The following is a 141,555-nucleotide window of genomic DNA, read 5'->3' as shown; positions in this document are numbered from 1 at the left end:
GAAACTGCAAATCAAAACCACAATGAGATATTGATTCAGCCCACTAGGACGGCTGGAAGGAAAAAATAGATAGCAACAAGCATTGGCCAGGTTGTGGAGAAATTGGAATTCTTCTACATTGCTGGTGGGAATGTAAAGTGGTGCAGTTGGCTTGGCAGACAGTCTGATGGTCCCTCAAAAAGTCCAGCATTGGGTTGCCATACAACCCAGCAAATCCACTCCAAGGCACATAGGCAAGAACATGGAAAACCTCCATCTGTACAAAAACTGGTATATGAGTACTCCCAGCAGTGGTATGCCTCATTGCCAAAAGATGGAAACCCAAATGTTCACCATTTGGCGAATGGATAAACAAAATGACATAGATCCATACAGTGGAATATTATTCTGTAATAAAAGGGAATGAAGTACGGACACGTGCTACATGGATGAACCCTAAAACATGGTGCTCAGTGAAAGAAGCCAGGCACAAAGGGCCACCTATCATAGGATTCCATTTCTGTGAATTTATGTCCAGAATAGACAAATCTGTAGTGACAGAAAGTAGGTTTGAGGTTTTCAGGGGCTGGGGGAGGGGAAAATGGGAACTGACTGCTGGTGGCTGTGGGGGTTTCTTTCAGGGGTGACAAAATGTTCTAGAATTTGCTAGTGATGAGAGTTTTACCCTCTGTGCCTGAAACCCCTGAATTGTACAGCTGAAAAGGGTGACATTTATGACATGTGAATTATCATCTCTCGATAAAGTTACTTAAAAAGAGTCAACAGATTGTTGCTACAGAACACTGTAAGACTTTTTTCCTGCCACATAATTTGGGAGGCCTATCGAATATTCTTTGTTTAGCCAAAAATTACTTGACAAGTCTTCTACTGGTGCAAGTTTTAAAAAATCCATAGTTGCAATGGCAAACTTCCTTATAGACAATTCTTCATGTACATCTCAAAAAGAGAAAAGCTTCAGAACAAACTCCTAGACTTAGCATGTTTGACCCCATGCAATGCACACGAGAAGCCTTTTAATTCCTACTGGCAAGCTGTCTCCCCAAAGAGGTGGCCTGTGCATTCTTGCACAGGAGGGGTGAGTGTGACCGTTTCTCTGCCTCGTCATTATCCTCAACAGCTTTGTCAGCCCGAGAGTCAAATGGTGGGCTCTCGGAGCTTCGCTGGTGTTAGCAGTTAGTGTTAACGGTTAGTTCATGGTTAGTGTGAGTGGTTAGTTAGCAGTTAGCCTTCGCAGTTATTTCGTGGGGGTAGCAGTGGTGGAAGTGGAAGCTCGTTCCCTGAATTGCCCATCCCTTTGCTAGAAGCTTCACTCGTAGCTTGAAGTCTACGCCTTGCTCCCTTCCGGTTTCAACTGGAACCTCAAATTCCTGCTACTTTTCTAGTCTCTTCCACCATGGGACCTGGACTGGGACTACGGTGATGGTTCCGATGGTGACTGGGCCCATTCCTTGACTGGCCAACCCTTCCCTTCTCCCGGCTCAGCATGCACATCTGCAGCAGGAGGGAGGGGGTTATCAGGCGACTTCCGAGGGCTCAGAAGGGACCTTGAACGAGGGGAGTTGAGAAGAGCAATGCTCAACTTGGCCACCAGGTGGCGGAATAACCGCGGCCGAGAACCCTGGCTGGGCTGAGGCAGTGCGGTAGGAGGACCGACCACGGGAACAGGGCGCTTGCCTCCCAGGGCCTAGCCTGGGGCACAGTGGGCCCAGGGGGCTGCTGGAAGAAGGCGCTTCTGCTCTGGCCAGCATAGGACGGTTCCAGTTTTGAGGTGGACGAAACTGGGAATTGGAGGGAGCGCCGGAGAGAGAGAACTGGTGTTCATTGGAGTCTGTGCAGAGTTCCGATGCGAAGGGGGTTGCCTTGGGCCCCTGGTTTTGTACGGGATGGCAGGGCAGGATTTGCCATCACCCACATTGATCTCCCTTCCCAGCAAGCTGCTCCCTCAGGCCCTGAAAGGAGTTTCCGAAATGGAAGGAAGAAATTTAACTTCTCTCGTGTTGTGGTCAGCCCGTGTTCCTTTACACTGTGCGGCAGAAGCAGGGATAAAAATGAGTGGCCCCCCTCACCCCAGGAGTGTTGGGGTGATCCCCAGAGGTGAGCCCTAACCTGGATGTAAGAACAGGCATGTGAGACTGACTCTCTGGACCGTGGGAGCTCAGAGGACAGAGTGTGGGTGAGGGTAGGAACAGTCGGGGAAGGCCTCCTGGGGGAGGGGACTTGTGTCGGTTGTATAGACCTTAGAACCTCACCAGGCCAAGTGCCACCATCTGCTGGGCAGGAAGCAAGAATGTGGCTGGTTTCAGCTCGGAGAACAATGCTTGGAGGAAAGGTCCGGCAGGATGGGAATGTGAGCATTAGATCCAGGCTTGGCTTCCCCCAGGGACGTTCATGGGCATTCCTGTTAGGGCTCTGGGCCCTGCTGGGCTGCCCATTCTTTCACCTGGTAAGGATTTCCAAAGTACTTGCTTAGGCAGCAGGCACTCTGCTAGAGCCTAGAAATAGGGGCAAACCACTCCAGAACGTTCCTACACAGGAGGCTTCTGGTCTGGTTAGAGCAGATAAGACTGAGGACTCTACTGGAAACAACAGGACCCCTCAGGCTGGGTTAAACAGAAACATGGTGTATTCGGGGACATGAGGGACCTCGCTTGTCTCCAGGAGTGCGGCCAATAGCAGTGCGCAGCGCCACCAGGGGATCACTGTGACGAATTCCCCACTGCACCACTTTTGCTAGCAGACACAGCTGCTCACACCAGTAATACCGTGGACAGAATGCCAGACACACTCATGGCTGTCCTGAGAAGCCGAACTCCTCCACTGCCATGCTTGCTAAAAACTTGATTCCACCTGGCACTGGCTTCCTCTTGTTTTTCTCTTCCAAACCTAAGTCTACAGACTAGGTCCTGACCCTGCCCACCAGGGGCGCGGTGGGGAGGCTGGGACAGCCAGTTCTGACTTCTGCCTTTGGAGAGAGGGTCTGCAGACCGTGGCAAGCTCCTCAGACGTAGGAAGGGCATTCAGAATATGCTGGCTGGCCACAAACATGACAGATGTCCAGTGCTGGGAGGCGATCGTGCCACTCAAACAATTGCATAATAATGGCGGCAGGTAATGCCAGGAGAAATAGAGGACCATAAGAACAAATATCTGAAGGACCAAATCTAGTCTGAGAATGTTAAAAAAAAATGCTTTCTGGGGAACGGACATCTAAGCTGAGAGTGAGAATTTGGGGTGATACCACTTTCCCTGGGGGGCACCATCTGGCAGAGAGTCTTCTGGGGTTTTGCCCAGAAGACTTCACTGTATTTGCAAACAAGGGTCTGTGCTGGGGACCTGTGGGTCAGGGCGCGGAAGCGGCAGCAGTTTAGGTGAGGTGTTGAGAGAGAGATCCGGCAGGACGGGCGGGTACGTCGGAGGGGAAGTGTGGGGCTGCTCGTGGGGTCTTTAGCCATGGACAGGCCCCCACTGGAGCAGAAGGCAACGCTGTTGGGAGTCTGGGAGAAGGGCCCTGGAGGGAACGACAGGAGGGGCTGCATCCCCCAGGCACGGGGGTTCCCCAGCATGAAGGCTGGTGATGTCAGAGGGGGCCCAGCCAGGGGTGGGTGACGTGGAATGGGGAGCACAGGGCAAACTGGATAGACATCCAAGACAAGGCCGCAGATGCAGAGGCCCGCCCAGCAGGTGGCAGGGGTCACAAAAGACCCAGGCACTTGCCCCCACCCTCTGGAAGCCTAATATGTCCAGCCCGACAGTCCCACGATGGCCTCATCCTCCCAACTTCGGGGCTGTCAGGTGCCCAGGCCCTGGAACCATTAGGAACAAGCCTGCCTACAGAGGTAGAGCCAGACTCTGGAGAACAAGAAATCACAAACCACAGGTGATGTCTGGGACTTTTGTTTTTGAGAGTCCATTCTGTCTCTGTGTGCTGTGTGCATCTCTTGTGTGGCTACTTCTCTTCCAGAGAGCTCCCACTCTGGGTCTCTGTGCCTCCGCCCCCTACCCCCCTTCCTTTCTCTCTGTCTGTCTCTATCTCTCTGGCTCTCCCTCTCTCTGGCTCTCTCTCTGTCCCTGTTGGTCTGTTTCTCTCTGTTTCCATCTCCCTCTGTCTTTCTTTCTCTTACGGGGCCCCAGCTTCCCGCCGTGGGAAGCGGTGGGACAGCACATGGGGTAGCTGGCCTGTCTCTATGATCCTGGCTGTCTGGGCGCCGGGGCTGGCCGGAGGCGGCTGGAGCTTTCTCTTGCATCCAGATGGCCAGCTGCCTGCATCTGTCAGAATTCTTCTCGGCTTCCCTCCACCCAGCCCCCACAACTGCTTTTCTCTTTCCTCCCTGTCTTCCCTCCAGACTGTTCTAACCCCTGCATGCCTTCCAGAGCCGGAGTGCTGTGTGTGTGTGTGTGTGTGTGTGTGTGTGTGTGTGTGTACTGGGTACCGGGGAGGACAGGTGGGATGACACAAGCCAAGTTCACGGACCCTCCCTGTGGGCGTCTCCGGGAGCAGGTCAGGCTGCTGGGGCTACCGGGCAGCCGGTCTCCTGCCTCAGAAGCACCGTGTAAGCGGTGCAGCCCGGGGCACATTCCCATGGTTACGGGGCTGGGAAAGGCCAGCAGCTGGGTGGCCCCCAGCTCCACTGGGCGCGGTGCTGGCACGGAGCAGCTCTGGGCTCCCGCTGGGCGGGTCTCTCCCCCCCCCCCCCCCACCCCGCCCCACAACAGCCCATGGCCTGTGGAGTCAGGTGGAAGGCAAACAGCCCCCGGAGCAGCCTCTGGGAAGGCCAAAGGCTCTGTGGGGGGTGGATGGCCGTGGGAACGAAAGCCTTGCGCACCAGCTGGCTCAGCACAGACCTGACACCGAGTCCTGGCCTTGCCCCCAGGCCAACCCCTGACTGTCTGCAACCCAGATTCCTTCTGCAGCCCCTTCCTCAGTCCGAACCAGGCCGACCTGGAGCCCTCACCAAACACAGCCTCAGCCCTCCACCTGGGCCCTGCCAAAATCTTGATCTTGACCCTGACCCCAGCTTTAGTCTTCTGGTCTTCTGCATACTCCCACTGGAGCTGTGCCCTGGGGATCAAACAGAAAGGAGGGAAGGATCTGGAGACCTAAGTCCTGCTTTTGGGGGCAGGTATGCATGCTGAGAACAGATGTGGGAGGGACTCGGGCCGGCCGCACTGGGGGTTCAAAGGTCAGAGGTCAGTTGGGGGGTCAGAGCAATCCGAGGAGTCCTCCTGGGAGAGGCAGTGGCATGTTGGGCCCAAAAGGATGAATAGGATTAGAAGAGGGGAAAGATCCTGGCAGGGGGAGCAGCTGACACGAAGGTGGGGAGACCCAGAGCACACGACCCGTTTGATCAAATTAGGTCTTTCAGAAAGGGATAGTGCTGTGTGTGTAGAGGTTTCTCTGGGTTTAGTTGTGCATGGCTGGAGCACAGGAAGTGTCCTGGAGGCCGCGGAGTGGAGAGTGGAGGGCAGCCTCTTGCACTTGTCCTGCACCTACGAAGTGCACAGCCTCGGTGGGAAGATCTTCATGCCGGGTGCCCGTGAGCCTCGACAGCTGGGGTATCTCCCACTTGGCAGGGGCAGGACGGCTCCTCCTGCTGGTGTCCCAATTCTGGAAGCGTCAACCTCCTCTGCCTGGAATTCCCCCCCCCCCCCCAGATCCCAGGAGTAATTCCTGACTCTCCATTGGGAGGTTCTGAAGCCTCTTCCCGACGTGACAAGGAAGTTCCTTTCCACAGCCTAGGCTGGACCAGCACAGCTCCCCAGCCTCATCCTCTTTCACCCCCTCCTCCGCTGCTCTGCCCTGGCCATGCCCACCTTCTCTAGGTCCCCAGAACCCCTGGGGCTGTGCTCCTATCAGCTCAACTGTCACTTTCCCTGGCACCGCCCACAGCTGCTGCCTTCCACTTAATCCCTATTCAGCGTCAATGTTACCTCCTCAGAGAGGCCTGGCCTGACCGCCTGGTGACATCACTCACTGTCACATTGCATGTGCTTGTTTTTATTTTCTTCATGGCACTCAGTGCTAATCGCAGTTGATTCTCCATATTCGCGGTAGTTATGTTCCATAACGTGGCTGGGAACACTGAATTAGCAAATACAGAACTGTCGTTCCCAGGAGAGATGCAGGGCGAGGCAAAGCCTCTGTTCACCACGTTTTCGTCCTCCGGTCTATGTGTAACCTTGTTTTCTGTGTGCTTCTGTTTGCAGACACCTTATTTAATATGCATTATTGACTCATTAACATTGAGCTCAAGGCCAACAGCGCTGTAACTCCTGAGTGAAAGAAGCTTGCCTAGCACACGTTATTTTCTCCGTAAGGCGCATCACCGCCCCCTGGCACCGAGGAACCCTGGCCAGCACATCTGCACTGGGCTTGAGGGCCATTTTAAAGAGCAGGATCACCAACAAACAGCACAAAAATGTGACAAACGTGCCAGTAAACAGACCATGAAAAAGATGGCTTGTTTACAGTGTGTGAGCTGAGAAAAGAAGATAGGGAGTCTCCTTGCTGGACCTCGGCCAGGAACAGGTGCTTTGGGCCCCTCAAGTTCTCCACTGCTCTGTTCGGGTCTGAGGTGACTGACAACAGGTGAGTATTGACTTGGGCTACAAACAACCTTAGCTGGCAGGCAAACGCGCGCACACGGAATCTGCAAATAACCTGGGTCGACTGTATGTTATTTATGTTTTCATGTTTATGGCCAGGCCTCCCTATGTCGTCTTCATTGCCCCATTCCCAGCACCAGAGTCAAGGTCAAGATTCAGAGTAGGCACCTGATAAAGATACACTCACACCCACACCCTCACACATTCATTTACACACACGCATACGCCCAGAGTCATTAGGAGTTCTCAAAGTAGAAAAGATGGGACATCTCTCTTCCTGCTGCCCCTCCCTTGGGCACCCCAGGCAAGGGAGAAAAGGAAGATTCTGGAAAAGGGCGGTAGGTGAGAGTCCTTGCCCTAAAACTTCCCCTCTCGCTGGCCTCCCGTCCTCACGGCCATGCCTGCCATCCACCGGAGGGAAAGCGGTGTGTGGGCACGTGTGCTGTTTAAACTCCCTCCCGTAGGAATCCGTGCGGGTCCACGCAGCGTGTATGCAGCCTGGCTGAGGTGCTCTGCGTCCCGGCCGAGCAAGAGCAGGTCGTGCGTGCGCGTGCGTGCGTGCGCGCTCGTGTGGAGGCGTGTGCGCGGGCACGTGCGCCAGCCCTGCCCTGCCGAGGCCTGCTGGCTTCCCAGCCCCTGGCAGGGCCTGTAATCATGGGAAATTTCCCAGCCCGGAACTAAAATGAAGGCTGCCCCTGCCGCCATAAGAGCTGTTGGGGCAGCCAAGCAGCCGGGAGGAGGCTCTGCTAGGAGCTGGGACTTCTGGGGAGGCTGGGGTGGGGACCGGGCAGAGAGGCCGCGGAGCGGAGAGTGGAGGGCAGCCTCTTGCACTTGTCCTGCACCTACGAAGTGTCAAGCCCCGGGGCCAGTGAGTTCTGCGCTTCGGCCGGCTTCAACCTCACAGCAGCCGTGCGACGTAGGGACTGTCCCAGTCGTACCGATGCTAGACCTGGCCTCCCAGAGGTTGTTCAGGCCATGACGCTCCTAACTAGCAGAGCTGGGGTTTGAACGCAGCGCTGGGCAGGGAAAGGGGTGCCCTATGGGCCAAGGAGGAACGGGTGCCCTTGGGGGAGGTTTGATTCTCTGGTTTTTAGTATTTGGTGTTTGGCGTAAGGAACGCCCAAAAGAGGCCCTTGCGCGCCCCACGGTCCCCCGCAGGCGGCTCTGCTGGGCGGGAGGGCCCTCCTTGAGAGGGTCTGAAGCAGCCTCTCAGGAGCCTCTGGCTCTTGGCTGTGTCTGCCGGGCCTCTTGATGGCCCCGCGGGGACCTAGTGAGGATGCTCACGTGGCCGTGGACACGTGCACCACCAGTCCACACAACCCCGAACCAGGCTGGTGGCGAGCCCGACTGCTTCACACCAGCCCCTCAATCCTTTCCATGTTTGGGTTCCGACCAGCATTTCATGTTCTTAATGAAATGGAAGAAAATAGAGCACATCACACCTAGTGGGGGTAAGTACAGTGTCTCGAAATGTATTTTACATATAGATGCATGTTAATGCTGAATCACAATGAAAACTGTATTTTGCACTGAGGGTGAGGTAAAAACAAGTCTGGGAAACAGTCCTCTAGGTTTTGGGTCCTATTTAGGTTCCTGCAGCCGCCTCGGATCTCCGACGGGGCTGAGCCCGGAGGCCGCCAGCTCCCCCGACTGCTGAACCCAGCCTGGCTGGGGTAGGGGCACGCAGGGAGAGAAGCCGCCTGATTTATTGATGGCTCCTAGCTAAAAGGGACCACTGTGCAATCATGCTCACTTTAGTTGTAACATCTCTTCAGCCTTGTGGAAGTCAGTAGCATATCCTCTCCGTTCCACAGATAAGGAAACTGAGGCTCAGACAGCTTCATCCGCTGCCCAAAGTCATGCAGCTCATGCACATCCTAAGTGGGTTCAAATCCAGGTCTGAATGACCCTCTTCACGTGTGATTGCAGCACTTCCTCTGGGCCCCTCTGGGACTCAGGTAGGCAGTGACCAGAATGTACCCTGAGCCTCGCACCCCACCTCCGTGGTGGTCACCCCCTCCTCCCTCCTGTACCCCCAGTGGTGGCTCCAGCCAAGTTCCTCTGAGGCTGCCTCCCCTGAGGGCCTGAGGGATTCGGGGGGTCTAATGAGAAGCAGCTTATTAATCCTGTGACCCTGAGGCAGGGCGGCTCCCGGGAGGCATGCTGGGGGCGTGGGGAGGGTCCAGCCTCCTGCTGAGCCTATTGAGCAATCCTGGGGCCTGCAGCCCAGCCCAGCCCAGCCCTGGGTTCATTTCTCCCTTCTCCTTTCCCCAGGCAATTGGGCAATTCACAGCAGGCCGCCTAAGGGCCAAGGCCACATTGCTGGTGCCCTGGAGGGCGAATTCTCCCGTGGGCGCCCCACCTTCACAGAGCTTCCTGGAGCCCCACGAGGCTGCCCCTTGGGCCTCTGGCTTCCCTCCCTCTGCCCTGCCCAAGGCCCAAGCCCAGGTCTCCACCCTCAAAGCTGATATGTTCCTCTGGGGTACCAGAGTGAGCATGAATCTGGAGTTAGTTGGACCTGGGTTCATGCCGGGGCTGGATTCAAAGAACAGGGTGGCTATTGCCACCCCCAAACACTGTGATTCAAAATAAGCCCCATTATCTGCCAGCCCCTCCAGTAGCTCTCCCGTGTCCTCAAAGTCAAATGCCAAAAGTCTTCGGATGGCCCACACAGGGCTACCAAGGCTTCCAGGTTCTGCCTCTTTGGACTCATCTCCTTTTTTCTTTCCTTCCTTTGCCTGGCTCCAGCCGTGCTGGCCTCCTTGCTGTTCCTGCCCCAGGGCCTTTGCACTTGTTATTCCTTCTGCATGGAGCAGTTTCCCCTCAGATGCCCACACGGCTACTCCTTTAGCTCAGACCAAATGGCACTCTGCAGTCCCAGCGGCAGCTCACGGCGTGCCTTCTGCCACTTCCTTGCTTTACAGTCTTCTCTATGGCACCTAGGACTAAAATACGGTATGACTTACATACCTTGTTTATCATCTATCTCTCTCCATTAGAATGTAAGCTCCCTGAGGGTGGGGTTTTTTTGTTTCATTTGTTCAACAGTGCCTAACACAGAGCAGGCATTAGAAAGATGTTTGTAGAAATGAATTGAAATAGAATTAACATGTGTCAAGAGGTCCAGAATTCTGATTTCTCCCATGACTTCCCTCAAGCTTCCAAATCAAATTCTTTGAAACCAAAGTCATTAAAGAACTCTTTCTTTGATGTCCCTGCTTTGCTCTAGACCTTTCCTTGGGCAGGATCCGGCTCTGATTTGGGGCCTGGCTCCACCACGGCCTTCCTGGGGGCCAGGCCCCGTGCTAGGCACTGTAAATACAGATGCCCTCCTGCAGCTCACAGACTAAGGGAGGAACAGGCAACAATGACAGCAGTGTGACGGGGAGGCTGCGAGCACCCACAGGAGGGGACAGTGGTGCAGACAGAACAGCCTGCAGAGAACTGCCTGGGTCCCAGAGTGGTGGGTGTCGGGGGGTCACTTAACATCTTAGAGCCTATTTTCTCATGGTGGGTCAACTTGCAGATCAAATGGCATGGGATCAGTACTGAGAAGTGACATGCCTCCAGAAGGGCAGGGCAGAGATTAGTAAACCCATTATACGGATTTTGCCATGTTGATCTTTTCCCATGTGTCGCTTCCTCCTTCTTCCCTACATTTCAGTCACATTGAGGGCTCCTGCAGCCTGGGACCCTGTCTGCTTCTCTTGCCTCCTTCTTGCCCCCATCTCGGCAAAGCCCAGACTTATCCTTGGCCTATTAGGACATTGGGACTCAGAGAGGGAGAGTGACTTGCCCATGGTCACACAGCAAATCAGAGTTTGGGCAGGGGCGAGGACCCAGCCCAAGGCCTTCCCCCCACCAGATCTGTGTTCTTGGGATCCCCTGGCTCTAGTCTGGGTTTCCCCGGAGGATGCCATGGCCCCTGACCCTGCTGAGCCTTCACTGATTTCTCCAGCACCCTTGGGGCCACCAAACTCGGGCCTGTCGGGGCAGGCTGGAGGCGTGGGAGTCAGGGCAAAGCCAGTTCTCACTGAGGCCTTTGCGTGCCTCCTCCAGGGCTCCCCACTGCCCTCTTTCCCTACCCCCTCCTCTCTCTGGAGAGCATTCTTTTGGGGCAGACTCTCCCAAGGCTCAAGAATACTGATCTTCAAGGCTCGAGAAGCTGTCATGAAATTCAAGATTGCACCTCTTCCTGCCATACTACAGAGAAGGAAACTGAGGCCCAGGGAAGGGGAGAGGACCGCCCAGGTCCCAGTCTGAGAATATCTGCTCTCTCGGGGCCTCAGGTGTATTACCTCTGGGCAGCATCCTGCACTTCTGATGTCTAGCTAACCTTGCATGCCTCGAATGACAGGGGGCTCACTACTACTGTGCGCTTTGTCTTGGTCTTTCTCCCTTTTTGTTCTTCTGACTTCTGGACCCAGACTTTAGAGGTCAAGTTTCCTGCTTCTGACCCTCCCTGTCTTCCCAGTGGGTGCTCCTAAGGACCCTCACGTGCTTCTTAACCATGTTTATAGAGGGAACTTCCTGCTGCTATGACTTGTCTACTCTACACTGCATACCAGCCGCCTGAGACCAGGTTTGCTCATCCTTGTCACTCCTTTATGGAAAAATCTTCCTTGAACATATGTCCTAATATGTACCAGGTGCTGTTCCAGGCACTGAGGATACACTAATGAAAACAAGCAAAAATATCAGTCCAAAAAGAGAGAGAGAGAGAGAGAGACCTGAACAGTCCCTGACTTAGACCCCTCTCCCCACTACAGAGCCTCATGCAGCCGTGAGACTGATGGACAGAAGGGCAGACTATTAGGGCAATAAAGAGACAGAGGTACAGAAAAAGTGCTCAACACGGAGGTGCAACGAGGCACATGGAAACGACACGATCACGGCCCCCGTGGCTGGCTGTGGTTCCTCTGCCAGGAAATTGCAAGGCTGCCCTTTGACTCTCTTCTGGACTTGGAGGCTAAAGATCCCTTGGGGACATCTGGAACATCTGGAACATCTGCTAGCTGTCCTCTCCCACTGAGGGAGCCTGGGCCAGGGTTGGGGGGGCGGGGAAGGACAAGCAGGTCCAGCGAGAGGCCTCGCAGGCCTCCTTCTGCGTCCAAATCCCCAACAGCTCTTCCAGAGCCGGGGCGGCCTGGCGCCTCCCCAACCTCATCACAAGACCCTTCTCATCCTGCCTGCCGCCTCTGGCCTCTCGGAGTGGGCCAAGTCCTCTCCTTGCACGGCCTGTGCAGGGCCCCGGGGCGATGTCCGCTCTCCTGCGGGGGCCCCAGGCTGAGGGGCAGGGGCAGGGCTGCAGGTTGGGCCCGTGGGAGCTCAGGCTCTCGGCACAGTCGGGGAGCAGGGCTGTGGGAGATTAGAGGCTGCATCCGGGAGGGGGCCTCTGACAAGAGCGGTCAGAGAGTCGGGGCGGTTGAGGTGCTGTTGACAGAATGGGTAACCGGTGCCGCAGCCTGTGCTGGGTCCCAGCGTCCCCCACGCCTGCTATGGGGGGTAAACTGGAGGAGGTGTTACGGGAATTAGGGAATTGTGTGCCCCCCCAAATTCACATGTCGAAGTCCTAACACCCAGTACCTCAGAACGTGACTGTATTTGGAGACAGGGCTTTTAAAGAGGTGATTACATTAAAATGAGGTCCTTAGGGTGGCCCCTAATCCAACTGACTAGTGTCCCTGTAAGAAGAGGGACTTAGGGCACAGACAGGTTCTGAGGGAAGACCACGTGAAGACACAGGGAGGCGACGGCCATCGGCAAGCCAAGGAGAGAGGCCTCAGGAGAAACCAGTCCTGCCCACATCTTGGTCTTGGATTTCCAGCCTCCAGGACTGTGAGGAAATAACTTCTGCTGTTGAAGCCTTCCCCCGGTCTGTGGTATTTGTGATGCAGCCCCAGCAACCTAATGCAGGTGGGAAGCTCTTAGAATATGGCACTGCGTTTGTCTTAAGCCAGGGCATTTTCAGTTCCCATGGAGGTCCCGTTGTCCAGATGCTCTGCCAGGGAAGAGACACGTACGCATTTGGGTCGTACTCCTGGTTTGTTTTCCTGTGGATTAGGGTCACACCTGGGGCAGCTGGAGAAGCTGGTGTTCTTCATAGAGAATAGACATAGAGGCTAGTGGGGAGTTGTAATTACCTTTAAGAATGTAGGAGAAGACCAGGCACTGCTCTTGACTCCCTCCAGCCCCAGGTCAGCACGGGACTGGCCCTGGAGTGGGCCGACGGGCAGGGAGCACGCATGCTTTTCACTCCCTGGTCTTGGGGTCAGGGACTCTTGAGACAGCCTTATTCCATATCTCATTCTCCGGTGGCCTTTTTCCTTCCTGAGGCCTCAGTTTTACCCCCTGCGATGGGGAGAACAGGCTGAGACCCCCAATTCACGCTCAGGGCTGTTCGATTGAGGAGTCTGGGGGAGAAGGATGGGCGTTCTCTCATACTCACCGGCTGATTTCTGTCTTCCCTTGAAAGAATGCCAGCACACTTGGCCTCTTCCCAGAGAGACTTGAGGAAAGAGGAAGGAAGAACTTGCTGTTAGCGAGAACGGAGCAAGGCGGCCGGAAGAGACCCAGCTGGCTGTGGAGTCTTTCTTGCTGGAGGCTGGCACAAACAGGACAGGGCTGGGGGGCGCGTCTCTGGGGGTCCTGTTTGGAATGGGAGACACGACGCCCACCTCCAGGGAGCTGTCGGGAAGAACCTGCCCTAATTTTCAGCCAAGGATTTGGGCTTTCTCTGTCAGGGCGGCAGCGGTGGCCCCGCAAAGGTAGGCGGAGGCCAGAAATGTGATTATCCCTAGGCTGTGCCAGGATTTGCCACCAAATCAACACCTAGCAAAACTAGGGTGCATTCATGCATTTCACATTTAATAAATAGAAAGAAAGCAACTCAGTGTGAAATTGGAAAATCAAAAGGGAAAGGGACAATGATTTGACTAGCATCTTTGCTGTGCGCTCAACAGCCTTCACCTGGGGACGTGTATGGGCCTGGCTCCCTTGGCTGCACTTCGGGGAAGGAAGCTGGCTCAGGGCGGACTGATCGGTGTGTGTTTACAGGTCGGACTGGAGGGGAAGGAAGAGGCAGTGGGGTGGCTGCAGCGGCTCCAGGGAAGCGAGGCGTGGGCTTGAACTAGGCAAGGAGCGGGTGATGGCAGGAAAGGGAGGGGATGAGTAGGGGACACCGGTGAGGCTAATTCTCGGGAGGGGGTGTGGTGGCTGGCTGGCTGTGCAGACCCCTGTTTCCCCTCATCTACCACACCTGGCCAAGGGCTTCGTCTTCATGGAGCCTTCTGGGAAAGGCTGTCCCTCCTGGTCTTCGGTCCTGTGGGTCGGCGGGGGTGGGCAGGTCAGGCGGGTCTGAGGAACCCATGCTTCCTGCTGCCCCCACCAAGGAAGGCCCTGTCACCAGGAGAGGGATGACCCTCCCGTGTCCGAGTCCTCATTTCACTTGCAGCTGGGCGCTAATCCAATTGCTGGCTCTAACCTAATTCTCCATTGATGCTTGAGTCCTTTGCCTGCCGATATTAAAACTCTTTTCATTTAATTGTGCAGAAGATAGATCCTCCTCAGCCGTCAGGTGGTAAATATAGAATAGCTGATGTGTAGCTCTCGTTTCTTCTCTGGCAGGCTTCCCGCAGCTCTGAGTAATTGGGGACCAAGATGTTCTGGAAGGAGGGGGCCAGGAAGGAGGGAAAAGGGAGGCAGGCTGAGGGGCTGGGACTTTGCCATGCTCAGGAGGTTACAGATCCAAGGGAGCCGGCTCTGTGTTCCTGACCTGGTCCATTTCTACAGGGCCAGTCACTTCTTTGAGTCTATCATGTTGCCTAGTAACTGGCGTCCTGAGATGTTGTGTGGGGAGCTAGTGTTTCTGAACCAAGGGCAACCAAGGGGGAAGGGTGCTGTCCCATTGTAAAGAGTGAGGGAGGTCATGGGATCCCCCAGAGTTGGGGGTGTGGAGGAGTGGTCCGGATAATTCCCCTTGACCTTGCTCATGACAGAGGGATGCTTCAGGCTTGAGAATCACCAACAAGCCCCACAGAGTCATGGCTTATGATGTACCACTTTGAGATGATTGTCTGTAGCCCCCCTGTTTGCTGACTGTACCTGGTGTCCCAGCAAGGCAATGAAGGGTTGGTGACAGAGTGCAGGCCTCTTGATTTCCAGTCCAGCGTGGAACATGGTGTGTTCCCATGGTGGGGAAGGGTGGTGGCATCCCAGTGAGACCCCAGGAGCCATTAGAGTCACTTGGGCTCAAGGTCCTCTTCCATCCACAAAGAAGAGGCCACTTGAAGTCAGTCCTGCCCATCTGTGCCACGCCCCCACGCTCAACACACGCAGGGAAAAGCAGGATAGACGTAGAGACCACATGGCCTAGACAGTGGGTCAAGGGCAGGACCCCGGCCTGTTACTGACCTTGCACTTGGCCACAAGGAGGCAGGGAGAGCGTTCTAGGAAGAACCACTAGTCACCAGACACTGCCTCTTGCAGCCCAGCCCCAATTGTGTTTTCCCACAGCTTCTGAGGTTCCCTTGGGCTCTGGAGGACACGATACCCAGTCCATTTCCTGGGGGGAGGGCTACTTCTTCCTCTTGGCCACCTGCTTGCCTCCTCGCGCCTCTGAGCTCCTGTGCCCGACCACTGGTTCATCTAAGCTCTGTAGACTGGCCCTGCTTCCCTGTAAGAAGCTCTGCTGTGCCTTAGCTCCCTGAACCACGCCTCTCCACCCTTGCCACTGGCTGGTGGGGACCTCAGAGGGCTCTTCTCTCCTCTCTTTTCCTTCCTGCCTTAGAGTAAGGCACACCTCCAGCATTTTCCGAGGGCTCCTCACTCCTGAACCCATAGGAGATGCTTGGAGCGCCATCCCTTCCTGGCTCAGCCACCCCAGACACTCTGTCTGAGTCCATCCCAGCCACTCCCCAAGACCTGCTCCTCTTCTCCCCAGCCTCTAACCCTGCTGAGCCAGGAGATCCTTGGGGAAGGGGAGGGCAATCTTGGGGCTTGGGACAGCTGCTGAATCCCCTGACCAGGAGGTCCTGAGGAAGGTGACAGGGTAGCTTCCAAGACCCCAGCCCAGAACCCCATCACTATCCTTTCCTTCAGAATTTGGAGCCACCCCTGCTGACCTGCTGAACTGCAAGTTACTCTCCTCCATGGCACTGTCAGAGCAAACACCCACAGGATGTGTGACTGCTGGGAACATGGGCCCAGAGGGTCCAGCCACAGGATCCCTGAGTATCAGGGCCCAAACAGCCAGCACAGCTGCCTTACTCCTCTGCTCAGAGGAGGAAATCGAGGCCCAGAGACAGCAGGTGTGTGCTCAGCCTCATGCTCTGACTCCATCCTGAGACCCTGGCTTCCGGGCTCCAGACTGGGCTCTATAGACATTTCTGCTAGGACAGTCCGAGTGACAGGGTGCTTCCACACATGGAGGTCAGGATGACAGGGTGTCAATTCCGGCTCCACCCTCTCCCAGCTGTGTGACCTCCAGGCAGTCACCGGACCTCCCTGGGCATCAGTTTCCTTATCTGTAAAACGGGGATGACAAGGGTATCGGCTCATGCGAGGGCAGGAGCGTGCACTGAGATAAGCCACCCAAAGCCCCAGCATGGCATCTGACACAGGGTGAGTGATAATCAGCTCTCACGCAACATTCAGTTCCACCGAACCACGAATGTCCCTAAAGCCAGAGTGAACCATAATGAGCATTAGCTATTCAAGCAGTGAACAGGCATTTGACTTACTCCCTCAGAAAATTGAAGGGTCCTGTGTCAGGGGACTGTTTGGATGGCTTTTCCAGAAAGAGAAGGTTTCATGGATGTCATTTTTCCCTTCACAGAAGTTTCCCAGCACACAGTAGGGGTACCAGAGTCATTCCACTCATCCTGAGGCTGCCCCCAGGAAGCGGAGGGAGCCAGCAAAGTCAGGTTGCTGCTGGGTCTTTTCTGGAAGCTCTCCGGATGCCCAGGACTGCCCTGGGCTACAGCCCACCCTCACCTGAGCAGTGTGTCTCGCGCTGTGCCTATGTGCAGTGATGATGCTCCACAGTTCAGGCCCTGGTGGGGCAGAAGGAGCAATGCTGACCCTCACCAGGGCCAGAACTAGGGCGAGGAGAATGAGGCACTCACCTGGAGTGCATAATTTAAGAGGCACCCCAAACTCAGTAAACGAGATCAATCAGGTTTTAATTTCTTACCTCCTATACCCCCATTCTCAGGAAGCTACTTGGAGGTTGCACACCACCAATACAGGGGAACAAGTCCAGGAAGAGAAAGAAAGAAAGAAGGAAAGAAGATTCCAGAAATGAGGACTTGAACATAGGAAGTAGAGTGAAGGCATGTCTCAGCGTGAAGAGGAGGAGTGCCCTAAGAGGACAGTTGAGTCTCAGGCCCAGCAAGCAACATGCCCAGATTCAAGCAAGAGGATGGAGGGAAAATGAACCTGAGGTGTTTGATTGAACAGAAACTACTATTGATAGGTGAGTGGTGGAGATGTTGAACACTTAGCACAAATTAACAATAGATACTAGACATCAGGCAAATAAAAAAGGTGGTTGTTAACTCCAGGAAAAAAGGGTCGTACAAAAAGAATGCAGTTATAATGTGCAACTGGGCTCAGCGGTGCTTTTGTTCAATGAAAAATTGGAAATAACCCTGTTGGGAGAATGGAAGGAAAGGAAGCAGGGGACGGATGGGAGATTTAAGTCCTTATTTACCATGGCAGGAAGTCAGGAGCTAATGCCCCAAATTGAAATATCAAGAAATGCTGTGTATGCATATATTTTTAAAAAATGGAGCTAAATACTGGACGATATACTCAAAAGGATTTTAAAGGTGATTAGAACCTAGAGGTGATGCTGAACTTGGAGAAGGCAGAGCAGAGATTGTGCCGTTCCTTCTAATCTTCAAGCACAATTTCACTTTAATTATGTGCTAGTATTATTTTCGAGTTCCCCAAGCATAATAATAAAAAAAAATTCAGTCCTTGTTATCTCTACAACCCAGCCTATCACATAGGTTCTCAAGCATGTGCTTGTGGAATAAATAGAGGGAGAGAGCCCAGAACTGAAGGGGTTTCAAGGGCTGCCTGGAAGGGGAAGGAGGGCCAAACTGGGGCTGGAGTCAGCAGAGGATTTAGAGAAGCAGAGAGCCAGGGACCCCAATCACCTGGAGAGGAGCACAGGGTCCTGAAAGACTGAGCAAGCTAATTTCTTGCATTGCTTAATCATTCTGAGTTTTTGAATTCTAAAGGAAACCCCACAGAGAAAGCCCCAAAGGGATGAGGTGGGGGGAAGCAGAATCTCAGTGCCCCTGGCAGATGGGGGCACGGTCTGTGTGCATATAACTCTTCCACAGCAGCAGGCATCCCTTCCCTCCCCCTCTGCAGCCCTCAGACTTACCCTTGTTACTTCTTTCAGAGCAGGAGTGCTCTACTCCTGCACGGCACCTGCAGCACCCCAAAGAGCACCTCTGTCTGGACCCGCTTCCTGGAGAGTCTGACCCTAGGGGACTAGGCAGGGAGCCTCGCTTCCACACTGGGACTAGGGTGAGGTCAGTGAGGCACTCACTCTCAGGGGCCTGCAAGGCCAGGAGCGGATCCTGCAGGATTTAAAAGTGTGATGTTTTGTTCATCATGGATTTTTTTTTTTAATGAAGAGAATGTATTAAGGTATAACTGACATATAACATTGTATTAGTTTTAGGTGTACAACACAATGATTTGATGTAAGTAGACATTGTGAAATGGTTATAACAAGCTTAGTTAAAATTATTTTTAATATTTCCAAATATTTTGGAATCTAGGAGTAGAGGGGAAACAGCTGAGAGATATTTCAGAAATGGGATCCATAGGAGGAATAGTTTTCCTGAGGTTATTATTTTTTGTTTGTTTGTTGCTTACTGAGTTTTCATGTATCTGCCGTGATTCTTCCCAAACTCTCCAAGAAAACCTAAAACTGCTCTCAATTTGACCAACCTCCTCAGATAACCTGTACATTCAAATCACGTCTCTTCCCCAGCTGTCATTCTAGAACTGACCTTCCCCAACTGCCTGAGGAGTTCCCTCTCTTTCTCCTTAGTTGACCCCACTGTGTCCTGGACCCAGAGCCTTCCTATTTCTTGGCTAACTTCCTTGTTTTGGTGTAGCACATTCTCCAGGAATTTCCTGAGAATTGTACAAAGGAGGTAAATTTTGTGAATCCTTGCATGTCTGAATATGTATTTATTTTACATATCCTGAATATGTATTTTTTTAAAGAACCTATATTTTACTTACACAATGGATAGTTTGGCAAGGTATGGAATTCTAGCCTGGAAATAAATTTCTCTCAAAGATTTTGAAATCTCAAAAGATTTTTGATTGCTCAGTTGTTTTCTATTTTCCAGTTTTGTTTTGAGAAGTCTGAAGCCATTTTATGTTTTTATATTTTATATGTGACCTATCCTCCCAACTTCTCCTTTTCAGGTTTTTTCTTTGTCTCTGATGATCTGGATTTCATGATAATGTGCTTTGGTATGGATCATCTATGATCCATTGCTGCTGGGTGCTTATGAGGGCTTTCCAAATAGAGACTCACATCCTTCAGTTCTAGAAAATCTTTCTTCATCTCTTTGAAAAATTTCTCTCCTCTATTCTCTCTGTTTGCACTTGCCAGAACTCCTATTAGCAGGACATTAGACCCTACAATTTGAACCTCCAATTTCTTATCTTTTCTCTCCTATTTTCTGACTTGCCATTTTGTTCTATTTTCCAAAAGATGTTTTCAACTTAATCTTTCAGCCCTTCAATTGATTTTTAAATTTCAGCTATAATATTTTTCTTTTTACTTTCCAAGTTCTTTTGCTTATTCTTTGAATATTTTTTTCACTTACATACAATACCCAGTGCTCATCATAACAAGTGCCCTCCTTAATACCCATCACCTAGTTAACCCATCTCCACCCCTCTGCCCACCTCCCCTCCAGTAATCCTCAGTTTGTTCTCTACAGTTAAGAGTCTGTTTTCTGGTTTGCCTCTCTCCCCCCACCCCATGTTCATCTGTTCTGTTTCTTAAATTCCACATATGAGTGAAATCATTTGGTATTTGTCTTTCTCTGACTTTTTCACTTAGCATAATACTCTGTAGCTCCATCCATGTTGCAAATGGCAAGATTTCATTCCTTTTTATGGCTGAGTAATATTCCATTATATATATATATATACCACATCTTCTTTATCCATTCATTAGTTGATGGACATTTGGGCTCTTTCCAAATCATTTTGCTATTGTTGATAATGCTGCAATAAATATCAAATATACCCCCTTCGAATCAGTATTTTTGTATTCTTTGGGTAAATACCTAGTAGTGCAATTGCTGGAGTGTAGGGTAGCTCTATTTTTAACTTTTTGAGGAACCTCCATACTGTTTTCCGGAGTGGCTGCACCAGTTGGCATTCCCACCAACAGCATAAGACGGTTCCCTTTTCTCTGTATTCTCACCAACACCTGTTGTTTCCTGTGTTGTTAATTTTAGCCATTCTGACAAGTGTGAGGTGGTATCTCATCATGGTTTTGATTTCTATTTCTCTGATGATGAGTGATGTTGAGCATCTTTTCATGTGTCTGTTGGTCATCTGGATGTCTTCTTTGGAAAAATGTCTATTCACGTTTTCTGCCCTTTTCCTAACTAGATTATTTGCTTTTTGGGTGTTGAGTTTGATAAGTTCTTTATAGGTTTTGGATACTAACCCTGTATCAGATATGTCATAATATCCTCTCCCATTCTGAAGATTGCCTTTTATTTTTTTTTAAGGCTTTATTTATTTATTCATGAGAGACAGAGAGAGAGAGAGAGAGAGAGAGGCAGAAGGAGAAGCAGGCTCCCCAAGGAGCAGGGAGCCCGATGCAAGACTCGATCCCAGGATCCTGGGATCATGACCTGAACCGAAGGCAGACGCTTAACCATCTGAGCCACCCAGACACCCCTGAAGATTGCCTTTTAGTTTTGTTGATTGTTTCCTTCTGTGCAGAAGCTTTTTATCTTGATGAAGTCCCAATAGTTCATTTTTGCTTTTGTTTCCCTTGCCTCTGGAGACACATCTAGTAAGAAGTTGCTGTGGCCGAGGTCAAAGAGGTTTCTGCTTGTGCCCTTTTCTAGGATTTTCTGTCTCACATTTAGGTCTTTCATCCATTTTGAGTTTATTTTTGTGTATGGTGAAAGAAAATGGTTCAGTTTCATTCTTTTGCCTGTTGCTGTCCAGTTTTTCCAACACCACTTGTTGAAAAGACTGTTTTTTTTCCATTGGATATTATTTCCTGCTTTGTTGAAGATTAGTTGTCCATATAGTTGTGGTTCTATTTCTGGGTTTTCTATTCTGTTCCATTGATCTATGTGTCTGTTTTTGTGCCAGTACCATGTTATTTTGATTACTATAGCTTTCTAATATAACTGAGCCACCCATACACCCCTCTACCAAATATTTAAAGAAGAGTTACTACCTATTCTTCTCAAACTATTCCAAAAACTAGAAATGGAAGGAAAACTTCCAAACCCTTTCTATGAAGCCAGCATAACCCTGATACCAAAACCAGACAAAGACTCCACTAAAAAAGAGAACTACAGGCCAATATCCCTGACGAACATGGATACAAACATTCTCAACAAAATACTAGCTAATCAAAACCAAGAGTACATTAAGAGAATCATTCACCACGATCCTGTGGGATTTATTCCTGAGTTGCAAGGGTGGTTCAATATTCACAAATCAATCAACGTGAAACACCACATTAATAAAAGAAAAGATAAGAACCATGTGATCCTCTCAATAGATGCAGAAAAAGCACTTGACAAAGTACAAAGTATAACATCCATTCATGATATTCTTTGAATATTTCTTTAAAAACTAGCATTCTGTTCATTTTCCCCTTCCTCAGGTATGCAGTACCTTTTATTAATTTTCTGAGGATATTTTTTAGCAATATTTTTAGTTTTTCCCTCCCTACTTGTCTCTGTTTCATCTAAGTTTCTTTCTCTGTCTGCCAAACCCCTCTCTTGCTTCCCCCTCCCTGTCTCATGGCTTTCATGTCGGAGGCCTTTCTAAAATGTCCAGGGACCCTTGGCAGCAGTTCTTACTTAAGACAGAAGCACCAATAGTCTGACAGCAAGCTCTGTGCGCATAGACACGGCTTGTCCTTGGAGAGGCTTCCCTGGAGGTGACCGGGTGGCAAGCCCAAATGCCACCATCTCCAGGTCTTTCCTCTTGAGCTGGGTAGATCCCCCCCCCCCCCCACCAAGAGGAGATCTCTAATTTCTCCTGGGGGTCTTCAGCCCACTCTGCAGGTGGAACAGCAGGCGGAGGTCCATGATTCTGTATTCCGTCCCCACTTACGTATGGTGCCTTGTCCCCACCCTCCACTGCATAGTCCCAGTGTCACCAAAGTTTAGTTTCTCTGGAGAGGAAGCTTTCCCTTCTCAGCGACGTGGGAAGGGAACTTGGAGGGGGATGGGGACGGTGGCTCTAACCGCTTTCACGCTGCTGCTCCTTCCGTTTCCAGCCTCACTCCTGCTCTCAGAGGGATCTGGCAGCTCTCCTTCCAGAGTCTTTCCAGGCATCGAGGCCAATCAGGCTAGCTCCTTGCTGCCTCCCCCTCCAGGGGCACTTAGGTTTCTGCTTTCTCAACTCTGCCAAAGCACTTACCGCTCCTCTGTTCACTTTCCCTTTTGCAGAATTTCGTTGTGTCCTCTTGTCTCTTCTCTGGCTGGCTCTCTTTTTCTGTCATTTCAGTTGGGCTTTGCGGGAGTGGGGGCAACCCACGGGGCTTACTTGTGCGGGCGCCGTGACAGGGCTGCGTCACATCCTGGCACATCTGCATGCTGGCAGTCCCTGCTTCTGCTCTTCAGCCCAGCTCTCTCCCCGGAGCCCAGACCCCTGCACTCAGCCATGTCCTGACACTGTCCTTCTGGGGGTTCCCAGGCCGCTCAAACGCAGCACACCTCCAGCTGAACTCATCATGGCTCCCTCCACACCTCTTCTTCCTCCTGTGTCCTGCAGGAGTGAATGCCCCCACCGTTCACCTGCGCTCCCAGGACTGGGTCCTTCCACTTGCCACCAAGAGAGTCAGCCATTACGCACGGTCAGTTCCACTTCCTGATCACCTCGTGAGCCCATCCCCATCTCTCCGTCCCCACCGTGACCAGTCTAGGCCATGCATCATTTCTCACCTGGATGGCAACAGCTGCTGGCTGCTCTCCTTTTCACTACTGGGGCTCAGAGACACCTCTCTCAATCTGATCACGCCCAGGGGGTTCTCCTTGCCCTTCAGATAACCTAACCCTGTCACTTGGCCTGTGAGTTTTGCTGTCTGTCCCCAGCCAACTTCTGCAGCCCCATCCCCTGCTTCTAACCCTGAGGATTCTATACTTCACATATGGCATGACGTGTTTTCTCCCTCCCGGGCCTTGGAGTTCGGCCTATCTGTTCCCCTTGCTCCTTCCCCTGTCTTCTGGCTTCTGTCTTCTCCCTGCCTCTTTCCTGTTCTCCGATCTCTTATTTATCAAGCGTCAGCTTAAATGTTACTGCCTCTAGGAAGCCTTCCATGACTGCACCCCACCCCACCTCACCAAGATTGATGAGGCGCCCCCTACTCTTGTACTTGTTACATTATTAATGAATCAATCCATGAACCAGTGAAGTCTGCCATGGTCGGAGCAGGGGTCAGTCTTTGGTGTGAGGAGGAGACCCGTGTCAGGTATTTTCAGGAGCTTAGTGAGACACCCCTGGAGGGGTGCATGTAAATCACTCTGTGCTTGCCTCAGTGGCACCCAGGTTGGGGGGGGGTTCGCTTGAGAGAAGGTGGGTCAGGAAGCCCTCACCTCTCCTTGGTGAGTGGGGGCTTTCCCTCCTCTGCAGTTTCCCTGGACTGCAGTGCTGCCTTCACGGCAGCTGGGATAGAGACCCGAGGCCGGGCTGGAAGCAGATCCAAGCCTGGGTGCTCTGGGGGGCTGAGTCACTGTGTGCTAGCTCCTCCTCGGGGAGCAGCTCCAGAGGCAGGATGACAGCTGGGGAGAGGCGGGGCCTCTACAGGGGGATCAGAGTCCCTGGCCAGTGTCCCAACCCCATCCGCATCCCACCCCAGTCACCACTTCCTGCCTCCTTCCTCCTCCCTCTCACCGCCTTTAAACTAAACACCACCCTCCTCCCCCGGTGTCTCCCAGCCTGCTTTCCTTTCTCTATCCCCATCACCCTGCCTGCCCTAGATCAGGCTTCCTCTTGTCTGGGCTGGTGTCTTGTGGGGACCAGATTTTATTTGTCCCCAACACCTGGCACACCAGAGCAGGCGGGCATGATGCAGGAGCCTGGGGTGGTCAAGGGCAGAGACTCTGGAGCTGGGCTGCCCCGGGGATGGAAACCCTCAGAGACCTTCATGGCTCCGGGTCTCACTTCTCTCATCTGTAGATTGTGTGTGAAAACAAGCCTAGCTCATCGGACTGTTGTAAGATGAAAGCGGGGGACGTGTGTAAAGTACTTGGAACGGTGCCTGGTGCGCATAAGCCTTGCGAAAGTGGTGCTCATTATCGCTAAGTAGGTGTTCGGGGAAGTCTGCGGTGTAGAACTCCGTCAGGGATGCTGGAGAGTGGGCTGTCCTCTGCTCTCTGGACAGCCGTCGCCTCCTTAGTGCTCTCCCTGCCTCCGGCTGACCCCTTCCCCTCTGCCCTTGCACTGTGGGACGGCCCCAGCTGGCTTCTGCCTACTTCTCGGCCTCTGCCAGCTACACGCATGCGCATGTGCGTGCGCGTGCGCACACCTTCCTTGGGGGTTCCACACTATGCACCCCCAGGCTCTTGCTCACAGGCTCTCTGCCTCCAAGCTGCTGCTCCTCCTGCCCCAGGAAGTCCTCACATGGCCTTAGGCTGTTATCACCTTCTCTGGGAAACCTTTTCTGCTCAGCTACCTCAAACTCAGGTATAAGTGTGCCCACCCTTCCCTACCTTGTTCCTCCCACTGGCAGCTTCCTAAGGAGCCTCCATCCTCACAGAGGGTGCGTGGAATTGTAATTGCTTGCCTGGTGCCAGGGATGGGCGTCAACCCCCAGGGTATAGGGGCTGTCAGATCCCACAGGTAGAAGCTCCTTTGCCTGCCCCGGGGGGGCAGGGGTGTTGGCTGTCTTCGGGGAGCAGAGGGCAGGACTGTGTCTGCCTCTGCTCACCCCTCCACAGCCACCATCCTTCTAGCCCTTTCTTCCTTCCACACCCCAATATTGAGTGCCTGGCGGTCAGAAGTGAAGGGGAGCTGTCTGGCCCTGTCAAGCTCCCAGGCTTATGGAACATCACAAAACTGTGCTGTCCATGGCAGTCCCGTCCAAGCCCCCTCGGCACCAGGAGGCCAAGGCCCAGGGAGGGGAAGAGTTTGCTAAAGGACACATTGTGAGCTGAGGGTAGGGCTCCTACCAGACGGTGCATCTCTTGCGCTCATATGTACAAATATCAAGTCTGTAAGGCTGGCCTCTGTCTACCTCCCATTCCTCGTCGTTCCCTGCCCTTCCTCCCTCTGCAGATCTTCAGGGCCCCTTCTGTGGCCAACCACTGCTTCCTAGCCTGGTGTCTTAGAGGGATGGCACGGAGGGCAAGATATCCTTAAGCTCCAGTGGTGACCATTCCCATGGCCCCACGTGCGGGGGTGGGAGAGTGCTGTTGGGTTAACGTGGCTGCTAGAAGACGCTCCCCAATGCCCAGCCTGGACTTACAGCCATTATCATCAGTCACATATACCTCAGGATGAATGAGATCCTGACTCCTTTCCCAAGTTGGCTTTTAAATAATGGGAGTTAAGGATGGATTCAGGGCACCAGAGAGGGAAATGCCTTTGTCTGAAGTCACACAGCGTGGACCAGGCAGAGATAGGGAGCCTGGGCTCGTTCGGAATGTACATCCCAGAGCTACAGCTGGTCCTCTGGGTGCCCGCACTGCCCCCTCTGTCCTCTGCCCCAGAATGGAGGCAGACCACATGGGTACTGTGGAGAAGCTGCTGGGACAGATGGAGGCGGTGAGCGGGTGTGTGGAAGATGAAGGAAGATGAAACATCCCTTCAGACCATTACCCCCCCCACCTCTGGCCAGCTGTGGGTTCCCCAATTCCCACCTATGCACTTATTTCGGGGGGCTGTGGGAGAAGAGTGGGGCATCAACCACGCGCCTTCCCGTTTCGCCGACGCCCGGCCATTACCTCCTTTCCTTCTAGTGGAGGGTGGAGCTTTTGTTGTTGTTTTTGTGGTGTTTTTGGCATAGAGGGTGAACTCTGGTTGTCATGGCAACTCCAGCAGAGGGAAGCAGGGAGAGGGCCTGAGTGGGGTGCATTTATCCCACTGTCAGCTGCTTCTCTAAGTGGGGATGTGCAGAGGACAAAGACTAAGGGTCCAGAGAAAGGCCCTGGCCTAGAAGGCCCTGTGAGCTGCCCCCCGCGCCCCAGCCTTCTCCCTGCCTGACCTGGCTGCAAGCTGGCTTCCGCACCACGCAAGCCTTTTTCCTACTGAGGGAGACATGGGCCTCCCCCTGCTGCCACGTGAAGTTCTGGGTCTAGAGAAGGATGTCTTAGTGTGGGTGAAGAAAGGTGAGGGAGAGCGCCCCAGAGAAATGTCCGGTGGCTGGGGGGCACTTATGCTGACTCCTTGGTCCTACTGGGGCAGCGGGCAGGGAGTGATGCAGGGCCAGGGTGTCCGCTGGGTGGCCTGAGATACAAATGCAACCACTCTAAGCCTCGGGCTGGGTGGCCACATAAGAGCATGGGGCCAGGCCTCTGATGGTTTCAACATTTTTCCAAGGCAGTGGTCTCCTTTTGCTCTTGGTTCTTACAACACGTCCCTCCAGTTCCATTTTCCACTTCGACAGTGACAAAGAAATAGTTTTCTACTAAAACAACAGCACATGGCCAGTGCTCAATGGCAGCTGGGATTGGGCATGGGGGCGATGGGGAGTGGTAGGGACTGTGGCCAAATGGAGAGCTTTGTTTCTGCATGACGGGCACTGTGCCTACTCACTCCAGTTGACTGTTGCCATGTGGACATGCTGGCTCAGTTGCTCAGGAGAAGCCAGAAATCCTAATTCGGGGAAATTGACTTAACAGCCCCTTTCCCTTGCCTGGCTTGGGTCTGCAGTGGGAAGGGGACACGTGACAGGCTTCCTTGTGCTTCTTCCCTCCTCTAGTCCATGTCCAGCTTGCTAGCCAGTTTCCGACCCCTCCTGGGTGCAGGAGGGGCAGAGGGAGGTGGCACCATCATGAGCTGGCTTCGTGTTTTGAGCCTGGCATGTGGGTAAAGCTGGCTCTTCCTCTGCAATACCTGGGTGGAAGGAAATGGCACTCATCATGGGTGGCAGTGCCCACCCCATGGCCCACCACCCAGCCACAGGGGCCTCTCATCAACGGGACCATCCCAAGGCGCTGGATCTGTGTTGGATGCCTCATACCAGCCACTTGCCTGCTATGTGACCTTGTTAAAGACCTTGTTCAAGACTCTCTTGGTCTTAGTTGTCCTCCTCTGTAGAATAGAGGTTACATACTTTTGCATAAGGCTGTCTTCCTGCTGACCAGGAGTAGGCAGGCCCTCTTTTCGCCTGACTCCCATCTGGGCCCCAAGCAGAAGAGCAAAGCCACTCCCCAGCTGCTCGAGGATTCTGAGTTCATGTCCCCATCAGAGCCTTTAGGGCCATTGCTGCCTGCTGGGGATGCCTTCCAGTCTCTGAAGTCCCCCCTGCCCCTCTGTGTACCGGGAGAGAGGTCAGAATGTCCCCCTCCTGCCCTTATGATCCTCCTCCTTCTCCAGCACCATGTGAGGGTGGGGACGGCCTGGGGGGATGTGACCAACGGGGAGGATTTGACACCTGGTGGGTCCCCAGACTTTCTCCTCCTCCCTGTCCTCCATCTCCTGACCCCACTCTCACTCAGCACAAGGCCCTGTGGATGGGGAACTAGCCGTGGAGGAAGGTGAGGACCCCAGAGGGCCAAGTCAGTGTGCTGCTGCTCTTGGGTAGAAGGAGAATTTGCTATGAGACAAGGGGAGTGGGTGCAGGCCTCCCACCTGGGAAGGGGCTCAAGTTCTGGGGACCCTGTGCTTCCTTTCCTCCCTAATCAAAGTGCTAGGGAGGCAGACCCCTGACCTCCGGCTGGCTGGGGGACAGGGCTGTGGGGAGGGCCGAGACTGCCTAAGGGGAGGGGCTCATTACCGGGAGTCCCTGCTCCTCCTTCAGGCCTCGGCGCCTATGTCCTTCACGTTGGGAAGTCACTCTGATTTTCAGATGAGATGGGGCAGGTCAGGTTAACCAAGAAATGTCTAGGCATTGGCCCCTAACATCTTTGTCCTGACTCCCAGAAAACAGCCCCAATGCCTAGGCTCCCACAGGCCTCCTTGCTAATGCCCCGGGCACAGCCCTTCACATACTGTGGGGAAATGATCACTGTGCCCATCCCCTTCTTGGAGGCCAGGGCTTGGGCTCTGTTCTGCTCACCTCTGGACCTCTGTCCTGGGCCTCATACCCCATACAGAAGAGGCTTCTGACCAGTGTTTGCTGAGTGAATGACTGAGTGTATCCAGGAAGGAGGGGGATGGGAAGAGGGGAGGAGAGAGAGAAGGGGTGGGAGTATCAGAGGAAAGTCTGGGTGTGGGTGCTGGTTCCGGCTGCTGGGTTCATTTTTGCCTCTTTGCAGGAAATGCGGGGGCGCGGTGGAGGGCACTTAAGATAATGACCTTCTGCCCGCTTGCTCGTGGGGTGGGAGGTGGCCTGCTGCTGGCCTGCCAGCTCTCAGCCAGGGCGGGCAGTGAGCAGCTTAGCCCCACACCCCTCCCATCCTGCCCTCCCTGGGCCCCGGAGCTGCTTTGGGGGTGGTAGGGGTGGGCAGGCACAGAGATTTGGAGAGAGCCAGAGGCAGGAGCAGGTAGAAGAGGATGAGAGGGGAAAAAAGTGGGGGTGGAGACACGCAGAAGGAAAGAGGTCAAAGGACAGAAGCAGGGTTGGAGAATCTGAGAGCGTTCTTGGCCTGACAAAGGGAATCCACCTGTTTGTATCCTGGTTCCTGACTCTGGCCCAGCTCCTCTGAAAATGGGTGGAGCTCCCCTGGGGGACTCCAGCCCAACTCCCGGGGCATGGCTGACCAGAGCCAACCAGGCTCTCTCCTGCAGTCCTTCGAGTCAGGGGACTTGGTAGTGAAGGAGAGCGATAGTGTGCCAGCTGCTCACTAAATATCTGTATGGGCCAGTTGCTTAAATGCTGTCTGCCTCAGTTTGCCCATCTGTAAACTGGGGATAATAATGGGACCATTTCATGGAGGTATTATGAGCTTTGAATGAGATAATCCAAGAGGAGGCCTGAGCCTGGGATGTCACACTGTCTCCAGAAATATGTGGTTATTATTACTTGGGGTTCTGTGAATGGATGCTGCAATAGGCCAACATTGAACTTCTGCACACCTGTGGTTTTTTACCCACTGAAAGGGCGAGAAGTGATCCTGGCTCGGACAACCTGCAAGGATGGAAAGAGAATCCAAGCTGATATTAGACAAGGACAGCAACAGTTTACAATGATGGGCCTCTGCCTTGGCTTTTGACAACATTTCTAATCTCTGTCTAATCCTTTGAAGAAGACATTAATGCCCATTGTGAAGGGATGGAAGCAGAAGGAGGATCGGTGTTTTGTCCAGGGTCACTTGGCCAGCTGGGGAAGCTGGGAGCCCCTGTGCCAGGGAAGGCTTCTCCTGATTTGGGCTCTGGGGACGGGGTTAGAGGTGTCGAGGGGTGGGGACAGGAGGGGGAAGTGCTCCTCCTTCGTCCCTGTCATTATTTGTCCCACGTACTGCTACTTGCTGATTCTGAACAACAGACACCAAATCTTAATGCCTCAATACCTGTCTACTTGAGGAGAAAATTGGACTAAAATGGCCTAGAGCTTTCAGCCTACAGTTCAGGAGAAGGGAGGGCAATGAGCTGCACAATGGGCAGACAGGAAGAGGGTGGCTTCTGCCTCTGAGGGTGTTCTCACTGCCAGGACCTCAGGAAGTGGCCACCCCAGGCCCGATGGATGCCTGGGGAGGGGGTAAATGTCAGGTGTCAGGGTCCTAGAGTCCCACCTCCCTGCTGCGAGACGGAGGCTCCTACACCCATCTCCCACAAAAAGACAGGGCACAAAACTCACCCAGGACCACTAGGCCCCAAGGACTTTCCCTGAGAAAAATAAAAATAAAAGTAAGATTGGTCCTTCCAGATACTGAAGGAGGCCTTGCTTTGCACTCCCTCCCCTGCATCCTGGTCTTCATGTGCTTGGCCTACTGGAAAGACTGGGATAGAAGACCTACCTCCTGCCCTCAGGAAGCCCCTGACTGGTGGGGGTACAAAACTCAGCCCAGGTCAGCCACAGAAGAGCCCAGGTTGAGGTGAGAACTCTGGCTGGAGGGTAGGGCTCAGTTGGCTGGGGCAGGGAAGTTCAGAAAAGGGAGGTCGGTGGGGGTTGAGGCAGCTGGGGAGGGTCCTGTCAGGGGGTGGATTGGGCTGGTTCTTCAGGATTTGGACCTGGGGATTGAGGAAGAAGAGCCCTCAGGTGAAGGTATTGTCTTACTCTAGCTGGGGCAGAGTTAGCAGTGAAAGATGATAAGATGGGTGAGGTGAAGGAAAACTCCACCTAGTTGGATCAGGGAAGTGTGGTGTGGCCAGTGAGTCAGGAAAAAGCAAACATAGATCTGGAAGCCAGCTGCAGAGAAAGTTGGGCTGGGGGTGTTAGACATGGTGCAGTGGGAAATAGGGAGCCATTGAGGATTCTAGAGCAGGGGAATGGCTTGGTCAGATTAGCAGGTGGCAAAACTCACTCTTCCCCTACCCGGAGAGTGGGTGAGAGTAGAAGCTTGGTGACCAGTTGGGAGAATATTGTAACTGGTGAAAGGCAGTGGCACCCCACTTTGGGCAATTCCCTGTGGTTGGAAAGGAGGAACTAAATACCTTTGCAGTGTAGATGTGGGATAGACTGGGGTGGAGTAGTTGGAGATGGGATTCATCTATGCAGAAAAGGCTAATTTCTACTTAGGTTTCTGGTTTTGGCAGTTAGGGGGGTGGAGCCATTTGCAAAGACTGAAAACACAATGATGAACTTGACTTTGAACTGGCTGACTACCAAGCATCTCTGAGACATCAGTGCAGAGACAGTCCATACTGTGGTTGGTTGGATAGGAAGAGGCAGGGCACAAATGAGAGATGGGGGCCCAAATGGGGGATGGCAGATAGATGGGGGTTAGAGTTTGGTGCTCAGGTGGGTAGCTGTGAATAACAGAGCCCGTGGGGAACTTTTTGCCCCCCTCCCACAGACACTGTGCTGTGACCCTGTTCTAAGTGTTGTCTGAGAGTTTCTGCTAAAAATGAGAAGTGGGTCGGAACCCAAGCCTGGGGACCACCATCATTTAAGGGGAGGTAGAGGAGGTATGGCAATGGGTGGAGTCGAGGAAGCCGAGGGGCATGGCCACAGGTGTCTGGTGTCGCAGAGGGGAGTGTGGTGAGACAAGAGGCTAGCAGCTCTGGAGTCGCAACATGGGGTCAGCTGATGGAAAAGCTCAGAGCCCAGAAGTCAAGTCAGGTCTGCTGTTGCTGGTACCCATCGGGGAAGCTGGGGTCTGTAAGCTGTCTTGGAAGCAATGTGAGGGTGTACTACTCTGGGCCCCCAAGGCCCCAGGGAGGCCCCCCATCTTATGCTCACGGGGTGGAGGAGCTGACCATCTGGCATCTCTACCCTTTCCCAGCCCGTTTATCCTATGTCTTGACCATCTGTACTCTTGGCCTTCCTACCCCCTTTCCTGTCTTCCTCCCTATGCTGGAGCCAGAGGCCTAGACCATTACAGGCCTGAGTGTGTTACCAATTCCTGCACCCTGCTCCCAGGACCCAGGACTCCCTTTCCAGAGGTGCAGGAGTGCCGTGCGGACGGAACCCGAATTGTACGCTGCTGTTCAGATCTATTACACGAATAACCCACGGTGGGGTTTGGAGGTTTAGACGTGGGGGGAGGCTTAGGCTAAGACCTGACTTTGAGGTGACAAAGTACACCAGGAAGTTGGCCATAGGAACGCTGCAGGGAGCCCACAGCCATGCCCATGCCTGAGGGAGGCCGTCAGCACCTTGATGTCGGGGAGCTGATAACGCAGGCTCTGAGGTCTACACAGGAGCCACCGGGCGGTCTAGCGGTGGCTGAGTCATTCCCGAAGCTGCTGTGGCTGGAACATCCAGTCCCTGCTGGTGGACAGGAGCTTATCTGGGCCACCTGCCTGCCTGTCTGATGTGATCTCTGCGAGGAGACAGTGTCCTTGGCACTTGCCTGCAGCGTGGAGGTCCTGCAGAGCTGGGCTGAAGAGGGGTCAAGAAGGGTCCTGAAGTCCATGGCCCCTGCACCAACACTGGGTCTTGCCCTGAGGAAGCCCCTGGCTGTGGGGGTGGGGAGTCAAGTCTTGGGTCTTAGAGGCACCAGATAAGCTCCTGTCTAGAGAGATTAGGATCCCTAGCTTGTTTTTAGCACCCCCTGCCAGGCGTGAGCCCCCTACACTATAGCCCCCTGACAACAGGCACCTGTAACTCACCCAGTGGGCTCAAATGTCCCTTGAGATCACGAATGCCCAGCTATGCACAGAACAAGGGCTTGGTTTGAGTAGGGGGCCAGCAACATAGGGGGAGGGGGAGGACTTTAAATACCGAAGGACTTTTAGAGAATGTCTTGTCTGGTGTGGGGTTTCAAACATTTTTATCAGAAGCTCAATGACTAAAATACAGGACAGTAGTCACTCTGATTGCAGTGGGGGTGGTGGGCTGGGGCCCACCTATTGACTCCTTTCCTTGAAGCCCACCCCCAGCAGCCACTGGAGTGTCCTTGATTAAACCCTAGTCGCGCCAGGTAGCACAATTTGAAAAACTGCCGACCAACTTCACTCTCTGCGTGATATACTCGGTCTATCAGTTTTACAGATGGGTACGCTGAGGCTTAAGAAGGAACAGCAACTTAGGGGAGCCTGGGTGGCTCAGTTGGTTAAGCAACTGCCTTTGGCTCAGGTCATGATCCTGGAGTCCCGGGATCAAGTCCCGCATCGGGCTCCCTGCTCGGCAGGGAGTCTGCTTCTCCCTCTGACCCTCCCCCCTCTCATACTCTCTCTCTCTCATTCTCTCTCTCTCTCAAATCAATAAAAAATAAAAAATCTTTAAAAAAAAAAAAAAAAAGAAGGAACAGCAACTTACATAAGGTTGTTCGTGGCAGAGCTGGGGACAGGAATCCAGATTCCTGCATCCCAGCCTAGGGCCTCCCAGCTGCCTGATAGAACTCCAGCTTCTCTGACTGCTGATTGGATTCCAACAGCTCTGTTTTAAAGAATAATTGTATTGTCCTAATTGTGCATCTCAATACTCTAAGCCACCTTACATCTGCTTTGGAAGCAGGCAGAGTAAGCCTCGTAAATGCATATGTAAAATCATTATGCTTCCTTATGTTCACCTCTCTTCTCTGCTTCCGGATGGGAAGAAAAAAAAAGAGGGTCAGTCTGGCCCCTGCCCTTGAGGTGCTCACGGTCAGGGTGGGGGATGGGGGAGAGAGGACTCTGGCCCACTGTCAGGAGCTGCAGGCAAGCTGGGGATGAGAGCTGGCACCCCGTCGTGTGCCACATGGTGGTGGTGGGGGGCACACAGCCTCGTAGATTCCCCCAGGGCATCTTCCTGGCTAGCTGCAGGGCAGAGGCACGTGATCCGTATTTCCAATGGCCCCAGCCTGAAGGCTGTTAAGAATATGGACTCTTGTCACTTGATAGCTGTGACCTGAGGCAACTTTGCTAACCTGTCTGTGCCTCAGTTTCCTCATCTGCAATGTGGAGATTATAAATTACAAACCTCAAAGAGCCATTGTGAAATTTGGCATGCGTCCATTTGTGAAACACTTAGCCCTGCCCCTGACGTAGGGTAAATGCCCCTGAGCAGTTAGCCAGTGATAACGATGATATACATGACTGGTTGAAATGGGCTCTGGTGGAGCGTCTACCCTGGGAGGGGGAGCTGTGGTATGAGCTCTCCCACGGGCAGCGCCTCTTGCCTGAGGCTTGGTCACCGGAACCCTGCTCGAATGTTGCAGCCTGTTGCAGAGGACATAGCCCCTGGCCTGGGAGCTTGAGGCTTGGAGCTCAGATCCTTGCTCTGCTGCTGAGGACCTGGGGGCAGGTCTGTGTCTTCTCTGAGCCTCTGTTTTTGCATCTGTAAAGTGAGGAACATTACACTGAACACACCATGATGCTGAGAGTTAGATCAGATGAATGTGTACAATTGCTGTCACTTGACCTGGCAAGTTGGAGGCATTCAGAGAAAGTTAGTTCCCTGTCCCCGCCCCCGCCAACAAGAGGGTAGCAGGAGGACCCTGGGTATGTATCACACAAGGATCCTTCTAGAATTTGGGGAGATGGTGGGAGCAGCAGCTAACACAGATGGAAGCAGGTAGAGAAGCCAGGTTGGGACAGAGGAAATGTGCATTTTCATTCACTCAGCACATTTCCCAGATGTTTGCTGTGTCTGGCCCTTGGGCTGGGTCCTGGGCAGACAAACACGGTGACATAAGCCCTGCTCGCAGGTGTGCGGGGAGCGGGGTGAAGACATATGTTCAGATGAACCCTACGCCAGGCAGAAGTACAAAGCCTGGCCTGTGGGCTGAGGGCCTTGTAAGTGAGGGAGGGTTAGGGTTGGGCTTGGTTTTGTTGGGCTGGGCTTGAAGGACAGCTACGATAGAAGAAATTCAGGTATGCCAGTTAGGTTGAAGAATATCCCAGGTGGAGGGCACCCACAGGCCAGTGCCGTGGCAGGAAATCATAGGCACGCGGATCTGAAACCCCACTACATCCCTACCTCCTACCTCGGTCACCCCATTCAGGCAGGAACAGAATCCCGCCCCACCCCCCAGAGGAGTCAGCAAGTCTTTATGCCCGGGATTATTTCCCAAACTCCTACATAACCAAAAGTTGTACAACCAATAGTCCTTTTTTGCAATATTGACCAAAGCCTTAGGACTACACAGGGGAATACTGACTGAAAAGTCACCGCAGGCCCAGAGAGGGTCCAGTGAAGCCTGAAGGGAGCCTGGGCAGGGTCAGCCTAGGCCTGGCAGGCTTCTCTGAGGAGGTGATGTTGGCGGAAGGCTGCTTGGGTGTCAGGAGAAAGCCAGGTGAAGAAAAGCTAAATGCGCTCATTCACTTCCTATTGCAGATCAGAGCGGGGAGTTTTCCTCAGATTACTTCTCACTAATAAGACAGGCCTCTTCTCAGGCACGACTGCTGACATGTTTTGTTTTCCCCAGATGGGGATAATCAGCCTGTTTGGTAGTCAGGCTGACAGCTCAGGCAGCAGGCGGGGTGGGGGGGGAGGCGCTGGGGGTGGGAGGCCTGGGGCTGCAGGCAGCTCTCCGGGAGCAGACTCTGCCTGGTTGCCTGGCTGCCTGGGTGACAACCCCCAGCAGGTGGGGATTTCCATTTGTGCCATGAAGGAGAGGGCTGTGGGGCAATTTAGCTCAGTTATGGGAACCCCAAGAGCCCACCTGGCTGTCTCCCCACTTAATTCATTCCTGATGTCAGTGCTGAAAAGCATCCAGCCATCCCCTTGCTTCATAAGAGGAGACCAGTCAGGATCTGTGCTCGGAGCTCCCTCCCCTTCCCTGGGAAGACGTCCATGGCTTCCCCATCCCACAGCTGTGAGAGGCCCAGCCTCAGACTCAGCCAGGCATGCACGCTTCACCCACTCATGAACTGGGGGCTGTGGGGAGGTACCCGCCCACCTTGGAGTCTCTGTGGGCAGGCCATGGGTAAGCTCTTCGGCTCCAGGGTCAGCACCCAGGGCCTTGTCCAGCTCAGCAGCTCTAAGCACTTGGCCAGAAGGCTTGGGAACGCAACACAGCAGAGCTAAGGAATGGGTAAAACAGCCAAATCCACCTTGAGGATGATGGATCCCCCACCCCATGGGTCTCTGGAGGTCTGAGGGAGGCCCCAGACCTGCTTCACCCAGCTTCAAGGTTCCCTTCCTTCCAGGTGCCCCTTCCCCTCCTGGACAGCCTTTCTGGATGACTTGCACTCTTTCCCCACCCAACACACACTGTGATTTCCTCCTGCATGGAAGGAAGGGGGTGGACCGCTCCAGCTCCAAGGCCCCACTGCCCCTACCTCAGCACCCCTTTTCTGGCTCCCCAGCCAGAGCCCAGCAGTGAGCCCAGCTCTGGTCCCAGTGTTTGCTTCTTCACTTCCGGTGCAACAGGGCCGGGAGGTTTCCTCTGACTCTGTGGCTGCATGTTCCAGCCCCTTCAGAGAGCAAGGTGTAGTAGTGGCCTTTATAGCAGCTGAGGCCTTCCCAGAGGGGCCTGGGGGACACCTGGCCCTGGAGACCATATGCCCCCTGGTTCTGTGTGCCTGGGTCGCCGCTCCCGGGCCCTGCCTCTGTCCTTGGTTCCTTGCCACTGACCCTCAGTGTGTCAACGAGTCAGGCCCTCCTCCCGCTCGGCACCTCAGTTTTCCCAGTCTGCCTTGTGGGTGTCTAGAAGACCCCAGCAAGATGCATATAAGGCGGTGGCCCCCAGGAGAGGCACCTCTGGGACCACTAGCCATCTGGCCCCCGGTAGCCGTGTGGAGCAGCTTTCCTCCTTCATGGTCTCCCAGGCAACGCCTAGTGCCTGCCAAGCTCACCGCCGAGGCCTGGTTCCTGCGCACATCTTTAGTGCCACACAGAGACGGCTGATGGCAGGAGCAGGGGCAAGGCCCAGCCTCCCCAGCTGTCACAGGGAGCAAATCAGATAAGAGCTGAGTGGGGCCGGCAGGAGGGAGCACTGGAGCCAGGGGTCCTGGGAAAGCAGCTCAGAGGCCCTGGCTGTGCCCCGCTCTCCACCCCACCTCACCCTCTTAGTGCTGCCCTCTCAGTGACCCCCTCTTTTGGAACACTCCATGTGGAATCTCACCGCCCTGGACCTCAGTTTCTCCATACATCAAAGGAATGGGCAGTGATCTCTAGCCCTCCAGACTCTAATGGCCTGAGACAAGGACCCAGCCAAGATGGCAGAGGCCTGTGGAACGGGCCCCGAACAGTCTTTGGGAGGGTGCTTCTCTCAAGGGCATTTATTAGGCAAAGTCTCCAGGATCATTTGCTCCAAGGTCCTAAACCACCCTCTGCTTTTCACTCCATGCCCCAGCTGAGGATCCTCCTCGATTGGAGTTGCTCTGTTAGCCTCTCCCTCTGCCACTCCCAGGATTTGCAGGCTCTGGCGGCTGAGCAGTTCTTTCTTAAATTACAGTCACTCACGCACTAAGGCCCTTAGCGCATTTGGCCTCTATCCTGAGAGATGTGGAAGCTGGAGCTGGCCCTGGGAGGGGTCTGAGGAGGTGTGCTGAGAGGATAGATCCTGGGCATTGCTGCTTCTGTATGTAAAGAGCTGAGATGCATGGAAAGCTCCCAAGGGTGCTGGGGAAAGGGGTGCTGTCCCGCCTCCAGGGTATTCCCAGGTCTGGAGGAAAGATCCAGGCATTCCCTATCCAGGCTGGGCCCCCAGATGCCCACCAGGCCTGGGGCACCAGAAGGGATCATTGCTATGGTGGGGAGTTCTGCTGAGACTGAGCTGCTGGCCACATCAGGTAACCACATCGGCAAGGATGCTGTCAGCCCCCATGGCCGCTCTGTGTGAACTGGAAAAAGACACCCTCTCTGGGCAGATATGGCCCTACAGTGCATGGATTTCAGTCCCTTACCACCTCTGCAGACTGCCATTGCACGGGGCAGTCTTGCTTGCCATCCTGACCTGACTTGCCGTCCATCGAGGTCTGCCAAGCAGAAACTGGAGAGGCAGCAACTCTGACTGACACACTGGAGAATCAAGGGAGATTGCTGGCACAGTGGGTGAGGGAGGCTTTGGTGCCTCTGAGCTGAGGCGGGAATGCCAGGGCAGAAAGGGCATGGATGCCTTCAACAAGTACTAATTGAGAACACCTACTCGTTGCCTTCTACTGTTCTGGATGTTGGGACCACAGTGATCCTCAAGATAGACAAGGTCTCTATGGTCCTGGAGCTTACATTTTGCAGGGGAGAGACAGTCATGAGTAACCTAAAAAAAAATCAGGGGGCATGCAGAGAGCTTACGTGATGAAGAGGGATAGTGAACGAAGGGCCATGATAGATCGGGGATGGGTGGATGAGTCTGATAGGCCCCACTGAGCCTTCAGCTGAGACCTGAGCGAGAAGGAATCAGCAGAGTGAAGGTCAAGGGGAAAAGCATGGCAAGTAGGGGGAACAGCTGGGCCAACACCCCACGGAGGGAAGGAATTTGGCCTGTTCAGAAAGTGCAAGGAGGCTGGGAAGACGGGAGCGTGGTAAGCGCCGAGGAGGAGAAGCATTTAGCGGACAGAGGCCAGATCTGGGGACTCTGCCAACCACGGTGAGGAGTTTGGACTTTGTCCTCAGTACAGTGAGAAGCCAGGGGAGGAGTCTAAACAGAGGACACTCAAGAAGAGTGATTCTCAATGGCAGTGACCACCCCACCCCAGGATATTTGACAATTCTGACCGGGGGTAGAGGTGGGTGCTACTGGAACCCAGTGGGGAGAGGCCAGGGATGCTGCTGAACGTCTTACTGTCGGCAGGACAGCCCCACAACAAAGAATTATCTGGTCCAAAATGTCTGTGGTGGGTGGGGTTGTGAAACCCTAGTTTTAGTGTTGGTGCTCCCCAGGACTGCTGTTTTTTTCGAATAACCCAGGGTCACACTGTACTCACATCTAGCTCTTTCTATATATACTCCGGGTTCAAATTCTGTTTCCAGCACTTGCCCAAAATGTCAGTGGTGCAGAGGTTAAGAAATTCCACTGCAGAGGAAGAATGGAAGCATCGAGACTGCTTAGACCTGCGCTGGCCAATGCGGTGGTCCCTGGCCTCAGGGGGCTTCTGGACTTTCAAATGTGACTAGTTCCCGTTGAGATGTGCTGTGAGCCTAAACCGCACACTGCATTCCAGACTCGGGATAATACAAATGACATAAAATATGCATATTTTATATTGACTGCATGTTAAGATTGTTAATAGTTGTGATATGTTGGGTGAGATACAATGTTTCATTAAAATGAACTCCACTTGCTTCTTTTCATTTTTTTAAAAAATGTGGCTACTAGGAAAATTTAAGTCACACAGAAGGTCTTCATTTGTAGCTCACATTATGTTTCTATTGGATGGGGCTGAGGTGGGCAGCGATAATGTTGATCACATGCCTTCCTATGTGCCGAGTACTGTTCTTCTTCTACACACATCCCTTGACTTAATTTCCACAACAACTTTATGAGGGAGATATTGTTATCTCCCCTTTAATGTGAGGAAGTTGTGGCCCAGAGAGGTTAAGTAACTTGCCCAAGGCCACACAGGGAGTAAGGGTAGAGCTGGCTCCAGAACCTGGGGGCTTGACTAGGCCCCATGAAGATGATGGCTGGGTTATGGTGGGAAGAATGGAGTTGGACAGAAGTGGGATGATTCCAGACCCCCACAGGCTCCATGGGACTCACTGGTGGGTGGGCTCAGGGAAGTGGTAAGGGAAGGAATCAGGAATGCTCCCCAGGCTTTGCTTTGGACAGCAGGTGGGGGGTGATGCCATTCATGGAGATGAGGAAGCCAGATGAGGAAGCCCTGTTCCGTGCTGGTCCTGCCAAGTTCAAGATGACTGTGGACATCCAACCAGAGGCGTCAAGAAGGTAGTGGGGTTTGCAGGGAGGCCTTTGGGGTGGAGATAGACACTTGGGGGTCAGTAGCAGGTCAAATTTAAGGACACGGGGGTGATTTTACCACCCAGAGAGAATACAGATGTGGAAGAGAAGGTTGCTCAGGATGGAGTCCTGGAGCACACTGACATTTAGAGGGTGAGCCACGGAGAAGGAAGCTGAATGGGTGGCTGAGAGAGAGGCCGGTGGCGCAATGGAGCAAAAGGAAAACAAGGCAGGAGAAAATGTCTTGTGAGCCTCTGGCTGGTTGGAGCAAGATAGCAGAACTCATGGGCCCAAGGAAGGACGTCTGGGCTGGAGCCCTGCAGGCTGCCCAGATGCATGCTGAGTTCCTAGAATTAAGCATCTCTGGTTCTCAAAAGATGGGGGAAGGGCCTTGTCAAGAGGCCCCAGCTAAGGTGAAAGGAAGGCCCAGGGATGTGGGTGGCTTATTTCATTTGATAGTCAGGAAGTCCTTCCTCATGTCTGACTGTAATCCTGAGTGCCTCAAAGTGAGCCTACAGTTCTTTGTAGCTAAGCGGAGCAGACCCCCTCATATACATCCTTCTTATGGCTGAAGACAGAAAATGCTACTCCCTGCCCACCCCTCCCCCCATCTTCCCCAGGCTATTCCTTCTTCCTTCGCCTAGAGGAGAAGTTTCTCCTTGCAACAGCCTACAAATTCAGCTCAGGGCTTGGGCAGTTTGGAGTTCAGGACACACTGCGGAACTCTGATCTGAGCTTCTTGGGTCCTGCCTCGCCCTAGCAGCTTCCAGCTGGCCCCCATCCCTAACTTCCACTGTTTCTCTCAGCTGATTAGAAAGATCTCTGTCTCCAGGAATCTGATCTCAAGAGCATTTGTTTCTGGTTTGGCAACTTGCTCTCTGCCACCTGGCTCCTGACTACAGCCCAACCTGGCTTCTGTTCTCAGCCTGTTCACTCTTGGCCGTCCGGGGCACCCCCGCCCCTCGCCCAGGCCTGGTCTTGGCTCTCCTACCACTTCCTCAGAGCTGTCGTCCCAGAGCACCAGCCCCTGCGTGTCCCCCATCGCTAATCTCTCCATCGGCAGCTTCTCTTCAACCGCACTGCCCACAGAACCAAGTGCTTTGTCGATGAAAAAGCCCTTTGGGGGCAAACACAGGAAATTAAAGCCTCAGAGCGCAGTAAGAAAATCCATTCTTTTTCATGGATTTCTGCAATCCGATTGTGTTAGTTTCTCCCAAGCGGCTGGGATATTGTGGGGTTGCTCACACTCACAGGGGCTGGTCAGGGGAGCCGGGGGCGGGGGGTGTTTGATGTTAACCAGGAGGGTCTCTGTCTGAGATTCTGCTGACCACAGTTCATACCACTGGGGCTGTGAGGCCGGCCACTCGGTCACCGGGGTGTCCTTGGCAGGAGGGAGGCTTCAGGGCCCTGTCAGAAGCTGACACTTAGAGTGGATTTGTTAACGGCCAACTGAGAAGCTCGCGTCCTGCCAGAGGAGAAGTTGGCAAGACCAGCTGAGCTTTGTGACCCTGCATGTAATGTGGGAAGAGAACAGACTAATTCAGGGATGGGGGGGACCATGGTCTACTCTCCATGGCTGCATGGCTCAGTCTCAAAATGAGGGGGGTTGGACTGATGGTGTTTAAACTCCCTTCTGGGTATAATTTATGCCACAAATGTTAGTAGAGCTCTATCCATGTGCCAGAACTTTCCAAAGCCTCAACTCTTAGTGCCCAGAGCCCCAAATCCACCAGGCAGCTATGCCCCCTTACCTCCCTTGGCCACCACTGAGACCAGGCTCAGCCTGCAGCCCGTGAGCAAGCTCACTGGTTGGGATCTTTGGAAGCCATCTTGCCACCGAGGGCCTCTGGAATGCTGCACTCTGGTGGGCTGCTTCTCCTCTGAGAACCCCAGGATTCCACCAAGGGCACTTCAACACCATGGCTGGGTTCTGCACCCCTGGGCCACTGAGAAGGCAGGCTAGGTGCTGGGGGAAGAAAGGCAGGGAGTGTCCTGGAGGGAGGTGGCAGGGTGCAGGAAGACATGGCCTCAGTCTGGGACCCTACTTTATCATTTGAGGGAGCAGAAAGAGGAGGAATGCAAGGAGAAGTTGGGAAGAGCAGGGCTTTGGGGTAGGATACATGGAGGATTCCTTCAAGTACTCGGGCCCTGCCAACATGTCCCAGTGGGGGGACTGTGGACTGAGGTTGCAGCCAGCCCTGGGAAAACCCTCCAACTCAGGGCTCTGGGAGGTGGCCACATGCCTGGCACTGGAAGGGCAACTCCCACACGGCAGACTGGACCATCCTGGCTCCGGGCAGCAACAGCAGTCCCAGATGGGGGCAGGAGGATCTATTAGCCTCAGGGTAGGGGCTCAGCATCAGATTATCCAAGTCTGTCATGTCTTCTAGTCCCAGCCAGGGGCTCTAGGATTCCATCCATTATCTATCCACCCATCCAAGAAACATTTTCTGGTAGGCCTTCCTTTGCCCCCCTACCCCACCCCACCCCATTGCCACTGACCTCTTGCCCCTGGGGCTCTTCCCCCACCCGCAAGCTGTGGATATTATTCCCTGGCCCTGTGTCCGACCTTTCACATCTACTCAGGCAGAGAAACTGACTTCCTACTTTGTAGATGGTCACGATAGGTGCTGGTTCTCGAAGCCCTTTCCCCTGCTAGCCCGTAACACAGACAGAGACCTCACCCTTACAAAGCATTGGCAGTCCGCACCCTCTACACTTGTAACACACTGAAGCTTTACTGGATTAAACTTGAAGGAAGAAAGGAAGCAGGACACACTGACATCCTCCAGGTCAGGCATTTTCCGCATTAGCTCACAACCACCTGAATTTGGTAAAATCCTGTTAACAGCAAATGTAGCTAATATTTATTATTAACTACTGCTATGTTCTAGGTTTTATGCTAAGTAATGAAGACACGGGCTTAGAAAGGATAAGTGCTTCATCACTCACCCAGGGTCACATAATCGGAGTGTGGCAGTGTGGACATTCAAGCCGGATCTGGCTGACCCTTGCACCTTCCACTTTGACCTCCCAGAACAGACATTAGTCCTGTGCTGTGTGGACCCAGCGGAGGGAAGAAAATGATTGTTCTTGAGGAAATGTTGGGACTAGGGCCCGCCTCTGGAGAGCCTTCCTGTACCCTCCCATTCCCACTGACCTCTGCCCTCATAAACTGTGGGCTCCTCCTGACCCAAATGCTATGGGCTTTTCTCCTTCTGGGCTTTCACTTATGTCAGGCATGTTCTTCTGTAAGGGAGTTATGGGTCCCTTTTCTCTCTGCCTCCCTCCCTGGCTCTTCCTTGCACCTGACCCGAACGAGAGAAATTGGGCAGATAAAAGGTGCTTCGTAAATTCTTACAGTTTCATTAAAGACCGCCTACATACTCACCAAAATCTTAGTGCGTTGGTAGCGTTGAGTAAAGGATAGCTATCCTGTTTTACACATGAGCAATTTGAGGCCCAGAGAAACAAAATGGCTAGAAAGAGAGGAAGTGGCCGCTGTCCCGAGCGTTCCCTCCTGTGTGCACACACGATCCCAGTGCAGGCTGGCTGGCAGTTGCCGAGAGGGCCCCTGGCTGCAGTGACGGTGGCTGAAGTTGTCCTGGGCAGGGGGGCTCCTTCCTCAGTAGTAGGCTCTGGCCAGCGCAGCTTCCTAAGTGACTGAGTGACCTGCAGGGAGCCCCAGGAAGAAGGGAGGGAGGGAGGGAGAGAAGGGGGGAAAGAACCAGTTTTGTTGCTCCAAAGCCCTGGCACTCCTGAGAGGACCATCATGGTGTTTCCTATTTGACTCTCCTTACTGCGTTCCATGTGAGGGCTGTGGTGCGGGGAGCTGGGCGGCTGCGCTGGGTCATCGGCTCTCTCCTCTCTCCACCGGCCCAGGAGGCACGGGAGGGCCTGCAGGTTGATTCTCCCTTCCCATCTGCACCCCTTCCTGAGGGGTCCCATCTGTTCCTGTGGTTTCAGTTAGGGTCACGCCAATGCTTCGTCCACCCCACCCCCAGCACCGCGAGGATTACTGGGGGAGCTTTTAACCAATGTGGGTGCCGGCCCTGTCCCAGACCTACTAAATCAGAATGTCGGGGATGGGCCAGGCTATCCGAATTGGTTGCCCCCTCTTGTGCAGTTAGGATTGGGAACCACCGAGTCCCCCCTGGTCACACTTTCTTCCAGCTAGCACCTGTCCTCGAAGCTCCCCACCTGCTCCCTTCACGCCTCTTCTTGTCTCCTCTTAGGATGCCTCCCGCTCAGCTTGCCCGAGTTGAGTTGAGTTTGTCAACTGTACACCCCGTCTCTCTCCACTGTGAAGCCTGTTTCTCCCTTGGGGCTCCCTGTCTTGGGGAGCTTGACCAGCTCCATCCAGCAGCACAAGTCAGAGACTTGAGGGCAGCCCTGCCTCCCTTGTCCATCTGTGTGCTTAGTGTCTAATTGCCGCTCCGTGGAGATCTGCTTCAGCACCTAGGACAGAGAGACCCAAAATAGCGGTATCCACACAGAATGGAAGTTTCCCTCTTTCTCGCATAAAAGCTTGAGTGCCCAGTTCAGGCTGGTGTGGCAGCTCCATAACCACTGGGGGCCCGGGCTCCTCCACTGTCGGGTGTATTTGCTCTCCTTTGTAAGCAGCCTTCTTCTCCTCGTCCAACATGGTGCTCTCGTTCTGACCATCTAGTCCCCGTTCCAGCCAGTGGGAAGGGGCAAAGGGGAGGGGAGGTCATGCCTCTCCCATGGGGGCACAAACTGGATGTTGTTCACATCCCTTCTACTCACATCCCATTGAGCAGGATTTAGTCACAGGCTCACACTCGGCTGCAAGAGAATCGGGGAAATGTCCTACTGAGTTCATCTCCTCAGATGGCCTCCAGTCCCCCCACTTCTCTCTACCTCTCCCACCATTCCCTTAGTCCAAACCATAATCTCCTTCCTCATCTACTGTGACAGCCTCCTCACTGGTCTCCCCACACCCTCCAGCCTGGTTTTTCCTTTGCATCCTAGGTGATATCATTTCAATGCAAAGAAGACCTGATCATCTGTTCAGCAACTTCCCACTGCTCTTAGGATAAAGCCCTACAGACTTTATTGGCCCTTGATCAACCCCCAAGACCCTCATGATGTGATGTGCCTTCTGGCCTCAAATCAAGCCTCTCTCCTGTGCTGTCTGTCCTCTAGCCACACTGGCCCGAGCCCCGTGGGTTGAGCATAGGCAGCTCCATCTCTAATCACAGCCTTTGCACTTACTGCTTTCACTGCTGCAGCATTCTCCCCTTCGCACCTTCCAACCCCCTTCTGCTCCCCTGTACTTGTCCCTCAGATCTAAGATAAACTGACAGTTGCTCTGGAAAACTCCCCTCACCCTTTGAACGAGATTTGGGGCACCTGGTCCCCAGGCTTATGGTACCCTATTCTTTTGGTTCAGCATCACAGGTTGTATTATAATATTTGTGTGATCATTGCTTAGGTTGTGTGTACCCATCTGACTGTAGGCTCCAGGAGGGCAGGACTATTGCACCCCCGGGACCTGGCATGGTGCCTGGCCCACAGGACATCCCTTACTAACTGGTGGTTGCCCCGGTGAACCCTGAGGATTTTAGAAGTATGAAGGGTGATTCCCAGGTTTTTGGCTGATCAAGGAGATGAATGTGGTGCCATCTGTGGAGATAGGGCACCAGGAGGGGTGCAGACTGGGGCAGGGTCTTGCATTTAGTGTTGGAAATACTGCGCTGAGATGTCAAGTAGGCTGTTGGACATATGGATATGGCCTCTGGGGAGATGAATTACTTGAGTCAATTGACGTGGGATTCTCCACCTGATCCAAGGTTATCATAAGTCAAGCCCACCAGAAAGGCAGCCATTTGGGGCGAGGGGTGGGAGGGCATCCTGACAATGTGTTCAACGTTAGAGGGGAAGGACCAGGAGAACTCCCTACTGAGTCTTGTTGTCGGAACGGCTTGCTCAGAGCCCTCTAGCCTGGCAGGGAGGCTGAGGTTCTGAGTAGCACGCACCGTGAGCCCGGGAAGGCTGCAGCCTGCACCCGCCTGCCTGGCGGCAGCACACACCTCCCAGCGCGCTCTGCACCCACAAGCAGTCTAGCTCAGCAAACACAGATGGAGCGTCTATGAGAATGCCAGGCCCCTGGGGATCAGTCATGACAGCAGTGGGAGGGGCAGGGAAGTAGAAGTAGTACTAGCTACTGCTTGCAGAGGACTCACTCACATCAGACACCATCCTAGGCGCCAGCTCTTTAAGCACATTTAATCTCCATGACATCCTTATGGCATAATAACATGCTGTTCATTATTCTTCACATTTGGCATCTGGGAAAACTGAGGCAACCCAAAATTAGAAATAAGACCGCAGCGACTGAGTGGCAAAAAGAAGAAAGACCCCTTTGCTTAAGCAAGCTTAGAGGTGTAGGACGATCTCCTTGTAATAGTGGCGATCGCTATTGTCACTCCCATTGAATAGATAGGGTCCACAGAGGGGTTTCTGGTGACTATGATGCTTATCAGCATGCATTCACCCCCCACATATATCCTCAGTGGTTTTCGTTCAAACTTCCTGCCTGGAGGTGGGTGGTGGGCTGATGTTGGCAAAACAGTTTTGAGTCCGTTCCCCTTGTGAGCCCTGCATAGACAATCTCCCCAAATGGTTCTCAAGGGGGTAGAGAGTGGGCAGCTGGAAATGCATAGGAATTTTTTTTTTAAGATCTTATTTATTTGCGAGAGAGAGAGAGAGAGAGAGAGAGTGAGCATGAGCAGAAAGGAAAGGCAGAGGGAGAGGGAGAAGCAGACTCCCCGCTGAGCAGGGAGCCCAATGCGGGGCTCGATCCCAGGACCCTGGGATCATGACCTGAGCTGAAGGCAGACACTTAACCGACTGAGCCACCCCGGTGCTCCCTGCATAGGAATGTTTTTAATGTCACAATGACTGGGCAATGCCACTAGCATTTAGAACTGGACTGAGGATGCCAAAGGATTTGCACTGCCAAAAACAGCCTGGCAATGAAGAAGTATCCTAACCAAAAGGCCCCTGAGACTACCCTCCTTGAGAAATGAATGCGGGGTTAGGTGGCAGAAGCATCTGTGAGAAGCAGTGCTGTGACCCAGATTAGCAGGCAGGCCTCTCCCTGCCAGACAACAGTGCCCTGCACCGCACATTCCCACTGGTCACCAAAAGAGAATGAGTCCCAGTGGGGAGCTTTGAGCGAGGCGCTGAACAAGGCAAGTTGTCGAGGGGGGTCGAGGGTCTTTCCCTGCGGCCCTCATACCCCGATCTCACGGCTCCCTTGCCATGTAGCTGGCAGAGCACCCGCCCTGTGGCCTATGCTCTCTCCCTCCTCTGTCCACATGACTGCAGCTGAGGGGTCTGGGGGCCCATCCATCTCTTCCAGGCAGGACTCCCTTGATCTTCCTGGGAGTGAGTGGGTGTGTGTATGTGTGTGTGTGTGACGTGTTCAGTGCTTACGGGGGAAGCTTCCAGTTCTGCTGTGCAGCCTACTGATGGAAGAAGACAATTGTCCCCCCACCTTGGAAGAAGAGCAGGGAGCACACAAAGACTCAAATTTATTCCTTAGTTGAATTGGTATAGAGTTCCTCCTTGAAAAGCGCCAGGCTTGTTAAGGAAAAACAATGACCTCTTGCAAGACGCTAAAACCAGCCACGCTGAGGCCAAGACAGGAGGTGGCAGAAAGGAGGAGAGAGTGTAGCTGAGGAAGGGAAGCTGGGAGACCCGTATGGGTAGGTGGCCACTGCCGGGCTTACAGACATTCGCCTAGATTGCCATCGTCAAAGTCAGCATCCCCATGGCCACTTCACCTCCACCACCAGCAGGATCACCCCCTCAGTTACTCCACCCAACCCTCTCGCCACGGTCAGCGTCTCCGCCTCCACCCTCTTGGTCAGGTTAAACCCTGGTCTGTCAACCTTCCAGATTCTCTTTCTTATGTTGGAAAGAGCCCGGGGTGGAGCAGAGCTACGTCCGGACGGAAGACCCTTCCACACAGCGAGGGTGAAAGTCAGCTTGCTCTGAACTCAGCAGGAGTTCAGCTCAGGTCTTTGTAGTTGTGTTTCTAAAAGCCAACGTATCTTAGGGGGCTCGATTTTACTGTTTTAAAGAATCCTACTCGTCTTCTGGGTTCTTTGAGGTGAAGCCTATTTTCAGAGATCTGTGTGCTCATGAAGAAGGAATCCATAGCTGGAATCAGGGATTGGTCTTAGATTAGGGCAAGGGGTTACAAGTCAGGCTGTGGCCAGGGCAGGGGCTTCCTCTGAGACTGGGATTAGAGAATAATTTGAGAGAATGTCAGGGTTCAGTGTCCAGATGGGTCAAAGCACTGGCTGGGGCTGAACCAGTTCTCAGGGTAGAAGTAGTATCAGGTGTCAAAGCACCACCGTTTTATTCTGGGTCAATCCGTTTCCTTGAGGGATTCCTTCACCCTCTAGTCCCCTTGCCAACATCCCCCTTTTAGCTCTTAGTCCCCTGGGGCTCAAGATGCAGCCACACTCCTGCTCTGGGGTATGAGCTTCAGGATAAGATGGAGACCATTCTGAATCCAAAGCCCTCTGCAGCCTGAGCCTGTAATTGGTGGAGAGGGCAGAGCCAGGCCTGGTGCCTAGCCAGCCCTGGCAGCTGGATGGCCAGTTGTAATGGGATTAGGGCTGGCCGTGCCCGCCCCCCTGTACTGTGCCCCAAACCTCTCCCTCCCACCCTCCCCCTGCATCCTGATTAGGATGCAGCCCTCGGCTCTACCTACCCTGTCAGCCTCATTGTCTCAGCCAGGGCCAGTGCCTAGCAACCCTCGCAGGGGAGCCCTTTCCCACCACCGTCCTGGCCCCCAGCCCTGCCCCTCCGCTCTGAGCACCGGCACCACTTGTGTTTCCATTGCTGCAAGGAAGCCAGCGAAGCAGAGCCAGCGGGTCTCACCAGATGCTCCCAATGACCCGATTCCAAGAGTCTCTTCTGAAAGTCTGGGCCTCCTTTCCAAGATTCCTAGGTCCTATCTGCAATTCTCAGATGACATTCTCAGATTCCAGAGCTCCGTTCTGGAATTCTCCAAATCCTAGAGTCCATTCTAGGAATCCACGAATTCTAGAATTCCAAAATTTTATGACATGGGTCTCAGACCATTCAATTGTATTCTAGAATTTGGCTTTTGTATTACAGAGGGGTCTGCGGCTCTAGACTGGACTCATAAGCCAGGGTGACAGAGGTTAGAAGATGATGAGGGCCTGGGAACTGCATTTTTTATTCTTTTTAAGTAGGAACTTGCAAGAGCACAGAGAACAATGAAACTGCCCCCTGGGAAGGGGTGGGGGGACTCACTCGGGGATTCGACACTGTCCAAGCCCTCTAGGTGCTGAAACAGAGCAATGAGCAAAGGGAGACCCTGCCCTCGAGCAGCTTTCACTCTCTTAGGGGAGACATTTATTGAACAAATGGACAAATGATATGCAAATGTCAGCGCTAAGTGCTACAAAAGAAGAGAGCAAACAAGGGAATAATTAATACTTTATTGTACCTACCCTGTGCTAGACACTGTTCTAATGCTTTACATAGCTTATTTAAATTTTATAATACTGTGAAAAAGTAGATGCTATTGTTTAGTCCCACTTTAGAGATGAGAGAATCGAGGCACAGAAGGTTACATAGTTTGTCCAAGTGGCAGAGCTGGGATTTGAACCCAGCAGTCTGGCTCCAAAATCTGTTTATCCACTGTGTGGTAATGCAGGGTGAGAGGGTGGAGGGTGATGGAAAGAGGGTGCTGTGACACAGGGAGGGCGGGGACATTTGACCAGAAACTTACCAGAAGGTGAGGGGGCGATGCAGGTGCCTGTCTGGGGAGTAAGCCAGGTCTCTTCTTGCAACATGGAGGACCTGTGTTCTCTGTGCTCCGGGGCTCGAAAAAGGCTTCTCATGGGGATCTGGTGGGAGGGGCCAGGCTCAGAGAGGTGCTTGTCTTTGTGGCCAGAAAAGGCCCCTTTGCTCACCCTGGTCAGATGCGCTTGTGTCCTTTCTTCCCTTGTCATGCAGCTGAGTCCCTTACTTTCCAGAGAAGTGTCCTCAGAACACAAAAGAAAGAACTAAAAGAGACAATCCCTTCATGACAGGGCTAATCAGCTTGGCGAATTATGCGTAATTAGAAACCCTTCCCCACCACCTTGTCAGGCCCTGGGTGGCCCAGAGTGAAACCGAGTGACACCGTGAGGACTAACCGCCCCCCACCCCCTGCCCCGAGAAGGAAGGGGAGAGGGGGAGTGATGGTGAGAAGCAGGGAGTGGGGGAAGGTGGCCAAGTATCCTTGACCATTCCCGCACACCTGGCCTCCAGATGCTGTTCTCAGTCTGTCTACCTTCAGACACAGGCAAGGCAGCATAGAAAGGAGGGGGGCATCAGGGACAGTGGGATCAAGCGAAGTGAGCTTGAGTTCTGGCTTTATGATCGTGCTAAGAGCATCTTTGGACAAGTTACTTTGCTTCCCTGAGGCTTGTTCTTTTCATCTGTAATCCTGGGGTAATCATAATCCCTAATCATACAGCTTTAGGATGATTCAAAGAGCTAATGAAATAAGTGACATGATGCCTGGCATATAGGAGATGCTCAGCAAGTGGTAGTGCTCATCGTTGGTTCACCTTCGTCATCTGTCGCCCTGGATGACTTGGAAGAGTTCTTTGTTTTCTCTGGGCCTTGGTTTCCACACCTGTACAATGGAGTTAGGAGTTGATGACTTGCTTATCCAACTAAAAAAATATTTCCTGAGTGCTGACTTCATGCCAAGCGCTGGAGATGGAACAGGACTGACACAGACTCCGAGCTCAGGGAGCTTTGGTCAATGGCTTGTCCCTACCCCATTCCTCACACTCCAGGCTCTAGGTGATGGGAATTGTGGTAGACAGAGTTGTGAGGTCCCCAAGATCTCTGCTCCTGGTGTACAAGCCCATACAAGCCCCTCCTCTCAAATGTGAGCAGGACCTATAGATAGAGTGGAATTTTACTTTTCTGGTTAGGCTAGTTATTTGGCAAAGGGGAAGGGACTTTGCTGATGTTGTTAAAGTTCCTAATAAGTTGACTGTAAAATTTGCCAAAAGAGAGATTACCGTGAGAGGGCCTGAGCTAATCAGGTGAGCCTTTTCCAAGAGGGTCTAGAAGTCAAAGACAGAGAGGCAGAGTCTCTCTCCCGTTAGCCTGGAAGAAGCAAACTGCCATGTTGTAGAGAGGGCTACGTGGCAGGGATGGTGGGAACCTTCTAGAAGCTGAGGGCCCTAGCCCCACAACCATGAGGAACAGACTGCCTACAACCTTGGGAGAAGACCCCCAGCCTCAGACGAGACCCAGGCCTGGCTGACACTTTGACTGCAGTCTTGCGGTACCCTAAGCAGGACATCCTGCCTGCGCTCTTGTCCCCCAAGGAAACTGAGATAATGAATGTGATTAGTTTGAAGCCCCTAAGTTTGTGGTAACTTGTTACACAGCAATAGAAGCCTGATATACAAACCCTGCGCTTGAATGTATGCGAAGCCTTGGGTCAACCCCATCCTGCCGGCTGCCACCAGCTTTCCTGCCCCTGCTCAGGGCCTAGGGCCCCCAGTACCCCAGCGAGGTCCTTGCAGACAATGCTCCCCTCTGCTATGGCAAAGGGTTGTTTCATCAGCTGCCAACCTGCTTCCAAAGTTGGTCGTCAAAGAATGTTCTATTTGCCCTACTTTTAATATAATTATCAGCATCACTCGCACGGCACCGAGTAAGGGCTCAGCCTGTCACAGGCCCCTATTATCCTGAGCTGCTTTTCTGGGAATGGCTGTATCCAAGCCTCATGCTTGCTGCTGCCTCCCACACGAATTATCTGTAATTTCCATACCTCCGTGCTTGCCGAAGCCCTGCGTTAAAGCCAGGACTTGTGGCGGGCTGGGTGTACTGTTATTTTCAAGGCAGCCAAGCCAGGCTCCGAGGAAACTGGAGCAAGAACAAGTGGGACCTGGCTTGGACTGTGGGATCTACAAGGGGGCGGGGAGAGCAGGCAGAGGGGTGTGGGTGTCTGTCCCAGTAGGAGCCGGAGCCAGACTGAGGGCAGTGACCGAGCCCCTGGCAATCAGAGGGCAGGGCATGAACCATACGGCTCTTGAACACACACAATATGGCCCATTTGTAGGATACCCAGGAGGGGTCCTTTCTGCAGCAGAAGAGTACTACACACCAACTCCAGAGTGTGCCAGAGAGGGAGGAGGGGATGGGGGTATGGATAAGAAAAAAAAGCCCTGAGGATAGAGAGGAGTTGGAGATGAGGATAGTGCACTCTCCTTCAACCTGGTCCCCTGCTGCAGGGTATTCAGCTGAGTTCCCTGGGAGAGGGGGCTCCGGAAGGTGAGAGAGCGAAGAAGGTATGCCTGCCCCGAGAGGCCCACTACCTGCATGCAATTCTGCAGGAGAGAAAGGATGTCTCTCTATCTTGCTAGAGAAGATGTACTTTGATACCACATATCTGTGGCTAGGGCCCTGGTATGTGCATGTGCACATGCTTGGACCCTATGTGAATGCCCCTCTGGGCAGAGAGATTGGATGGAAATGCACATGTGTATGTGTGCAAAGTACACTTACGTGTCACAGGGATATGTATTCAGGAGTCTGCATATCTGAGCATGAGGCTACATTTGAGTATTTGTGAACATGGGGGAAGGAGACTGTATCACTTTACTCTGAGCTTTAAGGGATTACTTCTTTGGCCACTGGCCTTCCAACATACGCATGTTTTCCAGCTCCCTCTCTAAGAGTTATCATGGTTCAGGGGAGAGAGCCTGGGACTGGAAGTCCAGAGGCCTTGTATGTGGCCCAACTCTGCCACTAACTAACCTTGTCACTTTGAGCCAGTCATTTCTGCTCCCTGAAACTCATTTGCTCTGTCTGTGAAATGGGGTGCTAACTGGTCACATCTGCACGTAGAATTCAGGACTCCACATCCCTGGTCCCCTGGTCCCCCCACCCCAACTCTAGGCAGTCCTCCCATTGCTCATCCTTATCCACTGCCATGCGTTGTAGGGGGCAGGACAGAGAGGGCTCGGGACTCCTCAGCTCTGAAGACGAGTCTCCTTTCCTCCTGCGCTCCAGGCCTGTGGTGAGACAGGATTTCCACAGCTCCTGCAAGCCCTAGTTTGAAAACCATGGATCTAAGCAGCCTTACGATCATTGCCTTGGTTTTTCAGAGAATCTCTAGGATCCTGAGGACCAGAGTCCACAGGGTAACTGAAAGGGTGCCTGATGGCATTGGTTCATTGGATGAGGATGCTGGCCTCAGATGCGAGGGCGGAGGATCAGAGCATACCTGACCTGCGGGGTCTGCTCGGGGAATGGCTACTGTCTCCGGGGAGCCCAGGCCCTGACGCCTGCAGCATCCCCAGAGCCTGTGAATCTGTGAGAGAGGGGACCTTTATGGGGCAGTGGGCATGGCTTCCACACTTGCGTGGGGCTGAACATTCCAGAGCCTTCCTGCTGCTCTGCCCTACTGTGCTTCCAGGCCTTCCAGCGGGCATTCCCTGGGGCCCCTGGGGCTGTGTGGGTCCCGCACAGAGGCAGAAGGTGTTAAAAGGCCTTCGGAATCAAGCTTTCCCCCCAAGCTGTATAATACAGGCTTCTGGCTCCCCATGGCCTGAGTGAGGACTGACCCAGGATCAGTATTTTCTACTCCACAGAAAGAAACACATGCTCCAAAGCCTGGCATTCAAGGCCCATTCCATTCCCCAGATATGAGTTAAATGGGTTAATGCACGTAAGGCAGTTACTTCCCATCCTTCTCATGTCTTGGAGCACAGAGAAAACAAAAATATTTATATAGCTCCTGGCTGCCTAGCAGGCTGAGGGACAGTATCGCAGTACACATACAACGAGTGCCGGCCATATGAGCGTGCCACCTGGGGACGATCGCATGTAAAGCATTTAGCAGAGGGCCCGTGACGGTGGTTCTGAACCTTAGCTGCACGTTAGAGTGAGCTTTAAAGAAAATACTTTTGCCCGGGCCTTACCACAGACCAACCATCTAGTGATTTCGGGTGGTGAGGCCGGGGCATGGGTATATTTTTAAAGTTCCCCAGGGACCCTGGAGCACCAGGAGAGTTGAGAAACACTGGCCCAAGGCAAGGTGAGCATTCGGCACATGTCAGCTACCTGTAATGAAAATGCTTCCTTGTCCTCCAATGTGCTGCTCTCCTTGGCTGAGCAGCAGAAGGGCTGGGCTGGGCTGGGCTGGGGGGCCAGGAGTCATGGAGGGCACTGCTGTTCAGGAGAGATGGATGCTGGGTAGGGCAGCCTGGCATCCATCTCCCTCAGCCATGTCTCAGAAAATTGAATTTAAAGCCGTATTTTTCAGCCGCTGCCCGCCTGGCTGGCTGGCATGTGGAAGGGAGCTGAGGCAGTGAGCACCTCAGGGTAGGGAAAAGGCTGTTGAGAAGGCCTCTAGCCTCCCTCCCTAGAAGAGTGAAGGCAACTCAAGGGGTCCTTTGGGAGGAGACCATTCCCACGGGTGGGCTCTCAGCCTCCAATCTTCCCAAAGCCAGGCAGGTAGGGTGAGAATGGGCTGACTGGCTTGGAAGAAGGGGGAGACTCTGGCTCTGTCCTTGGGGAGGTGCCACCTGGGGAAACAGAATTGGTGTAGCTGCTGCTCAAGGAGAACCACGTTTGTTTGGAGAGACCAGAGCCTCTGCCTGGAAGAGCAGAGAAGAGTCCAGGATGTGAGAACCCAGCCTGGGCCTCCAGCATGATGGAGGCAGTCCACCAGGTAGAACACCGCTAAGTTGAACACCGGGACCCAGGCTCTGGTCCCCAATCTGATGAGAGAGTTGCCTGTGTGTCCTCAGCCTAGTCCTCTCGTCCCTCTGGACACAGGCACTTCATTCACAGGGAAGGGGACTGGACAGCCCTCCTGGATCCGAGCTCTGATGGTCACCTCCATGCCTCACCCAGGCTGATGGTCCCTAGGTAGGGCTGGGATTAGAGTCCACCTACAAGGCTGGCTGGCCCATACAGCACTTTGGGGAGAACTGGAGAGCTGCCCCCTCCAGTACCAATTAACAAAGTGCTCACTGCCCACACCAAGGCATACATGTGGGGACACAGAACAGACAGCAGGGGATACAGAACCCTGAGTGGGACCTAGAGCACTAGGTATAAAAAAGGGAATAAACCTGGAACAGAATGAAGAAGCTCAGAGCCAAAGGGACCTCTTCCGGGGCCTTGGCCATTGACATTTCCAGGTTGAGCTGGTCTGCCGTGGGTGACTCTTGATTTCCACCCTTCCTCACGCTCCCAGGCCCCCAGCATCCTGAACGTCCTGCTTCCCTCCTGACTCTGAGACAGCCTTTCCTTCCCTCTCCTGACATTTCACAGTTTACGGAGCACCTTCATACATAGCATCTCATTTGATCTTCACAGCAGAAGGAAGCAGGCTCCCAGGGGTTAGGGCAAGGAGCTAGGCAGGGGATTAGCCAGGTCCAGAGGGAGGTCCTGTCTGTTTGTCTAACTCTAGCACAGCACCTGGCCCTCTTCTCTCCAGAGAGGTCCCATTCTTTATTGACAGAGAAGGACTGGCATTCTCTTCCTCCAGAAAGTTTTCCTGGATTGAAAGGAATGAGATTCATGCAGACCAACAGTGTGGAGAACCAGCAGGGGCTAGTGTTCCCTTGCAGTGAAGAGACACCACCAAGTCACTGTATGGACCTAGGAGCTCCTTGCCTCTTTCTGGGGCCTCAGATACCTCTTCTAAGTCTCCATTATGGATTCCTCTTCTCAGTTGGACTGGAATCCCCAAGGAAAGACTCATCTCTTCCTCCTGCCCCCTCCTTCTTGAGGCTTCCTTAATAAGGCGGCCACCCCCAAGGCTTGGCCCACGGGAGGCTGGACAGTAACTTATTGGGATGGGGGAGGACAGCCTGGCTGCAGGACTGTGGATGGGGGTATGGAGGGAGCTCTTGGGATGCTCAAGCCTGGGGTGTGACCAGAAACGGAGAGCAGCAGCGGCAGACAGCAGTGGGGGCTGTGGGTGGGCAGGGGTTAAGTACTTTGCCTGGGAATGGGTAACTGTTTTCAGTTAGGCTTTGGCTCCACTACTGACTGGCCACAGGACCTTGACCCGTTCAGTTCCCCTCATTAAGCCTCATTTATCCAGTACTAGAAGAGGCTGAGTAGGACTACAGTAACAGTAGCAATAGTAATTTATTCATTAATGAGTAAATAAAATCAGTGAAAACCTAGTATGGGGTATATGTACCATTCTTAGTTAATGCTGCTGTCAAGATGGGGGGGGGGGGGTAGGTATTCCCATGTACAGGTGAAGAAGCTGAGGCTCAGAGAGGTCAAGTCACCAGTCCAAGCTCGCAGAGCTAGCCCTGGGGACTGGAGCACAAGCTGACTCCAGGGCAGTATCATTTTAAGTTGTTGTAAGCCCCCTGCCCCTTTCTAGCCATAGAGATGTTTTCCGGGGGGTCACATTTGAGGACATCCAGGCAGGCCAAAGCTAGCTGCCCTTCCCAGGCCCCGGCTGTGGGGGCAAAGAGTAACCCAAGCAGAGTCTGGGACTTGCCCGGTAAGGAAGGCTTCCCGGAGGAGGAAACACAGGCTCAGACAGAGGGACAGGGACTCGTGAGGACGCGGAAGGGAAAAGGAAGAGGGCTTTCTCACTCTAGGTATCCTGGGGAGGGTGGAAAGGAGGGCAGTGAGCTCCAGCGAAGACCGGACTCTGAGCTGCGGAAGCCCAGCGACAGAGGGGGTCTTCGCCTCCGCACCGCCGGCCCAGGGGTCTCCACCGCAGCTTTTGCTGGTGTCTGTCGAGAGGCCGGGCGAACGCGCCGGGCTGCGTCCCGCTCCTCCGCACAACCCCGGCCTAACCCCTCCCCCGGGCGCCCATTGGTCTACACCCGCCCCCAACCCTGCGAAGTGCGCCGCAGAGGCGGTGGTCGGTCGCCTCCCTCCGGCCCCCGGCCTGGCTTCGCGGCGGAGGCGGCGCCTCTCCCGCAGGGCAGAGCCGGCTGGGCGGCGCGCGGCGCGGGGCGGGAGAGGGCAGGCGGGGGGCGCCGCGCTCGGGCCCCGGGCGGGGACTGACGGCGGCGGCGGCGGCGGCTCTAGGCGAGCGCGGTCCCCGCGTGCGCACACGCACACGCCGCCGCGCAGGGACCGCGGACACCGGCCGCCGGCGGACACACGGACGCGGAGACTCGTGCTCGGCGCGCGCTCCTCGGCGCACACGCTCCCCATCCCCGGGCGGCGCGGGGCGCGGACTCGGGGCTGTGCGCCCTTCCCCCGCGGAGTCTGCCCCGGGCCGCCCCGCAGCCCACAGCCCCGCGGCGAGGCCCGGCTGTGAGCAGGTAAGGGCCGCCCAGCCGCCCCTGCCCCTCCACGGCCCGCCCGCCCCCTCCCGATCCAGAACCCTCGCCCTCCCGCTCCCCCCCCCCTTCCCGGGGGACAGCTGACCCCTTCCTCCAGCTCGGTGATCCCCTCAAGCCGCGTCCTCCACCGACTGATAGCGGGGCCGGGGCCAGCGCGGGCCAACCTGACGAATCCGAAATGAAGCCCCCTCCCGCTGCTGCTCCCTTCCTGCGCGACAGTCTGACAACGCCCCCCCTTCCCCCCACCCCCCAGTATCTGGGATAGTACTTTGGGCAGCCGATCCCTGCAGCCCCCAGGGGCTTCCTCTCGCCCCTCCCCGTGCCAGAGCGAGGACCAGGGGCAGGAAAGGCACTGCGGCCAGAGGGACCCAGAGGGACCTGTCTCCCTACTCCCAAGGCAGAGGGACGCGCCTACGCGGATCGGGAAGGCAACGCTGGAGGGTCTCTGGGTGCTGGCTACCGCGGTCCTCACGGGGTTTGAGGGGTGGGCAAGCGATGTGCTGGGTGGGGGGGTGGGGGGTGTAGGGGCCAGCCTAGAATGTCCGCCTATAGTGACACATTTGGGATTGTTCAAAAGAGCATCGTCTCTCGGTTTCCCGCGGCGCAGAGGGGATGGGGTCTTCATGCTTGGGCTTAGGTGGTCTCTCAGGGAACGCCCTAAGGGGGCCTGTGGGAGAAAGGCTCCGGCTTCCCTGGGCCGAAGTGGGCTAGCCCGAGACCCCTGCCGGCCGCCTTAAAGGCACAGGCTCCTGCTGCAGCTGCGGGAGGTGGGGGCCACATCCTGGGCGGGACGTTGGCGCTTTGAGCGGGTCAGAAGGGGCCAGGGCTCCAGTGGATGAAGCTAGCTGCTCAGGAGGGAGCCCGGCCAGAAGCTGATTGCATTTCACACGGAGCAGGGGAGTGGAACCTCACCACTGGAAGGAGTTCAGGCCCCCTTAGGAAACTGCCTGGGGGGAGGGGTGGGGGACCCCTGTGACTTTTCCAGACCATTTCTATGCTTTTAGTGCAGTTAGTCTCCCTGACTTTACCCCCACGTTACAGTGTCCCACAAGCATCCCCCCTCCCCCTTGAAAAAGAAAAGACACAGCATTTAGCTTTTCTGGTGAACAGCCCTGTGTGTGTGGGGGTGGTGGTGGTGGTTGGGGGATGGGATGGGGCTACACAGGGTCTCTGGAGGGCCACTTGCCTTGGGACTGCTGCTGGGCAGAGAGAGACAAGCATCAGGTCAGGCTAGAGGCTTTTGAGTGTATGTGAACTAATGAAGAGGATGAAAACCTATTTATGAGCTTGGGGGGTGGGCCCCAGCAGCACCCAGATTTTCTCAGGAGGCTCCAATCTCAGTTGGGTGCTGCCTGCAGGTGGGGTTGGCAGAGTCCCCAATGCCCAGCTGACTCTGGGGCTCCTGCTCCCTGCTGACCTTGGGGAGGGCAAGCAGAGGTGCCAGTCTGGATACAACCGAAATTGGAACATACAGATTAGAGACAGAACACATTGGGGTGGGCCCATAGCCAAATCTTCCAGCCAGTCCATCAACAGGTTGTGAGGTGACCAGGGATGTGGACCTGGTCCCTTCCTCTATGGATAATTAATTGGTGGGTCTGTATCTGGGCAGGCTCCCTCTGGTCTGTTTGCCCCTGTGTGTAGTGAGGACAGGTCTCTGTGGGGAGCCTCTCGAGGGACTCTTCCTTGCATTCTGAGGACTAATCAGGCTAGAGCTTCCATTAAAGTCCCCTTCTGTGTAAAGTTTAGTCTCGCAGGGGGTTGATTGGAGAAACACTTTGGGACTCCCCCCTTTTTTTTCATGTGGCCACCCCTCCCTGCCATGCCCCTACTTTGGGACACTCCCTCAATTCGCGTTGACTAAACAAACACATAAAATGGGTATTTACAGATCAGTATGTGCAGCTGAGAGGCTAGGAAGAACAAGAGCTCAGGCTACAGGGTGGCTTTCTTCCTGGGGATGTGGCCTCAGACTGAGTGTCCCAGGCCTCTGGCGACCCAGGGACGAAGTCTTCCGTGACCGAGGGCTGGCTCCGATTAAGTGGAGGGCACTTCGTGCTGTCTGCCGGAGGGCAGAGCCGAGGTGTGCCAAGCACAAAGCCGGAGCTCCGCTCGGTGCCAGGAAGGCCTCGCTTCCCTGAGAGCTGCCCAGCGCAGAGCCCACCCCTGGGGTGACAGTGGGTTTCCTGTCTCGGGAGGTATGTGAGCAGAGGTCTGATACCCCAAACGGGGCTGCCTGGGGGCTTTCTACACTTGGTAGGGCCTGAAACCTTGGCTGCCCCCGGACAGAGGAATCTGAGTCCAGAGACTGAACGTGCTGGGCCTAGTGGTCCAGCTGCCTGGCAACATAAAGGCTTGGAAACTCCTGAGCAGCGACATTTGTACTGAGCCCTGGATGCCGTCAGAGGCACATGGTGACAGCCACCCCACAGTGACACACAAAGAGGGAGTGACACACTGCTGGGAAGGCATGTAGGTTTCCAGTGACACCTGCCAGAGAGCTGGGGTGGGACACGCAACAGCAGAAAGACGTACGGGCTTTGGGACACACTGTCTCACCCAGATCTGGGCATACCTGGGGACTCAGACACTTGCCCTAGGAAGATCACGACAGTCTTCCGTAATGAAAGTCCAGATGCACGCGGCATCGGACAGAGAAAGTGTATGTGTGGCATGAGATTCGATGGAGGGCTGACACACTTTTTCTGTAAAGGGCTAGACAGTAAACACTTTGGCTTTGCTGGCCGTTCACCCTGTGGTACCTACTCGGTTCTGCTGTCGTAGTGGGAAAGCAACCATAGGTGATACGTAAGCAAATGAGCATGTCTGGGTTCTGATAAACTCTGCTTAGGGACGCTGATGTTTGAATTTCATACAGTTTTTATGTGTCATGAAATATGAGTCTTTTAATTTTTCTGAGCATTTAAAAATGTAAAAACCATTCTTAGCTCCCTGGCCGTCCAAAAGTAAGTGACAGGTTAGGTCTGACCTGCTGGAAGTGTTTGCCAACCTCTGGGCTGAAGGAACGTTAGAGAAGAAAAGTGGTTTAAAAGATTAAAGGAGGGAGGGCTTGGTCCTCGGGAGCCCGAGCTGCCCTAGGGGGCCTTGGATGCTTCCCTCCACTCTGCCTGGAGCTCAGGGTGCCCATCTGCTTAATGGGCCAGTGCCAGGAGAGCCTCCCTGCCTGGTCTCAGCACCCCACCCCAGACAGGCCTTTGCTGTGTCTGTGTGGTAAATCTACTCTAAGGACACCTGGAGACAGCATTCATGAACATGAAATGACATTGTGTCACTTGAGCTCACCAAATAGGTCCCGAGTTCCCCTTTCCCATTCACCCTCTGTGTCCAGGTCCACGCCCACTTCCACCAGGAGGGAGATGCAGGGACACCTGGACATGCGCCATGTTTCCAACAAGATTTGAAATTCAGTGCGCAGGATGGGACCTGAAACAGCCCAGGCAGGACGGAGGGTCTCCTTAGCTAGGGCTGGTGTTTCTCAGACAAGGGTGAGATCAGTGGAGGCAGATGCAGCCAGGGTGGGCTTCCTAGAGATGGTGGTGGGAGGTGGCTTTGACCTTGAGGAATACCTGGATGCTCTCATCCCAGTGCCATGCATTGCCTTCGTTGTCCTCAACCTTCCGCCCTGACAAATAGGCACCTCAGAGGCTTGGCTGAGAAAAAACAAAACAAAACAAAACAAAACAAAAAAAAAAACATAGCTCCTTTGTAGGCTCCTGCACATTTCCCAACTTCTGATGTAAGGCTGTGTAGTGAACCAGGTCTTGCCTTTGGTTTCTTCCCTTCCCTCCTGTTCCCTTCTGACATTTCCTTCCTGCTATTTTGTCCGAGGTGGGCCAGGGAGACTTTCCTCTCCCATTTTCCCTGTGTCTCTGGATTCTGTTCCCTGCTTTCCGTTCCAGCTGCCCTTCCCCGCCCAGGCCACCCTCACCTCTACCCTGAATCCAGAAAATGGCCTCAATGTGGGTTTTTCCTCTTCTGCTTGGCTTGCCAGCCTTCTGAGGAATATTGCCTCAATGGAAAACTTATCACTTCACTCCCCAGCTTAGGGCTCTTCAGTGCTCCTGTCCTACCCCGGGACCAAGGCTACAGTGTCCCTGGCACCCGCCAACTGGCACCAACCTCCCATCCTCTCATCCACCCCTACCTCCTGACATCTTGCTGAGCCCCTCAGCACCCCCCAGTCACCTTCCCAAGCCCATCCACCAGGCGCTTGGCTGAGATCTCCAGGCCCCCACTGTATGTCGGGGGCCCATGCGAATCAGAGCTGGCCCTCCCTTTTAGGGGCTCATACCCACTCAGGAGGGACTGCTGGTTGACAAGGGTCAGCAGATAGAGAGGCACTCTCAGTCCCTCCCTGCCTGCGAGGTGCTCAGGAGACTGTCAACAAACAAGAGTCTGCTCCTGGCTTCTGGTCCCCTCCTTTCCACCCTCTCCCTCCATGCCTCCCACCACCTTCCACCAGGCCCCTCCCTGCTATACGGACTCTTTCCCCCCCTTCTGTTATCTTCTGCTAAATCCTTCCCCTCCTCTCCCCTCTCACTCTCGATGGGTGGAGGGGGGTGGGTCTCTCCCTGGCATTGAACTCCCAGCACCCCTTCCAGGACAGCAGAGGTGCCTGGACTAGTCAGCTGGAAAGGCTTTGCAGCATGACCTTGGGAAAGTCTCCTGGTTTCTCGGGGCCTCAGACCCTCACAAGTATGATGGGGTAACACCACCAACGTGCACATGTGCGTTCCAGCCCAGCCCTTCCCTGCCCTGAGCCCCAGTTTCCCACATGTCCCAGTGGAGGGTGTGGGTGGAATCATGAGGGATCCTTCCAGGGACCTGGGTTCTGTCACCTACTGTGCACAGGACCCCAGTAGCCAGGCTTTGAAAGGGGAAGGTTTGAACACCCGGAAGAGTATCAGCATTAGTGATTAATCCTGCGATTGACAGGATGCCCTTTACTCAGCATTGGGCTCTGTCCTTTATCAGCTCTGACTCTGTCGAGGAGGAAAGAGGTTCTAGAGGTTTCCCTGTTCCTTCCCAGAAGCAAGTGTAGTTCCCTACTTTTGAGGGGTGAACTTGGCGGGGGTGGGGTGAGTAACATTTTATCTTTCAGTCTTCCCTCCCTGCTTTCCTGCCATGGGAGGGAGAGGAGGAAGTGGGGGACAGGTCCTGCTCAGGTGCATTAGAAGAAGTATGTGGTGAGCAAGGGAGGCCAGTGAGCCACTTCTCGTGGGTCATCTGTCTCGTGTCAGGCTTGGCACTGCCTGGTGACAGGGAGGGATGCTGAGGAGCCAGAGGAGTTCATGGGGCCCCAGCCCCATGAGGGCAGAAGAAGGACCTAGATCTATGTGGCCCAAGGGAGAGGGAGGGTGGAATGCTCCCCTCCCACTGTGGGGGCATCCAGAAGGCAAAGGTTGGCCCGGAAGGCCATGGTGGAAAGACATCAGAGCTTTCCTCTGAGGGCCTTGGACCAGCTGCTGGAGGGGGGTGAGCACCCCATCCCAGGAGCTGGGCCATCCTCAGCTGGGGTGCAGCAGAAAGGGTCCTGCAGGGTGCAGGGCAGAGGGGAGTGGCTGGAGGGTGTCAGAGTCCCCTCCCACTCCGAGGGGAAAGTGGAAGCCCTGTGAGTCACCACGAGCTCCGGTGTGCTGACTGCTGCTGCTGTCTTCCTGTGTGCTTGGTGCAGTGGCTCCCCGGAGGGCACGGCTGCTCTCGTCTCTTCCCGCTGCCATCAGTCACTGGGCTGGTGGGGCCCGAAGAGGGCCTCCCGAGTGTGGACAGGGGAGCAGACTCCCCTCTGGACCATGTATCTGTCACACATCCATTCCTGCCAGGCAGGGCTCCAGTACTCTCTGCTGTGGGACCTTGGGAAGTATCTCCTCTTCTCTGGGCTCAGTTTCCCCACAGGGGAACTCAGTAGTAATAATGGAAGGTGGCCTTTAAAGTCCATCTCAGGTGTGAAATGGTGTGTCTGTAATGAACTCTTTCTAAGGAAGGTATTACAGATGTAGAAATATGGGCAGGGGGTAGCAGAAGGTCTGACCAATCCCCAAAGGTGTGAGAAGGATCACTAATAACATACAATGAGTTCTGAGCTGATCTTCCTTTTACCAGAGACAGAGAATGGCAGGAGGGTAAGGATGGAGTGTTCAAGCTTTAGAGCTAGCCTGCTTGGGTTCCCTTCCCAGCTCTACCACCTATTTGCTCTGTGACCTTGGAGAAGTTATTTAATCTCTCTGTGCCTTAGTCACCTTAGCTATAGAATGAGGATAATGCTAGTAACTACTTCAAGGTTTGGGGCAGGTGAAAGGAGTTAATGCAAACTGATGGCTTGGAAGAGTGCGTGGCACATACTGAGTGTTTAATAAATGTTAGTCATTAGCAAATAAAGGTACAGTGGTTCTGCTGCTCCCATTTTGAAAGTGACACAGGGCTATGGGGACAGAGGTGACAGCAAGAGGTGCAAAAACCTGAACACAATAGTAAGAAATTAGTAACGGTTAATGCCCTACTGGGAACCAGGCTATATTATATACTCTGTAGTTTACTTACGTGAATTTGTTGGTGTCTCACAGTAGTGTCTATGAGATAGGCATTACTATTATTTCCATTTTACAGACAGTCAAATTGAGGCACAGGAAAAACAGGCATGCCTGAAGTCCTAAGGCTTAAAACGCTGGCAAAATGGTCCCCACGTCCACCACCATAAATGCCAGGGAGTAGAGTTTAATTGTTCTCAGATCAGTTGCAAAGCCAATTGCCCCAGCAGAGCCTGGACCCAAGAGAGCGAGCCTAGGAATACTGGTGACCAGGTCGTCCTGAGCCAGCTGCGTGGCTGGGCCGAAAGAGCCCGGTGTTCATCCTCAGGGAGGGGAGAGTCCAACCCCAGACTGCAGTGGCCGGGCCTAGCCTCGTCCTGGGCGAGGGTCACTGGCAGGCTGGGGGAGTGCAGAGGGAGGAGGCAGCCAGGACGAGGGGGAGGAGGAGCAACTGACAGGGCTGCAGGTGACAGGCCCGGGGGACGCATTCAGGGGCACCATGCCTGTGGCCCACAAGAGGAGCAGGTTTGGGGCAGGTGGCCTCCAGCTGTAAACTCTGAGTGCTGTCCAACAAGGATGGGGCAGGGAGGCGTCAGAGCGTGGACAGCAGGGCGGGCAGAAGTGCCAGAAGGGGCTGAGGAGACTGTCGTCTTGGAGAAGCTGGAGAAGGTAATCCCTGAGGTCCCCAGCCAGCGTGGGGGCGTGGGACGATCTAGGCCCGGGAGCTCCCACGCTCTCTCTCGCGGGTGAGTCTAGTGGGCAGGGGAGTGGTGGGGAGAGTGAACAAGAGACAATAGTGGGCTAAGGGAGTAGATATTAAGAGTTCTCCTCGTGAGAAAAATGTTGTAACCGTGTGGTGACGACGTTAACTCGGCTTACTGTGGTGACAATATATACAAATATCAAATCGTTACGTCGTGTACCTGGAACTAACATAACCTTATATGTCAATTATATGTCACTTAAAAAAAAAAAAAAAAGAGGGCAATGGTGGGAATGGGGAACCCGGGTCTAGTTCCAGATAACGCCCTGTGTTGAGCATACCCCAGCCCCTCCACCCTGCGTCACTGGGCTGCTTCCCATCCTTGCCGAAGCAGCCTAGTGACAAAGCAGAGCTGGGGGATGGTTGGGCTGGGGCCTCCGCTTCGGCTTGTTTTGAATCAGTGCAGCTGTGGCCGAGGAACGGGGCCTGCCGAGAGCGGGCAGGAGCGTCCTGCGAGCCCGGCGTCCCCGTGTGAGTGCGTGAGCGTGTGCGTGCTCGCGTGGGCATGTGCGCATGTTTGTGTGTGCGCCTGTGCCTGAATCCAGATAGAGCTAATTGCCTCTGTGTATCTGAATGCCTTTGCAGAATCGGGGTGTGTGTCACTACATAGATCGAGAATCTGATAAACATACGCGAGTCTCTGCGCTGCCGTCTGATTGCATCTGTACGTATCTTCATTCTGTGTTCTGCATGTGCTTCTGCGTTTCTGTGAAGGCGAGTGTGCAAGAGTGTGTGTGGAGTTGTCTGCCAGCCCCTGAAGGAATCTGCCCCTTTGCGTATTCCATGCATGGCAGTGTACTGATGCCTCAAGTGGGTGCCCTGGGGGTAAATGTCTCTCTTTGTCTCTGTGGGGTTGACATGTGTTTATGCTCTTCTCTGTGGACCTGTTTCTATGTATTTGTGTATGTGTGTGTGTGTGAGAGAGGGAGGGAGGGAGAGAGAGAGAGAGAGAGGGAGGGAGGAGATAATGAGAGATCAGCCAGCTCTCAAACACAGATTCATTCTCTGCCTGCTTGCTGCCCCCCACTTGCCCTTAGAGCAACCGGAGTCGTGGAAGCTGCTTGGTCTTCCAGACCAGCTCCCTGAGTTCTAATAAAGGTCAAAACAGGGGCTTTAAAATCCTACTCTCCATGAGAGTTACCTGGAGAGCCAAAACCAGCATCGATGTCCGGGCCCCCGCCCCAGAGAGACTGACTCAGTTCGGCAGGGGTGTTTTTAAATGCTCCTCACTCCTCGGTGGTCCTGATGGGTGGTCCGGGCTGAGTGTGGGCTAAGAGGTCAGAGCACGTCTTCAGACTGGGGTTGGGGCTCAGGGAGGGGGCAGCCAGTCTCCGTTTGCGGGATCCCCGTCCTGAAGGAGGCAGGAGTGCTGTTGCCATCTCAGGATGTCGCTGAGAGCAGGGAGCCCTGATTTCATGTCTGAGTGCTCTTGCCACATGTCCTTCTCCAGGAACTTTGCTCTGTGCCCCAGGGCAGAGGTCTCCCCCAAGGGACAGAAACAGCCGCTGGCCCCTGTTTCTGGTGGCACCTTGCTGGGAATACGAGGGAGGTGGCCCCTGAGGAAGGAGCGCTGTGTCTGCTTGGTGATACGGACTGTGCACCCGTATCCCTTCTCTGGCTCTGGTCTGGGCCCTGCTGGCCAGGAGGGAGCTGAGATGAGGAGTCACCTTCCTCCTGGCTAAGACAGCTGAGATCCACAGAAGCCAAGGGTCTAGACTGTGGCTGGGTGCGGGGCCAGAGCCCAGGCGCAGGCTGTAGGCTGGGGCTGCTGACACCCACCCCCCAGATGGGCGGATGGAGGTGCTGGGGCCACCTGGCATGGTCCTGGGTGGGGGCCCACCTGACTTCACATCTCACCGGCCTTTGGCCTGACATTGTCCTAGGTGTGGAAGAGTCAGCTGCAGATCGCAGACATTTGCTGCCTTGTGGTGGCTTCTCTAAGCCCTTCCCTGGCCGAGAGAGACAGCCTGCGGGTTCTGCTGTGGGGCAGGGGGCTAGGCATCCCTCTGTTCCAGCCAGGCGGGTCAGAGTGTCAGCTCCTGCCTCAGCACACAGGGCTTTAGGCTCCCCAGGGAGAGCGGAGGTGACCGAGCCCACTGGGGACCAGCAGTGCCGGGTCATGCCAGAAGCAGCCCATGCCCAGTAGAGGTGTGGGGGGGGCCTGGGAGTGGGCATAGAAACCCAGGCCTGAGAGTCCAGCATAGATGGTGCCTCGGGGTGCCCAGGGATGCTGGGGCCGGCGCTCCCCCCAGCCTGCCCAGTCCTTCCTGACCCATAAGGGAGAGCCTACACCAGCATCCTCAGGGCCCCCTGGGCTTCTCAGAGCATTTCTTGGGGATACCTGAGGCCTCCCTCCACATCTCTGAGTGGACCCTGAGTGGGTAGAGCAATAGGTGGGTAAGACAGGGCTCCCTTTTGTTGAGCTATCCTGGGCTCGTTTTCTTTCTCCTTTTTGGGTACTTGCTGGTCACCAGAGTGAGCTTGGAGAAGCTAGGAGAGAGGGTCGGCAGCAAGCCAGGGGCACAAAGGGAACCAGGGTCATGGCAGCTCTGCCCAGTGAGGGGCGTTATGCGGAGACTAATGGCTGGGGTGCAGCCCCCCATGGGTCTCTGAACCGGGCACCTATGGTGGGGGCCCTGACACCGGCCGACTGAATTGTTTTAATAATAATTTAATAGGAATACAAATAATAATTTTTAAATTACTGTGTAGTATTCCCTAGCATGGCTGCCGGGGCCTCTTAACCGGGCCTGCCTGATGGATGCTCTGTTGCTTCATTTTCTGCTGTGGATGCTATTTTAGGTGATGGTGCAGTAACTATCGTTGCACATGCTTTTTTTTCGGGCGAGTGCAAATATTTCTCCATAAAAACCCAGATGCGGAATTGCTGGGTTGAAGGGAATGCATGCTAACGATCAATTTTAGAAGCAGACCAGGCTCTACCCCCTGGGAATGTGCCAGGGCTCCCACATTCTCCCTGCTGGACTCCTGGTCCCCTGTCCGGTCCCCACCAGCAGCCCCAGTCCTCAGGGACCTCCCCCCTTGGAGCATGCTCTTCAGCAGTCGCTGTCTGGCATGTCACGATGGTAGAGGCTTTCTCTTGGAGGCCGAGTGGGCTGAGGCAGGGGGAAAGGAGGTTACGTCTATTAGCAGGCCGGCTCGGCAGCTGGAACGAAGCAATGCTCTGTGGTGAGCACATGAGCTGAAGTGCAGTTCTTTCTCATGTAGCAGTCTGGAGCTAGGGAGGCCTTCCAGGCTGGTGGGGTGCTCGCGGTGATCCGGTTCCTTTCGGTGCGTGGCTCCCCACGCCCCAGGGATTAGCCCTGGCGTTTGGGCAGGGTGAGAGAGCAGAAGCCAAGAGCAGGTACTGCCTCGTGGACAAGGGGTCCAGAGGTGGCACCTGTCACTCCTACCTGTATTCCATAGGTTGGACCTTCGTCACAGGCCCACACCTGCGGGCAGGAAGGACTAAGGAATGTCCTCTCCGGGTCGGCACGCATGTGCCGGCTAAAATTCTGTCGCATGGAGGGAGAGATGGGGAGACAGTTGTCTGCTACTGAGGGGAAATGCAGACCCTTCTGGTGGCCTGCTGGGGGCCCAAGCCCATGTGCTCCGCGCTGTATCCCCAGTGCCTAGCACTACGTAGGCGCCCAGCAGGTGTTTGTTTGGAAGAAGAACAAAGGCAGGGACGGGCTTACCCTTGGAGGCTGAGAGCCTTGCTGCAGGTAAGGGGGTGTCAGGAGGAAGGGCTGTCCCTGCCAGGGGACCCACGGCACTCCTGTCTTCCTTTCTCTCTAGCCCGTAGACACCGTGGGGCTGACCAGCGGCTGCTCTGAGTGAGAGGCCGGCAGTGCTGGCCTGAGTCTCCTTCCGGATTGAGAAGCGTCATGGCCAGCATCTTGCAGGCCTCCCTGGCTGCTTTCCTCCTGCTGCCTATGGTAAGGGCCCAGGACCCTCCCCTCCATGACCCACCAGAGCCCCAGGCTCACCGGAGCCCACACCCCAGAGAACCTGTGTCTTTTGTGTGTCCTCAGCCAAGCTCAGTTCTGCTGGCTGGTATCTCTGCCTGAACCCCTACTGGGTCATTCAGTGCCTTTGGGTGAATTACAAAGGGTGCCCCTTCCTCAAAACCCTGTCCTGATTTGATTAGAAATTTTGACACAATTTACAAGTCTATTATGATGGTGCATGTGTAGCAATCTTCAGAGTTGTACAGTGTACAACCTGTTCAACCGTATGCAGGGGCCCTAGTCACAGCTGCAGAAAGCTTTTTGATCCCAGGCCCTAGCCCATAGTCTCTGCCAGGTTAGAGCTCAGAAGCCTGCTCTTTACTTATGCCTCTTCCCTAACAAGGGGAGGGTAGGGGAGGAGGGCTCCTCGGCATTGACCTCTGCCCCTCAACTTGGGAATTTAGACCAGCAGTCGATGCAGCTGTCTTCAGAGACCTGGATGCCAGTCCTGTCTCTGTTCTGCCTTACTGTGTGACCACAGAGAACCTCGCCCCTCTCCCTGGAAGCCTGCACAGCTGTGAATAGTCAAAACTCAACCAGATCCCTCAGCACTGTCCTTGGTGGCTCAGATGCCTGAGCCTGCCTCCGCACTTGCAGACATCCCCTTGAGGAGCCATCCCTGCCCCCGAGTTTTACCTTACAGTGACAGCGTAAGAACACAGCTGTCACGGACTTTGAAGTTACTTCGTCCTGTGCTTAAATCCAGTGTCTGCCACTAACTAGCTGTGTGACCTTGGGCAGGAACATTTAATTTTTCTGAGTCTTGGTTTCTGCTTTTGTAAAATGGGGGCAGGAGTGAATGAGAGCAGCTTGTGGGTCCCACTGAATGCAACCAGTGCTCCTTTGCCCAGAGCCCCTGGGGGTGCACCTCCTCCTGAGCCCCCAGAGGAGAGAGAAGATGAGCTCCCTCAGCCTCCTCTCTCTCCCACCCTCTGCTTGCTTCCCTGAAGTACAGTAATAGCCTCGTGGTCTCTGGAGCCAGACTGCCTAGGTTCGGATCCTGGCTGTAGAGCCTACTAAGCTATGTGACTTTGAGAAAGTCACTTAATGTCTCTGTGCTTAGGTTCACATCTGTCCAATGGAGAACGATGAAAATAGTACGCACTTTGTAATGCTCTTGAGCGATGTATGTATAAGACAGAATAATGCACGCACACGGTACAGTGCTGTGTATGTGTTTGCTAATATTATTACAACACATGGAAACTGAGACCCAAGGAGGAGTGGAATCCACTGAAGGCCACATGCTGAATTGGTGAAGGAGAGAGCCCTCATGGTATCTGTGGCCCCTGCTGGCCCCGAAATCTCTCTGGGACTGTCCTCTTCCTGCTTCCGCCCACACTGCCCCGGGGCTTAGGTAGCAGGGCTTGTGGGGGAGCCTCCTGCTCTCGCCTCCCATCCATCCCATGTGTCCCTCGCAGGCCACCACCATGCACTCTGACTGCATCTTCAAGAAGGAGCAAGCCATGTGCCTGGAGAAGATCCAGAGGGCGAATGACCTGATGGGCTTGAACGACTCCTCCCCAGGTGAGTAGGGTGGTGAAGAGGTCACGGCATCCCCAGCACAACCAGGCCAGCCTTTAGAAACTGGCGTCCCAGCCTCTGGCCATTTTGTAGAGAGTGGTGGAGGGTACAGGTCCCTGGGTCCTTCTGAAAACCCTCCGGGGTGATGGAGTCCTGGATCTGCTCTGGGCAGTGACCCTGGGGTTGCCCTCCTTGGGGACAGCCTGCCCTGGATGCCTCATTCTGGAGGAGGCTGTTCTGGGCGGCTGGATGTGGCTGCGTCTGATCCCATGGGGGCTGAGATCGGGCTGGTGTCTGGGCTGTGCGGCGGCCGTTAGAAAGCTTATTAGCAAGCAGCCTGGGCCTGGTGGCAGCAGGGACGCAGCTGTTGCCAGTGGCCGAGCTGGAGAGCACCTGGCCAACCCAGGGCAGGCAGGGTGGGGTCATTTCCCTCTTTCTGGGCTCACTCCACCAGAGACCAGAGAACAGGCCTGTAGCAGGAACCCCACTCCTGAGCCTGCTGGGTGCAAAATGCTTCTCTTGGGGCTGCTGTTAGCATTGGGGGGTGGGGGTACTGCTTCCCGGTGCTGGATGGGGCCATGCACTGCAGGACACTTAGCAATCATAGCTCTCCCCGTTAGATGCCCAGGACACCCCAGTCCCAGTGACAACCCCAACTTGTCCAAGTTCCCTCATGGCAGGGCCCCTGGCTGAGAACCAGAGGTCTATGTGAGGCCGTTCCTGCTGACTGACTCCCCACTGTGCACATGGGACGCTGAGGCCTACGGGGCAGAAGAGGGGGGGTGTGGGAGCTTGGGGATTTGGGGCTGGGGGCATGCCTGGAGGCCTTGCCCACCTCACCCGTTCCTAAGTTGCTAGAGGGTGGGGCTCTCTGCCCCGACTAGAGGGCTCTACTTTTCCCTCTGGATCCTCCCCATTTCTGAGGAGCTCTTCTGAGCACCATCTGTTTAAATACTTGATTAATCGGCAGCCCAGTTAAGTGTAATGGTCCCTGCGGGCTGAGCTCCGTGTACAGTCAGTGAACATTAACTGGTAATGAAGCTGCTCCTGGCCATGCTGGCCTTTCCCTCTGGGCCGCGCGCTGGCTCAGCCCTAACCAAGGCCGAAAGTGGATTCTAGGCCCCACCACCCAGGGAAGCTAAGCAGGGGGCCCAGATGGGCATAGCTGCAGGAGACCAAAAGAATATCTGGTCCAAGCCTCTAGTCGAGGGGGTGGGAAGAGGGGAGCCCTGGGGGCAGTGACTCGTTAGACCACACAGGGAGGAGCGGGTGGCAGTCTGAGGTGTCCTGCCTCCCCGCCTAGGGCCGTGGCTCCTCCATCGCAGGTCTCAGACACACTGGGGGTTGAGCAAAGAGACGCATCCAGAAGGGAAGAGTAGAGGTGGGGTGGGAACCAGGCCTGGGGAGCTGTGTACAGATTAATTGCACAGCGGTTTGGGGAGCCCTGGGTTGGGAGAGGACATGAGGGCCTGGCCACAGGGGTGTCCTCGCAGAAGCGTGAGTGAGACAGATATAAGGATGGACACCCTCCCAGGAAGGGGCAGGCCAGTGCTGGGTGGGGGGAGGTCTCACCCCCAAGTGATGCTCGGGAGAGGAAGAAGGAGTCCTCTGTGGGGAAAGTGGGCAAGGATTCACGGAAAAGGTGGTATTTAAACCAGATCCTTGGTTCTCAAACCTGGCTGCACATCAGAATCACCAGGAGCTTTTAGAAAAATGTACCCAAGCTGCAATCCAAACCCATTAAATCAGTACCGCCGTCCATCAGGATGTTTAAAGGCTCCCCAGGAGATTCCAATGAGAAGCTAGGCTGAAACCCCTGAGTGAGGCTTAGGGACAAGCAGGCACTTGCTGGCAGGTGAGAGCTGAGGGCTGGATGAGTGGGGAGAACCTTCTATGCTGAGGGAACCCCAGCAGGAAGAGGTGGGGGAGGGGAATGGGTACCTCCCTGTATGTGAAACCCGGAATTAGGGTGGGTGCGAGTGGGCTATAGCGAGGGTCTGGCTGAGGGTCCCAGGGGCCCTGTGAGTCATGGCTGACCACAGGTCACCCTCAAACCCGGACGTGGGTGAGGGACCCCAGGCCTGTGGAACAAATTCACTCATCCACTGACCTACTCACTCATTCATTCACTCACTCGGTCATTCACTCATTCGTTCACTCACTCATTCATTCACTCACTCGTTCATTCACTCGTTCATTCACTCCTTCATTCACTCATTCATTCATTCACCCATTCATTCATTCACTCACCCATTCATTCACTCACTCACTCAAACACCTTCATTCAGGTGTTTAAGTGCGAGTTGTTACAGTCCCGCCCACCATACTCACTGTGCCCTTCCTCCCTCCATCGGGTCATCCCCCACCTGGAGCTCTGTCTCCCTTTCCCAAAAGGTCCTTGGGGCATCCTTGTCATTGCAGTTGAGCCAGGCCTCTTGGCTTCATATTAAACCTGCTTGTGAAATCCAGGCAGCCGTTGATCTCCTTGCACTGTGCAGCACCTTAGAACCCCCAGGAGCACTTAAAGATGCTGATGGCTAGGCCCTTCCCAGACCAACGTGATCAGCATTTGGTGGTGGAGTTTGTTGAAGGCATGTGTTAAAAGCCTTCAGATGATTCTAAAGCATATCCAAGTTTGAGAGCCATTGTTGTGGCCAGAGGACAGCATCCACTGGATGCTCATGCCATCTTGGACCAGAGGGCAGCCCCCAGGGTGCGGGTAAGCCAGGCTGGGAGCTCATTCCTAGCCAAGAGTCAAATGGGAACGACAAGGAGAATTGGCAGTTGGCATGGTGTTGCCAGCCTGTGCTGGGGTGACCTGAGAGGTCAGCCCTCCCCCCGCATCCCTTCTTTGCCCCTCCCCTGCCCCTTCTGTGCCTAAGCACATGCACCATGCACAGAACTCTGGCCAAAGGCTGGCTGATGTCCCTGAAGTGCACTTGAAAGTGGAAAAAGAAAATCTCTCCGCTTGTTCTAGTAACTGTGAGTTACGAACTCACCATCATGCTTTGCTATAATTGAAAAATATATTTCTATGTATTTTATATATTTCCCCATAATTTTTTAAATCCAATGAAGTGAGTGCATTGGAATGAGGACACTCATCTGCTGGAGGTGAGGTGTATCCATGCTACTGTGTGTGTGGCTGGGGTGGGGGGGTGCTCCCAGGAAGGCACCTGCTTCCTCTTAAACCCTGTCAGTGGGACACCCCAAAGAGAACATGGGATGGTAATGCACAGAGTGGCCTTTGGGGTGGAAGCCAAGGAACAGAGAGATGCGGGGGTGGGGGGTGGGGTGGGACCAGAGCTCCGCAGCCAGCTAAAGAGGGTAGAAAAGCCAGGTGAGGCCGGCAGAGTGAAAGCAAGCTTGCTGACTGCGTGGCTTTGTTCACAACATCCTTGGTGTGTTTTAGATGTTTATTGGGACTGTTATTGAGGCGATCCGTTTAGTGGTTTTGTATCTCATCCCAAACCCCTGAATGCTAAATGGGACTAGAGACAAGAGCTCTGTCATGTGACCCAGAGAGAGGTTGAGGCTAGATGTGGCAGTCACTGGCTCAGTCACACGGAGCGCTGGAGCCAGCTCTGGGACAGGACCCAGGTCTGCCATCCCAGCTGGGGGGGTGCCCTTTGTGTGGCGGTGCTCTTGTGCCCAGAGAGAAGGAGAAGGGAGTCCTGTGCGTGGGAACGGGGTCTCCACTCTTAAGAGTCGCCGGTCCCACACAGGTCACAGGCACGGGCTGCTCAGCCCGAGTGGCCAGCCTGCGCGGGGCGGGTCCGGCCAGCGCCTCTTCTTTGCAGGACCGTGGGCTTCCGTCAGCCTGGAGGCCTCCCCTGCATTTAAGCGGAGCTGCTTGTGTGTGGTCCTACTAGGGGTCCCCCTACTCCGGAGAAGATGAAAGAGGCCTGCGGTGGCTTTGGCGGGGGCAGGAGGGAGGAGATTTGGAGGGAAGATGAGGAAGCCTGCTCATTGCTATTCTGCCCCAGCCTCTGAGCCCTGTCTGGGGTGCAGAGTGCTTCGCCCCAGCCCCCACCTCCACTCTCACCACGAGAAGAGAGGCCTGGAGGAGGGGGCCACCTCAGGGCTGGGCCCAGGCTCCCCAGCCCTGGAGCAAGATCGGCTTCTTGACTGCATCTGCCAGCCGCTCTGCCACAGAACAGGCACTCAGCATGGGAAGGGGTGGGGTCCACAGGCACCCTCACTTCTGACAAAGGGTTCCATTTCTGTCCAAACTGGTTTTCCTTTAGTCCCGTAGTTCTCAGACTCAAGCCTGCATAGAACTTCCTGGAAGGCTGTGAAAACACAGAATTCTTGGACCCAGCCCCAGAGTTTCTGACTCAGTGGGTCTGAGTGGGGTGCATCTCAGTGGTGCAGATGAACATCTGCATCTCTGGCAAGTTCCCTGTGGTATTCCTGGGCTGGGGACCCCACTCTGAGGATCACTGACTTCCAGAGGAGAGGACTGCATCTTCACTCCTTCCCCACCGCCCCCCACCCCCAGCACTGAGCTCACAGCTGGTCCCCATTTTATGGATCGGAAATATTGGCTGGGAAGTAAATTTCAGGAAATGGAATCTTATTTTTTTACCCTTGAATTGTGATGCTAAAATGAGGGGCTTGTTCTAACAATACCCGAGCATCCTCAAAGGGAGGACTGCGTCTTTGTCTGAGTCCCTTTGGTGTCCCTGGTCTCATGGGTTTTGAACACTGTGTGGAACTGGACAAAATCATCACCATGACAACCTGCGATTAGCTCCTTATTTTGTTCCAGTCGAGGCTAATGGTCCTTGTGTTCTCTCTCTGTTCAGTGTGCCCAAGTGGTCTTTTCCCCTCCTGCTGTCGCAAGGCACTGCGTCTCCTTGGCTGCTTTGTGTCTAGTGTCTTAGTGTGAGCAGCACCCTCCCACACCCCCAGAGTGTGCACAGCGCTCTCCCCTGAGCAAGATCCCTGCTGCGCCTGGGTTCCTCGCACCAGGTTCTGTAGAGGCTTTCAGGCTTTTGGGGGGTGGGGAACAGACTGAGCCAGGAGGGCACAGGTGGACTTCATGTAGAATTGGGGAACCAGAGGACAGGTGAATAAGGAGACTTGGGGGTGTAAAAGCAGAGAGCTCTCCCAGGGGAGAAGAGCCATTCTGATTTTCAACCTCTTTTGCGGGGGAGGAGAGGAGGGGAACAGGGACTGATGCACTTGACCATGTCTTCCTTGAAGCAGGCTTTCCCGGCTGCTGTGTCGCTAACCTGTCCTGGTTTTCCCCGGGTTTCTGGCCACCCCTCCTCAGTCTTTTTTGCCAGCCCCTCTTCTGAATGCTGCATTCCTTCTTCTGTTGGGACCAAGCCTTATTCTCTTCTCCTCTCTAGTGCACACCCTCTCACTAGACCCATCGTCCTGGTCCGCGATGGGTCCTACCTAGCACCCCTGTGCCGACCACCCCTGGTTCTCTTCCCCCTGTTCCGACTCCCCGTCTGCACTCCAGACTTGTATCTAACCGCCTGTGGGAAATCCACCTCCACTTGGCTCCTGGCACCATCTCAGACTGAACACACTCCAGACGAAGCCCTTGAGCTCCAGCCTGCCTCATGCCGTCCACCATTTGCTTCTCATCCGGTTTCTCTCCACTGTGGGGAAAGGCTGACCCCTCCAACCACACAGACACTCAAGCCAGAAGCCCAGGTGCCATCTTTGGTCCCTCTCTCCCTTTCACTGCATCAGTCAGGGTAGCCTAGATGTCACTGCAGTAACCAAAAAAATAATAATAATAATAATAATAAAAATAAAGACCTTAAGATTTTAGGGACGCAGCACGACAGCCTTTATCGCTTGCACACACGGGTTACAGGCCGGCGTGGTTGGCAGAGGCGGGAGGCGGAGCTTGACTCTGCACCGTCATTCAGAGCCCCGGGCTCCTTCCATCTTAGAACACTGCCACCCCCAACCTGTGGCCTCCCAAGGATGCTGCAGAGAGGGGAGAGGGAGAGAACGGGCGTGGAGCCTGTGAGGGGCGCCTCTGAGAGCAGTCCATCACCTCCACTTACTTACCATTGGTGAGAACTCAGTCACGGGATACGGGTGAGCATTAACGGTCACTGGCAGGCTGGCTGGCCACAGCTGGTCTGTCACTGGGCCCTCCAGTTCTGCCGCCTCCAGGCTCCCCCACACAGCATGCCTTTCCGTCTTGGCTGTCCTGGCTCCAAATCAAGCCCCTCTGCCCTCCCCTGGACTTCTGCCGTATCCTAACAGATACGTCTCCGTTTTGATTTGCTGCTCTTGAAATGTATTACCTTCCCACACAGCTGAATCAGATCATGGGACTCCTTGTCTTAAAACGCATCTGTGGGAGGCAAAACAGTGGTGTCCACGTCCTAATCCCCAAAGCCCGAGAATGTGTTACCTTACATGGCAAAAGGTACTTGGCAGGTGTAATTAGGTTAAGGATCTGGATTATTCAGGTGGATCCAATATAATCGCAAGGGTCCTTTTAAGGGAAGGAAGGTGGCAGGAGGGTCAGAGAAGGAGAGAGTTGAGGATGCTATGCTATTGGCTTTGAAGATGGTGAAAGGGGCCACTGGGCAAGGAATGTCTTGAATCTGGAAGAGATAAGGAAATGGATTCACGCTAGAGCCTCCAGAAGAAACGCAGCCCTGTAAACATCTTGATTTTAGCCCAGGGAGGTCAACTTTGGACTTTCGGACCTCCAGAACTGCAAGATAAGAAATTGTGGCGCTTAAGCCCTTGAGTCGGCTTTGTTGCAGTAGCAACGAGGAAGGTAATTCATCATCTAAGGGCTTCTCTTAGCATTTAGCCTAAAGTGCAAGATCTTTCCCTTGGACCACCGGACGGTAAGCTCTATGTAGGCAGAGACCGGGGCTGTTCTATTCACTCCTGTATTGCTGTGCAGCGTCGGACTCATTACTGACACAGAATAAGAGGGAGGGGAGGGAAAGTGAGAAGAAAAATAGGGTAAAAGGAGGAGGGGGAGGAGGAGAAAAGGCGTCTTGAAATCCTCCAGTCCCAACAACACCAAGCTTTGTTGGGACTAGAGTCTGGAACAGATGGGGATAGAGAAGCTGGATGTATTCTGTGGGGGTGGAAGGAAAATGAGTTGCTCTCCTCAGTTAGAGAAACCCAAGGCTCTTTCCCATCCTCCTCATCTCCCCGGAAGCGGTTTCTGGGGGGATTCAGAGCAGGCCCCATGAAGGAGGGGAGACGAGATAGAGCCCACACCACCTCTGAGAGGTGAGAACTGTGGAAGTGTGCGTGGGGCATTCTGGGAAGCCCCGAGGTGGCGACCTGAGTCTCCTGCGACCCCAGTGATGCGGGCCAGAGAGGTGGTCGGAGGGCTTTAAGCTCCCGATGGGGTCAGGGACATTGTCCCCTAAAGGAAAACTGTTTTTCTGCTCACAGCATTTCTGACATTGAACGTGTGGGTTTTCCAGGTTTCTGTGGACACCGACTGGTGTCCCTACAATTTAATTCACTTCTGACACTAACTACCTGGAGTTAGCACAGACCCTCCTGGCTAAGAGCTTGGTCTGAAGACTGTCTCCTCCCCCACTTCAGACGCCAGTTGTAAATCATGGGTCCCCATGTCATCCACACTTCTGTCTGACTTAACTACGAATTGGGGGTTCCCATGACCTACCTCCTGCTCAGTTTCAATAATTTGCAGTAATGGCTCACAGAACTCAGGGAAACCCATGTACTGGTTTACTATAAAGGATATACAAGAACAGCCAGATGAAGGGGCTCATAGAGTGAGGTCCAGAAGGATCCCAAGTGCAAGAGCTTCTGTCCCTGTGCAGTTCGGGGTGCACCAACCCAGAAGCTCTTTGAACCTCATCGTTTAGGGTTTTTATGGAAGTTCTGTTATGTAGGTATGATTAACTAAATCCTAAGCCATTGGTGATTAGCCCAATTTCTAGCTCCTCCCCCCTCCCCTGGGGTTGGTGGGTGGGGCTGAAAGTTCCCTGGCAACCAACCACCATGACCCCAGAGTCACCTCATTAGCATAAATTCAGGTGTGGTTGAAAGAGGCTTATGAATAACTAAAGACACGCCCCTCACCCTTATTAGGAAATTCCACAGGTTTAGGAACTTTGCCTGGAAGCTGGGACTAAGACCAAATACATAATTCTTACTATGTCATGGTACTGCGGTTCCCTAAACCCAGACACTGGGATTGGGCCCTCGAATTATGGATTTCAGTTCTAGTCTTTCCACCTGCCCTGGTGCTGTAGGAGTTGCCCCTAGGAACCTTAGTCCCTGGAGGGGAACCAGGCTGGGAACCTAAGGAGGGCACCAGGAGGGCTCCTATAGTGTGGCAGGCCATGGGGTAGGGTGGGGCACCTTGGCAGGTACCCCCTGGGAGATGTTTGTCTTGGCAGTGGGGCCAGAGAGTGCAGCCCCGGACTCCTTAGCCACCCTCTGGGCACCAGCAGGTCGTGAGTGAATCTCTGTTCCAAATTTGAGCTCTGGTCACCCAGAGTTGGGCATATGCTCAGAGACACCCTGCCCTTGCAGTGCACACAGGGAAACTGAGTCAGAGTCGTGAAGTGAGCCCTTGGCAGAAGTCAACCCAAATTCAAGTCTTCAGGCTGCCTTGCAGGTGCTGAAGGGACATGCAGGTGCCCTTCTGCTTCCTCTGCCCTCACAGGCAAACTTCTCAAATTTGTTTTCTGCCGCACCGTGGCCCCGGGCCTGATGGGTGTGGGAGGTGGGGCAGCTGTTGAGTAAGTAGTTGATAAGAGCATGGATTCCCCACCATGCCTCCAACCTGGGAGCCCCCCGCTCCCCTCATGGCATCTCTGCCTGGGGCCTGCATCTTTCCTTGCACCTCAACCCTCGGGATCATGCTCCCTCTATCTGAAGTGCCCCGAGGAACGTCAGCTGGCTGCAGCAGCTGGTTGTGCCAGGGCCTAATGTTCCATATTTTGGGAGCATCTGTTGGCTGGGGCTTCTAGGGCATGGGCCAGACACAGCCGTGCTCCACGGCCGTTCCACGGTTGGTCTTAGTGGACCACGGCAGCCAAAGATGTGCCACTGGGTCTCTTTCAAGGACATGACGTCATAACCAGCCACGTGCCAGCTGGTTTCCTGCTGTGAAGGGTGGGCAGGAATCAGCAGTAACTGGCTACTGCTGTGAGACCTGGGATGCTGCTCCCCTCATGTGGCCCTGGCGTCCTTGTCTTCTTGGTTTGTTACCCTCTGAGTTTTCTATGGTGCTTCCAGCTCCCAAACTTGGTCATCCCAGGAGCCAGGAGACCATAGGTCAATGTGACTGGGTGTGAATTCCAAAATAGCCAGGTCTGAATTCTGAGAGACCAGGTTTTCTGCATTTGGAAGTTTGGGGTGCCTTCTTGTCCAAAGGCTACCCGTAAGTCCATCATGGACCCCAACAGAGAGGCTGGGAGCCCATGAGGCCTGCCCTAGGCCCCCTTGCCCTGCCTAGAGCCTGCCCAGGCATCCTCTGTGACCGGTTGGTGGCACTCCACTGGAATTTCTCCTCACCTTGCAGGGCTCTGCTTCATCTCCTTGTCTGGGCCTCTCTCAGGGGAATGATTCTCAGGGACACCTAATTGAAATAATGAAATTAATGCCAATAACAGCAGTGACCATGCATTGAGTGAGCCTGGAGTTCCAAGAGCTTTACATGTATGAATTCATTAATCCTCACGACAGCTCTGGGAGGTGGGACACTCTCTCAGTTACCTGCTGATTGTCCTTTATCTGGTAAAGAAGCCTCTCCAAGCCCATATTTATAGACCCCTCAGCAGGATGTGGGTCCCTTCCTGAAACTGTACTCTGCCATCAGACCCTCCACGTGGCTGCCTCCCTCCTCCGCCTTTGCCCCCCCCCTTAGGAATTCTATCACCGCATGCACTTCCTCTGCCCACCTGATAAATGTGGGGTTCCCTGGGGCTCCCTTCTCCATGCCCTTCTCACTTCATGCCCTTTCCCAGGGCCTCACCCCCTCCACATGTGCCAGAGAGGGAGGCAAGGCCTGGGCCTTGGGAGCCATGTTGAGGACTTGAGGTGGTAGGTTCTCTGAAAGGTGTGCACTGCTGGGGGTGGGCTGGATGTCCCGACCAGATCTTCCTTTTGAAAAGATCACTGTCACAGCCTTGCGGGGTCAAGTGAGGAGACCATGGTGCTAGTAAAAGGTAGCTTACCCCTTAACTCAGTGGGGGTAGGGGGATGGAGAATAGGGCATGGATTTCACAAATACCTGGAGGTCAGACCAGTGGGACATGGTGGCCAGTTGGATATGGGAAAAGAAGGAGGAGACATAGCAAGGGCGGTCCGTTACCGAAACCCAACTTCGGCTGCCCTTTGTTCGAAAAGCCAATACTCAAGAGATGAGTTTTGCTTGGAAAGGAATATGAGCTTTATTCAGGACGCCGGCCACTTGGGAAGAAGGCAGTCTTGTCCAAAGGCCAACTCTGAGGTTTCTGCCGGCCTAGAGATTTTTTAAAGGGTCTAGGGCAGTTAATCAGTTAAGGGAGTACAGTGGTCTGTAACATTTCTTGATTGCATGCCCACCACAGACGCCAGCTGCAGATGTTATCGGGGTGCTCAGGGGTCATACAGGAGAGTCTGGCGACTGCTGCAGAAGGACTGTGTTCTTTCTAGGAAAGAATGCGTCATCTGTAGGTATACAAAGAAAGGTTTCGTTAATCACGTGGGTTAAGGGAGCTTGCTAAAGCCTGAAGACTACTAGCTTGGCCAGAGGGGCCGAAGTGGCTTCAAGTATGTCTAGCTGGGGCTGAGACAGGAAATGGGACTCTAGTGGGAGATGCTGAGCTGAGTCTTGGACAGGCTGGGTTTGGATTACCTCTGGCCTTTCGTGGTGGGGATACCCAGCCACGGGAGGCTGTTTTCAGGGAGTGCAGGTGTCAGGATCGGGGGTTGTCTGTGTGTAGCTCTGTCCCTGAGTCCATGAGCCAGTGATCTTGTCCGAGGTGGGAGGGGTGGGGCGCCGGGGCAGGGCAGCTGCCAGCGTCTGTGTTCATGCCTGGTTAGGGAAGGCGGAGAGGTGGCCAGCTGGTGGCCAGAGGCATTTCAGTGGAGAGAAGAGGGATAGAGCCAGAGGAGGGGGTGGAGCACGAAGGGAGGTGAGGAAGTGGCCATGGGGGGTGCAGAGAGCTCCCGGGTGAGGCTGGCCGAGGCTGGAAGGAGAGAGAGATTGCATGGTAGGCAGAGGGGCAGGAGGGTCTGCTGAGCCCCCAAATTAATACCTGGTCGTCAAGCTTGTCATCCTTCTTTTGCTCCCAGCAGCGCATATGCAGCGAGGCACCAAGTCTTGATGATTCCTAAACACCCCTCGGTCTGTCCTTGCTCCCCCTCCAGCCCTCTGCCTCGCCTAAGCTGGGCCTGCGCCACCACGGCACTGGCCTCTTCTGTCTCTGGGCTCTGCGTCCCTTCACAGTCCTGGGCCTTGGCCATGCAGGCCTCTGCCTGGACGGCATTCCCCTCCTCCCCGTCGGGCCGGTTGCTGCTCCCCCTCCAAGTCTCAGAGCCTCGCCATCTGGAAGGCAGGTGCGGGCCTCGAGCAGCACCCTTAGGCCAGACAGTTCCTGGCCCTCCCCTAGGGGCAGGGAGGGCCCACCGAGGAGACCGAGCTGAAGCGGGACCCCATAATGATGGCAGAGGCTGGGAGGACTAGGGGGAGCTGGTGTGGGGTGATGGTGGGGTGCTCCAAAGACCCCCAACATCTCATGCTTAGTGATCCCGCCCTGGCCTGGTATTGGCCTGCTTCTCCCTTCCCCACAATCCTTCCAGCACCGTGGGGCTGTGGGAGATGTAAAGTTAGGTGAGAGCTCCCTCTCCACCCCAGGAGCTCCTGAAATGTCCAGCTCCTCCTTGATGGGTCTTCCAGGGATGAGGCTGAGCCCTGCCTCACACAGTGAGCCTCACCTTCTCTCCCTGAAACCGTTCCCTCCCCCTGCAAGGGCCTGGCTCACCAGGGTGTGTGTGCCCACCCACATGTGTGTGGTGTGTGCAGTGTCTGTGCATGCAGGCGGTGGGGCCCCCTCTCACCAGGGTTCTCTCCTGCACAGGCTGCCCTGGGATGTGGGACAACCTCACGTGTTGGAAGCCTGCCCGCGTGGGTGAGATGGTCCTGGTCAGTTGCCCTGAACTCTTCCGAATCTTCAACCCAGACCAAGGTGAGTTTCCCCCTGGGGCTTCCCTAGGCCATGATTGGTCTAATCTGCTCCCCACACTTGGGCCCCAGGCCTTCCTGGGACGCAAGTACCAAGGACCTGGGGCCCCCTGCAGGCCAGTATTCCCTGTTCCAGAGCTCCCATGCTAGTGGGAGCATGAAACTATAGACCCTGGTCCGCACAGGGACATGGAAGCACCTGCAGACATGGCTCCCAGGGTGATGTCGAGATGCGCCCTTGGGTGTGAGGCCAGGCTGTGCCCTTGGATGTGGGCTCTGTCACTTACCCAATTTGGACCTTGAGTGAGGCAATTCACCCCTCTGTCCCCTGCCCCCCATTCCCTGGTCTGTCAAATGGCAATGTGGCATAGTGACTGGGGAATCGTGTGGAGGAATGCACATGGTAGCCCAGGTCTTGGCACATTTTAATGGTCAGTAGTGTTAGTTGGTGTTACTATCAGTATCACACATACAGGGATGCTCAGAGGCCCAGAGAGATACCCAAAGATGGACACACAATGAGACGCCTTCAGGCAGCTGGGCACAAGACACTCTCCCATGTGCACACCCACATACCCACTTAGATACTAGGTACGGTATCACAGAGAGCTCAGCTTGGGACATGTCTGTATTTGAGGTCTCGGGGGGGCCACTGATGTGCTGTGGAGATATTCAGGGCCCCAGACCCATTTGAGAGTCCTAGGGGTGGGCGGTGTCTGAGCTGTGTGACTCAGGATGTCGGGACAGGGGGCAGAAGTGAGGGGGGCAGTGCTCTGAGAAAAGGCACAAGGCCTTAATGACCACATCTCCAAGGGGAAGGGTCTGACAAAGAGGGGTTCGTGCAGATCTCTTCTTTGGGTGTGAGCTGGCCTCTCTAGGCCAGTTCCCACCTTTCAGCTGGGACCTTGTAGACTCCTAAGAAGGGCTGTTCTCCAGCCAGACTGCCCTAACTCTGGGAAGGGCCTAGAGTTGGACCCTGGTCTTCCACCCCACTCCTTGTGGCTGTGGAGGGAACCAGGACACCAAGTTAGGCGGGGCTGGACTTCAGGCAGGTGATGTCCTGAGAACCGCCCCACTGACTGCTGAGCCCTGGGTTGGGGCCTTGTTTAGGGGAGGATGGATGGCAGGGACTCTTGAGGGGATTAGAGACATCTGAGTCACTTGTGTGCTCATGCACAGGACCTTGTGACCTGGTCTTCAGCTTCCTCTTTCACCTACCTACCTAAGGCTTAGGCCAGTGTCCTTCTAGACCTGGAGAGTGTTCGAACTCCACTCCACTACGGAGTCCTGCCTCCCTCCATCCTCCGACCTGTCTAGCAGAGGCAGAAGGCATATTCACTTTCACTTCTGGAACTCTAGCAACCGGGACTCTGCCTGGAGGGGCAGGTGCTTGTGGGAGGTGGCAGAGGGGAGAGGGGCAGTATGTTGGGGTGCAGGGCCCCATCCGAAGACCAGGGGAGGCAAGGTTTAGCTAAGATGCCTCCCTTCCCCTCCTCCCACTTCCCCTTCTGGTTGTTTAGCCACACCTCCCACCTCCAGACCTGCCAGCCCAGAAGGAGGATGGCTTTAGGCTCTTCCATCCTGACAGCTGGGGGGCTGGGTGTGGCCCCAGAGCCAGACAGGAAGTGAATTTGGAATCAGAGACAAACTCGGGCTACAGTGTGCATGGGGCCTCGGTGCGGTGGCAGCTGGTGACTCAGCCACATCCTGCTGCATTCCTATGGAAACCGCCTTCCCCACTTCCTCCATTCATGTACTCCTCTCATTCATCATTTACCTGAGGCTTCTTGAACATCTACTTTGGGTCAGGTACCACGGCGAGACTGCTTCTTTTCGACAACAACCAAAAAGGCAAAATGACTCAGTGGTGAACTAAGATTTTAAGGAAAACTTTCCTTCACACTCTGTCCCTCCCTTTGGCAACTGCACCATGAATGTGTTATTTACACCTGATCCTTAATGGCTCATTAAGGCAGGGCCCTTTAGTGTCTCTGTTCACAAAGCTGGATTAGTGAGACTTGCCTTACATGCTGAGAAAGTTGAGAATGGCGTTTCTCCTTCTATGTCGTGGCTTCCAGGGCCGAATCTGTTTGCTGTAGTAGTCTGAAGATACAGGGGCACTGAGCTCCCCTCCTCCTCTCAAATGCCTCTACTCATCTCTCCGCAGCTGGGTCGCATTCTGGAGGGAGAGGTAGAAGTCTCCCGTGTCTGGCCCACCCCCAGCCTACAGTCCTCATGCCCCTGGGTCCCCGGCAGAGTTTGGGCATGGGGAGTGGGGGAGGGAGGAATTCAGCAGGACCCAATGAGAGCAGACCCAACTCTAGCTCCCTCGTTCACCTCTGGGTTCTCTCTCTTTCTCTGTTTCAGTGTGGAAGCTAGAAACCATTGGTAAGAGGAACCTTGGAGAGGACAGGCTGCTGATCATCTGTCCATCTGTCCATCCAGCGGGAGCCCAGTTCTGACTGCTGGGAATGGGTGGGGGTGGCATGAGAGGCTCCTCAGGGACCAGATTCCCCACCCCTACCGCCTGCCCTTAGCCATCTGGGGAGGTGGGGGACACAGGCAGATGGAAGACACAGCGCTTGGCCTCGGGGTGCTCATGGGCTGATTTGGGAGGCTGAGACACACTGGTGGATGGGATAGAAAATGAGCATTGTACGGGCCTGAATGTGTGTGTGAGCCCATGTAGATACTGACATCCTCAGTGGTTTGACGCTGGAATGGACGCAAGCTTGAGAGACCTAACTATGCAGCATGCAGGCAGGGTAATGAAAAGGTCAGGAGAGGCTTCTTGGAGGGGGTGGCATGTCAGCTATGTGTTGGAAACAGAGGATTTTGAGAAGTAGAAAGGAAACGAGGGCTCATTGCTAGCAGGGGGTTCGTCATAAGAAAAGGATGGAGGTGGTATAAAGAGTCAGGAGAGAGAGAGAAAAAATGTCCATGGATGAAGTCCTGGGCTCCCTTGGATGAGACAGTTGGGGGCTGAGATGGAGGCTTGTAGACCCAAGAAGAAACCCAAGTCCAGGACCCGTGTTGCTGTTCCTGCCTTTTTCTGGAAAAGGCCCAGTCATCCTTTTCCATTCCTCTCCCAGTCTGGAGGCCCTCCCACCTTCCTGACGATATCCCATTTCCACTTCCTGTGGCCCAGTGGGGAGAACTGAGTCATGGGCCATCATCAGCATCACAGAAGTACAGAGCAAATGGGATTGATGCCAGAAGGCACGGGGTGTATGTGTGTGTGTGTGTGTGTGTGTGTGTGTGTGTGTGTGTGTCAGAAAGGTGTGTGGCTGCTGTGTGTGCTGCAGCCTTTTGGCTGAGACCCCACCTCTGTCCTTCAGACCAGGGATGGCCTTTACCTTCCAGGGTAGAGAGTATACCATGCACAGCCCTGGCATGCTGATGGCTGTGCGTGCTGACTCATGCCCACTTCTGTGCTTTGCAGGGGAGTTCGATTTCCCTGACAGTAACTCCTTGGATCTCTCAGGTGAGGGGATAAACTGGGGCCCACCATGGGCTGGCTGGAGGGAGGGCATGTGCTCACACGGGAGCTTGGGGGCCCCGTTCCAGGGCAAGCAGGGCCTTTCTGTGGCTGTGTGATCTCTGGAAAAGCTGTGGATTTTCTCCATAGAAACTTGCACTCACGTGCTCAGACAGAACGTTGTGCGGACAATTTCTGGGAGCACAGATCTCTCGAAGCCACACTGTGGACTCCAAGTACAAATCCCCTGGATTCGATGACCTCTGATAGTTTGGAACTCCCAGGTGCAACGGTGGTTCTCCGACTTTCAGTGTGACCTCAGTCACCTAGGGGGCTCGTTAAAACTCGGATTCCCCGCCCCCAGAGTTGCTGATTTAGTGGGCCTGGGGTGGGGCCTGAGAATGTGCATATCTAGCCAGTCTTCCCAGTGATGCTGATGGGCTTGTCTGGGTAGGGTGCCCACTTTGAGAACCAGTGCCCTAAAATCCTGTGCTCCTACGAAATTGCTGGGGCAAAATAGTCTAGTGAAGTGGGCGCAGTCACGGCAAGGTTTTGACAATCTAGAGAGTACTCCATCTTCTGGAGATTTCCATCAGAACAATAGAGCGGCAAATTCGTGGAATAGTTTTGAACAAAAAGGTTTATATGCCTCTGTGCCCACACTGTCTTATAAAAAGAAACGGAGAAAGGAGGAAAATAAAAGAAAGGAAATGGCTTCTACCTCTGGGACACTTTTAAATAATTGCTTTTCAAAACAGCTTCCCTTTCCTCTTCCCACCACCCTGTTGTGGGCAAAGCAGAGAGGAGAGGAGGCCCAGGAATGGGAAGGGACTTGGCCAAGGCCATGACTCCCCTGGGACATGCAGACTTTCAGAGGGACTTGGAAGGAGGTCGCTAGTAACAGCCTGACATGGATTTGCTGGAAGAAGGAGGAATTTGGCATCAAAATGGGGGACAGAATTGACTCCTCCTCTCCCTGGGCCTGTCAGGCATCCTCCTTGTCCTATGTCACAGGACTCCAAATTCGAGAAGCGGTAGAGACCAGTAGTCTCCCCACTCTGGGCAGAGCTGTCTTCTGTGGCAGGGTCACTCACCCTCTGCTTCTTCCCAGAGTCCCAGGAAGTGTGTTTCTGACTCTCTTGGCAAGAAAAGACTTGGCCTCAGCTCTTCCAACTCAGCTGGCGAGGACACGGGTTTGGAAAAGTAGAGGGGTTTGCTGTCTTGGCCTCTGCCCTTGCCTCCTTCCCGACCTCCCCAGAGGTGGCCTTGGCCACAGCAGGGGGAACTTTCCAGCAACATGGGTGCTGGAGCTCCTTTTCTGTGGAAGTGTCTTGTTTTACACAAGTTCCTGGCCCCTGAATCTTGTGAAAGAAAGAACCATTGCCACGTGCCCTAAGATAACAGGTAAACTTCCAGGAAGCCAGTCTGGGAACAGGGGTCGGTCTGGGGCCACGGTCCAGGGCTGGAGGCAGAGGGGGCTGCTTGCCTTCTCCCCTCCACGGGATGGCCGTGGTTTACCCTTACAGACAATTGGGAGAGGGAAGATAAAATGAGCAATCATTAAAGGCTAAAAGGCCCCAGGCAGGGCCAAAACCAATCTAGATTCCACCCTACAGACCGTAAATGACTCCTTCCCCTTTGGTGTCCTACAAAATGGCCTTTACAGTCTATCAAAAGGAAATTAAAGTACATTAGTGACAGGAAACAGACCTCTAAACCTGGGAAGACGAAAGTTTTTTTTTTTTTTTAAACCTAAATACATATCTTAATAAGATCTGGCGCTAGGTTAATGGAGGTCTGGTCCTTGTTAATCAAGCAAGCCATGCATGTATCCCCTTGGTACGGGATCTTGCAGCTGTTGCAAGGCTCAGAGCTCCCGGTGTTTGAGGGGCACTCTGGCTCCAGAGTCACCTGAGCTGACTCCTGGACCAGAATCCCAGGGTTGGAGTGCGCTGGCGGCTGGAGTCTGCAATGGTGATCGCACATCATTCATCTCTGTTCACCGACGTTTGACAAGTGCTGACCCAGGGCCTAGGGAAGAGGCTCAGGCCTTTCGTCAGTGAGCGTTTGCCAATTCCAGAAGAGAGGGAGGCCCAGTCCCCTCAGCCCTTGTTAAGAGATCAGCTGTGCCTTGTCTTCCCCAGTGTCCTTCGTGTAAAGGCTGAGCTTGAGGTCACCAGCAATTCCTATGTTCCCGCGGACGGGGCAAAATTTCATGAACCTTCAATCACTGTGCTTCCCAGATGCGCATATGGGTTTCTAGAAATTCTCACTTAAGAAGTAAATTTCAAGTAAGAATTGCAGGGTTTTCTTAAATCATTCCCGTGCCCCACTGAGTTTTTGTTCTACTGCAGACGTGAGGGTGGTGAGCCGGAACTGCACTGAGGATGGATGGTCAGAGCCGTTCCCTCATTACGTAGACGCGTGTGGGTTTGATGACTATGATGAATACGAGCCTGGGGACCAGGTGAGTGGCTGTCCCCACGGGGAGGTGGCGGGGGTAGGGCTGAGGAGGCTGGTGACCGGGTGTCCCCACCAAAGGCCTTGGCTCCTGTTGGGCCTACGCGTCCCTAGGCAGCACGTGAGTCCCTGCTGTGTACCCAAGCCAGACGCACGGAGACCAAGGCCTTCATTCACTCGTTCTGGGCCAAGAAGCATCTGCCTTGCTTCCTGAGTTCCCCCAGCCCCCACTACATGGCCCCTACCTCCCTGGCTACTCTTCCGGGACACGCATCCTTCCTGTGGCCCAGCAACTGAAGGGTTGAGGCAGGGCCCAGCCGGGGGCCTCCTGGGAGCTTCTCAGGCTAAGGCTGATGCCTGTTCTGATTGGTCAGTGCCCTTGCGTTCAGCAAGCATTTACTGAGCATAGGCAGAGTACAGACACTGTGGTGGGGAGGAAGAAGCTCATGGGGGATGGGGTGGGGGGCAGGGTAGTAGAGGCACTGAGCAGGGAGAGGAGGAGGTGAGATCAGCAAGAGGAGAAGAGAGGAGGGAGGAGCTGGGTGGTGGACCCCTGGGGTGGGCAGGCCCTGGCCCGAGGGCGCCGGGGCTGGGGCAAGCCCCATGTGGAGCCCTGGACGTTTTGTGCTTTGCTCCAGGATTATTACTACCTGTCAGTCAAGGCCCTGTACACAGTTGGCTACAGCACATCCCTTGTCACCCTCACCACTGCCATGGTCATCCTGTGTCGTTTCCGGTAAGGACCCCCCGACACATACCAGCAGTGTTCGAGCCAGTGCAGCACCCCCTAGCTCAGAGCCCTTGCTGTGTCCCGCCCACCCCTGCCTTCTCCCCTGGATGTCAGCCCTGGAGGTCCCTTAGAAGGCAGTTCCCCCACCCCTCTGATAACAGATGGGAAACTCGATCTGAGAGAGGGCAGCTGACATGTCCAGGGCCATGGACGGACCCTGGGCAGGAGACCTCCATGCCTCACGTTTATCCTCCTGGTCTAGATGGACCAAGGCCACAGGAGGGGAAGGTCTGGTCTCTCGGAGTCGTGGAGCCAGGCAACAAAGGCCTGGCAGTGAGTGAGGATTTGGAGGGGTGGAAAGGAGGTGGGAAGGTGGGGAGCCCCTGAGACAGAGCCGTGGAGTTGGCCCAGAGCAGACCTCGGAGCGGAGGAGGGGCTGCTCTGGGGTTGTTGCTTCAAGGCCTCTCCCTCCCCCGGCTTGCTGGCCTAGGAAGCTACATTGCACCCGCAATTTCATCCACATGAACCTGTTCGTGTCATTCATGCTGAGGGCCATCTCCGTCTTCATCAAGGACTGGATCCTCTACGCGGAACAGGACAATAACCACTGCTTCATCTCCACGGTGAGTGCGCTGACCCCTGGTAGGAAGGCCCTTCTGGGGCTCCCTTCCCTGTGATCCCCCCCTCCCCCCGCCATCCAGGTGTTCTCCGGAAGGTGAAGGCATTGTCCCCAGTGAATGCAGAAATCCGGGAATGGCCATGAGTTGCTAGTAACCGGCGAGACCCCTGCTCCATGTCCTTTCCTGTCTCTCAGTCTGTGTATGTACTTGGCCGAGCAGATGTGGAGGGTCGGGTGGAAACGCCAAGTCTCGCTTGCCCAAGAAGGGAACTAGGCTCAGAGAGAGGGTTTTCTGGGCCCCTGGTCATTTAACTAACCCGTGGCAGAGCCGAGGGGCTGCTTGGCTTGGGTCTCTCCAGACCATCTCCCCAGTTCTCATACCTTTGGAGGTAAGCAGAGGAGATAGGTTTTGATGGAATAAGATGGAAAGAACAGCCCAGAGCACAGGGTCTTGACCCAAGAGGGCACATGTGGAGGGGGCAGGGGTATCTGTCTGAGATTTCTGGGGACCGGGAGTCTCCCCCTTGATGCCTAAAATCTTCATTTGACTCAGGAGCCTCCTGCGGGGTCCTCTGTACTCCCCTTACCTGGAGGGGCTGGAGAAGGAGCAGGAAAGTTGGGGGAGAATGAGCCTAGGGAGGGGAGCGGGCCTCATGCTCACCCTACCCCCATCCTTTTCTGACACATGTAGAGTTGCCTCCATGGGCAGCTTTGACTCAGAATCATAGGATGCTGCCATTTTTAACTCTTCGAATCCAGGATTGTGGAGTCTTTCAGATCCATGGGATGTTTGAGCCCAAGCATGCCAGAGCTGAAGGGCCCTCAGGATTCTCCCTGCTCCTGCTGGGTGGGATTTTCAGGGCTGGGTGGGGGCCAGCGGAGGGAGCTTCCTGCCTCCCTCACCCTCCCCACCCTCTCTGCAGGTGGAATGCAAGGCCATCATGGTTTTCTTCCACTACTGTGTCGTGTCGAACTACTTCTGGCTGTTCATCGAGGGTCTGTACCTCTTCACCCTGCTAGTGGAGACCTTCTTTCCTGAGAGGAGATACTTCTACTGGTACACCATTATAGGCTGGGGTAGGTCACTGGCCGTGGCCTGGACAGACTCAGGCCTCATGGCCAGGTATGTCCTCGGTGCTGCTGGCAGGGAGTGTTAGGTTAGAGGAGGGAGGCGCTGTCCTGTCCCGTAGTGGATGCCACACCTCTGGTTCTTGGGCCCTTTCTTGCTCTTCCTGCCCATAGAAAGCCCACTGTCTGGAAGATGTGATATGCTCAGGAATCGTGAGAAGTAAGATAGCCAAAGGCTGGGGGGATACATGGACCCCCAGGAGGCACAGGTGTGAGGGACAGTTAGGGTCCCCAAGACTCCAGGTCTGAAAGGGAGACCTGCCCCATGGGTCAGAACCCCCTGTTTGATTGGGGGACAATGGCCCCCGGGGACCCCAAATCTGAGAGGACCCTCGGGCCTGTTGGTTTTCCTGTTATCACCAGGCTCCTTTTCTTGTTCTCCCAGGGACCCCAACGGTGTGTGTGTCTGTGTGGGCCATGCTGAGGCTCTACTTCGATGACACAGGGTGAGTACATGCCCAAGAGCCTGGGCCAGAGCCCCGAGTAGGTTCTTACAGATGGGTCTCAGTGGCTGCCCATTCCCAGCCCCTGCCGGCACCCTGATCGCACCACGGCTGGACCCACCCAGCCACATCTCAGCCGGAACCTAGTGAGAATGTGCAAGGTTTTCAGAGTCTCTCTGTATCTCTGGGCCCAGCTCTGAGTGTCTGTTTTCCTTTTAGGGATGGGAGGAAGGGTGTCCAGGGTGAGGTCACACCCTCCCAGTCCTGAAGGGGAAACATGGCCCTTGCCCAGGAGCCCACTGGTGATTCTAACTATGGGGCTTCACTCCCTGCCTTGACAGGGAGCAGAGGGAAGGACCAAGGCACTAGAAGAACCAGAACTGGGCTTGGGTCTGCAGCATGCCTGAAAACTCTCTTTCCAGCCAGCCCCTGGTCAGAGAGCTGCAGGGGCAAAGCGCCACAGTGGGGCCGGGGGCATTGGCTTGGAGGCATCCCAGACCTGAGCTTAATCTCTCTTCTTTCTCTCCGTCTGTCTGTCTTTCAGCTGCTGGGATATGAACGACAACACAGCTCTGTGGTGGGTGATCAAAGGCCCTGTGGTTGGCTCTATAATGGTGAGTATCCTTGGGACAAGGATGAGGAAGAGACGGGGGCCTGGGCAGAAAGCAGGAGAAGGAGACAAATACAGAGGTTACTGCACAAGCCAGCCTTCTCCTTTTTCCTGGCTGCATTATATCTGGCAACATGGATACACTAGTTAAATGTGTTGGACATTTATATTTTCTCATTTTTCCTCGTAATGAAAAATGCTACTAGGAGCAATTCTGTGCATTGTTTTGAGCATGAGCATTTCTTTCGATTAAATCTCTAGAAATGGAATTGATGGGTTGGAAAGCGTACCTCTTATCATTGTCTGTGCTTAGAACATCAATCATTTAAATTTTTGCACAGGCTCCTGGGGGATAATGGTAGCTCATTGTTTTAATGTGAATTTCTCCATATTGCTAGTGCAATGAGGTACTTTTCCCCAAACATTTATTGACAATTTGTTTTTATTCTGATTATTACCTGTTTATTTCTCTTGCTCATTTCTCTTTTGCTTGCTTTGCTCAATTGTCTTTCTAATTGTTGGAAAGATAGTAATGCTTTATCTGTTAAGCATGTTGTAAGTATATCTCCAAGTCTGCATAATTTTATACAACCTGTCAGGCTTTGTCTTCGTAAATTCTGAAACTTATTTCTTATTATGGAAGGCTTTTCCAATCCTAAGACATAAAAGTATTCTTAGTTGTTTTATAACATGTTTATGGATTGGGCTATTATAGATATGTTCTGAATCTAGCTAAATTTTTATTTCTTTGTCTGATCTGAAATGATATCTAATCATCTTTAGTTTCTTTTTCTCCCAGTAGGTAGACATTCCACCCTTTAAATTGTTTTTATTAAATAGACCCTTGTTTCTCAATTATGTTGAAATGTCACTTTATCATGAACATTCAGTATAGTCTACTTGTATTCTATGCTATGTTACTAATCTGTTTGGCTGTTTCCACAGTGAATGCCCCCTCGTGCTAGTTATTATAACCTGGTAGCAGGTTTTGATATCTGGTATGTTAATATCCCCTTCTTTATTCTTCTTTCCTTCAAAATTTTCTTATACATTCACTCTTTCAGGTGAACTGTCAAATATCCTTGTCAAGTTACAAAAAGAGTGTGGTTGAGATTTTTAGAGAAATTGCGTTAAATTTATAAATTAATTTGGAGAAGTGATTTTCTTAAAATATGGAGTCTTCCTCTCCAAGAACATGGCCTGATTCTCCATTTATTCAGTCTTTCCCGTAGAGTCATTTTGTACAGCTTTTCCTTTGTCTTGTTCAATTTACCTTTAAAGTGTTTTCCAGTTTGGGTGTGTGTTGTGTCTGGAACTCATTCTGTCATTGTATGTTCTAGTGGGTTATGGCTGGTGCATAGGGAAGCTGTTTGTTTTTGTGCATTTTTTCTTTTCTTGGTTACTTTTCTAAAGTCTTAGTAGTTCTTGTCCCTTTTCAGTTGGTTCTGATTGGTTTTCCAGGAGGAAAATGACATGATCTGTATATGAAAATAGTTTTACTCTTTCCAGTATTTATACCATTTATTCCTTGGTTTTATTTTATTTTATTTTTTATAAAGATTTTATTTCTTTATTTGTCAGAGAGAGAGAGAGAGAGTGCGCCCAAGAAGGGGGATTGGCAGGCAGAGGGAGAAGCAGGCTTCCCTCAGAGCAAGGAGCCCGATGTGGGACTCGATCCCAGAACCCTGGAATCATGACCGAAGCTGAAGCCAGATGCTTAACTGACTGAGCCACCCAGGCATCCCTATTCCTTGGTTTAGGGGTCATGAGGATGGTGTTTGCTATATAGGTTTGAGCAGTCATTCTTCATTGAATTAGGAAAGTTTCTAATCCTGGCTCATTTTAGTGCGTATTTTAAAAATCAGGAAATCAAATGTGTTTTGGAAACATTTATTGGAGTGGTCCCTTCCCTTAGTGACGGACTTTTACAGTTTCCAATTTTTCTTCTTCTGAACAATGCTACGATGGATATATTCATGCATATCTGAGTATGTGTGAATATGTCTTTAGAATAAATCTCTAGGAGTGGAATTTCCGGGACAAGGGTATGTACATTTAACATTTTCATAGATATCAAATGAGCAGAAGACAAGAGTGTTCATTTCTCATGTCTTTGTTGATGTTTTGATTATTGAACTATTCACCAATCTTATGGGGGTAAGGGTAGCTTACTGTTTTAATATGTTAATGTAAGAAATACTAGTAGATTTGGGTTTTTTTGGTTTTGTTTTTGAGGTTTTTTTTTTTTTTTTTTTTTTTTTGCATTTCTGGTATAAGCCTTTATGACCACGATCTGTTTGTTCTTTTAATGCACTACTAAATTCTATTTGTTAATATTTGGTTTATAGTTTTTGCATTGCTCTTTGTAAGTTCTCTGGTTGTGTGTGTGTGTGTGTGTCTATTTGTATGTTTTCTTTGTTGTAGCAGAGTTTTGTTAGCTTGATAAGCAATTTGGGAGGTTGTCTTTTTATTTGCTTTTAAACAATGAAGTAGTCTGTAAATGACATCTTCCCTAAAGGTGTTATGAAACTGGTCTGTAAAGTTATCTGGGCCCGATGCCTTTTAATGCACACATCTTTGATTGCTTTTTAAATTTCTCCTAAGGTCATTTCTCAGATTTTCTACATCTTCTTGATTTGATTTTGTTTCTTTCTATTTTCCCATTTTGTTTGATTTTCTCTTATGATTTAAAATATTCTATACATCTGTTGTCTTGTCCTCATTCTCATCCCTAAATTTATTTAATGGTATTTTCTCCTTTTGGATTTGACTAACCTGTGCAGTGAGCAGCAGGCACTGTGCTGAATTCCCGGGACTGGTCAGGCACTGGGCTTGTGGTGGGGAAGAAGCCTGAGAGAACTGCTTTTGTGGAGCATGTGGAAACAAACCAACAAAACCAGACCCCAAAATAAAGTTTTTATTGATCAACTCCACTTTTTCCCCTATTTTTTATAATGAATTTTTATCTTTATTAATTTCCTTCTTGTGAAAGTAAAATGTGTGGCACTTTCCCCCTAGCTTTTGATTTGAATGCTTAGTTGTTTTATCTTCAGTATTTATTATTTTTTCATAAGTTAGTGTCAAGCTCTACATTTTTTTTCTCCAGCTGTAGCTGCTTTGGCTACATTCGGAGGCTGTTGCCTTGTGGTCCTCTCCTTGTGCCTTGTTTCTATTTATTTGCTCCCCGTCCTCCCCCCCTTTTCACTGTTTAGAGAGACTTTTGTCCCTGATCTTTCTCTGAAGGTAAATGCTGTTATTGCCATTCCCAGGCAGTCCTTTAATTAATAATGCTTATGGTTGTCCATTCTTGTTCCCCATGTTCCATTACTCTGAACTTGGAGTTTCTCCAGAGGACAGTTCCCACCTCTGCAGGAACCTCTTCTCTATCTATTTGGTATTGTTTTCCATCACCCTGATCCTATTTGCTCTTTCTCTTCTAGAAATTGCCTACTTTTCTGGCTCACTCATGATAATCTTTCCTATTCCTCAGTACTCCTATGAAATTCTTTTTCTTCTATCTTTTCTGTCATTTTAGCAATAGTAAGTGGTGAGGTAAATGAGTGTTCTCATGCCACCATCTTGGATTATAAGTCTAGAAGGGATTTTGACTGGATTGTGGAGGGTCCTGTTGGGGCAGTAACAGTCCAGGCAGAGGCAGGGGTGTGGAAAGTCTTTGCCCAGAATCATTTCTATCTACTTTTTCTTTGCTCTTCAGGTTAACTTTGTGCTCTTCATTGGCATCATCATCATCCTTGTGCAGAAACTTCAGTCTCCGGACATGGGAGGCAATGAATCCAGCATCTACTTGTAAGTACCATTATGTGAACACAATTGTCACTTCCAACAGCTGTGTGGGCCCTGCACTCAGGTCACAGGAGAAGGCCTAGGTTTTGCTGACAGGGTAGACTAGCAGGGGCATTTGCAAGATTTCTTTCTGATTAAAGTGCCTTTAAAATGTAGTTGCCTGCCTATCCTTTAGCCATCCCAGTTGCTAATCTGCATGGTTATTACATGGGAGGGAAGAGAGAGAGGATGAGACGGTCAGATCCTGTGTCACACTAGGAATCAAGATGGAAAACACCAGATTCCTTAGGGTAATTAGGGTCTTAGGTGTTTAGCAGTTGGATTTCCTTTGGGGATTTTGGGTCTATGGGAAGTTCATGAATGCCACTGGATGCACTGTTGCCTGATGTCCCCACCGCCAGTCCAGCGTGTACAAGTTGCTCAACCCCCACTAGCAAGCCGGATGGACATTTTTGCTGGTCTGGGTATTAGAATGGGGGAGTCCTTTCTCTTCTCCACCTTGTTTCAGGGCAGCTCTATCTCTGGGTCTGGTCTTCCTCCTGCAACTCCCTCCTCCCTGAGCAGAGGGAGAGCTGATATGTGTGAGATCAATCAGGTTTGCGGGCAACCCTTAACATTGTGTGTAGCATTTTCTCCATTTCTGTGACCATTTGGCTTGTTTTCTACAAGTATTTTTGTAGTTACATCCCTACCAGCATGTCCCACTTGCTCTGTCAGCCTTCCCCCAGCCCTCCACCTGTTCTGAACCAGACTAAGTACCTTCTATTTCACCCATCTTGCCTGATGATCAGGAGAATGACCAGCTGGGTGTATGGGGTATGGGGACACTTCTGATGCCGGGGAGCAAGGTTGATCCCCTGTGGTTGGCTGGAAGGGCCAGATGGGCACAGAACATTGGAGGGCAGTCTAGGGTTCTTTCTGTGGGCAAGGTAGAAACCATATGCGTTGCCTCCTCAGTTTTTTAAGAAGGGGGCAGATTAGAAGGAGCCGAGGTCTTTTCATGGCATTGGTGGGGGATTGGTCCTGCCTTCATCGGTGACCCCAACCCGGGGGCTCAGAGCCTTGATGGCTGCCAGTGGATAAGTGGGACAGCAGAGAGACCCCAGCAGAGGGTTCTCCCCAGCTGACCATTGTCCTGGGTAGAAGGGGACGCAGGATCCAGAGACGAGTCCCAGATCCTTCTGCTCCCTGGGGCTTCCCCAGGGAGGCAGAGCTTGCCCTTGGTCTGTAGGTTCAACTTGGGCACCTCCCCTTGTGGAAGTCCTTCCTGTGGGAGTGAGGGATCTGCCCAGGGCCTGAGTTGGTCAGCCTTGTTTTCCCTGCATTTAGGATGATTATATTACATTGGAAAAGACCCTCCACCTTTTTTTTTTTTTGCTATCCATTTACTGTCTTTTTTTTCCCATCCATTTACTTCTTTTTTTCCCCCATGTTTTTGCAAGTTTTTACCAACCCATGCTTATATGTATGTGTTATGTCGTCAAAAATTGTTCATGCATATAAGTCTTAAAGTCTCTGAGACCTGGCACTGGGGGATCCGTGGGGCTGGCTCCCTGCAACTAACTGCCCTCGAAGGATCATCCTTGCCTTAGTCTCCAGGACCACAAAACAGGGCCCTTGTGCTCCCTTCACCTCCCCGTCTGGCGTCAGCCCTCATGCCCTGGTGTCTGCTCCCACGCGGTTATTTCAGACATCTGAGGCTAGCAGTAGCCAAGCCGGCCTCTTCTCTCCTTTGAGCTCTAGCCTTGGTTCCCCCCCACTCTCTGCTTCCTGGTAGGAAGCGTTTCTTCTTCTTCGGTTCCTGGGATCTCTTCTCTGGGAGGCTCTCCCCGCTTCCTCTCCCCCCGCCTGGGCAGGGATACACACAGGGGCCCAGCTGCAGCCTAAATAAGGACACTCCACGGCCCCGGACACACACTTCAGCTCAGGCATGGAGTGTGGGCCTGGGTCAGGGCTTGGCATGTGCTCTGGCTCCCTTTGTTCTGGGGTGGGGGCTAGGGCTCAGCCTGAGGCTGGGGTCAGGGTTAGTCTGCCCTTTCCTGCCCTTAGCTCTGTGAGAAGCCAGCTGGCTCGGAAAGCGGAGAGTGAGCTTCCCGGGCGGGCACCGAGTGTGCTGAGACCGCCTGCCCCCAGGAGCTGGCTGTCCTCCCAGCGGTCTCCCCGATGCAGGATGGGCGTTGGAAGCCACCTCTCGGCTCTGACGTGGGGGAGGGAAACCCCACATGTATTTCCCTTGGGGACCTCGCAGAGCAGGTCTGCATGGCCTCTTGGGGTAAAGGAAGGAAAAGAGAAGAGACACCGTGATGTTGATAGTCAGCAGGGCTGTTTCATACCCAGTGTCTGCAGGACGGCAACTACTCTAAAGATAGGCTCTGTCATGGCAGAAATGCAGCCAGGAAGCTGTCAGTCCAGGAACTCAGCCCACAGCCTAAGGCCTGCAGTTCACGTGGGGCTCCATTTTCCACTTCCAAAGCACCCCTCCTCCGTCTAGGAGCACCCTCACAACTCCTGTTAAGGATCAGCAGCGGGGAATGGTTACTCCTATTTTGCAGATGGAGAAACCGAGGCCCAGAGAAGGAAAGTGGCACCACCTGAGACCACCCAGCAAGTCAGTGTCTAGACAAAGTCTTGAGCTCAGGAGCCCTGACTCCGCCCGTCCCTGCTGGGCTGGGGAGGGGGCACAGAGCGTGAGCTTATCCTCAGTGGTGGGGGAGGGGGTAGCAGTGGGCAGGGAAGCTCCAAGATCTACTGAGCTGAGCTTCTGGTCGGAGTACCAGCGTGGTGTACAGTGCTTCCCTGGGCACTGGGCCAGGGTTCCGGGCGCATACAGCATCTTAGTACCACAAGGGGCCCTATGGAGAAGGTTCAGTTCAGACTGAGATGTTCTGTGGGCCTGCCAAGTGACCCAGCGCTGCACTGATCACTAGGAGCAGGGCGGAATAGACGGGTGCTGCCCTCCAAGAGCTCCCCCACAGGGGTCTCTGTCTAGCACTCTGTCGGCTGTTCCCCGGGGCTACATACAGCCGCCCCAGGGAGCTCTGCACACGAAAAGCACCAAAGCATCCATGGAGGTTAGCCTGTGACCAAAGCGGGGATCCAAGAAACCATGTGCTTCCTCTCTGGGTTACAGACGGGAGTGCTGAGACCCAGAGGCGGCTTTGGCCTCCCTGCAGATACCCAGCAAAGCCTTGGCAGAACCAGGCCTGTGAGCCAAGGCCGCCTGGTTTCCAGATGGAGGCATGGGCCCTGTGTCTGCTGTGGGGCTCTCCGGCCTTCTGATTCATTCCCACCCAGCACCTTTGCCTGTTTCTTATCTTCCCTTGGGTCCAAATCAGAACTGAGCTCACCAGCCAGTCTAGGGTTATGTCTTCCTCTTGATTAAATTACTTTCCCCCTTTTCACCAATTGTAGTAACATTTTGGAGGTTACAACATCTCTGCCTTTGTCACACCTGTCTCTGGCTTTTCTGCCACCATTTTGTATTCTTTTCAGTGGGTCCTTTTGCACAGAGCCATTGAAGTTTTGGGAGAAGTGGAGTGTTTGGGAGGAAGGGCACTTACCTTTGTCCCTAGATCCTTCTCCTGAGAGCCCTCCCAGGCATCAGCGCCCCCCTACTTTGTCCTGCCCCTCCCATCAGAGACCCACATCTTTACCGGGGGTCTGATCTCCCAGCTAACTTGCCACTAAGTGGCCTTTAGCATACTCTGAAGAAATCAGAGGAGTCTGTATTTACTGTGGCCAGGGCCCAGGAAGGGCAGGGACAACCGTTTGGGAGCTCAAGGAGGAGCGGTCTCAGAGGACTGCAGCTGAAGCTTTAGAATTCAGGGTGAGGGCTTAAGCCTGGCACAAAAGGGGCCACATCTGAGGTTTGGGCTCTCAGGCTCCTGGGCACCAACCAGGCCACAGTTGAGGAATCAGGCCGTTGGCTATAGGAGAAAGTAGCCAACTTTCGATCTGGGCCAGGCAGAGATAAATCTGGAGATGAGCATGGCTCCCATTCCTGAATGTCCAATTAAGTTCTTTTAAGTTGTGAGAAAAACATACTTACATGTGTCCATCCATCTCTTCGTATGTATATGAAACAGACCTCTGACATTCACTGAGGACACATGAAGAAACTTCTCAAATACATGACTTCCTCACAACAGTGCTTCTCAAGCTTTAAGTTGTCTGTGGATCACCTCAGGATCTTGTTAAAAGGTGGATACTGAGTCTCCAGGGCTGGGGTGGCACCTAAGATTCTGCATCTCTGAGAAGCTCGCAGGTGGTGCTAATGCCGCTGGTCTGGGCAGGAGAGCATCATGCCGTCCCTCACATCCCACATCTGTAAGGTGGGCCAGTAGTGCCCACCCCACCGTGCGGTGTGAACCGAGAGGTGCCAGTTTTTAAACGAAAACCACCCACTTGACAGAGGCAAGGGTCCTGCGGGGACCTCGGCTTGCCTCATCTTTTAAGTGTGTGACTCTGATTCTTGCCTCAGCAAAATGACATGTCTGCACCTGTCAAGGCCCTTCAGACTTACTCTCAAAGAGCTGGAATCACAAATTATGAATCGGTGAATGCCCAAGGTCTGGTCTCTTTGTGTGTCTCTGTTCTCACGTGCGTTAGATCCCCTCAGCTCAGGTCACCTGCAGGTACTAGGGGCTCCATGCCACATGGTGCCCGAGGAGGGTTTGTGGAGGCCGCCACTCTTCTGCCGTCTGACTAGGTGACACAGCACTCGATCCCGGTCTTACATGTTTATGAGAGAAGGAAAAGAAGTTTCTGCGGCTTGTCCCCACCCAAGCATAAGCAGGACCTATGACGAGCTAGAACAGATGGAAATTCAGCCTGACTTCTCTGAGGAAGTACAAGCTCTCTGCCTCACCCAGTAGAATATAGAGCAAGCCTTTCACCCGGGGCTCCCCTGTGGATGCCTCCTTTAAGATGACTTGTTTCTGCAGGCAGCGGGCCAGTGCCCAAAACGTGCCCCTGTCAGCCTTCAGCCCCTGCCTGTTGGACTTCGATCAGGAGGTCTAGCCCAGCACTGTGCCGTAGAACTCTCAGCAGGGATCGACATGCCCTAGACCGTGCTGTCCAATATGGGAGCCACTAACTACGTGTGGCTCTTGAGCCCTTGCGATGTGGCTAGGCTAACTGAGGAAGTGGATTTCTAATTTAATTTAATTTTAATTCAAATAGCTGCAGATGGGTCATGGCTGTCCTATTGGATAGCGCAGATTTAGGTTAATTAGCCATCTCTTCCATCCATCCCACCTCTGTTGCCCCGGTTTGCCCACGCTGAGCTGCCTGGGAGCTCAGAGAGGAGGAGGTCCAGGCGGAAGAGTGAGCGGTGTAGAGGAGAAAGACCAGTGAACAGCCAAGGCCAGAACTGGCCTGATTCAGACTGGATCGGCCCAGGCATGTGTTTCGAGCTGCCCATCATGCTGAGGGACCCCCAGCAAGGCCATGCTCTGAGCCTGGTGCTGACTTAGTGGACAGCTTCCAGGCCCCTGCTTGAGACCCAGGCCCGCCCCCACCTTCAGAACACACGTGCTCCAGCTCCCCTTACCTGCTGTGGACCCAGTGCGAGTGCTCGCTGTGTGCGTATGTCTCCATGCACACACCTGTCCACGTCTGGGCATGCGTTTCTATGTCCAGAGCTGACCATGTCTTGGCCCCTGGCTTCTTCATTCTCTTCCGTGTCACCGCGCCCGCCCTGTCTCCGCACCTGGGCTCCTCTGCCCTCCCCTGAGCCGCGCGTCGCTCTAGGTCCACCTCAGTTCCTTCATTGCCCGATGCCCCCAGCTGACAGAAGTGCTGATCTTGTCATACCCAGCAGCTGCGTGCAGAAATGCTACTGCAAGCCACAGCGGGCTCAGCAGCACTCCTGCAAGATGTCAGAACTGTCCACCATAACTCTGTAAGTGTGCGTGGTGTGGCTGTGGCCGGGAGTCCTGGAGGGGAGGGGGCCGCATGCTGCCGCCGCCCGGAGCTTGCACCTGCCGGCTGGATGAGGGCACAGAGCGAGCTTTCTGCGCTGTTGCATGTTGGTGTCTGTGTGTCTTGTGAGTTCTCTGCAACCTCAAGCCATCGGGGTGGGATGGTGGGGGGGTTGTGGGGACGGAGCTGTGGGCACGGTGGGAGCAGTGGGGCTTGCCCAGCGCTGAGGCTTGGGAGCCTCCTTGCTGCTGCCGCGATATGTGGTTTTCTCTGAATCCCCCACTTCTCTGGGCTTCAGTCTTTGCAACCACCAGATTCTTTCTAAGAGCCTTAGAGCTTGAGTTCCTATAGACTGTTCCCCTGCGTGGGGCAGGACCCCTCACCCCAAGGAATGTGTGCCAAGTGGCTTAATCCCCACAGTGACCCTATGAGGTGGGTCCTTGTAATAACTTCATTGTACAGATGAGAGAACTGAACACAGAGCGGGGAGGTACTCGCTCAAGGTCACATCCCTGGCTGGGTGAGGATCTGAACCCAGGGAGTCCTCAGCACTAAGGCCCCAGGGCATCTCAAACTGAAGACCAGTCTTTGCTTGGAAATCCCTTGAAGTGGGGGAGCCCACCGTAATTTGGGCAGCTCTGACCATCAGAAGCTCTGCCTTGTGTTTTTTAGGGCTCTTCTGCCCATCGATGCCTCCTTGGGGCAGAAGGACAGAGGCCGAGGCCTGTGTCACCGTCTCTGTGGCTTAATCAGATTGTAGGGTGATTCTGTGACTGTCTTCAAAGGGGTCCCTAGGTTCACACCACGTGTTCCCATTCCAAGGCCTCTGGTCAGCTCTGAAGTATAGAGGTCCCAGAACTTTGGACCCTCTTGTCTGCCCCTCCCCACTTCCCTATCTACCAAAGGGGTGACTGGGATGCCCTGGGTCCCTGGCAGAAGTCCCCGACTATTCCAGGGCTGCTGCAGGGCCACCAGGGAGGGAAAGTGTGGCCCTTGCTGCCATTTGCCACCTGGCCAGGGACTGGAAGGGCCTGGGCTCATGTCTGGAAGGTCCCTGCTTCTCACACACTGAACCCATCCATCCACTTCGCCAAGAAAGCTGGAGAGGTTTGGCCTTTTGGTTTCCAAGAACCGTCAAACTGCAGGGATGAATCCCTGCAGTCAGGCCCACGGAGGGAGGGAGGGAGGAGAGCAGGGACCACAGGCATGTCCCAGGGCCACCTTTCCTCCTGAGCCCCTTCACTTAAACCTTTTTTTTTTTTTTTTTAAAGATTTTGTTTATTTATTTGACAGAGGGAGACACAGCAAGAGAGGGAACACAAGCAGGGGGAGTGGGAGAGGGAGAAGCAGGCTTCCCGCGGAGCAGGGAGCCCGATGCAGGGCTCGATCCCAGGACCCTGGGATCATGACCTGAGCCGAAGGCAGATGCTTAACGACTGAGCCACCCAGGCGCCCCTTCACTTAAACTTTGTTTGTAAGGTAGCCCCTTCGGGCAGGGTCGTAGAGGGGCCCACAGGTGCCCACGTGCCTGCCTTTCCAGGCCACCTGCCACTTCTTTTCAGGCTTTCGTTCTCCAGCCATCACCCCTTGCTGCCTCTGGTGCCGGCCATGGGGCACACAGAGGTGAGCAGGGCCCGAGCCCCGGGTCACAGTCAGGTTTCAGAACCCCGAGGCTTTCCCATGGCCTGCGTGTTCGTTTGTCCCTTCCTGGGCAGGCACCTTCTGAGTGTGAGCCCCCAGCCGGGCACGAGCTGGGCGGGGAAGGTAATTGGTAAGGGAAGCACCATGCCCACCTTCAAGGAGCCACAGTCTGAGAGTGGACAGACCACTCGAGGACCACACCTGGGCTCAGAGTGGGACCTGCTCCCATCTGGTTGGCGTCAGCTCTGGTCCAGGGCACCCGGGCCCTGCAGAACTGGCTGCCTGTGGGCAGGGGTGGAAGGGGCGGGCGCCAGCCCGCGTGGGGCTCCTTGCTGGGCTCCTTCCAGGGCTGAGCCTTGGTCCACCTGAAGGTTTTCTTAGGTCTCTCCTCCCCCTTCCTCTGTGTCTTCTCTGCTTCTCTTTCTTCCCTTCCCCCTCACTCTTTCCTTCTCTCTCAGTCGAAACTGGGAAGCCAAGGCCCTCACGCAGACCCCATGGATTCACCTTCTCCTGAAATCTGGAGGCCCCACATTCAACAGAACATTGACTCCCAGAAAGGCTGGGATGGGGAAGAGGGCAGGGCACATGTGTAACTGTCCCAAATCAAAGGACCATGCCCCCACCCCCCGCTGCCCACCCCCATGGACAGGAACTGAGAGGGAGGGGAGCTGGACCTCCCACTTACCACTCCCACTCCTATGGCCCAGGGGGCACACCACACCTGCAAGGGCAGGGCTGGCTCTTCCAGGAGATCCAGAGGGAGCTGGTACCCTGTGGTGGGCAAAGATGGGGTCCCACTCTTGGAGACCCTCTGGGAACACCCCTTCCAACAGAATAGGACCCACAAGTACATGCAATGTGGACCCTTTGGACCCCATACCATGGCTTCTGTGTCCCCGCCCCTCAGAGCAGAGCTCCACTTCACTGGGCCTAGTAGCCAATGGAAAGCAGAGGAATCCCAGAAGAGCAGCCTCAGGACACAAGGCGGTCCCTTTGGCTCTATCTCTCCCCTCCCCCTCAAGTTCCAAGCAGACAACCTCCTTTCCCTTGACTGTTTCCCAGGTGGTAGGTTCCTCTGGCTTAGTTGGTGCTTGTTTATTCCCAGAGTCAGTAAATCCTTCCTTGGATCCCTCCTGAGTCTCTCCTTCTGTGGCCCACCCCCTGTGCCCCCCACCCCCTCCCTCATCAGTACTTCCCCATCACTCTCCATGAGTGTCCCTGACAACCCAACTCAGAAAAACCCACTGCCTCTGTGGCCCCCCAGGGGCAGCTCTTTTCAGGCACGTGGAACTTCCATCCAGAGCAGGAGACGGTTTGCTTTGCTTGAGGGTCCATCATGTCACAAACCTTCTGAATTCCATATTCGTCCCAATTTCACTTTTCCCAAGGGTTTTGCACCTCCCACGAGGGGTGTCTGTAAACCACACACTCACATGTGCATTTTTAGTGGTTCTACAGGAAACTGACATGGCCTAGAGGGATGGGATGTGGGCCCAGAACCTCCCAGGGTGTTCTGGAAGCCCTGCTTTGTTGGCCATCATCTCTCCCAGGCCCCACGCCCTGGGAGAGAATCCTGAGTCTGTGGACAGGAGCCCCGGCTCTGGGGGAGAACGGGGAGCTGGGACTAGCATCTCTGCCTTCCAGGGCTCCAGTAGCAAGACCTGGCAGCCCCAAGAGCAATGTCTTGCTCTCTCCTGACAGACGGCTAGCCCGGTCCACCCTGCTGCTCATCCCGCTATTTGGAATCCACTACACGGTATTTGCTTTCTCCCCGGAGAATGTCAGCAAGAGGGAGAGACTTGTGTTTGAGCTGGGGCTGGGCTCCTTCCAGGTAGGTGTGGTGGGTATGGCAGGTGGGGGGCTCATGGGGAGCCAGGGCTGTGGCCCTTAACCAGCCAGTGGTTCTAAGTTCTTTAACCTAGATTCAACCTTGCGTTTCCATCTCTGAAATAGCACTAGAAAGAAGGGAGCTGGGAGAGCCCCTTCTGCTGTCTACCCTGTGGGCTCCTATGAGAACACACACTGATATCTTCCTGTGGCTACATCTGGGTGTTTTGAGCAAGGCCTCCCTTGGGCTGTCCATCCCTCACCTTCAGCCTGGGGTGTGAGCAGAGTGCTCTCCAGAGACCTCCATGTCCACATCCTGACTCCAGCCTGTAGACCATGCCTCTTATGAGCACTGGAGCTCTGTCTTACCCACGTTGGGGTCCCCAGCACAGGACCTGGCCATAGAGAGCCGAAGATGTGGATGAGCAAACAGAAATATAAATGATCCAGGGAATAGCGAGTGGGGGGACCATGAATCCATGCCTGAAGGCGTAAGTAGATGGGATTGTAAACGTGTGAGTGAAGGAGCGAGCGAGTTGGTGTGAGGATGCCTAGCGAGTTAATGAACAGATGGCTGCACAAGTGGGTCAGTGAAGGTAGCAGTGGCAACCTTGCGTGTCCCCAGATAGAGCACCTTGCCCTAACCCAGCTCTTTGATCCAGCTTCTTGATGGTCAGAAGCTTATTCAGTGTATCTGACTTAATCTCTCCCTCCCCCAATTTTAATTCAAGGCCATTTTACCTGTTAGGGTTCTTAGCCTGGTGTGGCTGGGAGTAGTGTGGATGCAGCCCCAGCCTGGGAGTCAGAGCCCAGGATTCCTATCTTAGCACAGGAATTCTAAATACAAAGAGTACATGTAAAGACCATATGCCGGGTAGCCAGCTGCCTACTTTGTGTCAAGCAATTACTCATGGTGTTTTGTATGCTGTGTATAAGAGTATCTGGCCAAGGAAGGGTGGGCTGGGGAGGGAGTGGGGATAAAGAGACAGGTCTGCTCTATCCTGGAGTGGTGCCACCCTCAGGGTCCTGCAAGCTGGTTAGGGAGCCCAGAAAACATCCTGGGGACATCCAGGAAAGGCTTCTTGCAGAAAGTTGGATAGAGCTGGCCCTTGGAAATGGGAAGGATCTGACCCAGGGAATGTGAGATCCAAAGCTGGGGTGTAGCCACTTGGCCTCCTGGGTGTGGCCATCTTGGTGCAGCAGAAATTTCCCATCTTACCACAGATTCCTGGGCAGGGCGCCCCCCCCATTCCAGGTCATTGTATGTTTCTGCTTCCTGGTGTCATTCCCCATTTCCGCTGCTTCCTATGCTCCCTGTGCACAAGGTCCCTGGCGAGCATTCTCAGGTTATTTTTGCTCTCTCTCCCTAGGGCTTTGTGGTGGCTGTTCTCTACTGTTTTCTGAATGGGGAGGTAAGATTCTGGCCCTCTGGCTTCATAGCAATGGAGGTGGGAATTGCTGGGGAGCAGACAGGGGCACAGCCTGCTGCCCACCAGAGCGGAGTCTCCTGACCAGGGCAATGCCAGGCTCCTGGGGGAGGGCAGCAGTAGGGTCTCCTTCCTGTCAGCCTCCACCCTGTGCCAGAATCTCTCCCACATTGCCTGCTGTGCAAGGCATCAACTGGACCTGTAAAGGTGTCTCCTGCCTGGCAGGGTTTGCACTGTAAGACACACCTTAGTAAAGAGAAATGGAAAGAGAGGAAGGCCGAGGCACAGAAAATGGTACCTATAGTTTATGAGGCTGTGCCAGGCAGGGGTGCTGAGTGGGGAGCTGCCCAAAGTTCAGCACTGATCCCAGCAGGCCCGCCTGCCCGCCCAAACCTATCCCCTGTAGAGTGGGGACTCTGGGGACCTGGGAGAGACGCCGGGAGAGGCCTGGAACCTTCTCGCAGTTTCCATTTCCAGAGCTATGGTCTTAGGGCCTCCTGCTCCAGTCTTTTAGGGTGATGCTTTTGAGTAGAGTCCAGAACAGAGGTGCTGGGACAGGAGTGGGGGCTGATTGGGGGAGACGGGTGTGGAGAGTGGGTAGGAGTCTTTGCACCTGTGCTTGGGTTGTGGCTGCGTGACCTCAGCAGGTGCTTCCCCTTTCTGCATCTGAGAAACAAGAAAGCTGGGTTTAGAGATTGCCAAGACAACCTCTAGAAAGGTCAGATAAGGAGAGGCGACGGAGCCCGGCAGGGAGCAGCTGGGGGAGGCAGGGAGTGGGAGCACGTGGAGCTTGCCAGGAGACCTGTGGGGGAGGTGGCAGCTGGAACTGGAGGGCTGGGTGCTAGGACCACTCACTTGCAGTCGTGCAGTCCATGCTCCATGCAGAGGTGCTGGACTGTGGAGGGGGTGTGTGGAGGCTGAAGCTGGCCATGCCGTGTGCATACCATGCTAAGAGCAACATGGGCATGTGTTCACCCAGAGAGTGCCTTAGTTAGCCATCCTCGAGCCTGACTGCATATTGGAATCCCCGGAGAAGCTTTACAACATATGGATGCCTCACCTCAGAGATTTTGATGTCATTGTTCTGGGATATGGTCGGGGCATCTGGATTTGTAAAGCTCTCCAGGTAATTCTGATGCGCAGCCCACTGTTAATGGTCTGAGAGAGGGGGACTCCTTCCCTGATCTGTCTGTCCCAAGCACCTGCTTTTTAAGATTCCCTGAAAGACCCTGTGAGCTAGTCACTTCCCGTGGAGTGCCAAGGCCCGTGGAGTGAACAAGAAGCCATTCGAAGGCCTTGCTCAGGCAGTAACGGGAAAAGGGGCTAAGGTCAGCTCCTCAGAGGCATTCCTTTCCCATTGGTGGCCTGGAGGGCTGTGAGCGGCCATTTGGGTCGGTGGGTATTGCAGGAGGTGGTGGTGGCAGCCTGGGAGGGGCCCCGGCAGAGCAGTCAGGTAGATGAGGCTGGAGACGCTGTCTGCCCGGAAGTGACCACTGTCTGCCCGGAAGTGACCGCTGTCTGTCCGGAAGTGACCGTCCACGTTGCTCCCTGCAGGTGCAGGCGGAGATCAAGCGCAAGTGGCGGAGCTGGAAGGTGAACCGCTACTTCACCGTGGACTTCAAGCACCGGCACCCGTCCCTGGCCAGCAGTGGGGTGAATGGGGGCACCCAGCTCTCCATCCTGAGCAAGAGCAGCTCCCAGATCCGCATGTCCGGCCTCCCGGCTGACAACCTGGCCACCTGAGCCCAGCCTCCCCTCCTTCTCTCCTCTGTACACAGGCTGGGGCTGCGGGCAGGCGCTGGCCCACGCATGTTGAGCTTCTTTTCTCACTTCGGGCAGGCTCTGGGCTGGAGGCCGGGCTCCCCGAGGTGGGAGAAGGATGCAGGGCGCACTCGGGTATTGTCCTTCCCCGTTTGGCGCTAGCCCCACTCACCATGGGCCCCTGGGCCCTGATACCAGACCTGTAAATACTCCACAAATTTTGAAAAGTTGTCTCATCCCTACCCCTTGACCCCACTGTCCCTGCTCACCTCAAGCAAGTCCCCAGCTTCACCCTACCCTGTTTCCACCAGCCTTAGTGATCTCCTTGACCCTGTGAGTGAGGCCTTGTGAGCTGAGGCTGACGACCTTGCTTTGGGGGGGTTGGGGTGGGGCCTGCCCGACAGCCCCCACAGTGTCTGACTTTCAGTGTGGACTCCTTGAGTCTGCTTGCCACCTGAGGCCCTTCTCAGGCCTGGCCCAGTCCCTGAGGCATGCCAGAGGTCCGGCTTGTGTACCCAGAGCATCCTTTAGTGGAGGCAAGACCTGAGCTGAGACTCCCTCACCCTTCACACCCAGCATCTTGGTGTCCAGGTGCCCAGCTCCTGGGTATCAGGGCGGTGGACAGCTCCAGGGCTCTTCCAATCAGAGACTTCATTTTGGGTGTGGGGCTAAGGGTCCCGGAATATTCTGGTGCTCTTCATTTGGTGGAAGAAAAATTGCCAAGATCCAGCAATGTGGATGTGATTGGAAAGGAGATGGAAAGAGTTTGGAGGCCCGTGGAAGAAGACCTTCACTGGCTCCATTATTTTACTCCCGACTCAAGGTGGGCGGGGGTTCCTCTGGTAGCCTCCCTTCTACCCCTCCCATCCCCAGGCATCAGCTGCGGGAGGTGAGAGACTCATGCCTCAGAGAGACTGCTCCCCACCCATACCTACCACAAGGAACCCTTCCCCTCCTAAGGAGGAGCCCTAAGCCCTCCCCCTCCTCATTTCTCCTTAAGTCAAAGCCATGAATAGGATGAACCAGCCGCCTTCCTGTGATGTCAGTGAATCCTGAAGCACCTTACCTCCATGTGCCCGAGTCAGGGCCCCCAGAACTCCCCTTCCCCCCACCCTCATGGACAATGAGGAGCCCCAGCCACCAGCTCCTTGGGCTTGGGCTCAGCTACTGAACTATCTCTGAGACCTTTGCAAAGACTTCCCTCCGTGTGTTCTTGACATTGAATCTCCACAGATGCTTGAGTGGCCTAGGGTGTTGGGAGGGGAGCCACGCCCACCATGCCTGTTAGAAGAAGCTGCAGATGGAAGGCATGGCAGCTCCCCAGTTCCCGTCCTAGTTCTCTGTTGCAAGTTGCTTGGCCACAGCCTAAGAGTTCAAAATGGGGCAGAACCAGGTTGGGGGGAGGGTGGAAGAAAGTGCTAGAGTGCCATGGCCCGTGTGGGGGGCCCATTTCATTCCATGTCAACTTTCGGTGTTGTTCCTGTCCACGTGTGTTTGCAGACCTGTTTCGTGATTGTGTTCTGGAATGCTTGGGGAACTTGGGTGGAGAGGAAATGCTGCTTAGCTTGGTTTTATAAAGAGGAAGGGGCCTGGGGGATTTGCGGGTCCAAGTTTGGAGAGATCCTCGAGATGACTGGAAAAGGACTTAGTTGCGTGGTTTAGAGATGAGCCCTGTGTCCTTGGCCAGTGAAGCACTGTGGACCCTGGGTCTTTGGCAGACCTAGAATCTGCCCCCTTTGGGCTCCTACTGCTGAGACTGTGGACACAGAGCTTCCTGTTCGGGGTCTCAGTCGCTCCATTTGTAAGATGCAGTGGCTTCTAAAGCTTATCCAAGCTCTGTACTTCAGTAATTCTCCCATTCAAAACTAAGCAGATGATAAAAGGGCATGCATCATTGTTATGTGTATCACCTAAGGTTTTGAAGTGTACATGTTTGTGTATATGTGGAGGGAGGGGAGAATGCCGTTTATTTGCCCTTTCTTAGAAAGGAAACATCTGTCTCTTCCATTGGGACACCACAGGGGAAGCTGGTGGGCTGGAGAGAGGGATCATGCCAGGGACAATTGGACAGGGGCCTTGGGCGTGATGTGCAGATCCAGCTGTGTCCCTAGCCTGGGCAGGGTGCCAAGGCTGCTTGGACAGTAGCCACCTCCAGATCCTAGGAGCGGTGCCCTGAGTGAACCTCATTTCTTAGTCCCCGTCCCCACCAGCAGCTCTGCTTCACTGTGGAAAAAGAGACTTTGATTTTATACTACGTCATCACAAAACAGCAAAAACATCATCAGCCCAGAATCCCATGTGCTGTACTGCCACCTGAGCCCTGGGTTGCATCCTTGTAGAGCTTCCAGGTTCCTGTTGGTTTGTTGGTTTCCCTATCTGAACGAATTATTGACCGTCTTGTGAACAGATGTACCCCGTGTATTTTGAATGTTCCAGAAGGTTAGGCAGCTGGCCTGCAGGGTCATAGGCGGTGGGGGGATAGCATAAGGTCTGGACAAACCTTTCCCTCACTGAGTCTTTGTTTTCAAATCTGTAAAATGGGTAGTAGAACTAGGTGATTTGTTTAGCCCACTGCGTCCCTGGAATTCTCTGTCTAAACACCAGTCATCTACTTACTGGGAATGGGCGCCAGGCAAAGACTGTTATTTGTCTGCCTGGGAAAAGGTAAGAAATGCTGGTGAGCGGGGAGGGGTTTGAGGGCTTTGGGAATGGTCAGGCTGGAGAGGAGCGGAGTTATCCTACGCCATGACTCTAGAAGATCATTACCAGGAGGGTTTTTTTTTCTTGTTTTATGCAATTCTAAAGGGCAACAGTCACCCAGGGGAGGCTGAGTTCTTCTTGGAATGAAGAGATTTTTCAACCTCTTTTATGAATGTTCCGCCAGGGGACAGACCATGTTAGGAGAGAGTCTCCAACACTGGGGGAAATGGGATTCCAAATTAGGGATGCTGAGCCTGTCAAGAAACCCGTGAGAAGAGAGAGTGTGTGATTCAGGGATGGTGGTGGGGGGTTCAGTAACTTCTTGGTGGTCCCCAGCACTGGGGGCTTCTTAACCGCCTACCATACCTAAGGCCAGGCCAGATTTTCTATCTCAGTGGGTGTCTCTGTGACCCTCCTTGACCTATCCAGTGGTCTGCAGTGATTCCTTTTCTTACCCTCACCCCTCCCCAAACCAGTTTCTTTGGGGAACAGGGCCAGGGAGCTGGCGCTGGGCCCAAGGCTTGAAATACACATCATCACCCACCAAGTGTGCTGACTCACCTCTTCCATCTGACCCTTTCCCTTCCTGGAAGGAAAGCTAGAAGAGGCTTTCTTTGTGATTCTGTGAGTACCCTTGACCACCTCAAGGCCACTCCAAAGTGAAAGCAGTGAGTGCTTTGTCATCATCAATTCCTCCTTGAGCCCAGTGACCCTGGATGCCTGTCAGAAGAGCTCTGAACAGGGAATGGGGAACCTGGGCTTCTCCCAGCTTTGCCAGTGACCTGCTGTTTGGCCTTGACCCCTTCCCCATATAGCTTTAGGGAGACTCACAAAGCACTAGAGCTGGGAATAAAAACAGCTCTGCAGGTCAAACCTCCCCATTGGGCTGATAAGAAATCACCACCAGGCTTAGCACGGTGCCTGGACTGTGTTGGAATCCAATATGCTTTACGAGCCTGACTGAGGCAATGGGCCCACCAGCATTTGCCCAGCCCTGCGCGTGAGCCGGAATAAAGCATCCATACAGAAAACATTCAGTCTTGCGCAAGAAAGGGGCTCTGGCTACAGAAGATCTTAGGACTCCAAATTGCAGGAAGAGCAATGGAGTCGATATGGCATGGGGCGAACCGTGTTCTAGCCTGGGGTTTTCTGCCTGTTCTGTGCTCCAAGACTCAGTCTCTCTGAGCCTCTGCTTCCTAATCTGAGAAACGGGAGGACATGATTTGCAATCTGCTCCCCAGCCCAGGAAGAGGTTGAAGTGAGACATCCTTGTGTATAAAAGGGCTTTGGGAACTACACAGGTATGGGCTGGTTACTGGGGTGAAGAGCCCTGAAAGGGACCCCATGCTGTTTGTCAACTGCTTTGAGCCATCCTGGGTTAACTTTTGCCCCATTTGTAAAACCACCAGCACTGGGGGCAGGGAGGAGGCCAGTGGGCTGTGATGGACACAGGAGTCCAGGCTTTCCTCTGTCAACTGATTCAGTTTGCTCTTGGGGCTAGGAGGGGGAGAATTTCATGTAGATGGTGATTTCTCTGTCACCTCCATGGGAATCCTTCAAGGATCTGGGACATTCCTCAAGTGGGCTATGTCCTCCTTTCTTCTTTCCCTAAATGTGAGGTCCTGGGATGTGTCTGTGCTTGGCCATTTTTGTCTTGTCTTATGTCCGTGTTCTGTGGTTTGCCCATTGTGAGGGCTAAAGTGGGCCAGTCCCCAGCATCCCAGATGTGCCTCCAGGCTCGCTTGTGGAACCAGGCCCCCCTGTGTTTCATCTCCCACAATAAAGATAAACCCTGAAGACCTCACTGCTCCCGCTGCCGCCATTAATGCTGTGCTCACAACCTTGTCCGGGATTTTAAGGATGTCAATGTGCTGTAGATGACTCAATAAATGTCTTATCATTTTGCCTGGTGGCTGTAACTTGGCAGAAGTGGTGGGCAGTGAGGAGTGGAGGTGGAAGGGGAGGAAATCTGACCACCCCGAGTAATCCAGTCCACACAGTCCTGTGGCCTTCTGGATTCCAAGGGAAAGTGTGAGAATAAGCATGAATGAGCTTAGAACTACGGGCTTGGAAGAGCAAAGTTGTGGCCTCAAAAGGACCTGCAAGGATCATGCACACTGAGTGGAATCAAGGCCTGTTAGATGTTTTGAGTGCCTAGAAATGGAAGTAATTTACCTCCCGGTTTTTGATGCCCTGTGGTCTTATGTTGTTTTATGAGCGTGCCTACCAGATACCTCAAAGCTTGCCTATATGAGCATTTCATTCCAGGTAAGCACAGGTGCATCATTGACTGCCAGAGTCCCACCCCCTCATCTGGATATTCCGAGCCATCAGCCCATGCCAGACCAGTTAACCAATTCCAGGTAACCTCCATTTCCTTGAATGTCTACTGATTGTTATAACCTCCAGTGCCCATTTTTATATGAGTCAGAATTTACAGTTGCTAGCCACAGAAGATAATTTTGGCTGACAAATCAGAAACGGGGCTTAGGGGAAAGATATTGGGCATCTCCTAGAACTCTCTCGAGGCTGCAGAAACCAGCAAAAGTGTCTCAAGCCCGAACAAGCCACAGACCTGGTGACAAAGCTGCTGTCTGCTGCTGCCACCAGGCCAGAAGAGGTCTCCTCTGTGCCAGGGACCCACCCTCATAGTTACCAGTTTTGAGAGCAGACAGCTTGGCTGCCATCCTAACCAGCAGATCAGATTCCACATGCAGCCTCTTTCCTCAAGGCTCTCACTTCTGAGTCAAAGCCTCACACGAGTCCATTGGGTTGGCTGTGTTCTGGTTGCAAAGGAGGCTGGAAATTTGATGTTTCTGGATTCTACCTTGGGGAAGTCAGGCTCCTAAATCTGGAAATTTTCTAAACTTAACAGTAGTATTTAAAAGCCTTAAAATAACAAATGCCCATTACAGTAGGCCTGAGGTCTACGGCTGTTGCAGAGCCAGCTCCCTCCAGTGATCAGGTGGGCCACGATGAAGAAGTCAAGACAATGAAAAGATAAATCCAACCAGATAACATGCAAGCCCTACAACTAGAGAGGCCACTTGCCAAATGCACAAAGTGTCTAGTGGGGCTGTTCCCCAGCTGTTTCTGCTTCCTTAAGATTACCCCTGCTCTTTTCTCTCCAGGTCCACCTCTTCTTTGAACCCTAAAGGATATTACCAGGCTATATCATATGACCCACTTAGCAGATATCTTGATCTGCTTCCAAAATGGAACCCATCCTCAATGGGTGAAAATCAATTTCTTTGTGTGTCAGACTGCTGACCACTCAGGCAGAAGATTTCTTCATTGGTTTGACCATGCTAAATTGAGGTTCTATAGGTTTCATTCTTAGAGGGAGATCATATTCAAGAAGCAAAGATAAGGAGCCAAAAGTAAGCTGAAAGCCTTGAATTCTGTATTAGACTTGAATTTCTTGGCAACTGTGAAAATCATCAAACTACTCAGTCTATAAACACTTATTAAATCCTGTCCTATCTCTTCCACCAAATCTGTCAACTATTCCAGCCCTCTTTCCTCCCAAGCCTCTTAAAAGAATGCCTTCAACCTTGGTTATTCCTGATGATGCTCTTTGCTACTGGTAGTGTGAGCAATTCCTCTTGGGTACTCAGTGGTTCTCAAGCATTAGCATGCATCAGAATCACCTGAGGGGCTGTTAAAACACAGATTGCTGGACCCAAATTTCTGATCCAGTAGGTCTGAGGTAGGACCTGCCTGATAATTTGCATTTCTAAAAAGTTCCCAGGTGCTGCTACTGTAGCTGCTTTGGTCTGGAGACAGTACTTTAAGAACCACTGTTCTGGACGGCCTACCAAGGACACTGGCTGGATATCACAGTCCCTTTTTGTGAACCTTGGACCTGGACAATGATTAGCTTCCTAAGAGGGGGAGGACGAGCACAGACATCAGCACCATAAGATTTAATCGACTTTTCTTCCCAGGCCACTGTAATAAACATGCATCAGTGCTGGCCCACCCAGCCCTACTCTGGTCCTTTGTTGAGCATTTCTCATGTTCCCCATGGAAATTGGCTGGCTTCTAAGATTCCACTGCCTTCCAGATCACAATTCCCACAGCAGCATCCAAATGCTTAGGGGGCCCAGCCTCAGCAGGTGAAGTTGGATGAAATCCATTCAAGAAGGCTAGATACTGACCTTCTCTCACTGTCCAAATAACCCCAGCTTTCAAAGAAACTGAGTGCCCATTCCAAAGCAGAAGCAAAGGTAAACTGAAAAAATATTCTGATAGCCACATATACTCATGAATGCCAGAAGACTTGTACAAAACCATAATTTACATCTATTCCAACTCATATAGACTTTCACATGGGGATTTGGGAGTGAAGTCCCACCAACTCAATGGAAAGGGTCTTTGTTCTGGCCCTCTGGGCTTTCAGGCCACCCCTCTCAGTCATTCTCTCTTGTTCCCCTTCCAGACATCCCCTACCCCCAGTTTATTCTATTCTCTTTACTTGCTTTCCTTCACCCTGAGTCCCTCCTCTCTGCCTTTGATCTAGAGTCAGGCATGGCTTGGTGTTCAATGTTTTCCTTGAGATGATACCCTTTTGGTGTCCTTGTCCTTTGGTCCTTTGGGTTTCCCTGACACTTGAGAGTCATCTGTGGTTTTCTCCTTTTTAGACACTCTCTCCATGGGCAAAAGCACTCATTCGTATTCATTAACCATGACATCAGTTGATAATCCCGACTCTTCATCTCCAGGTACAATCTATTGGCATGGGGGGTGGGGGGCTTGTGCAGTAAGTACCATGGAGAGAGCCGAGTGAACTTTAAGTCCAGCACCACAGACAGTTCCAAGATACTAGACCTACTTGAGAGTCAAATCTTTGAGTGGCCAATTTATCCGACTTGAACAAAGGCAGATCTAGGATTTATAGGGTCTGAAACACAATTTTGGGGAGGGGGCCCTCTTTAATAAAAAAAGTAAAGATTTAAATTAAAACAGGTATAAAAATGACTTTTTAGAATGAGAAAAGTTGACAACTATCACAAATATTTCAAAATCCAAAAAAATTATATAGTATTTGTATTAATTACTCTATGACACTTTTGTCTGTTTTTTGGGTTATTTGCTCTTTGATTCTATCTTTATTGGATAATAATTTTTCTATCATTTTCTATATAGATAATTGAAATATAATTCAGTCACATGATTCATCAAATTATGTGTTTTATTATTGATAATTTGGACTCAGTACCAATGAGAACAGAATCCCCCATTTAAAATTTTACAAAGCTGATGATTGGATGATTATATTCACAGACTATTGCCTGGCTCCGTATACGTCAAATTTTGTTTCTCCACAACTAATCACAATGCCAGACACTTTCATATTATGATGTGATCTCAAGTTCTCTGTTTTGGGATGTAATGATGAATGAAATATAAGAGCATTCTTATATGACTTAGTAATAATCTAACTATATAATGAAGCAACAGTATGCTATTTAATTATCACCCAAACTGAATGTATCTCTAACTTAACTTCCCTTTAGCTAGATCCCCAAAATCCTCGTGGTCAGTTCAACACTACCCACCATGTGAGATGGTGTCAGGTTTTCAGTCTCTTGTAACATATAGTATCTTGACTGTTAGAGGCACCTGATAATAGCTGGAGGAGGGGTTTGGTAGGCAAACTTTTCCAAGAGAATTTCTTGAGCCTGAGTGTTAATGAACAAATGGCTATGAAGAGAGAGAGGAAAAAAAAAATGCCATTAGAAGCAGAGAAGTAGTATTAGCAAAGACTTCTTCACTTTCTTCTGAAAAGCTTCCCATGATCCCAAGTCTGGTTAAATGCCTCTCTGATGTTTTCTCATAGAATTTTGTACTGAAGTCACACTGAGTTTGAGCACTTGTGCAAGAAATATTAATGGCATGTCTATTAAGTTCTATGCGCTTTAGATGCCTGGGATAAAACCATGAGTGAAGGATAAGATTTTCTTTCTTGGAGGGAATACATTCTAATCAGGAAAGCAAAAAGTATATAGGCAAACAAATAATAAGATGATTTCAGGTAGTGCTATATATAAAACAAAACAGAGTAATGGGATAGAGAAGATTTTAATAGGGTGCTCCAGACAGGCCTCTCAAGAAGGTGACACTTGAGTTGAGACCTAAAAGACAAAGATATGGTCATTCAAAGATCAAAAGAGTGATGATCTGAAAAGTGCAAAGATCCTGAGGTAGGCACAGACTTAGTGGTGTTTCTAGAAACAGAAAAAAGACCAGTGTGGCTAGAATGTCTGGTCAAAAAGGCTGGTAAGCAAACTTCACTTTCAAATACATAGAAATTCTGGATGAATTGTGAGATGAATTGTGAGATATATATATATATAAATCTAGCAGAACTAATGCAAGAAAAGGAAATCTCCAGGTGATGGAAATAAGGAGAGATTTAAAAGATAAAGCAATGAGTGCAGCAAGTCAGGGGGAGGGTCATGATGTTTGAGAAGCCCGCAGTGACCAGGTCAAGTAGCATCTTGTAGGCCATGATAAAAAAAATCTGGAATATTTAAGTGCAATGGAAAGTCCTGGGAGAGTTTTAAGCTGGAGAGTTAGGCCGTGCAGTTCCAATCACTCTGGCCGCCTTGTAGAGAACGGACTGTGGGCTGATCCGGAGGCTGCTGCCATTGTCCAGATAAGGATGATCTTTTAGCTTGGAGTGGAGCTGTAGCAGTGGACATGGTAAGAAATGACTGGATTGGGAACATCTGGAGCTCAAACCAGTGGGAGTTGCTTTTGGGTTGGGCATGATAAGGGAAAGACGATGATCAGGTTCTTGGCTTGAGCAATGGCTGGGATGGGGGTACCATTCATGGTGATGAGGAGGACAGGTGGGCAGACTAGGAAGGAGACTCGGAGAGTTCTGTTACTGTAATGTCACTGACTATCAGTCGGGAGTCAGGAAAGAGAAGCTATTGTGGGTATTCTAAGTATGAGGAGTTTTAATAGGGAGCATTAGAGGCTCACAGAACCATTGGAAAGGCTGAAGGAGTGTGACCCAAGCTGCACTGAGTCCCCCAGCAACACCAGGATCCAAGACTGGGCCATGGCCCACAAAGCAGGCAACATAGAAGCACTGAGAGTGCAGAAGATAGGTGTCCTGGGCTCTGCTTCTCAAACATCATGACCCTGCCCCTGACTTGCTGCACTCATCGCTTATCTTTTAAATCTCTCCTTATTTCCAACACCTGGAGATTTCCTTTTCTTGCATTAGTTCTGCTAGATTTCTAAATATATATATATCTCACAATTCATCCAGATTTTCTATGTATTTGAAAGTTTTTTTTTTTTTTAAGATTTTTTTTTTTTAATTTATTTGAGAGAGAGAGAGAATGAGAGAGAGAGAGAGAGAGCATGGGGGGGGAGGGTCAGAGGGAGAAGCAGACTCCTCGCTGAGCAAGGAGCCCAATGCAGGACTCGATCCTGGGACTCCAGGATCATGACCTGAGCCGAAGGCAGTCGCTTAACCAACTGAGCCACCCAGGCGCCCCAGATTTTCTATGTATTTGAAATTGAAGTTTGCTTACCAGCCTTTTTGACCAGACGTTCTAGCCACACTGGTCTTTTTTCTGTTTCTAGAAACACCACGAAGTCTGTGCCTACCTTATTTGCAGAGTGCCTGGTGGGTGGCCCTGCCTCCTCATTCGTCTGCATCTCGAGCAGAGAAATACTTAAAACAGGTCATGAACCAACCTGTCGTTTAACCCAAATGAGCAAATATAAAAAAGCCCAGGCACTGAGAACCAATTCCTCTTCCAGCCAAAATGGCTGGAGGAAAATCAGTTCGTGGGTCTGCACTGCCCCCTGCTGGTCACTCAGTTCTCAACAAGGCAGAAGTACTCCCTTCTGGAAATTGCAGGAGCCCTTCCCAGCGCTGATTTCTCAGCCAACCAGGCTTGTTTCCACACAATGACTCATAAATGAGATAATGAGGGGCAAGAGCAAGTTAAAATATTTACTATAATTAACATCTGGAGGAAAAACTTATATCCGAAATCGCCTGTGGAGAGAATGTGGTCCAGAGAGGATTTGGCAGTGGGTTTTACCCTTTGCATTTTCGGTTGTGAAACATTAGCTTACATTTTTTTTTTTCTTGATCATACAGAAAGCTTATTTCTGAAGACCACATAAATATAAGAAACATATGTTTGGTGTCATTTAGGAAGTGAATACGGGCTTAAGGATTTTCACACTCAGTCGTAAACATGAATACACTCATTTACTCATTCATTCGTTCTTCAGATTTCCACTGAGGTGTTTGCTATGTCCTCCCTCAAGGACACGAAAGTGAAAGAGATAAGGACTCTGATCGCAAGGAGCTTGCTGTTTGTGAGGAAGTTAATGAATCTGCTGAAGGAAGGCACACGGGGGGATGTGCCCTGGTAGGTGCTATTCTGCCCACCCAGGTCCAGCTGCTGCAGGTGGGGGCTGCTAATGGCGCCCACCTGCCCCCTTCCCCAGATGATCGCTGAGGGATGCCCGAGGGGTAACACCACCCTCCCTCCACACTTCCCTCTGGCGTGGCCTGTGGCAGCGACCGAATAATGGAGGGGTATGACAGCCGGGCCCCTTGCCTCTGGGTGGGACAAGCTATGTGGTGCCGTGTACACATTAGAGCTCCCTGCAGGGGCCGGAGGGGGCTGATGCAGCTGAAAAGACATCTCTGCCCAGCCCTTCCCTCTGCCCCTCCCGGCTTTCCTCACTCCCCTACAGTTTCTCCAGAGGGTACCCCCTCGATAAGTTACTTGCTCCAGATTCTCCAGGCTCTGCTTCTATAGAATCCAAACAAAAACATGTGCCATCGAAGAGGTTCAGGAAAGATGATGTCTATTCTCAGGGTCAGGAAAACGTGCCCGGAAGGTTCGGTTAGATTTGAGCACATTAGAGATGACCGTTCATTCCACAAACACATATTGACTGAGTGCCTTCTCTGAACTGGGCACTCTTCTAGGCCTTGGGCACACAGCGGCAAATACGGCAAAGTCTTGTGATGACTAGCTCGTACATTCTAGTGGGAGGGAAAGAGATGAGAAGACAAACGACGGACAATTAGATAAATCCAGGTAGGTTCCGTAGTGAAAATAAAACATGCTAGCTACTTAATGTCAGATAAGTTTCCAAAAACTTATCCATGGGGACAGATGTTCTAATTCTTTACATCCTTTTTTTTTTTTTAAATAATGATTCATGTCTCAGTCAGTGTCAACTCCCGCTGTGGATGGTTATTTAAAACCGTGGCATTGCCGTGATCGTATAGTGGTTAGTACTCTGCGTTGTGAAACCGTGGCATTAACCACCAAGCATTTTCAAACACTTCCAAACAAACGCTGTATTTGGGATCTTGGAACATTCTCTAGACTTTCCACATTTAAGGCACTGAAGTATTTCATTTAGTCTCTGGATTCAGAGCCCAGAGTCCCTCTAGAGGACCAGGGATGGTGTGAACCAGTAGGAGGCAAGTCTCTGCCGTTGCTGGTAGTGATCACCACTGGTGGTCACCTGACAAGTGGCACCGAGGCAAGTGGGCCCCTCTGGGAGCCCAGGCTCTGCTCGTCCTGCATGGCTATCAGCTCATTCTCCATGCCAGTGCCCTGGGGCTGCACTGTTCTTTGATCAAATAAGCCTTCCCAAGACCTGTAGCCTTAGGAGCTAAAACCTCCTACTAGCCTGGAAACTCTCCCATGCAGGGGTGTGCTTTAATCATCTTTCTATGCCTGATGGGCACAAAACAGATTTTACTGCACAGGAGTTAACCAGGGACATTTGTGGAGATAAGTGACTTCCAGGACACTTTTTAATCCCTACTTGCTTGCCTTACTCATGATCCCGAAGGCCAGGCTACAGTCCTCTCTCCATCTGACAAGCCCCATGCACTTTGCAGCACAGTGCCTTTGCTCAGCCTCTTCTCTTGTTCAGTGGCTGCCTGGGGAATTTAAAGAAACCTCTGGCCTGCACTGGAATCTCAAAGTATGTGACTTAGGGCAAATGGCTTCTACACAGAAATCTCACGTAGAGTGTCCCACTCCTGCCTGTACAGAGAAGGGCTCGACATATTTCTTTCTCCGGCTCCCATCTTCCACCCAGTCTGCTTTTGAAATATTCTCCTCAGTTCCAAATAATCAAAAGGCACCCACCTTTCAAATCTCACCTCTTCTACAAAGTTCTCATGATTGCTGGGATGGCAGACTGACTTTAGAGCCAATGTTTTGTGTTTTTTTTTTTCCTTTTATAATTTGCATGGGATAGGATCTTCCTAATGCAGCAGTTACCAATCCTATGAAATCTAATATTCTTTTCTCATCACACTTTGGGTGGCTGTTAGGGCTCTCCTAAATATTCTGATCCTTCTCTTTATGGGGAAGAAATTGGATGGCTTTCACCCCAGTCCTTGAAGTCAGGCATGGCCACGCGACACGCACTAGCCAAGGACCCGTGAACACAAGTGAGCTGGGCCCCTTTGCTACTGAAGCTTTTCAAGAGCCCTGTGAGATTTGTCATGTTCTTATTCCCTCTGCTGGAGCAAAGATCAATGTGGACGTGCCATTTGCGCCAGAAATAAACCTTAGTTGTTTTTAAAAAAAATTTTTTTTTTTTTAATTCATGTGACAGAGAGAGAGATAGAGAGAGAGGGAATATGAGCAGGGGAGAGAAGCAGAGGGAGAGGGAGAAGCAAACTCCTCGCTGAGCCAGGAGCCTGATATGGGGCTCGATCCCAGGACCCTGAGATCATGCCCTGAGCTGAAGGCAGACGCTTAACCATCTGAGCCACCCAGGTGCCCCTAAACCTTAGTTGTTTTAAATCACAGAGATTAACATAGCGTTGTTGATTTCTGCGGCATAATGAGCGCATTATGATTGATGCACGCATTTTACTTTCCTAAAATGAAATTCATAGTATGTATGTGTCTATATGTATATGCATATATATTTACTTAAATTTTTAAGAAGCAATATAATGGTCTAACTGCCATATAAAGGAGAAAGAAAGGGGCATTAAAGTGTAATGATATATATTCAATAAGTAACTGCCCTCAGCTGACAACCCTAGCAGACATACAGAAATAGATTCTTGTCCCTGTGCATCTTATCACCACAAATACAGCCGCTGCAAGATTATCTAAGATTAGGAACACATCTCAGTAGGGTTTGTTTTGTTTTGTTTTAGAGAGAGAGATTGCGTGCTTGACATGCACAAGCAGGGAAAGGGGCAGAGGGAGAGAAATCCTCAAGCTGATTCCCAGCTGAGCATGGAGCCTGACTCGGGGCTCCATCCCAGGACGCTGAGATCATGACCTGAGCTGAAATCAAGGGTCAGATGCTTAACTGACTGAGACACCCAGGGGCCCCAGTAGAGTTTTTGACAAGGGTTTAATCCTCCTTTGATTAACAAAGCAGTTACTTTCCTGGGAAATGCAACATATTTTAAATCTACGTCCCTAATACTTTTCATTTAAGTATAAACAGGAGTTGTGTTCTCGGACCAGGTTTAAATGTCAACCTCTTTTGGCCCAGGTTTTAAGTAAAGACCTGCATGTTTTGCCAACACAAAGGTCTGTTAGGATGTTGGAGAACAGTGCAGTGTGTGGGGCAGTGGTTCAGTGTGCGGACTGTATTGCAGGATGTCCACTGTTCTTGGCCCCTACCTGATAGATGCTGATTGCACTCCAGCTCTCATTGTTGTGATGATCAAAAATGCCCCCCGAAACTTCCAAAGTAGACTTCGAGAGTGGGTTTATTTCCTTCCTTGAAAGCTCTCCAGTCTTTCTGAAGAAGGATGCTGCTCTATACTTCTTCAGGTTACCTAATACCATCCAAACTGGGAAATATCAAGAGTAGCTTCCTGGCTCTGTTGAGTTGATTTTCTAAAGCTGATTCTGTTAAGCTGAGTTTCTCTTATTAGCACATGCTGAAGGATTGCTCCTAGGGCCAGATCCTCCAGGGCCCTGTCTCTGATGGCGGCACTAGGACTGGGACACAGGGCAACACATTGCTGCCCAGAGGGCTGAGTACGGCATACCTTCCTGGGCAGCACCATCAAATGCCAGGGATGTTTCTGGAACATCTGGAATTTTTCCTCATTTGGTTGTTAGAGTTGATCATGTAAGTCCTTTCCCCACCTCCCAGGAAGCTCTTTGGGGTTTTCACCCCATTCCAGTGCCTTCCCAGTATTGAATGGCCCAGACCAGGTTCAGGAGATAGTGGTACTTGGGCCGGGCTGGCTCAGCTGAAAATAGCTGTCCAGATCCACTGCAGGCAGCACATGTTCTCAGCTCTTCTGGAAAGGATGGTGTTCCCAGATTCTTGTGGTTCTCTCCCTGACCTCCTCTACCGACCCACCATTCACCATCCCCAGCTGCCCTCAGCTTCACTCTGGAGGGACTTCCCTCATGCCTTGCCTTCCATAGCTACCTTGGAGAGCAAGCTCTGGGCGGATTCTCCTCCGCCAGGTGCTGTTGTGCGTCAGCAGCTTACTTCCTGTGGGCATCGTTTTGGGAACCAGGAGATGGTCTTGGGGATTAGTAATCCCTGACCCCCATTTACCAGTTTTTGGGATTTGATAAAAGGCTGATTGACAATCTGATTCTTGGAAATGCTGTGCTCTGCTCTCCAATGTCATAAATCATGCACGGTGGCCCCGGACTCAGGCTCCCGCCCTTACGGTTCCTGTCTCCTAGCACAGGCTCTCGCTCTGTCTTAGGTCTCAGCTTGGTGGCTACTTTCCTGACCTCTGCCTCCGAAGGTTAGGAAATATGTTTGTGTTTTGTGGGGGAGGGTAGAAGCCATCTGTTCCAGCCTCCAGACCCCATTTCCAGCTGGTGCTCCGGACGGCAACAGGCATTATCTCAGACACACAGCAGGGGGCAGGAGGGGACCGAGAATCTCATGTCCCCCATTTCTTTGATTCTTCCATGGCCTGAATCTTATGTCCTGCCATATTTCGACTTCCTGCCTCTGTTCAAACGGGATTTAGGATACACGGGGCAGACATTTAGCTTTTGTGGTCCTGCAAGATGTTTGATTCTCTGATTCTTGACTTCCTAGACCTTCTTAATAAGGCAGAATCCTGTTTCCATTCTCATTTCAGATAGGCCAGCTTGAACCAAACCATATAGCTTTCAAGAAGAAATTTACCAGATAAAAAGAAACAGGAGAGGCTAAACTCTAGTATCTGTGGATATACAGTGGTGTAATAAAACTTTAAAGAAGTCAGGGAAACGATTACTATAGAAGTCAGGATAGTCATTAATTTGGGGGCACGGACAAGACTGTGATTGGAATGCCACATGGGGGGCTTCTGAAGCAGCTAAGGAAAGTTCTGGGTGCTGGCAATGTGGGTTTTTACTTTATAATTTATACATTTTTGTATCATTTCTATATCTGTATTTATCTTACAATAAAAAAGTTCGAATAAACAATTCCATCAAAAGGCAGAGATTGTCAGATTGGATTAAAAAACATGATCTAGCTCTATTCTGCCTCCAGGAGACACTTTAGATTCTAGGCGGCAAGTAGATGGGAAGTAAAAGGATGAGCAAAGGGACGTCATGTGAACAGCTACCACAGGAAAGCTGGAGTGGCTATACTGATATCAGACAACATAGACATAAAGATTTTATAATGATAGAGGGTCCATCAATCAGGAAGATATGCATCTAATAGTAGAGCACTAAAGTGCATGAAGTAACACTGACTGAAATGCAGAGAGAAAGAGTTCAATAGCAATAGTTGGAGATGTCAATACTCCTACTTTCAATAATGGACAGATCAACTAGACAGAAGATCCATAAGGAAATGGAAGCCTTGAACAACATGATAAACCAAACTAGACCTAACATGTATAGAACCCTCCACCCCACAGGAGAATATGCTTTCTTTTCAAGTGCACAGGACAGACCATCTGCTAGGCCATAAAATAAGCCTCAATAAATGTAAAAGGATAGAAATAGTACAGAGTGTGCTCTCCAGCCATGGTGGAATGATATCAGAAATCAATAGCTGGAAAACAATTGGGAAACTCACAAATTTGTAGAAATTCGACAGAATACTCCTAAATAACCTATAGGTCAAAGAAGAAATAAAAAAAGTCAGAAACTACTTCGAGATGAATGAAAACGAAGATACAACATACCAAAAACTTATATTATGCAGCTAAAGCAAGGCTTAGAGGAGAATTTATAGCTATAAATTTCTATATTGAGAAAGAATAAAGATTAAAAAAGCCATACACATGATTGTTTCTAGCAGCATTATTTACAACAGCCAAAAGATGGAAACCACCCAAATGTCCATCAACTGTTGAATAGGTAAAAAAATGTGGTATAGCCATACATTGGGATCTTATTCGGCCTTATAAAGTAATGACGTACTGATACATGCTACAACGTGGATGGACCTTGAAAACATCATGCTAACTGAAAGAAGCCAATCACAAAAGGCCCCAGATTACCTGGCTCCATTCATATGAAATATCCGGAACAGGGAAATCTATGGAGACATAAAGGAGATTATGCTTACTTAGGGCTGGGGAAGGATTGTGAACACAGAGGGATGATAGTGAAAACACTTGGAGGTTATTGTTTGTTTGTTTGAAATGATGAAAATGTTATAAAACTGTGGTGATAGTTGCAAATATCTGTGAATACACTAAAAAAAAAATCATTGAATGGTACACTTTAAATAGGTGAATTGCGGGGCGCCGGGGTGGCTCAGTTGGTTAAGCGACTGCCTTCGGCTCAGGTCATGATCCTGGAGTCCCGGGATCGAGTCCCGCATCGGGCTCCCTGCTCGGCGGGGAGTCTGCTTCTCCCTCTGACCCTCCCCCCCTCTCATGTGCTCTCTCTCTCCTCTCATCCTCTCTCTCAAATAAATAAATAAAATCTTTAAAAAAAAAAAATAAATAAATAGGTGAATTGCTTGGTATGTGGATTGCATCTCAATAAAACTATTTTTTTAAAAAGTTAAAAACTGAAACACCACTAGAAAAGAGAAATATTGCTGTAACTAGCTTTGAATACATTTGATCAGACATATTTGGGAGGATCTGTAAGTTCAGGCTTAACTACTACTACTACTAATAAATGTAAATAGTGGAAGTTTAGTTTTTCTTAACTTTATCCAACTTAAGCTGTACTTGTTTTATGTAAGTAAGTACTATCATAGAGTCTATACTTAATCTGTCTTCAGCATTTTTTTTTTATATTTCACTTTAGCTTTTGTGATTAGCTATTTTAAAAGGTTGTGTACAATTTTAAGGTGCAAATTTGCTGAAGGCTAGGTCATAATTCTCCCTACCCTTTGTAAGAAATCATTAAACTGTTTTCCAAAGGCTCTGTGCCATTTTGCATAGCCAGCAAGAACAGATGAGAGTTCCGATTGCTCTGCATCCTCACCAGCACCTGATATTGATAGTTTTTTTTTTTTTTTAAAGCCTTTCTAATAGGCCGGTAGTGCTATCCCTTGCAGTTTTAATCTGTATTCTCCTAATGAATTATGCTGATGAATGTTTTTTCATGTGTTTATTTGCCACTCATATCATTCCTTTGGTTAAATGTCTGCTCATATAACTCATTTTTCAAAAACAATTGGGTTATTTGTTTCCTTCTTATTGAGGTCTGAGAGGTTTTTGAAAAAAATCTTCATACAAGTTCTTCACCATTTATGTGTTTTACAAATATTTTCTCCTAGTCTGTGGCTTGTTTTCATTTTCTTAGCATCATTAGAAGAACAGACTTTTTAAAATTTTCTAAGGTCCAATTTATCATTTTTTTTCAATTTTTAAAAATTTATTTTGCTACTTTTGTTTTCAGAGATCTTTTTATGCAATAGGAAACAGGAAGATTTTGAAGCATTTTGAACAGGGGAGCAACATATAGAAAAAGACATTAAAAATCACTTGGTCTGATTATAGACAACAATATAAATTGGAGTAGAAATAAATTTAGAGTAAGAAATGTTCTTGCATGTTCTTGCATGTTCCACCAGGCAGGTTTGGGGTGGTTTGCTTGGGGTTGTTGGCAGCTGGCAGGGTTCCAAGAGACTGCACTGAAGTATGCAAGGCCTCTTGAGTTCCAGGCTCAGAATTGGTAAGTGTTTTCTACTACATTTTATTAGGAAAAAAAACAAAAACAAAAAACAAGTCAAATCCAGGCCAGATTAAAGGAGTAAATGCAGGGAGGGGAGTAATTGTGGCTATTTTTGCAAGCTATTTCAGGGTCTATCTTATGACCTGATCTAAGGTCATTTTGTGAAATTTTTTGGAAAGAAAAGCATTTTTAGAGACCCTTTTTCCGAGAGCTGATGGTGAAGGGATTATTTCTAAGACAAACTTTCATTGGATTCATTATTGCAAAATCTGGGGCCTTTAAAAATGAGCCAGAATTACGATCTAAAGTGGAAATCCCAATTCTTGTTATTTGCCTCCCAAAAGGATAAGAAACAGCCGCATTATTAAGTGCTGTACTTTGCTACAAATATTAACTAACAACAATTGACCCTCTCTGGGATTTTCCATTTAGTTATTTACTGGAAGCTGTTCCTTGTAATTTTCAATAGTGCTGTTATCTATGAGATTGTCTTTCTTTTAACTGTGCTGGGTTTTCAGATGAATTAATACAGCTTAATATCTCTTCCTGTTGCTTCTCTAATTAAAAGCTTGTTGGATTTCCAAATAAGAAATACTATATCCAGGCACTAGTAATAAAGACTGCTAATAATTAGGAGGAAAGCGTCAGCAAGGGATGACATCAACCAGACGTGAGGATCTTCTGGTCAGGCAAAGAAAAGGGGCCAGGGATCTGGAGAGGATTGTAGGGGAATGATGTGGCTCTGAGAAGCCAGCCTCCCAGGAGAGGGGCTGCTGCGGATGCAGGACCGCCAATGGTGCCCTGTTCCGAGCTGGATTTATGATTCCTGGGTCCCAGAAGAACAGCTTGTATCTGCGTTTTCAATCATTACCTCTCTCCTTCCCTTGCTTTCCTAACTCCCTCTCTCCTCCCCTCTGCCCTTGCCGGCTCGGGTCCTCACAGCAGATCATAGTGCCACTCGTTATAAGGGTCAGCCACTAGATGGCGCCAGCTGTTCGGATTACAGTGCTTTCCTTAGGAGCTCCACAGGTCCTAGCTGAGAAGGCAAGGTCTGAAGGTGGCTTCTCTGCTCCGCCACTGTCCTGCTCAGTCTCCCACTTCTCTCTCCGTCTTCTCCCCTTCTCCCCACCCCATTTAAAAATTTCTTTCTTCCGGCAGCAGCTTTTGCACGCGTGATTTCGAAGCAGAGGGAACAAGTGTGTGTGCGCGTGCGTGCGTGTTTGGTGTGGAATGGCGGTGAGTGGGGCGGGAGAGGGAGTTTGCGGGGACCACCAGAACTGTGGATGGCCTCTCTGAAGGCACAGCTTTAACTCCGGGCAAGGAAGAAGGTAGGGCAACTGCTTCCTCTTCTCCTCTCTCGAGCGTCCCCACTGGGCTGCCCCACAGGCACCCCAGCCTACCATTTCAAAGTCTGAACCCATTACTTCCTCCCCTCCATCCTGTGGCACCCCAATCTACTCTTCTTTTTGTAGCCCCCTCCTCCTTCATTACAGCCTTGGAACCCAGTCATTTCCCCGAAAAGCCGTCCAGTGTCCTATCTAACCTTCCCCCTCCCATCCAACCTGCTACCGGTTAATGCGGCCACACTTCACGGCCACCTGTGCAGTCCTTCCGTTCTCGTCCCTGTGCACCGAACACCGCTGCTGTTGGCTTGATCACCTGTGTGCTGGAATATAGCAGTGGTGTTGACCCTGGGGACACAGCAGCGACATTTAACCAGAAATCTTTTTTTTTTTTTTAAAGATTTTATTTATTTGACAGAGAGAGAGAGAGAGAGAGAACAAGTAGGCAGAGAGGCAGGCAGAGGGAGAGGGAGAAGCAGGCTCCCCGCTGAGCAGGGAGCCAGATGCGGGGCTTGATCCCAGGACCCTGGGATCATGACCTGAGCCGAAGGCAGCCGCTTAACCGACTGAGCCACCCAGGCGCCCTTAACCAGAAATCTTAAGGGTGAGTTGAAGTTAGCCAGGTAAATGGGGGTAAGAGCGTTCTCCATAGAGAATGGAGCTCCTAACCAGGCGGCCCTAGATTTTGCCCCACAGGGGACTTTTGGCAATGTCTGTAGACGTTTTTGGTTGTTACCACCAGGGGCAGGTGGTACTGGATGCCAGTGGGTAGAGCCCAGGACTGCTGCTAAACATCTGACAACACACAGGACCACCCCCACAACAAGGAATTATTCAGCCCCCCAAAATGTCAGTAGTGCTGGGTTGAGAAACTCTGGGACAGAAGAAGCAGCGCAGGGGTGATGGAACATGGCTTTTTTTGAGGAACTAGATGAGTTTTGTTATGGTGGGAAGGTGTGGTGGGCAAATGTGGCTAGTGACCCGCGTGCGGAGTTGCACTCAGGAGCGTAGACTCTGTCCTCAGGCCACCACTGGAACCACACACTTTATTCTAAGGGTCATTGAGAGCCACTGGAGCCTTGGAAATAGTGAATGAAAAGGCACAGTTTCAGTCACTGGTGTCAACCAGGCATCCTGTCCAGACCTCTGTAGAGTAAATATTGGTATGCCATGATCCTTCTGAAGTAAACTGGAAGTAATCATATTCATTTATTTCACTAAACAAACAAATTAATTGAATTCACATATTAAAGCACTGTTCTAAGTTTCATAAAGATTTTTACCTTTTATCCTCCCAACACCCTTATACAGTAGGGACCTTTTAAATTTTGTTTTTAAATCCTTGCTTTTTTTCAGATGGGGACACAGAAGCCGTGAGAGGATAAATCACCTCCCAGATATCACGTAGCAGGTTGGTAGTTAAGTTCATGATTTTCACCCAGAGCTGCAAGACACAGCTCAGGTTCTTAACCATAAGCTATATTGTCATTATATGATTTAGCCGTATTTCCAAAGAGTAATGGGAAGTCAGTAATCATCCACCTTTTTGTATATTTCCAGTAGCCTTGAAAATAGAACATGGGTTTCATGTCCTTTCTTGGATAACTTTGCATATGTGTATTTATTTTTAAACACTATAATCCAATAAGATTTTAAAAGAATTTGAGGGGTTTTAGAGGGGAGGGGGTAGGGGGATGGGTTAGCCCGGTGATGGGTATTAAGGAGGGCACGTATGGCATGGAGCACTGGGTGTTATACACAAATAATGAATCATGGAACACTACATTAAAAAAAAAATTAATTAATTAAAAAAATTTCTGAAAAAAATTCATGGTCACAAAAAATAAATGATGAAAACAAATGAATTAAACATTGTTTCAAAAGTTAGGAAACAATAAGACCCAAGAAAAGCAGAAAAAAATTAAAAGCAGAAATTAATAAATTGGAAAACAAAAATCTTTGGAAACTCTAACTAAACACATGGGTTTGGTATTTGAAAAATTAGAGAAATAAACTGTTACATAATCTAATTTTTAAAAAAGGAAAACGTAAAATCACACATTAGAAAAGATAAGGTAGAACTAATTGCAAAACCAGGGGAAATTAAAAGAATCAGAAAAACACTATTTTTGCTCAATATTATGGAACTACATTTGAGCAGTTATATGAAATTGGTTGACATTCTAGGAAAATATGAAGGAACAAAATCAATCCTAGAAGGAGTTAAAAAATATATAGCCCAAGTACAATAGAAGAAATAGAGAAATTTCCCAAAGAGGTGCTGTCAGTTCCCACAAAAGGCTGTAGACCCAGATGAGTTCGTGGAAAGAGTTGACCGTATCTTTGATGAACTTGCAACTCCAATGTTGTTTAAACTTCTAGAGCATAGAATAGGAAATGAGAAAGTCTTCCACATTTATTTTATGATGTGAAAAGTTTTAACATCAAGCCTGTCAAAGATAAAAGTGAAAATTATATACCGATCTTTATTTTGAATATTGAGGTACAAAGTAGTAAACAGAATTCAGTAACAGATTAATGCAAATAATATTCGACAACTAATACAGATTTAGTCTAAAAATGTTAGGATTTTTTACAGTTAGGAAGTGTGATGATTAATTTAATGTGTCAACATGGCTGGACCCCAGTGCCCAGACCGTTGGTCATAAGGTATGTGTATGTTAAGCTTTAGGAGATGCTGCCAGATGCTTTTCCAGAGATCCTTACTGTATAACTTTATACTTCCCCAGCAGTATATGAAATTTAAAATTGCTTTGTTTCCTCACCAACAGTGGGTACTATCAATCTCTTAAATTTTAGTTATTCTTGTGGATATGTAACCGTATATTTCATTATGGTTTTAATAGTTATTTCTCTGCTAAATAATGATATTGAGCATCTTATAGGTTTACTAAGACATTACTGGATGTTCTCTTTTGTCAAGTGCCTTCTCAAATCTCTTGTCTATTTTTCTGTTGAGTTGGCAGTCTTTTTTGTATTGATTTGGAAGTGTTTTAAAAATATTTTCTGTATACAAATCTCTTGAGAGTTATATAGATATTTGATAATATCTTCTTCCACTACGTGACTTCCAATTTCATTCTCATGATGTAATCTTTTCATGAATAGAAGTCTTTAATGTCAATGTAGCCCAACTTACCAGTCTTTTCTCCTATGGTTAGTTCTCTTGAGGTTCTAGTTAAGAAATCATAGTCTATCTGAAGTTCATAAATATGTTTCCCTATGTTATCTTTTTGATGTTCTTTTAAAAATCATTTACATTTAAGTTTTTGATTTGTCTCAAGTTTATGCTTGTGTATAATGTGAAGTCAAGGGCTACATTTTTTTTTTTCCCATATGGCTATTCAGTTGACCTGGCACCATTTTTGACAAGACCATCCTTTCCCCGATGTTCCATGGTACCACCATATTCATTTCCTGTGGCTACTGTAATAAATTCCCACAAACTTGGTGAGTTCAGGCACCAAGAGAGAAATTTATTCTCTCACAGTTCTGGAGGCCAGAAATTCAAAATCAGTATCACTGGGCTGAGATCTAGGTGTTGGCAGGGTGGCACTCCCTCTAGAGGCTCTAAGGGAGAATGCATTCCTTGCTCCAGTATTCCTGTTTGTGGGCATATCACGGCAGTCTTTGCCTCCATCTTCACATGACCTTCTGTGTGTGTGTGTGTGTGTGTGTGTGTGTGTGTGTGTAGTTGCCCTTTGCCTGTCTTTTATAAGGACACCGTGATGGCTTTTAGGGCCCATCTCGATGATCCAGGATCATCTCCTCATTTCGGTGTTCTTAATCACATCTGCAAAAACTTTACCATGAAAAGTAACGTTCACAGGTTCTTAGGGATTAAGACTTGATATGGGGGGGGGGCATTTTTCAGCCTACTGCAGTCACCAACCATCATAAATCAAGTGTTCATATTTATGTGTCTGGACTTTGTGTTTCATTCCATTTGTCTCTCTTTGTGCTGTTATTACATTACTCTGATTTTACTTTATAGTGATTTTATTATGTATCTTGATATCTGCTAGTGTCTTTTGATAATTATTTTTATTTTTCCAGGATTGTCTTGGCTTCTTTTCCCCCTTTTACTTTTCTTTATAAATTCTAGAATCAGCTTGTCAAAAACTGGGGCTAGGATTTTTTTGACTGAAATTCCTATCAAGCCACCCAGTCAATGAACATGCTAATGTTCATCCATTTGTTTTTTAAAAAATATTTTTCAGTAATGTTTTATAGTTTTTTGTGAAGAGATAACATCTTCTAAACAATTATTTCTGTGATTAACTTTTTGATATTTTTGAAAATGGCATTATATTTAAAAATTTTATTTTCCATCTTTTGCTGCCTAAAGAAATAGTTAATTTTTGCGTAAAATAACCTTGTTAAATTTATTTATAAAGCATTATACATTATCTGTATTTAAAAAAATTTTCTGCACACAATCATGTTGTCTGCAAATCCTGACTTATTAAAATGCAACATAAATTAGTACTTTTACCACTCTTCTGTTAATGCAAAAACCCTAGAATTACATATTTTAATTCTACATACCTATCAATCTCTATAAACAATTACTATTTTTATACAATCAATATTTAGATTCAATCTCATATGGACCTTTTTTTTTTTTTTTGTTCTTTATCTTTTTCTGCATTACCATGATTAATCTGGGATTATTTTCCTTATGTCTTTGGCATTCTGTTTATTGTAGATCCACTGATGAATTTTCTGTTTTCCATTGTCTGAACTGTCTTATTTTTTTAAGGATGTTTTTTCTGGGGAAGAATTTAAGTTCAGCAGTTATTTTCTTTCAGTACTTGAAGATGTCATTCCATCGTCTTCTGTATTCCATTATGGAAATTAAGAAGTAAGCTGTCATTCTTATTTTGTTTCTTTGAAGGAAATGTCTTCTTTTTCCTCTAGTTACTTTTAACACATTTTTTTTTTGTTTATATTTTTTTTCAGCAGTTTTACTGTGATAAATCTAGGTGTGTTTTTTCTTTGTATTTTCCTGCTTGGGGTTCATAATATTTCTCAAACCTGTGACTTGATGTCTTTCATCTGTTGTAGAGAATTTCTATCTGATATTACTTTACATATTGCTTCAGTCCCATTTGTTCTCTACATTCCCTCCAGGACTACAATCCTACATATTTTTGCCATGCCTTACATGTCTCTTACTCCATCCTTCCTTCTTTTTCGGGTTTCACTTTTGATATTTCCTTCTTATCTACTGCCAGTTAACTAATTTTTCTCTCCCTCCCCATCTCTATCTCCATCTATTTTAGATATAGATCTAGAGCTCTCTCTCTATATATGTACATAATATATATGCATATATTGTTGTTAGACATATCAGTGGAGTTTTTAATTTCACTTTTGCATTTTAAATTCTAATTTTCTCTTGTGCAGTTTATATTCTCTAATGAAATCTACCATCTTGTCATCTAATTTCTTGAACAACAATAATCACTTATTTTAAAGACCATATCTGATAAAACCAATATTGAATCACCTGTGGCTCTGGGGCTGTTATCTGTTTCTTTCTTTCTTTCCTTTTTAAAATTTTTAAAAAGATTTTATTTATTTATTTTTGCAAGAGAGAGAGAGAGAGAGTGTGCATGAGTGGGGGGAAGGGCAGAGGGAGAAGCAGACTCCCCACCAAGGGGGGAGCCTGACGCGGGACTCGATCCCAGGACCCTGGGATCATGAACTGAGCCAAAGGCAGATGCTTAACAACTGAGCTACCCAGGTGCCCTGTTTCTTTCTTTCTTTCTCATGATAGAAACCACCTGGTTTTATTTCCTGATGTATCAATTATTTTTGATAATAATTTAAATTCCTTTATTGAACACAAAACACTTTGGAGATGCTGTGGATGGTGTTATCTAGGCCTAGAGAGGGTTTTTTTCACCTCTGGTAGGAAATTAGAGTAGGATACCATCATTTTAATCCAATCAGATATTGAGTTAATTTGAAGCTGGGCTTCAGTCTTTGTAAGGGATGTTTTATTTCTGGTTCATCCCCATTCCTGCCGTGTAGGTCATTTAGGTCTCTCAAAGGAAATCATCGGGTGTTTACTAGGGCTCTTCCTCCAATTATTTCCCTTAAGACTTGTAAGAAGGCAGGAAATCCTTGCTCAACTTCTCTGTCTCTTCAGAACCACTTGTGAATCATCAAATTCCTTGATCAAAAAAGTAGTTTGAAATTAATGCCTAGCTCACCTCTTTGTAAATTCCTTCTCTCCAGGATCTTGTTTCTTCAAGTCCTCACTGCCTTTGTAGTTCTCCAATGTCTTCAAATACATATTTTTAAAAACATATTCCTGAGCATTTCTAGGTGATTTTAGTGGGCCAGTTGGTCTGAAACCAGCTACTCTGTCATTACTGGAAGCATTCATCTCTGATTACTTATCTTTAAAGTATGTACAGTTTTCCCAGAGGAGCTTATATAAGAGGTAGAAGAATGGTAAGGGTTCTGTGTGAAGCTAGATGAAATTTTTCTTATGATGCAGGGTTTGGTATATAAGTGCATTTAACTTTTATTTCCTTTCTGTGAACTGGATAAACATGTATGGGATTTTTCTTTTTCCTCACTACAAAGAAAATGTTTATGGTTTCTATGTTTATGTTTCTCATTCTTCTTTTTACTTTACAAAGACTTCCAGGGAAATGAAGGAAAAATTCTAGCTTTATAATGCTATCTTCAAATTGGAAGTCTGATCTCATTTTCATTTTAAAATGTATCACTCTGGCTATTGTCTGGAACATTATTTCAAATAGTAAAAGATTGGCATGTACCTAAATGTACACGAATACAAGATGGTTAAATAAATTATGATAAATTCATATAATGAAATATAACCATTAAAAATAATTAGGTAGCTTTCTATGTAATGATATGGAACTATTCCAAGAGGTGTTGAGTGAGAAAAGCAAGATGTGGAAAAATGTGTGTGCTGTTACTGCTACTCTCTGTGTGGAAAAAATGTTTATGCATTTTTTATAAGTGAATAAATTGTCTTTGGAATAATATACAAAAACTAGTAAAATTTACTACTTTCTAGAAAAAGAAAGTTAAAACTTTCTAGAAAAGTTTACTACTACTCCTAGGGAATGGAATGAGGTTACTGGGAGACAGGTCTCAGATGGACATTAGCTTTTCAATGCATATCCTTCTATCTTTTGAATATTTTACCATGGGCATGTGTTACCTATTCAGTAATGGAAATAAAATATTTTTTTTTTTTTTTAAGATTTTATTTATTTATTTGAGAGAGAGAATGAGACAGAGAGAGAGAGCATGAGATGGGGGAGGATCAGAGGGAGAAGCAGACTCCCCGCCGAGCAGGGAGCCCGATGCGGGACTCGATCCCGGGACTCCAGGATCATGACCTGAGCCGAAGGCAGTCGCTTAACCAACTGAGCCACCCAGGCGCCCCAATAAAATATTTTTTTAGAAGAAAACATTCACTTTACTATACTCTAATGAAATAATCTTCATTTGTGGGCATTATTATACTACCTATTACCTTCCATTATTTTTCTATTAATATACATATTTTATATAATTATAATTAGATAATTTTATGTTATTTTTAAATATAAATTTTCATATTTTTATAATGTTCAAAATTATTTTCAAATTTAGCATGATATTTTGTTTAGTTCATGTACCAAAATTTACTAATCCTTTCCCCAATGTTGGTATTTATATATTTACATGTTTCCTTATTATGTATAACATGGGGATGAGTATCTTTGTGAATGTGTATTCATTTGGATTCTATAATTAGCTCTAAAACTTTATGGTTTTAGAGCTAATTTGGTAAGGCTGAATGAAAATAAAATAAGCACTCTATGGAGTAGAAAAAAGGTTAGGAATGATTATAGATGATACTTTGAGTTACCCATGATAAGCATGGTGATTTTCATTTATTCTAACATTTGTCTATGGACAAAACAAACAGAGTTATTGCTCTTTAAATATACATACAGTGCGAATTGAACTCTTAGGAAATAATGCACTTAAAGAATCATTAATTATTACCTAATTACTTGCACCACTGTGGCATGGACAGAAAAGTGCTCTGCAATGATGAAGTTGTCAATTATAGTTGATAATTAAGGGGCCAGGTGCATGTTTAACTTAATAAGATAAATATCTGCCCAGATGTTGTTTGTCTGCTGCTTCATTACCAGGTAGGTTAGAAGATTTTCATAAACTAGAAAGACTATTAAATGCATAACCTTGCTACATCAAGAAATCTTTAACAAATCTGTTACTCTAACCAATATTCACTTAAGAAGACTGTTGATCAGATTTCCTGGAGAGCTGGAGAAGGAAGTATGTGTATATAATACCATATTTGGAGATTCTCAGTGAAATGGCTATTTGAATATAAAATAGAGCAAAAATACAGCAGTACTGGAAACTGGAGAAGATGCCTTTCCATGCCAGAAAAACCCAAAGGAATTTATGCAAGATTTAAATACTAGATTGAAAGAAGACAACAAAGAGTCAGTTCATGTGTGGACCCTTCACGAGGAACCTAAGAGCCTAGGAAGGAAGAGGGGCAGATTCTGGCAGATATATAGTAAAAGAAAGTACTGGCTATCAGAAAAATGGAGGTCAGACCATGTCAATCCTTATATTTATCTGCTTGGACTGCCATAACAGAATACCAGACGGATGGCTCAAACAATAGGACCTTATTTTCTCAGAGATCTAGAGGCTGGAAGTTCAAGATTAAGGTACTGACAGGATTGGTTTCTCCAGAGACCTCTCTCGTAGGCTTGCACATGGCTGCCTCGTGCTATGTCCTCACATGGCCTTTTCTCTGTCCATGAGAATCTCTGGTGTCTCTTCCTCTTCTTGTAAGGACACAGTCATATTCTCTTAGAGCAACCTGGGTGAACAATATACAGGAACTCTTTTACTATTTTTTTTTTGCAACTGTTCTGTAACTGTAAAATGATTTCAAAATAAAAAGTTAAAATTTCTATGTCCTGTATTTTTTTTTTTTTTTAAGGTAAGCTCTACACAGGGCTTGAACTTACAACCTGAGATCAAGAGTTGCATGCTCTACCGACTGAGCTAGCCAGGGGCAGGACCCTATGTCCTCTACTCTTGAGGTCAGTTTGGCCGGATATAAAATCTTTGGCTTGTATTTTATTTTCTTAAGTATGTAAACTGTTACTCTATTATTTTCTGGCATGTCACATTACTGACAAAAATACCTGACAATTTGATTTTCTTTCCTCCATCAGGGTCTTTTTATTTGAATATCCAAAAGGTGTTTTCTTTTATTTTTGTTAAAAGTTTGATAGAACTACTAGAGTATGTCTTGGTTTGGCCATTCTGGGCAAATTTTTCCAACATTTGGTATGTCCTTTCAATATGGAATTTTACATTTCTCAATTTAATTTAATTAATTTTAATTTAATGTTTCAGTAAAGTTTTCCCCAACTTTTTATTTAAAAAAAATTTTAGTGTCCAGAAAAATTGAAAGAATATCAATGCAAACATCCATATACACTTCATCTATATTTACCAATTGTCAAGATTTTACTTTTGCTCTATATCTGTCTGTAAGTGTATGTGCATTATTTATTTATTTATATTTGCCAAACTTTTGAGAGTATAAAATGCACAAAAACTGTTTGGGAGCTACTACTTATTTAATAATTGGCCCTTGTGTAAAAAGAAATATGAATAAGATCTGTATGAAGAAGTCTAAACAAGTTGGGCCAGCAGTTCTTAATAGTCAGTGGTTATTATTCTGGGGCCATGAAATAACCACATTTAGTATTTTTTTCATAATACCATTCTCTCTTACTCAGTCCACATAAACTTAAGAAAAGATTGGGCAAATTTTCAATTTACTTGACTTATTAAGTAATAATAATCCAGAAAGCAGTAATAGCTACCATTTATTAAGCATTTACTATTTAAGTGACATTAGATTAGGAGGTTTCACAGACTGAAAGATCATTTATTTATTACAAGATGTTTGCAAGGCAAGTAGTATTCTCCCTGTTTTTACAGTGAAACACATAGAAGCAGATAGTTAAGGAAACTACAGTTGACCACATCTTAATAAGTGATAGAAAGAGGATAGTAAGCCCGATCTGTCTGAACCCAAGCCCTGATCTTTCCACTAGAGAACACAGAATATTTGGAAAACTCAAATGCATGGCCTGGACAAAATGTCTAAAGGTCCGAATGACTCACATGGGCCAATCTGTACTGGTTGAGATGAAGGGCTATTTTCTGAAGTTCATTCCTCTTTCTGAGGCACGGGCATCCCCTATGCCCAGTTCTATGGATATCAGGAAAGAGAACATTTCTTATCCAAGGTGGTTCCTGTGTGAAAGGACTCTGTGCAGCTTGACTTCCCATAGAACTCATGTTTTGACCCTTCAGAAGTAGGCCTGAGATTTCCCTTCTCTGTACGTGACATCGGCAAGCTCTCTGTGTGGCGGGCACCCAGGCCAGGGTTCCAGCACCCACTGTGCTCCACTTCAGGTAATGGTCCTGATTGGGTGGGAGCTTGAATCCATAGTGTGACCTCCAGGAGAAAGAATATGGCTTTGGATATTTCTAATTCTGTCCTTGTTTTTGGGATCAGCAGTTCACCTACATATTTCCTTATTTTTTAAAAATCGACTTTATTGAGGATTAATTTGCCTATATGTATTTTGGCTTTCCCCCCCTTCTTTTCTGATTGTTATCATAATACATATTCATTACAAAATCAAATAATACAGAAATATATGACAGAATGTGAAAGTTTCTTTCATTTAAAAAAATATCACCATTTGTTGGGTACTTATGATGTCCCATATTCTCTCTCTCTCTCTCTCTCTATACATATACACATATATACCCTCACTCATTTCTTTTTTTTTCTTTATTAACATATAATGTATTATTGGTTTCAGAGGTACAGGTCTGTGATTCATTAGTTTTATATAATACCCAGTGGTCATTATATCACATGTCCTCCCCAACGTCCATCACCCAGTTACCCCATCCCTCCACCCCCCTCCCCTTCAGCAACCCTCAGTTTGTTTTCTATGATTAAGAGTCTCTTATGGTTTGTCTCCCTCTCTGGTTTCATCTTGTTTTATTTTCCCTCCCTTCCCCTATAATCCTCTGCCTTGTTTCTTAAATTCCACATATCAGTGAGATCATACGATAATTGTCCTTCTCTCTGATTGACTTATTTCACTTAGCATAATGCCCTCTAGTTCTATCCACATTGTTGCAAATGGCAAGATTTCTTTTTTTTTTTTTGATGGCTGCATAATATTCCATCTTCTTTATCCATTCATCTGTTGATGGACATCTGGGCTCTTTCCATAGTTTGCCTATTGTGGACATTGCTGCTATAAACATTGGGGTGCAGGTGCCCCTTCGGATCACTACATTTGTATCTTTGGGGTAAATACCCAGTAGTGCAATTGCTGGGTCATAGGGTAGCTCTATTTTCAACTTTTTGAGGAACCTCCATACTGTTTTCCAGAGTGACTGCCCCAGCTTGCATTCCCACCAACAGTGTAGGAGGGTTCCCCTTTCTCCTCATCCTCACCGATATCTGTCATTTCCTGACTTGTTAATTTTAGCCATTCTGACTGGTATGAGGTGGTATTTAATTGTGGTTTTGATTTGTATTTCCCTGATGCTGAGTGATGTTGAACATTTTTTCATGTATCTGTTGGCCATTTGGATGTCTTCTTTAGAGAAATGTCTGTTCATGTCTTCTGCGCATTTCTTGATTGGATTATTCTTTGGGTGTTGAGTTTGATAAGTTCTTTATAGATTTTGGATACTAGCCCTTTATCTGATATGCCATTTGCAAATATCTTCTCCCATTCTGTCAGCTGTCTCTTGGTTTTGTCAACTATTTCCTTTGCTGTGCAAAAGCTTTTTGTCTTGAAGTCCCAATAGTTCATTTTTGCCCTCGCTTCTCTTGCCTTTGGCGATGTTTCCAGGAAGAAGTTGCTGCAGCTGAGGTTGAAGAGGTTGCTGCTTGTGTTCTCCTCTAGGATTTTGATGGATTCCTGTCTCACATTTAGGTTTTTCATCCATTTTGAGTCTATTTTTGTGTAGGGTGTAAGGAAATGGTCCAGTTTCATTCTGCATGTGGCTGTCCAATTTTCTCAACACCATTTGTTGAAGAGCCTGTCCTTTTTCCATAGGATATTCTTTCCTGCTTTGTCGAAGATTAGTTGACCATAGAGTTGAGGGTCCATTTCTGGGCTCTCTATTCTGTTCCATTGATCTATGTCTCTGTTTTTGTGCCAGTACCATACTGTCTTGATGATTATAGCTTTGTAATAGAGCTTGAAGTCCGGAAGTGTGGTGCCACCAGTTTTGGTTTTCTTTTTTAACATCCTTTGGCTATTTCGGGTCTTTTCTGGTTCCATATAAATTTTAGGATTATTTTCTCCAGCTCTGTGAAAAAAGTTGATGGTATTTTGATAGGGATTGCATTGAATGTGTAAATTGCTCTAGGTAGTGTAGACATTTTAACAATATTTGTTCTTCCAATCCATGACCATGGATGTTTTTCTGTTTTTTTGTGTCTTCCTCAATTTCTTTCATGAGAGTTCTATAGTTTTCTGAGTACAGATCCTTTGCCTCTTTGGTTAGGTTTATTCCTAGGTATCTTATGGTTTTGGGTGCAATTGTAAATGGGATTGACTCCTTAATTTCTTTTTCTTCTGTCTCATTGTTAGTGTATAGAAATGCAACTGATTTCTGTGCATTGATTTTTATATCCTGCCACTTTGCTAAATTCCTGTATGAGTTCTAGCAATTTTGGGGTGGAGTCTTTTGGGTTTTCCACATAGAGTGTCATGTCATCTGCAAAGAGTTCTTCTTTGCCGAGTCGGATGCCTTTTATTTCTTTTTGTTGTCTGATTGCTGAGGCTAGGACTTGTAGTACTATGTTGAATAGCTGTGGTGATAGTGGATATCTCTGCCATGTTCCTGACCTTAGGAAAAGTTCTCAGTTTTTCCCCATTGAGAATGATATTTGCTGTGGGCTTTTCATAGATGGCTTTTATGACATTGAGGTATGGTCCCTCTATCCCTACACTGTGAAGAGTTTTAATCAAGAATGGATGCTATACTTTGTCAAATGCTTTTTCTGCCTCTATTGAGAAGATCATATGGTTCTTGTCCTTTCTTTTATTTATGTAGTGTGTCACATTGATTGATTTGCAGATGTTGAACCACCCTTGGGGCCCAGGATTAAATCCCACTTGGTCATGGTGAATAATCCTTTTAATGTACTGTTGGATCCTATTGGCTAGTATTGTGGTGATAATTTTTATTCATGTTCATCAGAGCTATTGGTCTGTAATTCTCCTTTTTGGTGGGGTCTTTGGTTTTGGGATCAAGGTAATGCTGGCCTCATAATACAAGTTTGGAAGTTTTCCTTCCATTTCTATTTTTTGAAATAGCTTCAGAAGAATAGGTATTAATTCTTGTTTAAATGTTTGGTAGAATTCCCCTGGGAAGCCATCCAGCCCTGGTCTCTTGTTTGTTGGGAGATTTTTGATTACTGCTTCAATTTCCTTGCTGGTTATGGGTCTTTTCAGGTTTTCTGTTTCCTCCTATTTCAGTTTTGGTAGTTGATACATCTCTAGGAATGCAACCATTTCTCCCAGATTGCCTAATTTGTTGGCATATAGTTGCTCATAATAAATCCTTATAATTGTATTTCTTTGGTGTTGGTTGTGATCTCTCCTCTTTCATTTATGATTGTATTTGTTTGGGTCCTTTCTCTTTTCTTTTTGATAAGTCTGGCCAAGGGTTCATTAATCTTATTAATT

The 141,555-nt window shown here is 51.0% G+C and overlaps 1 protein-coding gene across 6 annotated transcripts; it reads left to right on the top strand.

Annotated features, from left to right (window-relative positions):
• The first annotated feature begins 56,437 nt into the window (after window positions 1-56,437).
• ADCYAP1R1 (ADCYAP receptor type I) lies at window positions 56,438-112,146 on the top strand. Of its 6 annotated transcripts, XM_032401831.1 has the most exons (18): window positions 56,438-56,668; window positions 64,586-64,664; window positions 67,799-67,938; window positions 69,432-69,537; window positions 81,588-81,695; window positions 84,059-84,079; window positions 85,134-85,175; window positions 87,524-87,636; window positions 88,268-88,365; window positions 88,850-88,982; window positions 89,902-90,055; window positions 90,492-90,552; window positions 91,094-91,163; window positions 94,875-94,966; window positions 100,782-100,865; window positions 104,228-104,357; window positions 105,724-105,765; window positions 107,335-112,146. In XM_032401831.1, exons 3-18 carry the CDS (start codon window positions 67,888-67,890, stop codon window positions 107,521-107,523), a joined length of 1,494 nt encoding a protein of 497 aa, XP_032257722.1. In that variant the 5' UTR covers window positions 56,438-56,668; window positions 64,586-64,664; window positions 67,799-67,887; the 3' UTR covers window positions 107,524-112,146. The 6 variants fall into 6 exon arrangements, with proteins under 6 accessions (XP_032257722.1, XP_032257723.1, XP_032257724.1 ...); XM_032401832.1 differs by lacking the exon at window positions 64,586-64,664; XM_032401833.1 differs by lacking the exon at window positions 56,438-56,668 and having other exon boundaries at window positions 64,501-64,664; window positions 100,785-100,865.
• The last annotated feature ends 29,409 nt before the right edge of the window (window positions 112,147-141,555 follow it).

Source organism: Phoca vitulina, unplaced genomic scaffold, assembly GCF_004348235.1.
Source record: "Phoca vitulina isolate PV1807 unplaced genomic scaffold, GSC_HSeal_1.0 scaffold4, whole genome shotgun sequence".
Classification (NCBI taxonomy): domain Eukaryota; kingdom Metazoa; phylum Chordata; class Mammalia; order Carnivora; family Phocidae; genus Phoca; species Phoca vitulina.
This window is presented reverse-complemented; position numbering and strand designations above follow the sequence as displayed.

Excerpts from the sequence above, each read along its gene's own strand:
- ADCYAP1R1 (XM_032401832.1), top strand. The coding sequence starts at position 67,888 with ATGGCCAGCATCTTGCAGGCCTCCCTGGCTGCTTTCCTCCTGCTGCCT. Across the intron at positions 87,637-88,267 it reads AATACGAGCCTGGGGACCAG|GATTATTACTACCTGTCAGT; the intron begins GTGAGTGGCTGT and ends GCTTTGCTCCAG. Across the intron at positions 94,967-100,781 it reads AATGAATCCAGCATCTACTT|CAGCTGCGTGCAGAAATGCT; the intron begins GTAAGTACCATT and ends TGTCATACCCAG.